Here is a 122,144-nt window from a genome sequence, read left to right on the forward strand (position 1 = left end):
TGCGTGGAACGCCCCACACAGAGGGCGAGAGAAAGAAAATAGCGAACCGAGCGAAAGATAGGCGGGCATGCTTAGAACGAGTAATGCGAACAAAACCCCGTCCGTACTTCGTGAAGCAGGAAGATACGTTTCGAAAAATATAAGCCAACAAAAAAGCCAGGCTGAGATACACACTGTACATAGCGTGCATGGGGGGTAGGGCCGCACACGGTCTTTTTTTAATCCCTCGGCATGTAACTTGCGAATGGCAAGAGGGCAAGATCCTAGGACAGAATCAAATCATCCCGCATGCTGGGACGGTCACCGCCCATGTGTCATGTTTCGCTTGTACGGGGGGAGCAAAAAAAAAAAAAAAAACGGGACGAAGAACACACACGTCATGCGGCCGGCGACCATCCGGACAGCGACCACTGTGCGGCTCCGGGCTGTGTTGATCGATATCTCCGCTGCACGGTTCGGCAAGCGTGTTTGATAGGTGTCCAGCGCAACGCAGCCATAAACCGCCATACACACGTCCTTGCGTGGTGAGGAGTGGATGTGTTGAACACGATGCCGACGACCGAGATTGATTGTAGCAGCAGCAGCAGCAGAGGTGACACATACACCGTTCAATATTACCTTTCCCGTTTGCCTCAACAACACCCAGGTCGGACGAAAAAACCCGGTGCTATAAATTGGAAGACATCATCAGCACCATCATCACCATCGTCCTTCCGAAAGCCACACACACAGACACACACATACGCACACGAAACACTTCAATCACGAGCCATTTGGGTGGGTGAAGCCTACAAGAATCGTCATCTGTTCTCAGCTGGCAGCAAAGCTCGAGCGAACCGAGTGGGGAGTGGTTCGCAATGTGTTCGCATGGCAGTTTTCCTAAAGGACACGACGACGTCGCATCCCCATCCCTCACTCCGAACCCCCTCGCTGCTCTCCTTCCTTTTTTATCTATCGAGAACGAAATTGCCAGTGCCGTTCCTTTTTCTTTTTTTTAAATGGGCGAAAACTATCGGCACGCATGGTATTAATTATTGTATCACATAGACACGCACCGAGTTATTTTCCTCCTCTTCCCCCCTTCCATGGTCCTTATTAGTGGAAAATGAGATACTTTTTTTCGTTCCCCACCCGAATAACAGTGTCGGTGGGCCGTAAAACCCCAAGAAGGGGACGACGGGCATTTCGATCGATTCGCAGGACACGCCGTCCTTAGGAAGCGATAAATATGCTGATTGCAAAATCGGAGAAATTCGGAGTCGTCGAAAGTCGTTCTGCACTACGGTTGTGGAGATTTTCCCAGATTTACGTTCCCCTTTTCCTCTGGGAAGTATCATAGGTTCGATGGGAATCTTTCTGGTTCCGACTCCTTGGCATGTGTCCCGTCTTCCGTGCATCCGATTGTGCGCTCCTTGTTCGTATCCTTTCTCCGATGCCCCCCCCCCCCCCTCCCGGACGTGTGTGCAGATCAAATGACACACAAATGTCTTTGTTGGACAGTCAAGTCCGAGGCCGCCGGATCAAGTAGGCCACCGAGACAGGGTGGTGCTGTGGTGCAAGCGGCGCAAAACCTGAAGGCGGAAGAGGCGGCCAAGGATTTTCTTGGACGTGGACAAGGCAAAAATAAAAAAGGAGACAGTCAGACAAGGCAGGCAGACGGTCTAGTATCAGGGGAAAGTCCATGGCCGTGTGGGCATGCAATGACTCGGTGTGCTTCAATATTTGTTCCGCAATATAAATAGCCGTTTTGGTCTGAAAACCAAAAAACAAAACAAAAAAAAACACAAGAACATAATAAACCGTGCGCCACCACGGTAATGTTACTGGTGCCTCGTGTTGTGTACTCCGGAAACACCGGAAACACGCGAAGGGAGGGACCCACCCGGTGGGCAATCTCGTCCGCAATCGGGTTTTCGGTCAGGCGCGGCCTACGGGTTTGGTTTCTACGGAGACTCTCTGACGTCGACGTCGGCATGCACCACTTCCTTGCGAATCGATTGCGGAACAACGAGCCTGGTTCGTCCTGCGTCCGGTGGAAATTGGACAGGAACGAAATGGAAGCACACACACACACACACACACGGAGAGATGGACACGAAGCAGTAGGCCGTTTGACAGATTTTCCTGAAAGATTCCTTGTCGTCTACTAAGCGAAGCGAAGACCACTTGCAGTGTTACTCGTTTTTGCTCACCACTAGAAAGGCAACACACACGCACGGGGCACACGTACAAGCACTCACACATCCACGGGTGAAGGGGGGGCCCAGACACACTGACAGCCAGGCACAAACACACACGAGCAGGCGCCTACTTCTTCTTTCTGGCGTTCTACGCTTTGCGGGTGGACAGTGAACGTACGTTACATACGCATTCTCGTGCACACATACAGCCACATACACACGAACCTGCTGCTGCCAATGCTGCTGCCAATGCTGCTACCAATGCTGCTGCTGCTGCTGCTGCTGCAATGCCCTGCGCTCTTTATGATATGCGAGAGCCCGTGTGTCTTTGACTTTTACTTTCCGTGCGAATGTTTCTGTACCCTTTTTTGCTCCGTTTTCGACAAGGAGGGTTCCGATTCAGCGTTTTTTGCTGTAAAACTACCGTGTAACGATATTACGGGCAAACAACGGTTTTCCTGCCGTGGTTCGGGAAATCGGTCGTCTGCAACGACGACGACGACGATGAGCCCACCATCGATTTCCCACCACACACGGGGAAAGGGCGCACACACACGGGAAGAGACCGCTCGACCGTCGAAAGACGTTCGCCCTTCCTCGCTTCTCTATTGGCGAATTTTCCAACCCTCGCCCGTCCCGCACCACCGGGAAAGAGAGTTGTCCGCGAGGGAACGGCGTTTCCCAGTCCCGCTCCACCCGAGATACCGATTTTTTGGGATTTTTGCTATCGGAATCGCTGCTTTTTCCTCCGCAGCGGAGAGTGTGGGGGGTTTTGCGTGCGCGTGCGGGGAAAAACAGGGGTTTTCTTTTGCGGTGCCCTTTCTTCGCTGGTGTGCCCGTGCCTGTACGTGAGAGTGTGTGGTGCGCTGGCCGACTGGCTCGCTGGCTCGCTGGCTGGCTGGCTAGCTGGCTGGTCTGCCTTCACTGGTATCCTGCCAGATGCGACGATGAACCACCGAGGGAAACCACGACCGGATCGACGGCGCACTGGATGCACATTTTGCTGCACATACACACACGCTAAACCACCGTCACCACTGCCTTGGGCCAGACTGCTTGGGCTGGCGTTTGTGACGGTTTTTTAAAAAATTTGCCTCAATGCGGACACGGCTGTGCTCACGGCTGAGGATGAAAAATTACCCTTTCTTGTCTTATTCCATATTTCGATGCTCTTCCTTTGTGTACCTGCGCACTAGTGACGATCGCGTGCAGTGACGGGCCGCGACCACCTTCGGTGCGCCCTCGGTGTAGGCGATCCGTTTTTCGCGAGCGGACTGCCAATGTACAGCGGACCCGAACGTTGGCAGCGGCTGGCTCACAGAATCGTACCACGCAATGGTTACACCAGCGAACTGGCGAGCGCGGCTTTGGTAAACACAGCGCCGCGTACACAAACACACACGGGTCCGGCCCGAAGGGAGTCTTCCCTTTTTACGGGCAGCCACCTGCTGGCTACACTTTTCCTGCACTCCTGCAATTTGCCACCGCTTTTTATTCACATTTTGTCTTTTGTTTCATTCCAATTTTGGCCAAAGTAAATCCTTTTACAACGAACGAAATTCAGCATCCCAGGCCGATGCGTACCACCACTAGCTTTCAAACGCACTTTCAAAATAATGGCGCACGGGACGTCAAGCTGACACTGAGCAACTGTCAAACGGGATCTCACCAGATTCGGTTTATCGAACTGGCCGTTACAAGCTAAATGCAATTGAATAAGTCTATATTTAGAGCGTTTCCACTACGAAACACAACGGTACTTATTCATGAGAAAATGTTTGAACAGTTTGTCTAAAAGCACTATGAAAAATTATGAATTTTTGAGAAACTTTCTATAGCGCTGTACTCAACACTCTTACCTCTTGAGTATCATCTGAAGAAAACCGTTGCTTTAATGTTCAGTTATTTAAAACTTACACATCGAATAAAGCTGTGTTTATCAACCTTCAAACGTTGCTAGCTCATGGTTCATTAGTGGCCTATCAACCTTCTGACACCGCTGAGAAACTCCTCACAAAAGTAAAATCAATCATAAATAATTGTAAATGAAATCCAATCAACTGAACATCTATTGCACCAAGCAAAATATAGATAATAAAGGCAAATGAGTCAAATGAGAAAATTTTGTAAAAATAAGAAGAAAGAAACAAGGAAGCAGAGTTCCGAGGGTAGTTTGAGGATAACCGTCTGGATGCAATATTTTTAAAAAATTGCTCAAAAGTAGCCAATTCACAGAAAACCTGCTGCGGTGAGAGGTTTTTCTCACTTTGACGTGTGGTGATTTTGCTCACGAAGTGCGGCTCACTATGGCGGATGAGTAGCTCAGTTTACAGCGGAGTGTCGTGAGCTCCGAGCCAGCACCCCACCGTTGCACCGACACTGTCCGTCGACGCACCATTCGTTCGACCCTCGAAGACGTAGGAAGCACTCGCGTGTGTGGGAAAATGCACCACTAGTGGAAAGTGTTTGAATTTGTGGACCGCGAAGTTTCGCCTTTTCTCAATCGAATTGTGCATAATTGTGGCCAAGGAAACACTACTAATCTGGGATTGAACTCGTAAGTATATCGGTAAAGTGTGGGGGGAGGAAAAAAAGTCCCCAAAATAATAGGGCCAGCGATACCGAGCTGGAGCTCATTAACGTTTTCCGTTTGAAATGCCAACATCGAAAAATGATCGTTTCGCGTTCAGGTGTCCCGGGGCAAAGCAGTTTCGTTACGGGTTGAGAAAGAGTTAATTTAGGTCAATTTACGTTTTTCAAACTCAAGAGAAGGTGGTTTTCCAATAAAATTCAATAAATCTAGCTCAATCGTAGAGCGCGTATTTAGAGCTCCCTCCTTTTGAAAAAGTCCAGAACCAACGGATATTGTTTATCGCTTAATCGTGAAGTGGCAGGGCTTATAACAAAAATTTGAAGCACTGTAGAGGTTTTTTGGGTGAGAAATAATTTATTCTTAGTCCAGCTCGACCACTGACGGCACGTAATCTGTCTCTCCGTTGCAGCATTATGTTCCCTTTCTCCTCCTTGCAAGTCGAGTATAGCAATTTCCATCGTTCATCACAAATCATGTCGAACGCCCTGAGCATGACCAACTCCGGCTTTCCCCACTCGTGGATCGTGTCCGGGCAGGACTTCTGTCCCATCACGTACTCCTCTATCCAGAGCCACAACTCGGCGGTGTCCAGCAACCTGGCCACGGTCGAACCGGGGTAAGTAGAACATTTTTATCGCTTGGGGTTTGTACTTTTGGCGCTGACACGGCCACCTTCTCGACGTAGACTAATCGAGCTGCGGAAGGAGAAATCGCGTGATGCGGCCAGGTCACGGCGGGGCAAGGAGAACTACGAGTTTTACGAGCTGGCGAAGATGCTGCCTCTACCGGCCGCGATCACGAGCCAGCTGGACAAGGCGTCCATTATCCGGCTGACGATCAGCTACCTCAAGCTGAAGGAGTTCAGCGAGAACGGCGTCCCTTCGTGGTGTAAGGAACCAATGGGTTTCCAGAATTACAACTCGCCCCAGTATTTCAACGAGATGTTTGAGACGCACCTCGGCACGCACATCCTGCAGTCGCTGGACGGGTTCGCCATCTCCACCGGCGTCGATGGGCGCTTCCTGTACATCTCCGAGACGGTCTCGATCTACCTCGGGCTGTCGCAGGTGGAAATGACCGGTAGCAGCATTTTCGACTACGTGCACAAGCACGACCACGCGGAGGTCGAGCAGCAGCTGGGCGTGAAAAAGAGTGCCGAGTACTCGGCCTACGGTGGCTACGCGGATGAACCTCCCGAGAAGACGACGGTGCTGAAGCTCGGCAAGGAGCAGTCGGGAGCGGCGCACGGCGTCGGCGGTAAGGGTCTGCTGCCGGGCGAGACGTACGAGGGTGACGACCGGGCGTTCTGCATCCGCATGAAGTCGACGCTGACCAAGCGCGGCTGCCATTTCAAATCGTCCGGTTACCGGGTGATCCTGCTGCTGTGCCACCTGCGCAAGAAGAACAACAACGCGGCGGAGGAGCCGCAGCATGGTCCCACCACCGACAAGCAGACGGTGATCGGCATGGTCGGGATCGGGATCGCGCTGCCACCGCCCTCGCTGCACGAGATCAAGCTAGAGTCGGATATGTTCGTGTTCCGCACCAGCCTCGACCTCACCATCATCCACTGCGAGAACAGGTACGTATCGGTCACGGATGTAGTGGGACTTCATGTCGTTTGAACCATGCCCCCCGATCTCACTGTCGCTAGGATTTCCAGTTTTCTGGACTACACCGCCGACGAGCTGAACGGCAAGAGCATCTACACCCTCTGCCACGGACAGGATGCGCACAAGCTGAAGAAGAGCCACAGCGAGCGTAAGTGTTGCATGCGCCGATTCCAAATTCTCGTTCTGCTTCAATGCGAGGGTGGGTTGCTTTTTGCTTCTTCCAGTGATACAGAAGGGCCAGGTGCTGACACCGTTCTACCGCATCCTGAACAAGAACGCCGGCTACTTCTGGATCCAGTCGTGCTGCACGATGGTCTGTCAGACGAAGAACATGAGCGACCAGACGGTGATCTGCGTGAACTACATCATCACCAAGCCGGAGAAGGAGAACCTGATCCTCGACATCTCCCAGATCCCGTCGGTGGCCGGCGGCGACTACCCGCAGCACAGCGTCAAGACTGCCCAGGGTGGCGTGAAGAAGTCGGGTCCGGTCGTCGCCGATTTCGACCTGGACGGCAAGAGCCTGGGTGGAGGCGAGCTGGGTGGTGGTGGCGTCGGGGGACATCAGCACCATCATCATCACCAGCAGCACCAGCCCGACGGTTACCTGGAGGGGCAGCATGGCCATGCGCACGGCGTCGATCACAAGGACCTGCTGGAGAAGACGGCGCTGGCTAAGCAGTACGCTCAGGACGGGGGTCACAAGCAGGCGGGCGGGCTCGGCGGCATGGTGTTCGGCGGCCCGGACAAGAAGGACCTCGAGTTCAAAGATAAGCTGCTCGAGCGTGAGAAAGGCTGCAGCAATAGCAAGGTATCACCCGGCATCAGAGACCAACCCACGTAGGGCTAGGAGCTGATCGCGACTTCCATCTTCTCTTCCGCACAGCACCAGCGACTGAAGAGCGGCAGCCCGATGCTGAACCATCCGAACGAGAACGGAGGCAACGCGGTGGAGAAGAAGTCGTCCGGCAGCAAAAAGAGCATCAACAACCGCGCCAGCGTCATCCGCGTGCTGAACAAGTCCTCCAAGAAGGTGCTGCAGGAGACGCACTAGTTCTGCGCCACACCAAACACCTCTGCAATCTACCATGCGCCACGAGGAGAGCCAACCGCACGCAGTCTCCATCTCCAATCGATCGATCACTTCAATCAGCCAAAACAGGTTGTACAGTCGAGCTGTACGCAAACAATTACTATTTAAAATAACAATGCACTCCTGAAACCCGAAACATTCGTAGGGAACGTGCCCTACCCCGTATGAGGGTATCGTACTGATCACAAGCAACCCATACACTGCAACGATCGTTTTCAGTAACATATATAGAACACCTCATCCCGGAAAAAAAACGATTGGAGCGCCATTCCAACGCAATGTTTACTCTAAGCCAATAACTATAAACCGTTTTATTATTTTTGTTTAATCTAAAATCTGGTCACGATAAAGCAGACTAGATTAGTTTTTAAAAACGACGATTTGAAGCGTAAAATAGGACGCGATTTAGGAACCTTCCAACTCCATTGTGGCCAGTACTCACTCGTAAGTAACTGTAAGTGCTTCCTGCAAAAATGTCGCACCTGCTCAGGTAGCGTCTCTATCGTGTACTAGCAGTAATAGTAGTGGTAGTAATAGTAGTAATATTTTAATAGTCGGCGTAGTAGCTTTGCGTATGCAAATATATTTCATCCGGGCGCATTCTCCAGTTGTTCGTCGCGTTCGGTTAACGGTGGCGTTAATGTATTATTTTGTTTTATAAATTCCACAAAAGATAGGCAATGAAGATAGCACATTGCTATTAGCAAACGTGAACGGGAGATTTTATTTCTTTTATTAAACTTTTAGCATGAAGTGTTTTATTTTTTCACCATTAAATTTAATGAAATAACCCAAAGGAAACTGTTTGTTTGCCTATTCGATGAGAAAATCTCCGATCGAATCCAATGACTTTACTAAAGTTTCTTTCATAGAAGTTTCCAACGTGTTAGGGTGTGCGCTTTGTAGCTCACAACCACCACGTCGGAAAATTTGATAAATTCACAGAAAAGGGACACACTCCAAACCAAGCTACGTTAAATATTAATTTTATTTCCACCTTGCTTTGATGATATATTGCCATACTGGGACGGGTGGGGAGAGGAGAGTGTGGTGCGCAATTTTACTGCAATACATATTATATATTTGAACTAAACTAAAAAAAGAAGCACACGAATCACGCCGATCCATGCGGCCACTAGAACGTAAAGGAATCGATCGACGGGAGATTTTTGCTCAGTTTTCGCCGCTGCTGTTGTTTGTTAGCTTTTCGGTTCGGTTTGTTGTTTTGCTTTTCATTCCGCCTTTTGTGATCCGCCAGCGAAGATGCAAACTGTGCATACTAATTCCTCGCCTTGCATCGCTTCACCTCTCCACATTGTCTCGCATGGTCTTCTTATAAAATCTACCTTGCGTAAAAAGCAATATAAATTCAATGAATTTAATTGAAAAAAGAAAATAATGTGCAAATGCATAAGTCGCGATAAATATTATGATATATTTGAGGGCAATTGAAGATTCGTTAGATGATAATTATCAGTAATTATTGCATCAGGATTAAAGAAAATAAATCAAGTGTAAAAAAAAACTATCATTGACAAATAGGTGCATTTTTTGAAAATGATCTAAAGATTAACATACATAATTTGACGACAAATTATCGTAATATTAAACCATTCGATTGCAATTGGACGCGGTAGCGCGGCGTTGACTTGATTAGCATTCCAAGGAATAATGCATAATACACCTTTTACCACCTTCACCGCACGATGTGCAATGCTTTCGAACTCGATCCTTCTAACCTTTTGTAGCAACAAAACGACAGCAAACGTATTGCACATCGCGCTAAAAAGGTGGTAACAGTTGTAAAAAAAAAAACACAACGCCACGCACCAAACCTACGGTAGCTCTATGAATATTATGAAAAGAAATATATTAAGTAAATACATAATTAAAAAATAATAAAACGGAAGAATTATTTAGTGATTAGCTGCCGCCGGGTTTTCGACCGCCGCCTGGGGGAGGACATCTCTCCCTTGTAATGCATACGTTTCCTGTCACGCACGTCCTTTCCGTTTTCCTTTCCTTCGTATAACCCCCTACTGCACGGACGATGACTATGTGGCCAACTCGGCATTGGAACATGTAACTGTTTAAAATAATTAGTTTAAAAAGAATCGCACAAATTTTCTTCACTTTTCCCTTCGTTTGCTTTGTGTTCTATCAGTCGCGTTTGTTCCTACCCTGAACGTGTACACCTATATATTTTGTTGATTGTAAACATCCTCCCTCCCACCCTCCGTCTCCCCCACCTGCGCTTCGCCGTTTCTGCCCGTGTTCCCGGGTGCGGACCGGAATGCTGTTAAAATCTGATTAAAATTCGCTAGTAGGAGTGCTGCGCTGGACCGGGCGCGTCACCGCTGGAAGATTCGGATTCGGCTTGGATTGTGAATGGGTGGATAACGATGGAGGGTGTTCGCGGCAACATTGGAGCAACGGTTGAAAGATAGACCAGTTGTTGGTGGGTGTCGTTAGCAATTGTGGGTTTCAATCGTGTGTTGTTAAAGGTTTCAGTACGCCTTGGCGTACCTGAACCTACTCCCCTGTACGAGAGGACTGACTTTCCACGAACAACAAAGGGGGAAACATCGCCGTTATGCCAAAGATGGGTAAAGAAGAACTCTCCACCGAAAGAGATCTCGCGACTCTCCGGATGTCCCGCGGACAAACGTGAGCTTGGAATGTGCTTGGACACCGGAGGACCGTACTCTTTTTCGTGGAGTAGCGACTACCTTTGAACCGTTGTTTCCCGTGCGCGCTTTCCCTGGCTTGGGTTTTACTTCTTCTTTTTACCCTTTCGCTTCTTCCGCTTGCCGCTACCATTCACCCCGGACCCGGTGGAAGATTCCACCTGTTCGCTCTTCTCGACGGTGGTCTCGGAGTGCATGACCGTGTCCGTCACCATCGTGTTCGCCGTCGTCGCCGCTGTCGTCGTCGATGCCGTCGACATTGCAGCTGCGGTGGAGCTGGAGGCACTAACTGCAGGCGTTACAGGGGTGTTCCCGTTGCGCCGATCGTCGCCGGCATCACTCTTCTCGCCCTCGTCCTCGTCGTCATCGTCCTCACCTGTGCCAAAGGCAGCTTTCAGCTTCTCGGAGTGTATCGTTTGCTGGAACAGCTTCTTGCCCGCTTCCCGCGTGTCGAAGTCCACCGCAAAGCCTTCGGCATTCGGATTGGTGATCACCTCACAATCGCGGTACGATTCCTCCTCATCCTCCTCCTCCTCCTCCCCGTCGTAGACAGCGTCTTCGACGACGTCGTGCGTTGGCTGTTGTTGGTATTTTTGATGGTTCTGCTGTTCGTACGCCAGCTCGTTTTGGTGTGTGTAAAAGTCGTTGATGAGCCGCTCGCGCACCATAAACACCGTTCCGATGGCGCCCGTTTTCTCCTCGTAACGCTCAACGTCCGCTTCGTCTGGCTGCTCCTTCCACTCGGCGGCAGGGTCGATCCGGTACTCATAGCTACCCTCCATCTCTTCCTTCTCCTCCTCCTCCTCATCCTCCTCTTCATCGTCCCGATCGTTCTGCTCTCGTAGTTCCTCCTCGGTGAGACTCTTGGAAAGGTTCTGCTTCACCTTCTCGCACTGTTTCAGCTCGCGCAGCACGTGCTTCATCTTGACGTTGATCGACTCGTACGGTCCGGTCGGTTCGTACGCAAACCTCGCCGAACCATACTCGCCTCCCCCGGTGGCCGAGCTGGGTGAGTCGGACGCGAACGCAAACGAGTCCTCCCCGCCGTACACGTCGTTGTATCGCCCGATCGCGATGTCGTGCGGTTGGCCATCGCCCGTCAGGATGGGGTTGATCACCTCGACGATCGTTTGTACGGTGCTCGATGTTTCCTCGGCGCACGGTGGTGCTGTGTCCTCATCCACCCGAACCTCGTCACTGGGCAGCTCCTCTGCGGCGCTGGCCGTGCTTGTGGTGTTGGTCACTCCGTCGTGCTCGTCAATCCGCTCGCTGTCTCCGGACGATGAGTCTTCCAGCTCAAACATGATTATTTTCTCTCGCATCGTTTCAACCTAGAACAACGGAAGAAGCAACGATTAGTTTGGATCTCAACGTTAAGAGTAAAACTACGTCCGACTGATAGGAAGATGTTTGATTGCGAATTAAAGAAGTGTAATTGCATTCAGTGCGAAAACGAACAGAAGATTGCGAAGAGAAAATAAAAGAGTGCATAAGTGCTACCTCGGTGCGTTCTGTGTAACCGTACTGTGTGGGGTTTGCGTCCCGAAAATACGAAAAACAGAAAGCTTTTACGAGTTTATTGATAAATCAACAACAATTGCCACCAGACTCGCGCGACAATAGCAAAATTGGAATTTCTGTTGGTGTATCCTGTTTCTACAGAGCCCCTCAGGTTTTTTTTGCGGAGAACATGACTTCAATCTCTGGAGCACCATAAAATATATCTATGAAGTACCTACAAGCGGTATTTTGTTACTAACATACTTTTCACCTAATACCGGATGCGCTCAACAATTCAATTTCAAATCTTTTTGCACCGTCAAGAAACCTATTCTTGAGAATGGTTAAGAAGAATATAAACACAACTATATGGGTTTCAGCAATTTCAATCCAACAAGGATGTTACAAGAAGTCTAATTTAATAGCAGAATTAACCTTCGTTAACTTCACGTTAATTTGACAAAGTAAACAAAAAAACATCCATTCTGTGTTGTGTTCTAAAGAAGCAGACTTATTATTGTTTGCTTTGGTTCCTTTGCAGGAGAATGTCCTTACATACCATGCTTTCCAATTTCGTGATCTGCAACATTGAAGAGAGCTACCAGGCGTCTCCATCGCAGTGGTAATTTATTGGAAATCTTTTTTTCAAGGCACCGTTAATTTTCATAAGCACAACATTGTGATATGTTCAAATCTCTTCATAAATTCTTTCGTTAAAAAATAAGCCGTAGTGCAAGTAAAACTATAAATAATGGTGGTTCCTAAAAGGGTTTGTAAAATGTAAACAAACTAATGATTCTAATAAAAACTACAATGAACGAAAATCCGATAATTTAGAGGCGAGTAAAAAGATGACTTTCTAAAAACTGTAAGCGCAAAAAAAAAACTCTAGTTTAACATAATGACTTGTACAGTTGAATGTTGCTGTGGAAGTCAATTATCAATTGCCTATTTTATTTATGGTGAAAATCTTATCGAGTTGAATAGATGAATATCATCAATTATTTGGCTTAAATTTAAAAAAAAAACTTTTTAAAAAGGACACATTACTACCACATTACTAAAACTTAGTAAAAGAATAACAAAACAAAACCTAAATAGAATAAATTGTAGGAATCAATAAAACAAGGCAAAACTGTAATAAAAAAACCTACTTAAAGGTTTATTACAAACTTAAGAACATTCGCTTTGGCATGAGGTGGTCGTTTCGCCTGGCAGAAGTCGATAATAATAGAGAAGAAATCATAAGCAATGTTTCCTCGAGCTACTTGAAAAATGGTGTTATCAATTCACAACTGCTATTGTCAGGACGATAAGGGCTCTATGAAAACCCAATGTTGTCTTCCTTTTAGCTTGTGTGCGATAAGTTGTGCAGTGAACTTCAGTGTTCATCTATTTTGTTACGTTTTTGCTTATGGAAAATATAGAAAAGGTTGTTTTAAAAATTAAATTGCTTACGAATTTCACTTTTGTGGAATATATGACCGGGTTACACACATTTGTAATTCGCTTCTGGTGTGTTGCATATTGCTACACCTTGCTAACGATGTGCATACTACAAGCGTGCAGCCATGCAAAAGATAAACGAGTAAGAATTCATGCTTTCTAATCGACATAAACTAAGGAACAGTGTGCAGGTTTGAGGGTGAGGTAAAAAAAAACTTAGCGAATACGAAAGCTGGTGGAGGTTGTGGGTGTGTGTGGGTGTGTGGACTGTGTGGAAGGGGAGGACAGGTGGAGCAAAGCCCATGGCTGCTAACCTCGGTTTCGATGACCTTCTCAATGTACTCAACCGTCCGGAGGCCTCCACCGGGGACCTCCTCCGTCCGGCGCGTCACCTTCTCCTCCACGACCTTTTCCGTCTCGCGCACGACCACCTCGCTGCCGGGGCGCGACTTGACGGCGAGCCGCGGAAACCGCCCTGCCCATCGCTGTCCTTCGTCTCCTCCTCCTCCTCCTTCCGTTTCATCGCGTTCGTCCTGGATGTCGTTGGTTGTCCCTGTGTCTGCCCCAACCGTTGGGAAACCATTCCTCCGCTGAGGGACGGACGTCTGATCCGTGCGTGTAAAATTGGTTGGAGGAGAGGGGGTGGTGGTGGTGGTGTGTGTATTTGTGTGGGTTTACGGTATGTTATTACGGTTCGGGTTAGCACACAGTTTCGGTTTCGGTTCGGGTCCGCAGAAACGCACAGGTTCCGGGGTCGCCGAGAGAGAAGGGAAAGGGTTCCAGAAGGGTAGATTAACAGTAAGCGCTAAGTATTTTCTTGTTTGGGAAACACACAATCAAACACAGACACGCCAACTACTGCGCAACGCGTCGGGTTTGTTCTAGCAGTTCAAGATACCGTTCTAGCGGCCCAAAACGGGTTATACGGGGCGGGACAGTGTTTGAGGTGACTGGTTTAATCCTCTTTGTTAGACGTCAAAGTCAAAGAGTTTGCATCCAAACGTCATTCGAATTCCGGTCATGCTTACCTCCTCATCTAGGACCTGCAACACTTGCTGCTGTTGGTGTTGTGCGTTCTCACCCTCCTGCAACATCGATTCGCCGTCCGCAACCAGCTTGCCGGACGCATAGTTGGCGTTCGTGCCGACACCACCTCCGGCGGTGCCATCATCGTGCAGCATGGCTGCGTTCATCGTCTGAATCATAATCTGCGCCTGCAGCGCATCGTTTTCCAGCGACTTTAGTCGCGCCTGTCTCCAGGCGGCTCGCTTTTGCGCGCTGCAAGAGATGAGAACAAAAACAAATAAATAAGAAATCCCATTTTCTACGTTTTTAACTGGAAACAAATAACAAAACAATAATGCACTGTCTATCTTATACTTTGTCTTTGACAACTGAACAAATTTTGACTTATCATATGCTTATCAAACCACAAGAAGATGATACGTTTATTCTCAAATCAGTTTAAGGTGTAAAAACCTAAGATCGGAAAAATTTACTAAAGATATTATTTATCTCCTCTACTTCTCGCTTTAGCATACTTTAATCAAAGACTTCTGTTACTTTATTGTTGTTAATGTTGATTTTTAAATACTTGGTAGAGTATGTTTTTGTTTGCTTTGTTTTCATCTAGTCTTTCCGTTTGATTTAAAGTGCTTTCGATTCACGAACCGCCAGGAAAGTAGTGCATTGTTACCAATTTAAATAATTTTTATCAACGCTCAAATTTTTCATAATTTGAAAGCGATTTCAAATGTTTGGGTGTTGTGAATCATGGTAGCTATTTGCACAATATAAAAAACAGCCTTTAAAAATAGAATAAATATGAATTCATGAAGAAAAGTGTTAAAAGAGTTGCTTCCAATAGACCCGTTCGGTTTAGAAAGGGACATTTTTATCTTGTTTAGATTGCTTAACTAAATATATGTAATTTTTAAAGTTTCATATACAAAAGCGTAAAAGTGATGTGGAAGCAAATGTGAATTATATATCAAATTATACCGTCGATGTAGTTATAGAAATGATTGGAAAACAAAGCTGTATCAAAGTACAATCTGAAATCGTTAAGGAAATCAAAGTGGCTACATTATTTAAGTTCTTCCATTGATATTTCCCATGAAACGGAGTTAGAAAATAAAACGGAAAAATTATCGTATTTATTCCTATTGGAAAACGTGAAGACTGTATGTTGCAAATATGATTAAAAACATATAGGGCAATGGAAATGTCTTGAAGGTGGGGCTCCAGAATGGATTGGTCCACCTCTGGTTTTAATTTACGGTTAGGAAAACTTCTAATAGTAGAATGTTTTTAAAGCAATAAAAGCTTAACTAAAATGTCACGTAAACAAAAACTGTTCAATCAATCACAATATTATTACTTATTTTATCTTGCAATTTCAGTATTATTTCTATATCCGAGATGTTTTAGACAAAGTTGTAAGTCATTTGCATCTTCACATTTTAATTTTTAGATTTTTAATCGAAAACTTAATTATTATAAATTTAATATTAAACAGCTAAAATATCAACTAACTATTTTATAACAGGAAACAAATGAAGAGGAATAAATATGTTCGATTCCCTGTTCGGAAACAACTTACCGCAACGCTCGTATCTCGGACGGGCTCAGCTTCGACTCGTCGTACTCCGGGGGCAGACAGTTGTTGGCCCGCGCTCGCTTCTCCGCGTTGGCCGTCCGGATCGGGATGCGACTGATCGGGGTCTTCGCGACCAGCGGCGACGCGAACTGCGACGGGGTCAGCTTCTGCTGCGTGACCGTCGACTCGGCGACCGGCGATCGCACCAGCTCATCCCGCACGATCGACGCCGGCGTCGGACTGGAGGCGAAGTTATGGAGGAATGTTGATGGGGGGAAGTTGGAAGGAAGACGGTGTATCGATAGTTTTGAGGGTCGCCGGGTATCGGTTTCGGTTTCGGTTAATGTATTTTTTTTTCGTTTCGAAGCGTTTCGTTTGCACCGGCCGTTGCATGTTTTGTGCACGTTGTCGTTGTGGTGGTGGTTGTTCGTTCGGAAGCATTGTTAAAAGGGGTGAGATGGGTATTTGATTTTGGTTTTATAGATAGATAGACAGATAGATAGATAGATGTAAATATTCAAAATCAAGTTAAAAAAAACACAGCGTTAGACTTTTTTGTTTTTGCTTGAGAACATTCACAGCATGTGGCATGTCGAATATCGAAATGAAGGAACAGGAGGCGACCGTGAGCGTGTTCGCAAATAAATTTGGATGTGAAATCAATGATACGCGAGAAAACGCTGAGTTTTGGGAACGGGGAATGGACACATGATAAGCTCGAACACTTAAATCTACAGCTCGCCAAGACTACTTTTTGAATACAATTGGCTTTCTTTAAGTTTACAACACGTACTTTCATCTCCAAAACATACGACAGCAGCTTTGGTGCGCTTTGCAATCCATTGTGCTTTTTCACTCGCCAGGGGTCGGTTCGAACGAAGGAAGGTACAGCGAAAACGGTATGTTTGTTTGGTTTTACAAGCGACCAAAGTTTGACTAAAGGCTAGTGGATAGGAAGGAGGATAAAACTATACAAAACCCGCTAGAGTTTTCCCCGGTTATACCAGCAAATTAAAAAAAAAAGGGCAACAGAACCACAATATAAGTACTAGAAAATTAGAAGTAAACTTTTAACAGTAACTAGAAAACTAAAGCAAAACCCCAAATACAACAGTAGAGTAGAATCCAGATCGGAGAAAATTGGGTAGAGGTCAAAAGGGGCAAAGAAAGAAACATAGAAGAGTGTTGCAAGCATACAATGATTAGTTTTATTAAATCACTATATCGATCGGATAGGTATATATGTACAGAGAAAGAATGTTTGCGAATTCAAGATAGTAATAGTAAGGATAAAACGAACGAAAAAACTATCTTTGTTTCCCTAAAAAATTTTGCCTCGAAGTTGTTACTACCTTAATTGTCGAATCGGTGTGTTGTAATATGTTTTGCTGCTGTGATGGTTCATCACTCTACATAAAAATATTACATTTAGACATATTCGCTAACACACAGGCACGCACATACACCCACTCACTCCAACAAAAATAGATTTAAATTTGCAGGAAGGTAAGGCCCATTGCAGTGTAAATTACGCTCAATGCAATGCAGGCAGGTATTTTTGTAACGGGGAGGTCAAGAAAATGTGTTTATGTGTGTGTGTGTGTGAGTGTGTGTGTTGTTTGAAATAATATTAAGGATATCCTCCCTTTTTTTTATTTTAATAAAATGCTATACAACATAGAACTTTGAGAACAAAAATTACGTACGAAACTCCAACACAGCGACCGTTTTTCGGTTCGGGTTTGTGTTTGTTTTCAAAGCTTCTACAACAAATATCTTGCTGCTAAACGTTTACGTCGTCCTGTGCACTTCCGTTTGAGCGTCAGTGCAAGGAAAGGACACAGTGTTGTTTTGTTTAAAAAACGCTAATTTTACTATGGAACAATCAGACAACATGTGTTGGGTGACGTACAGCGATAACACTCGGTTAATAGTACAATAAGTCGCAGGTGGTTCGATCGACCGTAAAAAAAAGGTCGCCGGTACAAGATACATACAGATATAGAGAAATACGCAGATACAAACAAAAAAAAACTACACGGAACGTACATCGTGAAATGGTTTTGGGGCTTAAACTAGGCTTCCGAAGGTGCTTCACTGCTCTCGTTATGTAAGGTACAATAAATAAGGTGTTCAAAATAAAAAAATATAAATGACAAGCATCGCTGTATGAAGCTACCACAAACATGATCGGTCATTTCAATATTGCGCTCAACAGCGGGTAGGTTTTTGCCGGGACGGCCTTCCGGCGTAAAACAAAGTACAAAGTAGGAGGAATGTTACTTGTTGGAAACATGGCAAAAATAACACCTAACTAGCAGCAACATTGGATTAGCAGCTCTTGAAGATAAAACAAAAAAAGCGAAAAAACAAAACACAAATGCAAGTACGTTGTTGGTAAAGCATAACCACCCTGGGGTCATTCCCGCGTGTACTCGTCGAATACGAGAACATAGTAAACGAAAAAGAAAAAAAAACTACACCCTGAGCTCGGGCGAGATGTCCTGGATCCTGCGTGTGGTGTTGGTGTGTTGTGCCGATGCAAGGTAGGATTTGATTTCTCTGCTATTCCTGGCAACCCTTTGCCGGGCTTTTTGTTCGTTATCGTGTTTTCTTTCTTTTCTCTAGCGCGCGTGTGTGTTTCGGGATCTGGTGAAGTGTGTTAGTGCATCATAGAGAGAGAGAGAGAGAGGGGGGCGTGGGGGAAGATGGTGTATCTTGTTTGTTTAGGTTCTAAATACAGCGTCAATTTCTGCCAACGGGTTCCTGGAGAGGAAGTACAAGGTGAAAATGTTAGAAAACGAAGAAATCAGCAACTATTACAAACTTATTGATCAATACTTTTACAAGAAAAAACAAACAAACACACACGCACACACAAACACACATAAACGCATGTTACTAAATAAACCCTATCCTAGGCATATCTTTTTTTTCCTTCGCTTGTGTGATGGTGGTGTTGTCCTAATTTTCTCCTAATTGCATCGATTAGTAGAAAGGTAAAAAGTGTTATTTTGAGTTTGCAAAGTATACTTTTCCCAAAAAGGTAGTTGGAAACCAGTGTGGCAGTGAGGTGTACAAGTTCTACGGTAGTAAAAGCAGTAGTTCGCAAGGATGATTAAAACAGAAAACTCTGCCGCGTGTGCTCTCGCAGCCAGCAGTTCCTCTTACTGGTGGTGGAAAACGGTGTAGGAATGAACGAAACCGAGTACAAGCTTGATTGTTTTGGGGTTTCGGTTAGGCACGACCGTTTGCAGGGCCCTTACCGTGAAAGTATAAAGGTAAAAGTAAGAAGGTAATCGACTCTACATGAGCACATAACTTAAGAGCAAAGAAATGAAGGTAGGTTAGAGCAAGCGTAAGTAAGAAGGGAGCGAAATCGAGCGAAAACAAAGCAGTGTGGATCAGGTGCTTTGTAACGGCCTTTCGTTGAACCTTTTTTCGTGAGAGCCCTGCCCGTTTTGCAAGTGGTTTCCGAGTTCCGTTCGTTGGCATTTTTTTTTGTTTTTGGGCGGAGCGGCAATCTGCAGCCTGCTCGGCGGCACGGGAGTACGAGCACACCACGACTAAGTCTCGTTTTGCGTTGCCCTCATCATACGTACCTCATGTTGTTATCGTTTATGTCGGACTTGTCCGTTTCCGTTTCCTGCGCCGCCGGCGATCGGCGACGGCTCTGGTCGTCCTCGGAATGCTCCTTCGCATTGTCGTCATCGTCGCGCCCTTCGTCGTCGTCGTCCTCGTCATCATCGTCGTCGTCCTCGTCGCCGTCGAAGCGCCGGTGGATCTTCTCCCTGCCCAGCGTCGCGATCTTGCGCTCCTCTTCCTGCTTCAACTTTTCTACCTCATCTTGCGATAGAAAGGAGAAGACTTTCTCTGCAACGAAACCGTGGAAACAGTGTGATTACAAAAGAGAAAAGAACACAAGGGTGGGATCGACGACTTACCTGACTTCGGCGTTGGCTTCTGCTGGTCTTCCATCGCGTTCTCGAAGAACCGCTTCTTGTCCGACACGCTCTTCGGTGTTTTTGGCCCCAACGGTGGGGACTGCAAGAGGCAACAAAAGAAAAACAAAGCTGATTAGAAAGGCTTCTAACAAACGGCCGCTAGAGATGTAGGTGAATTTTGTGCGGTCGCCCTGGACAATCTTTGTTTCCGGCGAGATCGGGATCGTTCCGTCCGCATTCATCCGCAACAGGACTGCTTGACGGATCAGGAGAAGACTTGAGTGTTGAAAGCAGTAACAGCGCATCCTCGCGGTGTTGTTCGCCATGCAGCTGAAACCCCGATGCAAACCGGCAACAGTCAGGTAGCGTATTAGGCACAAATGTTAAATGATTTGCCAGTCTCTCAAACCATTTTGCAACCATAAACAACTGGCATTCGGATGAAGAGAGATGCGGGGCGAACAAGAAAACGGTGGTTGTTATACTTTCCTCGCAGATTATTTTCGTATTAGCAAAACGAAAGTTGTTTTGATTTATGTTAAAAAAATACATATCATCTCAGCTTCATACGAATCCGAAAACAACCCAAGTTTGATATCGACCGAGATGTCATTCTCCTTTGTTTTGTTGTTTGAAGCGAAACTCGATAGGCAAAAATTAAAAACGAAAACAAAGCGAACAAAACACCGCAAGCAAACGCAAGCACTGCGTTTATATTTTGGCATATTTTGGTTTCTGTTCTGGTCTGGCAAAAGCGAAGGCTAACTCGCAAAAAAAAAAACCCCATACCAACACAGTAAAATGGAAGGATATGTCATAGAGCGAAACAAGAAAAGGATCATATTACATTTAATTAAACATTCAATTAATCATCATTGATATTACTGATGAAAGATTTCTTTTCGATAAAATGCATAACCTAAAGAGCAAAGGATGTGTATCAAGTTGAGATATCGACGACAAATAGATCTTGATACATGCGGTCTTAGCGAACCGATGTAAAATAATCTGCAAAATGATATCAAAGCACTGCAAACTTTGATCACTTCATGTAGTTATTTATTTACTTGACAACAAAGATGGCACGATACAAGCCAACCATATACAATAATCGACTATGAGACTATAATTGGAAAGATAAACTTCAATGAATATGTTAAGAAAAGTGGTAACACTGATGGTGTTCGATAACGACGATGCATTTTCACCGATGCACGGTTTATTGGGGCTTTTGGGTACGGCAGTTTGCGTCGTCAAACCAGAGCTCAACTTTGCTTGTACTTTAATCTACAATCTCTAAAGGTTAGTAACAGACAGGATACGTTCGAAACCGGGAGAAAAAATCCCTGTAAATCCCTTTTTACCGTAAAAAAAAGTCCGGAAGAGCTACTCACGGTTCTCCATGGTTTCGATTGCTAGATTAGCTTATCTACTTGGTTAATATGTGCATGCTTACATGTGCAATCGGTGTTTGCGTGCGATTAATACGATAAAAAAAACTACTGAACTGAAGAGGTGGCGGTTTAAACTGTCCTAAACGGAGGGGGCAAACGGAAAAGGGGGAAATGGCTAGTCCACTTCGCTAATTAGTGCTACATTAAGGTTAGTGACACAAGTGTGACCGGTTTGCTCGATTTTCCTGGGTGCTGGAAGAGTTTCTTCCCTGCTGGACTGCTTGTGTTTGTTTGGTTCTCCACTCCAGCGAGTTGTTTTTGATTGTTTGTTTTTGGAAACCCGTGCCTGCGGAGCCGAAATGACAGATTGCGTCACCCACTTAGTATACACCGACCGAATGACACACACACACACCGCTCGTATCCTTTCCGACCTTCACGTGCTTTTTGTGTGCTGGAGTGTTGGGGCCTCTATTTGCTTGTGACAACTATTTCAACTCTCTGTTTATGTTTTGTTTAGTTTTGTCATCCTCTGTGCGGTGTTGGTGTATGTTTTCCGGGTTTTTTTTTTTTTTTTTTGATTGCCTCTCTCTCTTCGGTGGGTGCGGTTTGGTTTGGTGCGGAATTGGGAGGAAAAATCTGGGTGGGACCTAACCTCGGCAGGCGCATTCGTCGTTGAAACGGTCTGGTCGGGAGTCGGCGGTGGCCACTACTACAACGCAAGGCAACTACTGGGTGGTACTACTTATTGGTCGGATAGTGGGGCGGCCGGCTTGGGTGCTGGTGCTGTCGCTGCTGTCGGCTGCCGAACGTCTACTAGCATCGCACTCACCGGTGGTGGAGGAGCCGGCCGGTACACCGCCGGCGACGGATGGGCCGAGGAGACGTACGTGACCGTGGAGGCACTGTACGGCTGGTGGTGGGAGATAAGATGAGGATGGTGGTAGCTGGCGGGCCCGGACGACACTACCGTCGCCGGATGGACCGACGGGATGGGGGTGGACGCGTACGTGTAGATGGTGTGCTGCGGGGTCGGTAGCTTGGCGTAGTGCACCGGAAGAATCTGCACCGGTGGATAGATTTGCGCGGGCAGGTGATGCTGCGGCGGTGGCGGTGGCGGCGGATGCGGCGGCGGGTAATGGTGGTGATGGTAGCCGAGCTCGGCGGGCGTCGGTGGATGCAGCCGGTAGTGGGGCGGCTCGTAGGGCGTCGACGGGTGCGCCACCAGCGGCATCGGAGATACGGACGAGGAGCCGGATTCGTAGGCGTACGTCGGTGAAAGCACTCCCGTCGGGTTGTTGTGGTGGTGATGGTGATGATGCTGATGCAGGTACTGCTGCTCGTGTGCCGCGTACTGGGCGAGCAGCTTGTTGCGCACCTCATTCTCCTCCAGCAGCACCTGCCGGTGGATGTCCTCGGGCACCAGCAGGTTGTTTGGGGTGTTCTCGTGCACGAACTGTGCCTTGCGGTGCGTCGGCAGGGTTTCGTAGCGCGCCGGAACCATTTCGACTCGCTCGCGCACCACCACCTCCCGTATCGTGTTGGTGGTGGAGTCGTGCTCGTACTCCACCAGGTCGCCCTGGCCGAACTCTTCCCGGAGCGTGGTCGCCGCCCGGTTGTGCACCACCTCCGCCCGCCGGATGTCCCCGAGGTGCGTCGCCTTCACCGAGGTGCTCTTCGGGCGTGCCGGATCGGCCGAGCTGCCATTGCTTGCCGGTCGGTAGGCCGGCACAAACACCTCATAGGCGTCCTCCGCCACCTCGTCGTCGTCGCTGTCGTCCTCTTCGTCGGAACTCTCCTCCGACTCCGAGCCGTCATCGAGATCGGCCACCGTCGGGGTGAAGCGGGACGCGCCCTGCCCTCCCTGCACCTGCCGACCACCCTCCGGTGTGGAGCTGTTGCTTCGGTTCGACGACGAGGGGCTACTGGCTCGCAGGATGCTCTTCAGCGCACCGTGCTGCGGATGTGACAGGGTGTTTTCCCTGGCCACGTCAGCATCCAGCGTCCTGCCATCGGGCGCAACCGAATGCGCTGAATGTTTCTCCTGATGCTGCTGCTGCTGATGGGCAAACGCGGCCCGGGCCCGGTGTAAGGCCGTATCGAACTCGTGCGTGTCCTCCTGCAGATCGAAGCTCACCGACTTCCGGTGCGAGGGCACGGTCGGGGCCACTGCGGGCGCTTCCGCGGCCGGCGCCGGCGAGGGGGACTTTTTCGTTCGCAAACCACCACCACCACCACCACCACTGCCGTCCGAGCCGCCGGCGTTGGCGTTGGTGCCGGTGTTGGTGGGAAGGGGGAAGAAGTCGCTCTGGCTGGTGTTAGTATCTACGGCGGGGTTTGCTACATTGGAGGAGTTGTTAATGGAGGGGTTCGGCCGGTCGTTCGCATGCGACAACGACTGTACGCTTCCGAAGCGGCGTTCAACCTACCGAGTACATGAGTATATAATTGCGAATATTAAAAAGAAAAATGGTTTGGATTGTTTTACGGTTTTGTTCACGACAATTGGGTTTTTTTTTGTGTTGTTAAATATAATCAAAAATTAAAATGACGACCAATCAACGCCAGGGATGGAATTGTAAAAAAGAAAAAAAAGGGAAGAGAGAGAGAGAGAAGAGAGAGAAAGAGATACAGTTACAGTGGCACGGGGGTATACAGAAGGAGAGAATAGAGGGTGTTAATATATTACGGTTTGCGGTTGGAAATCTAACACCCAAAGTCGCAACTACCAGGTTATACATTACAAGAGAAAAGGGAAAACAAAGGAAATTGAGATGATATGAGGGGATGGGCTCCAAAGCGCTATGAGATGACGGATAGGTGACGTTAGGTCATGTTTACTCTACGATCGATCACACAACTTAGGGCTGGTAGCTGGAGACAGTTGGTATTCCGAATGGCTTTTGCGAAAGCTGAGTTACTTCATTTTCGTTTTGTTCGAGGAGGTTAAACATACTGTTCTGAATGAGCTGGGGGAGAAGGAGTGCAGGAGGTGGTAACGAGGGAAGAGGGATAGTAATTTTACATGAAAAACAAATACCAAACCGATAGCTTTCCTATTCACCTTCGCACGGTTGAATGAACGCAAACATTGATCGTCGATGAAAACAAAAACCCAATAAATGTGAACACAAAACCAGTTTTAACACATACACCATAACCAATTGGGGAAAGGGTTGGGTCAAATAGTTAGACAAATATATTACACAGCTAAACATGGCTCGTTATTGTCCAAAACAGAATGGACAGGCCAAGGTTTCCTAGTTAAAAAGCCAATTAGTACAACTTCAATAACGACACACGCACACAAAACAAAACAAAAAACAAACATACTATCTAAGTGACTACTATAAAAAACAAACAGTTTGTAGTACAACCAAAATTGAAACAACGGCACAACCAAATCCAAAACAGACGCTTCAATCGAATATAGAAAAAAAGTAACAAACTAGAAGAAGTATGACCGAATAGTCCAGCAGCAAAACAGCAAACTAAGGGTAATCAAATGTTCGCAAATGTTGGAACAGACAGGCAAAATTACTACATCGTGTGTAGTTGAACAGAGAGACAAGGCAAGGAAAGTGAGCGAAAAAAGAGGAGGGATAAGAAGAGTTTAAAAACAGCAAGGACTTCTCCGGTCCATCGCTGATCAGTAGTTACCACGGAAGGCAAGCACTTCTTTGTGTTCCCGCGGGGCCGGGGGGTCCCCAAACTGCTTCGGCCCAATGTTTTCCTCGATCGATTTTCTGTAAAAAAATCTCCATCGCTGGAGTGACTGCAGTGACGCAAAACCAAAGCAAAAACAAAATGCCAAATTGGGAGGTGGGCCTGGAAAAAAGGATTCCGACAGAGCGCGCGTCGGATCGCACGCAAAACGTAAGTTTCGAAAGCAGTTCAGGTGGAAGAAATAGTATCCAAAGACAACTAGCGAAGCGATTAACAAAAAACTATAAGAAAACCAGAGGACGAAAGAACAAAATCGAAAGCAAAAATTCCTCTGTTCGTCGTACGTGTCGTCTCAAACAAATATAAATGAAACCAACCAAGTCAGTGAACTCCATTTTGCGCTGATTTTGGCTACAGTTTTATTCAACAGTTATCGTTAACGCTCTTTTTTGCTTTGACGTTACCCAGAGCCGTACTGAACTACTCTCTCGTCAGGACTTTTCCCGGGGGTTTTGTGTTTTGGCATAATTTTGCTTGCTTCAGCCACCTGTCTGTGAGCTCTAATCTCATCTTTCCGCTCGGTAAATGTTGTTAGGAGGAAAAATAAAAACGACTCCCACTCTCCCTCGGTTACGAGATCCGTAACACATTAAGTTTTAATGTTTGTCTCGCAAAACCATGGACTTGTCGCGCCGTTCGGTCATGGTTCCGAGTTCTGCTCTTAAATTTTACTTTTCCTCTATATTGTTGTTTTTTTTTTTTAATTTTTGCAATAATTATTATAATTCCACCGATGGATTTAGCTATTTGTCAACAAAAATAGTGAAAGGCAAAAAGATGTTCTAACACGATCAATATTATTCAGCGAATAAGCTAGCTCTTGGGCAGCAGGGTAATTTCCCTTTCCCGTTCGAATCTGCTTTAACGTTTAGGTTTTAGTTCGAGTTTGTGTGGGAATTTTCTTCACTTTTTGCTGTGCATTGATTGACACCATCCGTAAGTTTATTGCGAACAAATCAGTTGCCAACGCAACATCGATTTTATTTTGATGAACAGCTTTACGACAAGCAAACCCCTGTTTGGAATTGAGCCTTCTGTAGTTTCGCTCCTCGGAATGAGGAAAAGAGGAAAGAGAAATGTTTCATATTTCATCGCGAACAAATGGCGACTACAGTGAACACGTTTATATAGCATAAAAATACACAATGTAGCTATAAAACGAAGAGGAAAACAATTATAGGCGCGGTTCTCCGTTGGGCACAGTTGTGAGGAATTGTTATTAACCAATATCCGATAGTAAGAGAAGGTAAAACCGCAACAACTTTCAACCAGTCGGATATTCACAAAACTAGTGGAACACACGACCGTATTCCACACTTGTTTTAACACTACGATAAAGAAAACTTTTGTCATGAGCACTTAACAGAACACAAAAGGTTAAAGAAGATAGTTTCGTGCTGATAAAAGGGGTTGTGTGTATAGTCTTTAAGTGATTGCTTTTCGAATACAAACGATATATGTTACGCATTGGTTGCCTATTCTCTATTCAGCTGGGTTTTAGAAGGATTCGAGTACCGTCAATAACATCGGGACAGGAAAACCAGCCGAGATTCAGCGAACAGAAGGACGATGGAACTAGATCAGGAGGCGGAATGGGGATAAAACTGGTGAAGCGCCCCAGCGTTACGTTCAACCTCCCTGTTATTGCTCAACCATCTTGACTCACTCTGATTTTGCGCGTGAAAAATTGGAAACAGCTCGACAGAGAAGCCTAGGGGGGAGGGGGGGTAACAGATGTGCGATAATGAGTTGTACCATTCATATATAACGTACAAGTACAAGAATTATCACATACAACATGGACCAATCCACGACTGCAGCTTTATGTTAGTTTTATCAACGTGCCAAGAACAAGTGAACGGAATTATAGCCTATGTCACCGAAAATCACGTTGCGATATATATTTCACACATTCATCATACCCATTTAGATAGTTGTGTTGACATCTCACTATTTTTTATGCTTTTGCTTGTTTCTGTTTTCAATGTGTGTACGTGTAAGTGTAGGTGTGTTTTTGTTTTTCTTTTACATTCATTAACTTACTTACTATCGTGTTTATATTTCTTTTCGACTAGCTGCGGCAGCATTAAAAATTCTCCTCGAACATGAAACCCAGAGTACACGTCGGGGCCCCAAACCGTGCCCCCGAAAAAACCAGGCGAACAATTCCGGCCATGCACTGCATACGACGTTGTCTTTAAGATATAAAAACGATGTTGGAACGAGGAAACCGGCCGCCCTCCATTACTTCGAGCCTTCTGGCAAACTATCGCTAGCCGCTTAAGTAGTTGTTGAGGAAACGATTATGCGATTATGTTCGCACATTGATTAAAGTTTCAAATTGATTTTCGCTCATGTTCCACATCGGCTGCGTATAGGATACGTGTTCCATGCAGCCATCCATTAGCAACTTCATGATGCCGACCATGATGCTCCCGTCGGCAAGTCGTATGGAACGTCAAAAAGGACAAGGTTGGCCGTGCAAGTTGGCAAGAAGTTCTAGGCCCTCACCCCAGCAAGTTATGGAACATCCACGGCACCGTCGGCAGAGTAAAGTTTTTTTTCCACTCCTTCCACCTGTGATAGTTGTTCCCTAGTTACTGTTGCTACGCAATTACAAGGCTCTTTAACTCATAAATGTTTCCAGTAGAATAACACATCGACAGATGAAATGTTTCTCATTAGCCATTGGTTTTGCGAAGTTTGCGTGGAATAACGAATCACAATTAAATTGCTTCAAAAGCAAATTCGATTTTTTAAGCTGCTTGACCTAACTGTTTAAAGGTTGCCAAAATGAAAATGTGTGAGAAATGTTCCAGCAAGTCCGCAAAGATCGTACGTTCTGTGTGTCTATTTGGACAGAGATATTGTTTGTTGTTGATTTCACGCTTTAGGTTTTGTCTGGGTGTGTATGTAACATCTTTAAGAATGTTAAAGAAAGGTTCGTCAAAGCGAATATTCTTGCACGCACGCATGATACCTTGAGGATTTACCACCAAACACGCCCGGACCGAGCCACGGTTAAGGAAATGCTATACCCTGCATATGCAACTCAACATCCGCAGAGGCATGATTCGGGTAAGCGAATTTTGACGAATGATTGCATTTGACGTACGGATCCGGGGGGGGCCCTTCGACATAACTACGTTTAAAGAACTAACATTTTCTAGGCGCACGACTGCTCTCCCAACTTATACAAACATTTGCTAACCTCATTTGGTCCTTCAATCAGCAAAACAGGAACATCAGATGGATACACCGTCGTATCCCGGGGCAACGCTTACTCTGTGTAAATCTTTCAACAACTTCAAGCATTATGCGATGGCGCAACATGACTCCTAAGGAGCAACAAGTAGTGCGTACTAACAATCCGTTTCATCGCCCTCTCTCGCACACATATCCACTCTTTCCCTATCTATCGTTCCCTCCACCTATTCCTAGTTAGCTAAGCAAACATAAACTTTCTGAGTCGACAACAAAACAACCCGTGGGGAAAATATAGTCAGGAAACATCCCTTTTTCCAACACCTTTTTCTCCATATCGCAAACATACAGCTACACCAAACCACACACGCGTGCGCGCAACAACATTTCTGCTTGCGCTATATGTCGACTTTAGGTATGCTCTAGTGTTCGAAGTAGTAAATCGTGACATTGTAAAGTAAAGTAACAGACACATGTCGGTATAGTTGAGCACGCACACATGCACGACTGTCAGTGATTTGTCTGTCCGGTTTGTACATTATTTGTTTAACCATTTTTACAAACATTGGTTCCGTTTTGTTTCTCCAGAAAAATGTACAAAAAATCTAGCTAGGTTTGTTTTTCTATATATAAACATATATTTATATATATATATGTATTTATATATATATAATTTCATGTGTATATATGTATAGTATGTATCTATATATATATATATATATTCATTCATATATATGGAAACATTAAAAGGTAAATCCAAAGTGTTTTGTTATGCTGCACTATTCAGTGGATGATTTGTTCCGGTTTCGGATTCCACTGAATGTCAGTAGGTTTCAGTTTTCCTTAGTAAACGGATGGCAGGTTAGTTGACTTATTTCTTGGTTGTTGCAACGCTGCTTTCTGCTACCTGATTTACATGTTTTTGTGTGTAAATGTGAGTGTTTGTGCGTGGGGTGGGTGTGCAAGAAGACAAGCTGCAGTAGAAGATTCTTGAGACAGTTATATCCTTTAACGACACTTCAAAACATCTGGCTGTGAACAACGAGTCAACAGTTGTGTTGGCGAACGGCTACGGAACACCCACGATAAGCTGGGACCGGGTTCGTGTGGCACAGTTTTGCACAGTTACAAGAAAGTGATACACGTATAAGTTTTGGTAAACGTTCGCAATCCCCGAACAGTTCGGCCTTCGGCCAAACGGAAAATACATCTAACGTACTAATTATAGATTCGATCCGGACCTGCTTCATTACACACAGGTAATGGATAAGCGTCCACTGTGAATCGCTTAGCATGTGAAGCCTTAATCACTGCCATCTGGACTGCACCGTGCTTAAATAAACTTCTGCTCGATCCTCTAATAACTTCTAGCCGTCGGAGCGATGTCGTCCCTTTGCAAATCGAATGTATGGCGTACGCTTGTTCATCTCCCCCTTTGGTTTGCTAAATTATATTATCTCAGTCTTCGTTGGTTGTATAAAAAACTAATATTATGGAAGATTGTTTGTCGATGTCTTTAACTGCACAGCGAACCGAAAATGCCAGAGAAACCAAAACCGATCAAAGAGGGCATGTGATCGAAATAACGGCGTCGATCAGTAACAAAAAAGGGACCACCATTTAAGGGAAGGTGAGGATGATAAGAAAAAGGCAGATGCATAGAAAGAGAAAGAGAGAGAAAGAGAAAAGAGAAAGAGAGAGAGAAAGAGAAAAATATTTTGTGAATGAACAGCGGCTTCCATTTCAGCAATAGAAACATGTTCCTGCCAAACAGCAGAAGTTTGCAGCAGCACCGTTGAAACATTTCGGCTGAAAAATGCCCAAAAAGACGAACAAAAACAAACAAGATACCGCGGGACAACCAATCGGTACATTGGCGGTCTTTGATTACTTCATACAAAATCAATAGAATCGCGAACACAGAAGAGAATAAATATATCAAACAAACTGGTCCCAACCAAAAGACTTGGAATTGAACGAATCTCAAGAGAGCGTTATACTTAACACACCAAATATTAACACATTTTAAATTTCATATTCCCACAACAATGATCAAAAACTTAAAGTTGTATAAAGTCGTGCAAAGTAAAATAAAACAAAACACAGCACAACAAACAAAAACAAAGTGATCGACATGAATATCCCATAGTGTACGAAAATATAATTTCGGTTACAGCAATGCAACCGCCCTGAATCAAACTGGATAATAAAACAAAAAGCTCATGATCATACACATTTGAGAGCGATTTGCTGAATGATAAATGAACAGTAATGTTCCATGTCAACTTTGAAAACTCCGGTTAAAGTAATACGAGAAAGAAAATGAGAAAAAAAGAACCAAAATCTCCCAACCAAACGTCACTCGTCTCCGAGCAGAAAACAGAAGCATATTCTCGAAAGTAATTGTGCCGATTAAGTTGTCGAAGAACAGTGTGTTTTCACCCTTTAGCTGTCCGAGCGGAAAGAGAAAGGGCGGGTAAGAGTTTTTCCCGCTGCTTGCTCCTGTCCTCCGTTGTAATGGATACATGGTAGAGTAGTTATGTGTATGTGTCACGGCACAAATGAGACCAACGATCGATCCGATCGATACTCATGGACGTTAGCTACAGAATTTAAACAACATAGAAGTAATACAAGGAGTGTCAGACACATACACATAGGCCCAGGGGAAGCAGAATGAGATAAGCACGATTACAGTTTCGTTTCGTTGGTAGAAGCAGTGTAGATGTGTTGACGTGTGTGTATGTGTGTGTTGGGAGGGGTGTGTGTTTTGTGTAATTGTCTATAGCAGCTCATGTTGTGGCCGAATCATTGGTGTGCTATTTACCTGAGGTGCTTGTGTGTCTAGGGTGTGCTTCGACATCACGATGGTGGTCGTCTTCTGCAAGGTTTCGGAAGGCGTTTCCGTCGGGGACTTCGGCGGACCGTTCTCGACCAACGGACCCCCGAGGGCCAGCGATTCGGCGGCCCGCACGATGTCTAACACCTGGACAGGGTGGAAAAGAGAAACGGGTGCGTTATAACCACATTTTGAACTAGCAACCGCTACTACAGTCGTGTGCCGTGTTCCTGTACCTTCTCGGGTGTGCTTTTTTCCTTCGGCAAAACTGCTACCTGTTGGTCCTGGGGATTGACACTTGCGAGCGCCCGGGAGGTGGCACTCACCACTTCCTGCGGTGCCTGCTGCTCGAGTGCCTCCGTGCTGGCGGCATTCTGGGGCGGTGTCACCTCCTCGTCGATCTTGTCCACGCTCAGCTTCCGGTGCGCGTCCGTCAACAGAACCGAATCATCCCGGTCCAGGCTGGAAACGCTCTGGCTGAGTTCGGATCCCGTTTCCGAAGCGCGCGAGCCTGCCAAATAACAATCGAATAAGTCACAAATTCTTTATGCCCTGTGTTCGGGGTTTATGGTGGGGGGTTTTTCCTACCGATCCGAGCATTTTCCCCGTTATTGCTTAGGCTGGTACTCATGCCGCCGGCGCTACCGGCCAGATGCAGCAGATCCGCCTTCTCGTAGCCCTTGCAGACGACCAGATGTAGCTGGTTACCGGTGGCGCGCAACGCATCGACCGCTTCCTGGTGCGTCGAGCCCAACAGCGACAGACCGTTCACCTGCAGGATGCGCATGCCGACGCGCAGACGGCCGTCACGCTTCGCCGCCCCGTTCGTATTGATCTTCGAGATGAACACTCCTTCGTCCGTGATGTCGAGCGGATTGCCACGCTGCCCGTTCAGGCCACCCTTGATATGCATTCCCAATCTTTCACCTTCCTGCTTCACAATGTGTACCTCCTGCGATGGAAATTGGGCAACAATCAACGTCATTAGCGTACATTACATTAAATCAAACTTATTTTCAAGTAAAAAGGATAACATAAACGCTACAATTAGAGAAGAAAAAACGAAGGCGAATACTCCAACTTCATGCACTAAATCTCGCACGAGAAATTTTCATTCCTTCAGCGAGTCACAAGTAACTTAGTGAACGGAACAGTAGTCCATAACGAATGATTTACTATTTAAAGCCTACCGAGCAAACGGGTGAGGGTTTGGTAACACAAAACAAATCGAAATAAAGCTGAACCACCGTTCGCGTTCCGATGAGTATTGAAAATCATAACAAGGGGAAACATCGATATCGCTTGGCTCGACGTTTACATACCTCTGTGTTCAATGCAATTATTTCAAAATGCTGTTTTATGGAATGGGCGTAGGCAGTGGGTAGCAGAGTAGCGGATGCGGATTTTTGTGTATACGCATTTGCAAAACGAGAATGGGTGAGGCAAAAGAGGTTGAATAATTGAAAAGAGCGTCTAGTAGATAGTAGATATGTTATAACAATATTTGTGATCTACACAGATCGATTCTTCGATTGCATTGTCATTTCGAATATTGTCGGTAAATAGAAGATCTACAGATCCTTGGTGTTCGGTTGAATCGAAACATGAAGCTTGGTAGATTGATCTCTAGACGCATCACAATATCTTTCCTGCTCGTGAGTAATTAACCTTAGCATGCTTAAATGTAGTATGACGGAAAACGATGCACAAACAAATGTGAAAAGCTCATGAAGTATCATTTAGTTTTACGAGTCTCTGAATTTGTGCCGAAATCAGATAGTTTTTTAACAACCGCTAAAGGCACCGCGACGTTGGAACATCACCGAATCGTAGCTTTTTCAAGACGAAATGTTGTCATGTTGTTTTCAACCATGAGGAGCTGGCCGTTGCGCTTATTTCTATTGCGTTAAAATTAAACTTTGAGCTGAAACGCCTTTAGTGGTCTTTGCCGGAGGTTAGCAGACGAAAGTGGCAAAGTGTAGAAAAGTACTAAGATGATGGCATTTTCCAAGCAAGAAATATTGTGCTAAAAAATATGCAGGCACACTGGGAACACGCCATACCTGGTACCCGGCCGGCAGCGGATCGTGCTGAACCGTCAGCTTGATGTCGTCACACGGTCGCAGCAGCTCCATTACCGCTTCCTGGTGCGTGGCCTGCGTTACGTCGGTACCGTTCACCTTCAGGATCCGATCACCGATACGCAGCTTACCGGAAAGCGCCGCAATACCGCCGGCAACGATCTACAACACGGAAACGGAAAAAAGGTAATTAATGATTGCTTGCTTCGTGGTGTATCGGGTTGTCAACACTTACGTGTGAAATGAATATTCCCGGCTCGTTACCTCCGAACGGGGTGCAGGAATGATCGGTACCTCCGATAATACTGAATCCTAGTGAGCCCTGATCCTTCGGCAGTACGACCTCCTGCAGAATCGACGATACCAGCAGCAGTTGTGTGGAGAGTTTTTGATGTACACCATTAATGTACAGATGGAAAAAAAAGAAACAGAACACAAACACAGATAAAATGGTGACTCAATCAGTGGACACCCTATACACACTGGTGCAGCAATCATCACGGAGCGTGCACGGAACGGAAACGCAGTCATATGAAACCCCAGAGCAAGTAATTAGAACTCCAGCGTCGGTGAGTGCGAGATATTTAGTATACGGTTGTTTAGCACGCAACACATCGGGTGCAACATACACGATGGAGTTAACAAAAAAGTGCACACAGTTAAATGTAAATCGCATCATAGTAAATTACAGGATTGCTAGGACAATATGAACAGCCACTCGGTAAAATTATTGAAATTAGGAGTAATATGTATGAAACAAAAGGTGCAAGTACGAGTTATGGAATGAAAACGGTCAGACTGGGGAATTTTTGGAGCGGAAATAAAAATACGTATGTTATTCGTTCAGTTAGTGCGTGTGTGTAGCTGTAGGTTTGACAAGCAGATAGAGAGAATAAGAGAGGTAAAAGGGAACCAAGTGAATAGCAGCGCTGCAGTACCAAAGTGAGCCAACACCGGTTGTTAACTGGGGAACAATAACCCAGGACCCTAGCAATTTCAATTAAGGCACTTGCAACAAACATAATGCCTAAATGACTGTCAAAATGAATTTGATTCTGGATTGACAAATTCGGTTTTCAAATCACGATCAAAAATAACTAAAGCGGTTTATTGATCGTATATGTGTTTAGCAAAAGATGCAATAGTTTGATTTGATTTTGTTTGAATGTTTCAACAGTGTGTACATTTTGTATAAGTTCCTCGACTATGAACTAAACAAGTCGAACGTGACATTTCCAACATAATAATAATTTAATAGACGAATGAGAAAGGCAAAGGTAAACTATCAAAATCACGCATAAATGCAGTCTTCATTTTATATGAATCTAAAACATACACACGAAAGTGTGCGATATTTAAAATATCCAACAGATTAGTAAAACCAGAGATATATTAGACACACAGTCTATGCCAGGATACGGATTCGATTGACCATCGGCTTTCCGTTTCGTTGACGATGATATGAGGTAGTTTCAAAGAGAGTTAGCATAGAAAAGGATATCTCGTCGCATTGTGAAGCATGCAGCATGCTGCAACCTCGGCGTTACAGTATAAGCATCATTTCGTTTCCATTTGTTTTGATATTGTTGGCACATTGATCATGCTAGTGGAGTAGACACACTTAATTGCGCAAAGACAGAGTTGTAGAAGAGCGCCCCGCCGGAAGCGGAATAGAGGAAGTTTTAAAGAGTACATAAATGAAGAATCTGTGAATGTTTTCTTTATCTGGAGACAACGCGAAACGGAGGTGACAAGAAGATAATAAAAGATAGTTGTAGGTAAATGGTAATAGTAATAATGTGATTTTTTTCCGTTCAATCCGTTCTCTAGGGTGTGTGTGGTAGACATGTGCTCGGTGGTTGGCAAAAAAATAGAAACAAAAGAAAGAAGAAAAAATCGTTGGAAAACGTTTGTGTTTACCTCGCTGATTAGTGGTTCCAATAAGCGATTGTCAGTAACCCGGGTCATTACCGTCTCAGTGAACGTTGACTTGGTAATCGTTTCGGTCACGGTGCCGAGCTCGGTCGGCGCTGGCGGCAGCATCGGCATGTCCGGCACGGCCTTCTGCACCGTCACCGTCACCGAGGGTCCGTGGTCCGACCGGTCCACGTTTACTTGCCGCCCGCCGCTGATAAAGTGAGACGGTATCATGGCCTGAAAGTCTGCGCTGGTCATGGGCCTGGCTGACACCTGTAGGGAGTTTTTCGTTTCGTGTCGTTGTTTGGTTTTTTTTCACCCGATTCCGATGTGTTTTGGGTTTTGGTTCCGTTCCGTAAGAACGAAGCGGAAATTGTGGATGGTTTATTCGTATGCGTTTCAAACCATCGCCCAATTTTTTCCACATCAAAACGACGATGGAATGATGCGAGAAAAGGGTTTTCCACGGGACAGACGAACGTGGTCAAAGATTTTCGAGCAGATAGATAAAAGGGTACGTCGAGATAGTCGACAGAAGGCGGGAGGAAAAGTGGAGGGAAAGAAGAAACCACGTGAGCGAGAGAAAGACCAAATGAATGCGGAGGTGGGGGAAAGGGTGATGCAGATGGCAATTGATCCGGTGATGATCGATGATGTTGATGTTTTCGTGGTTGCATTAGGTTAGGTGTATTCCAACCACCGCGTCGTCCGTAGCCGGTACGATTAAGGAGAAGAGTTACAACAAATGCCACCCCCCCAGGTCCGTAGATGTTCATCAAGGGTTCACCATGCACACGCACACATACACACACATACACACGTATATTTATATATACATATAAAGTCGGGCACATCATGCGAGGCGCACGAGAGGGCGTGGATTAGGTATGTGAGCGAGCGATCGAGCGAGTGAGCGGGCGGGCGGGCGGTCATGGCGTTTGCACCGAAGAAGGGAGTGTCAAGGGTCGTTGGTGATGGTCAAGGTGTCAGGCGGCCAGGCGCAACCCACAACAACCAAGAATTGGGGGAAAATGGAAAATATGGAAAAGAAATAAAAGAAAAATGGGAAAATATGGATTAGGAAAGAAAAAAACATACACACGCATACGCTAATACTTATTTGTACATCTAATAGCTTTACGGGGTAGTTACTGAGAAATGTGGCAAAGGGTGGTGGAAGTTAATATGGCTGGTGTGGGGAAGGAACCGTAGTAATATTACCGGGACAGCGGATACGAGAGGAACCACAACGGATCCATCCGGGTTCGAAGCCGCGTTCGCAAAAAGCGATGGAACAAATTCGGGTCGAGCTTTACAGTGCACTGTACCAATGAACAATGGAATTGATATAGGCTAACACATTTTGATACTGAATGTTTTTCTGTTGTTTGCCTCATATTTTGTTTACCAAATCCGTTCAGCCAATTTTATACTTAAGTGTTCACCTATCAGGTTGGTAATCTTTTTAGTTTAGTATTGCAAAAGATTGTAAATAAGCGATGACTAGTATCAATCCTGAGCTTTTGACAGCTAACCCGAAGGCTATCATGCAAAGATATAAGTAAAATATGGTTTCCTACTATTTCCATCGGGAAATCACTTTTCCACTGTGATTCAGGAAAATGACAAGTTCCTATATTCTATAAATTATTCGTTTCAGACAAAACCCAATTAATCTCGTTCCAAAAAGGACATACAGTTGGCAGGAACCTGGATAGAAGCGTTTTAAACAATGGAACATTGTACTTTATAATGGTTGATTTTCGCGTTTGATTTTACAATGATCGATGAAGTGACGAATTGGACGGGAAACTGCCTTCGAGATGTGTGTTGTGAGATGAGGGAAAAGTTGTTATGACACAGTATTGATGGTGAAATGTGTTTTAGATTGCTTCACGATATTATTTGTACTATGCTTCTTATGCGTGCGCAAAACCATTGGATGTGTTTGAAACGAGGTGTACTACAACGAAAAAAAAGAAATGCAACAAAATACACAACAAAAATGCAAACACGCAGCCATTCATCGTGCGGTGCAACAGAATTAATCACACAACGTGTCTAGCAGCAACAAGGAGTGCATCTCTGGTTGTTCGTGTTAACAGCTGCTATATTCGCGTACTAGGAAGACCCCGGCAGACGTGGTTGTGGGAGGAGAGGGGGCTGTGGGACTAGTTCGAGGAGGAAACATGCTAGCAGCATTCGAGCTTCGCTCTGTTGGCGCGCGGAAACCCAGCGTGTGCTCCGAGTGGGCTTCCCGAGAACCCCGGGCGAGTTTTCGATAACGTTCTCTCTGCATGCAGGATACGGAATACCGACGGACGGACGGACGGCGATTACGAAAACGGAAACCTTACCTGTGGGTCGTCGTGTGTGGAGTGAGAGACCACTCCGTTATTGTTAGTGCTACCCGCCAGCCCCGTGCCGTTTCCGGTGGCGACCTGCATCGCCGATTGCGGATCCGACGGTTGCTGCTGCTTTGGCGGCACGCCGTTGCTACCATCGTAGCTAGTGATGTTTTGCTTGTGGGTGTTATTTACGTTTTGCATTAATACTGTACGGGGTGCTGGTAGGGGAGGCTGCGATTGCGTATGTGATTGCGATTGCAGATGCGATTGTTGTTGATGCTGCTGCTGCTGCTGTTGCTGTTGCTGCTGATGGTGTGACTCATGTGCAGCAGACGATGGCAGGTGTTGGTGATGGTGCGGTACCGATGGCGGTGCATATGAGCTTAGTGAACTGAGAGCGGGAGGCCCACCATTGCCAGTTACCTTTTGTTGGTCGTGCGCCTTGGCATCGACCTCGAGACCTGCAGCCCGGGCTGCTTCGCCGGACTGAAGCGGACTGCTGCCATTGTTTTCAGCGAGCTGGTCGTCTGTCGTCGAGCGTCGGTAACCAGTGTATCCTATAACAAAAGGCAAAGATAAAAAAAAAATCAAAATCTCGTTTCGAAGTAGGAAAGCAATATTTGTCAAGTACGTCAATCAATATATGAACTACAAAAATAAAACATACACTAAATCAAATTTGGCACCTAGCATTATTTACAACAAATAAGAAACCTCTATTTAATAATTTTTTTTTCAAAGAAACGTTTCCTAAACAAATATGAACAAATAAAAAAAATGAAATCCTAAATATGACGTTGAACCATGTTGAGGGAACAATATGTAGTGCTAAGTGATAAAAATGCAACAGATATTCATGTATTTTAAAAGTTCAAAGACACATTTTTCAAAGATTTCAACTCAACTGGTAGACTAGCTTTTCTTTAGGCATATTATTTCTAGTTTAGAACCCGTTGATTCTAACATAATATTGCCTGAATGATTGGCTCGTGACATGATAATGATTCAATTAATGCCTGTTCAGGTCATAAATATTCGCAAAATAATCGGCCCGTGTGTTGTTGATTTAGTCCCGTTAACATATTTGTTGATTTAGTTAAGCAACACACTGTTCACGCCAGTTCATTCATCAAGAACCAGTAAATTGAATTTCATTTACTTCGGCGTGCAAGTAAAACAGCTTTACTTTAGCCTTAAATCCAAATTTTCAACCATTTGAGGTTTAATTATCGACGTTATATAAATATCTCTTCATTGAAGACTTTTTTAAATAACATCTTCGTAGCCCTTGCTTGTGATGCAGTTTGACATTAATTATTTGATCAAATGAATTCCCCTCGTGAAACTCATTTTATGAACATATTGAAATGCAATATCTCAAATACAAAAGGGACATGTCCCGCTAGACACAGACGAGTGAAAAATTGGTTATGCTTTACTGTCTATCTTAAAAGCGCAAAGAAATTTGAGCATTATCATCTGCAGTAGACAAACTATACATTGTAGAATGTTTCTTAAATGTCGGTAATGTGCCAGTTGGGTTTTTGAGAAGATATTTGCAACACAAATTACTTTCAGGTTAATAATAAATATGCTGGATTTTGCGTTACAAAAAACACTCCTTTCCTACACTGAACTTTAGATGTTAAGATCATCTCTTCGAATAAAATTCGTAACAAATTCAACAATATTTTCCCATTGTTAAAATTTTCCTGCACTCTACATCGTGCTTACCGGCTCGGTAGCTGCCGGCCCCGGTACGTGTTCCGACACCGGCGGGGCCGACGAGTGGACTGCGCGGACTGTGAAGTGCATCCAGTGGTCCCTTTACCTCTCGCTGCACCACCAGCCGCACGAAGCGCTGATGGTCGGTCAGGAGCTGCACCGCATAGTCATGGTGGGCGTTGGTAATGTCGACACCGTTTATCTGCGGGCGGAAGAAAAGGATTGGCTTGAAAGGAGTTCGCTTCATTATGGGGTAACACTACTTCGGACACTACTTACCGCAAGCACACGATCGCCCACCATTATCTTGCCGTCCTTGTGTGCGACACCGTTCTCGTTCAGGCGCGAAATGTAGATGCCCTCGGAGCCGTCCTTGAACGGTGCGTGTCCCTTACCACCGGCGATGCAGAATCCGAGTCCCTGCCCGATCTGGTCGCGGATAAGCGTCGTGTGCAGGATGATCTTCTGCGTGATCTCGTTGCCGTTCGCCAGCATCTCGCCGAGGTTGGCGCCACCGGAGACGCCGGCGGCACCATTCGGCAGCCCAACCGTGTTCGGTGAGGGAGCGGCCGACCCCAGGTACCCGTTGTTGTCGCTGGTCGGAATGCCGAGCGACACGGGTGGTGGTGGCGGCGGCGAAACCATCGCTAGCTTACCTTCAGCGTCCGAGTGCTGGTGGTCGGTCACACTGATCTGTGCCACCGAGCCACTCTCGTCGAACACCGGGTGTCCGATGAGGCGCGTTACCTCGCGGGCAATGAACAGCACGAGCACCGAGCCGCACGCCTTCAGCACCTCGACCGCATCGTAGTGATCGGCATCCTCCACCGAGATTCCATTGACCTTAAGTACCTACGGAACGGAAAGGAACGAAGACGAAGACGTTAATGGACCCCCCTGTTTCTGCGAACAGCAACCATCCATGTGACTCACCTTATCGCCAACCTTCAACCCGGCCAGATCCGCCGGGCCCTTCTCGGTGACGCGCGAGATGAAGATGCCCTCGTCGTCGCCCTTGAACGGGGTCGAGCCGCGCCCACCCGCTATGCTGAGGCCCAGCCCGGCGGACGTGCGCTCGATGTGGATCTCGAGCCGTTCCTCCCGGAGTGCGGTGTACGCATCGAGGGTATCTAAAATGGGAAAATTCCAAGTCCGGAAACGTTATCGAACAGTTCCTAGCAAAACCGCAGACGGGGGGGGGAGAGGCGCCATCGTTATTGTGGTTTAGTAACACGCTGCTGGGCATCTCGCTGGGAACAAGAGACAACACACACAACACACACACCGATATAAACGCATTCTTGTTGGTGTGAACCAGTGGTTTCCAAGCGAAAATGATTCTTCTCGTCGCGAAGGATGCACGATTTCAATAAGCTTATTTACACTTTGCTCCAATATATTCCCGTACACACTTTTCAGTTTGATGACCAAAACAGATCCAGCCTGAAAAGCAAGTGATTAAAGCCGTCTGCTAAAAAACTCGACAAACATCAAAAACTGATGTTAACGTCTCGAAAAAGGCCACGTCCAGTCTACTTATACAAGACCCCAAGGAATTGCAAGCTGTAAAAAAATGTCTGATTTGACGGAGTTTCGCAATCTTTCATTGGAACAGTGTGAAAAAGCAACTCTCCTACGCTTTTCTTTTCCGATGAATTCTCTTTGATTTGTTACAGCACCTTCAGGATGTTCAAAATGACAGATTGTGGTCTCGTAAGTCCAAGGATATTCCGAATAATAATAGAAAAATTCCATGACTCCGAAGAAGCACGCCTCTACCGCGGTTTGAGGTGGTTTTCTCAAAAATAGCCAAAAATACTGCTTGTTTTTGTTGAAAAAGGCGGCAAGGTTAATGCTCTACATCCTTCAATGGATGTTTTTGTTGCACTTTTTGAGGACAAGGTAGATTTGAGGATGATAAGGTAGATAAAAATTAAAACACCATTTTAGTTACCAAATGCAATGGCTTCTAATTAGAGAGAAAATGGTGATGGAAATTATTTGACTATTTACCAAATTTTTCAAACAAATGTTATTGATCTATAAAAATATAGCTTTCTATAAAAAAAATCGGACATAGTGTTATGAAACGATTCGTTACAGTATTTTAGGCACTGTTTACATTCCATATCTTGCAAATAATTATTGTCTTCTACCTGAAAACGATTTGTTTTGATGTGATTGATCATGTTCACGAAACTACAAAACAACTCGAAACCATTCCATGGTGCCAAAGAGCCCGATGCTCTAACTGAAACGTTAGATTTCAGCCTTTTTTGTTACCTTGCATTATAAACTGCATCCGTTTAATTTTCATAACGCTTTGAAGATGCCTTTTTCTGACGCTTGTCAGTAAAGTTCTCTTTTTTCTTGTCCACCGTGCTTCTGTTAATGCCTTTCAGGGGGGAGACACATCTGACACCGCGGACCGAAAGGGTTTTTACAAAAAAAAAAAAAAAGCGAGAGGCAAAGGCAGCTTCCTATCCTCTGCCGCTTAGCACATTGTGTACACGCTCTTGCGAGATTTAATCGCCGCCGTAGCCACTGTTTACGACTGGCAACAGCACACGACGCTGGCGATTTGTGTAGTCAAACATGTTTGTTTATTCACGGGTACACTCGGTGTTTTCGTCGCTTCCCTCCTCGCGTGCGCTTGCACCTCGCCAATGAAGTTATTTCACAAACACACATAATTATGACCTAGTATCGAAGTGCTATCGATGGTCCAAAGGGTTTCGGTTGTGTGTGGGTTGTTTTTGTTTAACGTATGTGTACCTATTCAATTAGCGCGTGCCCGAAGGTGCTCGAAAAACGGCACCAGGTTGAGGCTACCTCGGGACACTTGCACTGTAGGACAGTTTGATCCTTTGTTTCGAACTCGGAAAACACCTTCACACGGCGAAGTTGTTAAGAAAATTGAGCTTTTTGAGCCTCCATTTATTAATAAAGACTCGTACGCGAGTCTTGGGTTGACGACGATGACGAAGCCGAAGGTGTTGGAACTAGGACCGTGCCGAGGGGCAAAATGGCGCTTGTCTCGGCCTGCTGTCCTGGAGTGGATGTTATTTTTTTGGTGCTGTATCTCAGCGTTATCGTAAAGTCGTCAAAGACAAGAGTCCCTTCCCTTACCGTACACTTTCTGCTTGCCAAACAGGGCGAATCCACCGCCACCCGCCGCCGCCGTCCGCTGCTCGCCGTCGCTGCCGCCGCCCTTGACCGAGGTGATAATGCGAATGCGCCGCTTGTCGTCCTTCCGGCCGCCCGACTTCTTCTTACCGTTCGACAGGATGCTGGCGGGTGACGCGCCACCGCCCAGCGACGACAGGTTGGAGGAGCGCGTCGAGGACGCCGCCGACGAGCGCCGGGAGAGCGGCCGCCCGCGCCGTGACGCCCTCGCCTTGCCCTCGTCCTTCACCTTGAACTTTACCGAAAACATCGCTGAAACTCAACTCACAACCCCCTCTCGCCTCTCTTCTGGTGGTCTGCGGTGAGGCAAAAATATTTATAAACTTGGCGCTACAACAAAGAGCGCAAAAGGACGTCAAACCCAAACACTGGCAGCCGCTGGAAAACAACACACACAGCTAATGGGACATGGGACAAACGGATGGCAACGGAAGCAGGTTGCTGTAGTTTGGTAACAAAAGGAGTTCCGTCAACTCGATAACGGACTTCGAGGGCCGTCCGGTTTTGCTTGCTGCGTTGATAAAATTAATCTAACAGCCTCGAAAATTTCACACTCAGCTACCTTACGCCAGATAGACACACACAAATACGCGTACGATGTGCCACGCTCCAGTGACGCGGATGTAAAGGCCACCCTGTCGCCGGAGGCAGAGAGGCTGAAGAGAGTTCGGTTTAATAACTGGGATAACGTAATTTTCACCCTCAATTAGTGGGACACGCGCTTTGTAGGGCTACCAAAGGGCAACGAGCGTGTAGCTGCTGCCACAGAATAGGAAAGGGCACCTCACAACACCACGGACACGCATACACTTTCGGTTGATTGGAGACGATTCCGGTGGTTAGACGCGCAGCGTCAACGATGACTCAGTGGCGCACGTTCTGATCTCGTTGAAGGTTTCTAGAGCGGATTTCACCGATATGCAGCTGGAAAATCTTCTGTTCGGATGGTCGACAGCTTTAGCACCGTATTCCACTGGCTGGAAGAACTCCACAATAGGTAGCAGATGACGATCTGTCCGCGAGGTGTACTCTGCTGCAATATGCTGGCGGCTGGTATCAACATCGCGCGTCGTGACAAACCACGACGAACCGCGCACTAGGACCGATCCACAGGCTTTGCCAGCCGTAGCGTCGGCGACATCGATAAGGTGTGCTGCAGCAAAGCGAGAGCGATTGCCAAATGCTGATGTACTGGCCCCTTGCGTGGTCCCGATAAGCGGAGCTAGCGCACACTCGATAAAACTACCTCTTATCGCGATAGAACGCAGAACCAAACGACACTCTACGTGCGCGACACGCGGGCAGCTACTACAACCCGTACGGCGTCGCTGAGAATTCTTCTCCAAAGATACTACCACGCCACGGTTGAGAGACTACTATATTGGACTACGCCACCTACGCGTCATGATGCAGTAACTCCGGGCGGACTGTGGCCTACGGAAGTGCTACATATACCCGTTACATTGAGGGGAACCCACCCATGAGTGGATGTGAATTGATAATTGTGTGTTTGTATGTGCTCCATACACCACCGTCCAGAGATCTGATAAGCAAAGTGCTAACAGGCTGCCCTTAGAGGTATCCACTCCTATACCTAAGGGTTACGATTCGATTGTCGCCACTATAACCTTCCTTCCTGACACCCATGACTAAGCACCCGGGAACGTCAGAAGTTTGTTATCCGGTTGGATTTGGTGAATCGGTACGTTGTACAAGAACCAGTGTACAAGCTGATGAAGATCAACGGTAGTGAATCATTGGATTTCTCTTTTTCTTCGATGACGTCACCCTAAGCTAAAATCCCGAGGTACGCTACATTTCACAGCTAGTAACCATTGTTAGGCACGCATGAAATGCAGTTAGGGTACTTCCAAAATGAATAATCTTGAATGCTTAAACTCTAATGTGTTTCCCAAAGACCCCCACCGACAAAGCGACAGCGCGAAGCAACCACTATCGTCGTCATAGTCGCCGTTTTTCGACGTACAACCCTGACACACAAAATCGACGACACCCTCCTCCTTCTGTTATCGCGCGCAACATGCTCAACACATACGCACGCGGCAGATAGGTGGCTTTTGGACGGTTTGAAGGTTTGTACCGAATGCGGATACCTTCGTGACACCCATACGCAGGTGGACGATCGGGAGAGGGTATTCTACCTGTTTGTTTATCGAACGAGCAACAGCGTGTACAAAAGGGAGCTTATCTGAAATTGGTCGTCGTCGTCGCAATGTGTACACACAGCGTCATTGAAACCGTGCGTTCCCAGGCCGAGAGCGTGGAGTGCCACGGGAAGTACGCCACGTCTGGGGAGCAACGAGTGACACAGAGTGCTACACCACGCCCTTCACCCAACGTATCACCCTCACCCGTTTCGGAAAGGGAGCGAAGAGGGTGGGGGGCTAATATCGCGAAGGGGTGCGGTTTCTGGTAACCTCCACAACGGTGCCCTCATAGCTGTCCGTCATCATGGGTGCACTCTAATGAAGCGCTACCAGGCTGGAACCGCCTTAAGGGAGTATACGCCCCGTTGCGCCATCTTCACAGCGCATGGGGCAGAGTAGTGTCGGTAAACAATTGTGCAATGATGTGTGGTCACATGCGGCGGAGTGCGCTTAGTTCTCGAGCAATGCGAGCGTTTTTTTTTTTTTGGGAAGGCCGGTAGTTAAGTCCGGAGATGTTCGGACTAGTCTCTAAGGGCAAACATTGGAACCTACGCAAATGAGTTCGCCCTTAAGGAGGACAATCGGTCGAATACCGAGCTAAAAGGTCACGCACTTGGCGATTGCTTCAGAAGCCGAGAAGTCGGAGTCCGAGTCACCAGTCAAGTACCTGTTACCTTCTTCAGGTTCCTCAAAATATCGCAGACAAATATTTGTTCGCCCTCCGTAAGCTGCGCAGGGCCCGCTCTGCTGGCAGGTGAACACTTCGCGTGTTGCTGAAGACCTGTGATCTTCTGTTTGCACATTCCATTCACCGTTCCGCATTAAACTTCCGGCAATGGCTACGTTGGCCCTGGGGCGCTTATCAGTTACGCTACATCGTTAGCCTTATCGCCGCCCTGCTCGATTGCTTCCCGCGAACCTAAAATAAGTACGCCACCGCAGAGGCATCGATGTTGGAACATGACACATTCCACACACTGGTGTGTCGAATTGGCGGCCGCCTCAGCTTCATGCTCGCACATCACCGCGAAACTAGTCGCTGCTTATCTTATCGCACACATCCATGCTCCTCTCCTTCCCTGTCTCTCTCTCTCTGTATCTCTCCATTTAGCATTGATTTTCCACCGCTACACCACCGTTGCCGACCGCTGGAATGTGATGCATCCTAATGTGAAGCACACATCGGGCCTCTATAGCCTTCGACAAGAATATACTACGCCTGAAGATGATCAACCGAAAGACGTTATGACGTAATGCCGACGATGATGGATCGTGATGTAATGCTGGCAAACATCTCGATCACTTAGTCAAACAATCTCATCGAATTCGAGGCCCTTTCTAGTGACTTCGGCCCAATGTTCCCTTGTACTCCAGTTATCACCCATGGAACCGTGTAGAGTCCAACCAAAAGGGACCGATGACTATTGCGACGCATGTGTATACGATCTCGTCTCTTGTAACTTCACCGGCGTAAACAGCGTGTTTGCACAACAACGACACCCTCGGAGAGTTAGTGTAAGATTGAATCTAAGGTTAGGGGTTGCTTTCGGGTTGCCCGGGGGTTCAGGCCCCTACCTACCTTCGGGATGGGTGGCGGATTGCGTCGCAGCCTGCGACTGCTCCACCGTCGGATGCTCGTCCAGCTTCGGCGGGGACAGTTCTTTTAGTTTCAGCGAGGTGAACATTAGATTAGTATTCTTGTCAGTGATGGTATGGTGCACACGCTTGTTCTTCAAATGGTGCGGCGTATCCCTGCAGGCAGAGAATAAATGGGGGGGAAAATGAAAGAGAGAGTCAGAGTCACGTCTTGAGCCAGGAAAGCTGTTGGGGTTTTCCGTGGTCGTGGCGTGGAATTTTGGTGTGTGACCTATACGCGAAACGTGAAAATGCAACGGGGAACATATGGGGACGCACTTGCATGGGAGGGGAAAGGGGGCAGGCATACCACACACCAAAAAACCACGCAAACACACACACACACACACACACACACGAGCGAGCAAACCCTGTTGGGAAGAGGTTGGACGAGGCTTACCTGCGGTGCAGCTTGGAGATAGGCTTCTTGCCGCCGTTCTCGTCACTCTCGTCGCCGTACTGCTGGTACTGCTGGTGCTGCCGGTCACCCTCACCACCACCGTCGTCCCCCTCCTCGTGGTCTTCGTTCACCTCGAAGCCGACCCGCTTCTCGTAGCCGTCCTCGTCCGGGTAGTCGTCGGTGTCGAGCAGCGCTTGGTTGGAATGGCCCTCCGGTTCGCCGGGCGCCGTCTCGGTCGGCATGGCACCCTGGATGTCCTCCATCGTGGCCGCCCCGTACCCGGAGCGGTTGAGCAGCGAGGGCCGCGAGGCGGACTCCTCCGAGAGTGTGTCCAGGTTGCCGGACAGGTCGTCCGACTTGCGCTCCTTCGCGAACAGCTTGTGCGCCTTCATCTTCAGCTCCTTCGGGTGGGGCGTGTTCTGGCGCACGAACGGTTTGTCCTTGTCCGCGTTGAAGTCCTCGGTGAACTTGACCGAGTGCGTCCGCGAGGCCTCGCGCTCCTCCCAGTTCTCCGAGTCGGTATCCTCGCGGTGGCTCGGGTTGGCCGGTACGTAGCGCTGCTGCGGCAGCAGGAAGCACGTCAGCACCTGCTCCTTGGTCACCTCGTCCACGTCCGGCTGGAACGTGGGCAGTGGCTGGGACTGGTTTTCCGACAGCCACACCGCCTTCAGCTGCAGGTTGACGAGCGAGTACGGCAGGTGCTGCAGCAGGTTACCGGACACGTCCAGCACGTGCAGCTCGGTACAGTTGCCGAGCTCCGAGGGTAGGCGGGTGAGCTTGTTTTCGCGCAGGCTCAGCACGCCGAGCTGGCGACAATTGCCGAGCTCGCGCGGTACCGCCACCAGCGAGTTCCGGTCGACGTTCAGGTTGTTCAGCACGAGCATGTTGCCCACGGTTGCCGGCAGCTCGTTGAGGAAGTTCTCCGTCAGGATGAGCTCCTGCATGTTCACGCAGCACCCGATGCTGTCGTTCAGTGTGTGCAGCCGGTTCTGGTCCAGCTTCAGGATCGACAGGCTGACCAGCCGCGAGAACCCATTCGGCAGCATTTCCAGCAGGTTCTGCGACAGGTGCAGATCGGTCAGACACTCCAGCCCGCCGATTTCCTCCGGCAACTCCTCCAATCTACAGAATTAGAGAGGACCGAGAGAGAAAGACAGACAACACACAACACACGGTGTGTGTAAGTATACCAAATACAGCCCCGCAATCATCCACTTCGACCTACCTATTCTCTGAGACATCCAGGCATACTAATTTCTTTAGTAAGCCAATCTCAGGCGGTAAACGCTGCAGCTGGTTGTGGTCCAGCCAGAGCTCCTGCAGCGACGGCAGGTAGCCCAGGTGCGACGGAAGCTCATCGATCTCGTTGTCGCCCAGATCTAACCGCTCCAGCTTCGTCAGCTGGCTAATTGACTCCGGTAGGTTCTTCAGCAGGTTCTCGCGCAACTCCAGCGACACCAGCTTCGACAGACTATTGTCAAACGATATCAAAGCGAAACGAACAATCCATCATCGTCTGTGAGCACGCATTTTGACAAACATTGGTTCGACATGATAGTCCTTGAAAAAGCTACCATTTTTACTGTCATTGCCACTTATCTCTGCTTCCAACCCAACTATGATCGAAAAAGCGCATCAACCTTTTGTCTCTAAGACATTACGTATCTGGATTTGCTTCTAATTCATTTTTGTCTCGTGTTCATCTGGTTTTGTCTTCCGAATGTCAGTTTTGTCTAAACATTTTTTATTTGACATTTGACTGTAAAAATAAAGATTTTTGTTTGTACCATTATGGTCGACAAAAAAGAAACTATGCAACATTAATAACAAATAAAAAGTTTGGTACTGAGCGAAATTGAAAAAATACATGACAACTATCGTAAACAAACAAAATCCGTGACGTTTGGCAGCTATCAAAACAGGTTTATTTCCCCTAATTCATTGCTTCTGTGTGGATAAACAAAAACGCACTCGAAAATCGTGGGGGAAAATGCGTGATAATTGATTAAAGTTTGTTTTAAGGCATTCATTTGACCATTTTAATGTTATCAGATAGTAATCAGGTACGAAACGCACAATAGCCTGTTTTATTTTCTTGTCTTCAACTCGAGACAAAAGTAAATGACTACGAGACACAACCAGAAAGTCTATGAGCTCTTGCAAAACCTTGGAGACAAATGTTGATGGGCTGTTCGAAAACATGGAGGCATAGAGACAACACCACCTGCTTTCGAGATACAGTTTGGTGGCAACGACTGTACCATCTTTTGACAGACGAAGACATTTGTTGACAACTTTCGGAATGTTGATTTGTAAAGCGCGTCGAACGTTTCAGATAAAAGTGTGTACCGTAATGAGTGGAATCTTACAAGATTCCGAGACTCGCTAACGCAAACAGGTAAACAAACAGTGGATGATGGTTACGTACCAGCCAAAGTCTTGCGGCAGGGCGACGAGGGACATGTCGTTCAGGCCCAACACCGTCAGGTTGCGCAGCTGGGAGAACCCGGGCGGTAGCCGCGAGATCGGGTTCGAGCTGAAGTCGGCTATCTGCAGGCTGCGCAGGTGCTTGATGTCGTCGGGAATGTCACCGATTTCTGTGTGGAAGTGGAGGAGGAAAACCGAAAATGGAAGCAACGCGGAAACGGTAGGCGACCGGGACTCCCCCTCGGCATATGGAGCGGACGGGCCGGAAATTACACTCACCATTTCTTGACACATCCAGCTCGACCAGGTTGACAAAGTTCTGTATGTCGGAGGGAATCTTAAGTATGTCATTGTCGCTCAGGCCCAGCTTCCGCAGACGGTAGAGACGAAAAAATCCCTGCAACGGAACGAATAAGAGAAGCGAACGAATTAACGAATGAATAGAAGCGGTAACAGAAGCGGGCGCACCGAAGCAATTTGTACATTCCGGTCCCGGACTCGAATCCAGCGGACAGAGGTCGAATCGAATTAGGTTTCGCATCAATCACGGATCGACGAGCTGCCATCGGCAGCGTTTCATAGAAGGCGGATGCACTAGCATTTGCCTCATCATTCGTCACCTCCAACTCGAACCGGGAGTGGGATTCATGTCCTGCGACCCGCAGCAAGCCTAACTCAATTCCGGGAACCGCTGGTCCGATGCACCGGACACGCTGGCGACGCCTTATTCGATCAATCTGCCAACACGGTTCGGGCGGAAATGCTGCTGCATTACGGCATTGCATCGGACACGAGAGAAATGCAAAACATGCAACAGTAAATTGCGTGGAACAAAATAGAATAAATGAAGTTCTATGGAAGGTGCTGTTTTCATTTGTCACCTCTCCAGCGGTTTGTTTTCCGTGCGATAATAACATCGTGGTTCTGGAAATTTGCTACATGTTCAAACAAGCCCATTGTACCATTGGCATAATTGGATATCAAATACAAGAGAGGGAGATGCAATCAACAAGTTGGAAAGTAATGTAAAATGTAATTGAACAAATAATGAATGCGTAAGTATTTCATCGAAACACTAATATTGTAAGATAAACAATTTCAAGAGAAGAAGAAAATTATATCCATTTGTTAATTATTCATATCGGAAAGCACATTTGCAAACAATACAAAATCATGATGAAACCAATTTTCAAAGAACTACGAAACACGAAAAAAAATCAAACAGGCTCGTTTAAGGTTTAGTTTGTTTATGATATTCTTTTCGACCACTTTCTTTTTTCGCTCGAAAGTACGCAAAGCAAAAGTTCTTTAAGCTTTTAATCACAAGTGTTGTTGCACAAATACCTCGAGTTTCTTATTACTTGTGTAATAAATAATAATAACTCAAACTTGTTTAATAAATAATACATTTTGCTGTTTGCTTTTACCAAACAATCCGATATACGAGTAAAGTTCAGCAAGAAAACAAACAAAAAATAGGTAAAAACCCCAAACCAGTGGAATAGCTCGAATTTAAAAATTAAAATAACCAAAGCTTCACACAAATCAACTCGGTAGAGCAAAAACCCCGTCAAGTGCGCCCCCGTCCCTCGGAAAATGGTGAAAAGTTTCAACCGGATTCAGGAAAAAAAACTGGACCCATAAACGAGAAGCTAATATCAATTTCATTCATTTGTTTCCATATTTTATGCGACTTTTTGGTTTTGAATACAACAATTTCAATAATCAAATTACAACTGGTTAGTTATAATTGTTGAGATATGATCCGGGAACAGGTTTACCAGAAACTATCTTCATTTCTGGGAAAAAAACCTTCGGAGTACAAATGATAGGTTTCGGAATGCAGTTTGTACAAATGGTTTCGTCGCTCGCACACGCCCGGTATATATGCTTTGTAAACATAGCGTGAAACCGATCCGCAACCGCGCTGGAAGCCAACAAAAAACAGGACCGGAGTTCGGAATTTTTTTTTGAACGCACCGTACGTTCGAACGCTTCCCAACGTGTTTAAAATTAAAAATCGGATTGATTTGAGAGGAAGCGTGTAATAAATCCGAGCTGGCTGCCAAGCGTCGTAAAAATTCAATAAAAAATGAAACACGACATAAAACGTGTTAAATATAGAAATTTATGTAGGTTACGGACGGACCTTAACATTCTTCTCGGTACAACCCCTTTTTTGTTTTGCGGGAGTGCTGCGGCAACAACTCCTCCACATCATCCAGGCGAAAGGCAAACAACAACAGCGACGACGCTTCTCCTCTCGAGGCCAGTGGGCAGCCGCCAGCTGCGTAGATCTGCGAGACTGGCCACTGCACTACGCTGCGTCCGGCTGCCGCCAAAGAAAAGTGCACGGTGTTGCACACACACACACACACACCAGCAGCACAGCAGCATTCACCCCCGCTTTGGCTTCCGGCGGCGAAAGAAACCCCCTTGTGTTAAGTGTTGTTTTTACAATGTTTCTGAAGCGCATTTTCCTACACTTGGCACCGGAGTCTCATCCAAACACGAAGTTTAGCGAAGGTCGAAGCGGAAGGGGAAGGTTGCTGCAGCGGTGGCGCGGAGCGCGGGAACCGGCAATGAGTAAGCGTAAGACGGTAGTGGGTCTTCCAAAGTGCGGTGCGTGATTCAAACACGGGACACGAACGGCAAACAACGGCGAAAGTTCGGTGGCCCAACCTGAGGCTGCTGGATGGCAGGTTGGGGGGGCACAAACAGGCCGCTGACAGCACGTGCCTCTAAGCATGCCTCCCAAGCGGCGAGTTTGCAGCTCGGGAAACAATCAGCCCGAGCCCGCAAGTTGTGAAGCAGTACATGAAAGATACCCGTAAAGATGCAATCGTTAGGCAGCACCATTTAAATGTGGAGCCGTATCCTTGCTTGCTGCGGAAAACGACTGTCCTGTAAACAACTACTGCGTGTGTGGAAGTTATGAGAAAACCATTGCAATGCCACACATAATAAACTCGGAAAGGCCACACAAATGATAATTTTGTAAACTATGCAGAAAGACACGAATGATAAAAAGGTGAAACCGCAAGTGAAAAACAAAATATAACATTAGAAAAAGAAAATGGCAGGAGACGCAAGACGTAAGTGCTCCAAAATAATTAAAACCAAGTTGCTTGAGAAACAAAAAACAAGAAGAAAAACAATGGATCAAGGAGGATTCTTATTATTTATATTGCAAAATTAAACTACATTATCCACTTGCCGATTCGAAAAGATTAAACTAATACACGCTCAAAAGCAAGCATTATTCGGAGCGGATCCATGTTTGTCTCTAAGACACTTCTCTAAGACACTATTTTACGATATAATAGGTGCTTTTTTAAATGATTTAGATCATAAAGTAATACATTTTAATTACTTTATCGTTATATTTACTTTGTTTCTTTTGTTTGTTTTTTACCAGTTCTATCACTTATTCATATGTTTTTTTTAACGATCCCAACCCACACGTTACTGTATTTTGAGCTGCAAAACGCTACTTGAAGCGTTTGTTGAATCAGTTGATTGAATAATTGACAACTATGTCTAGCTTGTTTTACTGCAAGGTGTTGTGATGCTGAGTATTAAATGGATGTTCTAGATGTTTGTTTTAATTAATATTATTGAAATATTGTGTGAAATAGTGTTTTTGTTAACAAGCTCGTACAGCTATAGATTTTATTTACTTGTCAACTACTTTATTTCTATTGCCATGTGTTTTTTACCAATTCTATTGCTCATTCTTACGTTTATTAAAAACACGCAGAAAGTGTATGAAATTATAAACCCAATTTAACGAATTTATAGCTAGCAAACCTCACTTTATGCATTTGTTGACTCATTTGATGGTTTTGATTGATTGATGAGAATATTCATTTCATGTTGCAAATCATTTAGCATGATTAAACTTTAAGTAACAAAAAAGGACGCGCTGAGTCAAAAGTTGGTGTCTTAGCGAGCTGTTTCGCTAATATTATTGAAATAGTATTGAAATAAACACGGAGCCATAAACTTTATACCTCCATTTTACCACTGCGTTAGTGCATTTAAATCCCAATTTTGATACTCTGTCCATCCATGGCTTATTTCTCTGATAGCTCCATTAGTTCCCGGTACATTTCAACCGAGGCTTTCCAAGGTGGTTGAAAAGAAAATGGTTGGCGCCAACAGCTCATTCAACACGTACTCAATAAAAAAAACCACGTGCACAGAAATAAAACGCGTCCTGTAGGACACAATGGGGGAGAGCTGCAATAAAAACATGTCCGATTGAACATACGGAATTTTATCTACCGCAGGAGGAGACGTGGGGTGTATAAAAAGAAAAACAGCAAACGGAATGCTCAACTGGTGGTGCTGAGGAAATGGGGGGGACTCGCGCGGGTTTGTCGCCGAAGCCAGGAGTATGCAGGTAGGTCGCTTTCATTCCGACAAAAGCAACAGGGCGCCATTTGGCGGAGGCCGACCCGACCTGACGGTAGGAAGGTGGTTGGAGGCTCGATTTAAAATTTCCAATTCAATTAAATGTTTGTCTTCCCAGCCACCGGCCGCAGCACACACACACCGGGAGCGCTTCCCGAGGCCACATCACATTTATTCCGAATCGGAGTATTATTTTGTTTACTTGTTCGCCAAGAGCAGCAGGGGAAGGGGGGGCACGGAAAAGCGCCCGAAGGCACGGGTGGGCGAAGTGTTTCGGCGAAAAACAGGTTTTCGCTTTTCTATTCATTACGACTCCACCGCGGGGGCGAACTGGAAGTGGAGTGGACGGTGGTGGTACCACGCATAACCTTAAAAACCGCCGCCAGCAGCATTTCCCTAGTTCTCGCACCCATTTTCCCGGGACGGAAGTGCCCGCCGCCCGCGCGTTTCCGTCACTTTTGCCCGCTCGCTCGCTCTACTTTTTCACTGTACTATTTGTGATATTTACTACCTCCCTTCTCCCCCTCGTCCCTTTAGCATCATCCGTTTGCGTTTCCTTGGTTGCACTCGGGCCCCGAACCCGAAAGTAGCACACAGATGCAACACACAATGCAACCTGTTAGTTTTTCGCTAGGTTTATTTTTCTTTCCACTGTTGTTGCGCCCGGGAGAGTTAATGGTTTACGTGCACAATGTGTTCGCCTTCCACCCGCCAGCACCTTGCCCCGCCACTTCGGTTAGTTCCCCACAGGAGCAATAAGGACACCGGACAGAGGGGGGTAAAAAACGGAAACAACGGCGGGGGAAGAAGGTCGTGGCAAATGCGAATCAATCGATTCGCGGGAGTGAGCCAGTTTCTTCCAGCGCAGAAAACCCACCGTGGGGTTCGTGTGGTGGTGTGCACTTCCGGCTGCCGACCATCTCCGAGGACATCCGATAGGAAGATTGGTGGGAGATGGGTTTTATTAGTGCGCATACGGTGCATCTCCTCCCCGCCCCGGGGAACTGCCAGCTTGTTAGCAAAGTTAGCTACGGAGCACGATGATGTGGGACCCCCGATGGTTGGCGTCCCATTTTTAACTAAATCCAAACGAGAACAAACGAATCCTCGCCAAAGAGACAGCGAAACGAGCGAAAGACAACTAGAGGTGTGTCATATAGTCGTGAGAATAGCAAATCTTTTTAATGATCTGAATCAGGCTGAACAATCACCGAGATGATTCGATTCTTTAAGTTACTCCTTAGTGAATTTTGAATTGAAAAATGATTTATTAGTCGCCACAGAGATTTGCATCCTTAAGAGAGATTTGAATTTCAAATGAGTTAGCAAAAGAGTCGCTGAGTCGGATTCCAAGAGTGAGTAAAAGAGCTACTAGTCAGGACAGATGCAAATACATCACGAATACACTTTTTGTCTAGTTTGTTTACTCTTTTAATTCCTTTAAAATTACTTGTTTCAGAAATCTGATTTGATCTGCATGAATTTCTCATTCAAAGATTCCCGAATCTCTAATTCGATGCAAAGAGAATATGAACAACCCAACTCGAGAGACAAACAAAGCGGAGCAATATTGTAGTCCAACCGCACAGTGGGCTGCACACGGAAGCACTTAGCGGCCATTTCCGTAATAATTATACCAGTACAAAATGACGTCAACTGTCAGGCCCGTTTGTAATACACTTACACACCTATCAAATCGTAGATTTCCAAATAACTTGTTCACTAGAACACATTTGTACAAAAACCGCGTTCACTGTTCATACATTACTCAACAAACACTGATTGCATATTAGTTTTATAAAGACAGTATGAGGTTACAAAAGAAAACTGATTACAAAACCGTTTAATAAACATTGACCATTTAACATTGGTATTTCTCTTATTCTTTGCAATTAATCACTTTATAATATGATAATTATGTAACTTGTAACAATTGAACATCTCTAAAATACTAAATCGAAAAATTACGAATAGTAAATCAGTTTTTGAATGCTAATTGTAAAATTGAACAAGATAAAAAATAAAATAGATATCGCAGATGGAAAAGTTGTAGGGGTAAACATTGGTGCACTTTTTTAAACTATTGTGTCAAAAGTGCAAGGGGACTACCAGAGTTCAAAAGGAAAAGTCTCGAAAAAGGCATTTTAACCTCAAAAGAGCGAAGTCTCTGACACAAAACAGCGGCTTATTTATTTTTAAATGAGCCATCGCTCAGTGAGTTGTCAAAATATCCAAATAAACTTCAAACGAGATTTGAACGTACAAACATTTGTATATGTGAAGCTTTTTTAATGTGTTGTCTCGAGCTCATCTAATTTCACCAAGAATTTCGTTTTATTAAAATCGATACAATAAATTGACAGATGAAATCGATACGACGACTTTCCCAGTGTGAGTCCAACTGGGCTAGATGACTATAACAGGACTATTGTGGATGATGTTGCCAGCTGCTTGCGGTGCTATGGTATCGCTTTGTTTCACCCCATCTGACTTTTTTTTCCGAGTTGCAAGTTGTGCTCTGGAAAGCTCCGGACGTTTCCCGGTGAGGTGCAAAGTTGAGAACCACCACCAGCAACTCCTCCACAGTGTGTGTGTGTGTATCTACCACAGCATCGCGCACTGTGCATGCATCACACAATTGCATATTGTTAACGATAGCAATTACAAGCGAAACAAAAAGCGGGCGGGCAACGCCGAAACTCTGTCGCAACATGAGGAACTGCTGTTTATTATTAGTTCCTGTCGAAGGCCAACAAAGCGGCGCTGGGGAGGCAAAAAATAAAAACAAGGGCAATTACTAGCGTTTCCGTGGCAGTAGCACCCCATCAGCGGCTCGTCTAGATTGGCAAGGGAGGATTGGATTTTTGTCCGCGCGCAACCCCAGCCCTGGCTGCATTGTCCACCGGATTCGATCCGAGCACCACCGGCGATTCCGCGGATTCCTGGCTCCCTCCTGTTCTACTTTTGGCTTCCTTCTGTCGCTTGGTTTGGATTCGTTTTTTCCCCACTTCCTTTTTTGATTGGTTTGTAGCTGCCGGAGCTTACAGCATCCGTGCATCGGGGAGAGCTTACCGTTTTGCTATTTTAGTTCCTGGCAACGGTGGCAGGATTCTTGGCACACCCACCTCGCCCACTCTGCGTAGCCCGACAGCACGGGCGAGCTTATTAGAGATATATTTCCAGCACTTTCCACCCATTACGATGATGAGGTTATATCGTAATGGCGAGGGTGGTCGATTAATGGCGAGCGGGTAAAGCGAAGTAGAGCGGGGAGAAAGACATGTAGAAAATAATAATCGAGACAGCTTAAAAATGAAGTAAAATGCGTTAGCGATATAGCAACGGAAAAATAAACACAGAAGTCGGACGAATGCGCATTGCATCCGCAGATAAACAATAATGATATACCTGAGGCGTCTCGATGTCGAGGAAAAGAAGCAATAAAGTTCAACACTGCTTGTCAGCTTGATGGCTAAATAAACTGCTTCTATTTTATTTTTCCGGATAAACTGCAAACGCCTCCACATAACAACGAGAGTTGACCAAAGGCGGCGGTACGAAAAACCCATTAAATCCTTGTCCCCTCCCACCGTGCCCAGGGTGGTGGTTGTATTGTCCACCGATGCAGGGCAGAAGAAAAATCCATCGTTATTCTATTAATATCGCCCTAACTGACCAGCACTTGGCTAATGACTCACTTCCAGCCCTACGCGGGAGGAAGACAAAAAAAACCCATCGAACGATGAATAAATACACAAATGTTCAAAGTAAAGTTGGAGGTGAAAAACAAACGACAAGTTTACTTAAACAAAATACTATACGAAGTAGCACCTGTGGCTTTGAACATGGTGCAATTTTTGAACATAAATATCACAACCCGATAATTTTTCCTTTGTGACTCACACTCCCGATTCACAGCGAAATTAAAAACACCAAACAAAAACACTACACACATGGTGGTGTTTATGGGAAAGCGAAGGGCAAAATGTGTTTGGCAGAGTTGTTATTTTTCCACTGCTTGAAAACACTGTGCGCAAAATGCATTTACTGCTACCGAAAAAATTTACTTTGTTTCGTTGTCAAGTGAGAATTTTTTCTCATAATCATAATGCATGACGTTTACGCAGATATTCGCATTTAAATTATATATAAAGTAATGCAAACTAAAGGTAGTAATGATGTGATGCTGATTTGTATTGCCAATTGAGGCACAAGAATTGATTTGAAACAAAATTGATATTGAATTGACGAAACGGGTGAATTCAAAATTTGAGAAATATTTCAATCCGATTCGAGAAAGGTGTATGGTATGAAATGATCTAAAAGTAAATAAAAGTGCACAGAAAAGCAATGTCACAACCACTTCTGGATGCACGGGGTTGCGCACCAATCGGACAACATTCCACCACCCAAATGGTCGAAGAAACCACGTGGCCTGGACTGGAATGTACCAGAGGAAACAACGACCACATCATACAAGCCCGGCTTGACGTTAAAGTAGGGGAGATTGTTCCAGTGCGCAATATGGTTGGGCAAAACGCGACATAACAATAGGCGTTTTCAAAACGGTTGGAAAATAAGCGCGGTTCGAAAGGGTACGTAAAAGATATAACGCTACATCAAACTACAAGAAAGAAAACAAGAAAAAAGAAACTTAAAATGTCCTAGGATTAACTATTCGTATTGCTATAAACCAAAATTGACAATATTTGCTTTCTTTCTGGATCGTTTTATTCCGTAGGGTTTTGTAGTCCTTTCACAATAGTTTTCTGCATAATACCGTTATTAGACGAGGGATTTTACTGTCCCTTTCCACAGAGTTTTAATATCAAAATTGGTTTTTGACATAAAATTGCTGTCCACTCGTGTAATAACGCAAAGTTCCACCAAATGGGTTTTGCAGATGGTTGATCATTTTAATGTTTGAATTTAAAGTATTGTTCAATTTAGGGTAATAAATAAAATTTGTTGCAAACAACAGAGCAAAAAGTAAACAAATCTCCTCTTTGGCATAAAAATATCAGTCGAAAGAAAATCGGAACCGGGCACAACCGGTTTCTGACAACAATATTCCTGTCAATGGCGATTGAACACTATTATCCAAAATCGAGTGAGTAATATTGGTCGTCTAATAAGGGTATAATGGTTACAGATTTATTTATTTGCACATTACATCTATGTAGATGTTTTGTGACGAGAGGTTTCAGAAACGCTTTCTCAAATATGATATTACTTTAACATTAATCCTTTCAGTCCTTTCCACAGCGTAAAAGTATGAATAATTTCCTTGAAATTCGCATTTTTATGTATAAGCTATGCGAAAGTATTTTATAAAAAGCTAAAGGCTTTTTCTTAGGAAGTTATTCCAGTTTTCTGTCCTAAAGCAACGTATTAAACGTTAAACGGCACCTATCCTTTTTATTTATTCTACACTGATTTACTCTAGCGCAGTGTCAGAATGACGCTAAACAAAAAATAAGACCAGTGTTTCCAAATGTCAATAAAATATCGTACATATCTTTATGGCTTTATGGAAACATTCATCAAGGGCTAAAACTAGTTACGTCAAATTGAGGGAAATGTTGTTAATTAAACCCTTCAGGTCCCGTCGAAAGGTGGTGCATGTTGGAACACTTTTCCCTAAGATGGGAAGAAACCAAGGGGAAGCTATAGTAATGCTATCACTTCTCTATGCCTCTCTCTCTCTCTGTCTCTCTCCCTCTGTTCCGGTTCGTTCGGAGGGTATCGTTACAGTTAAGATCAATCGATCGATGGTCAAGCGATGAATGTAAAGTGTGCGCTGTTTAAAAAAGTGCTATGGAAATAGTTTCGTCCGATGGAGTGGGGACGAAACTGGAGGAGCATATTTCCGTTACCACCATCGTACCACACCAGGTTCACCACGCTGGGGAAAGGGATACAACCTGGACCGACACCGACGCCGATCGCGGTTTGCGGCGGAAAACTGATTTTTTTTCACCCTCTCCCTCTCTCTTTCTCGCTCTTTCTCTTTATCTTTCTTCGCGATGCTGCCCTTTCATCTATGGCTTCCACCATATAAATATGCTGACCGTAACCGCGCACAAATACATGGATAGCACACAGCGGACAAAGTGTCCAGTTGTGATGGCGGAGGGCATTTGCTGGAGTGCGCCGCAATGCGTTGCTCGATTGCGGGATGCGCGGTTGGGCTTGAAGGGATAGGCATAGGCGCACACACACACACACACATAGACACAAAACATGCTCGGGAAAAGTTGTGTATGCATGCGCACGGCACGCACCCTGCCTGCGCTCCGGGATCGATGGGGCTCGTCGCTTCCCGGACAAAACGTCCATATTTGCATTACAATATTTCGTTCGCATTGCTTGAATCTCCCAAACTGGAGTTGCTTACAACCACGTCGAGGGAGGAACGTTCCAACGTTCCAGTGTCGACGTTGATGCCGTTTGACAGTTGCAGAAACAATTGCAATACAAAAGCAACCACAACAACAGTAAGATCATACTCCTCAAAGGCTAATGATTTCATTTTCACAGTGGTTTATAGTGAGAACATTTGGATGGACAATTCCCCGATCCTGTCAACCTGGAAAAACTGTGTTCGAATGCATTGGACACTCCACGATGAACGGCTTTCGCGATGCTGAATGGAACAAAAATTGATCAAGAAAGAATTAATCGAACTAACCGGAGAACTACCAGATCAGTTATTTAGACTGCAATAGTGCCTTTCAATCACGAATAATTATTTAGGTAAAATGATTCTATCGTAGTTGATAATTCACTTTCCCTTATATCTTGAAATGTTCATAGTGAACAATGAATGCTTACGAAGTTATTATATCAATTGTTTTGAAGTTGATTCTTTATTCACGTAAGTCACACTCAAATAACAGTAGTTTTTCGTTTCAAAACTCTTTTGAAACTTTATTGTACTAATGGTTGAAGGCAGAATTTAAATTGAAAATAATTGTACACCAAATTCATGACCAGTTTTCGGACATGATATGTACATTGTTTTTCGAAGACAACAAGAGAATCAGAGGGAATTGTGTGCTTCTGTTCGCAAAAGATTCAGATGCAACAGTATGGAAAACTGATCATTCACGAAAAAGATGCTCGTTTCAGCAAGCAGTGGAAAGTAACAAAAGATATAAATGATGACAAAACATCTGTTGCAGTAATGCACATAAAAAAAAACATTTGCTACATCTAAAGATCATCTACTAAGACAGACGATGCTGCCAAATAGTACAGAGAAACAATAACACTACCAACATTTGTGGTAGTAGTGAAGCAGATGCAAACAGTATGTGATCCTAACATGCCGTACAAAGAAGAAATACATCTGTAAATACAATAATAGCGATGTATGCTACGTTATGATGCGGTTGAAGTTAGTTTAGCTTCCATTCAAAGGATCTTACGAGATGCAACATTATGAAAAACTGATCAATCACGAACAAGATGGCCGTTTCAGCAAGCAATGGAAAGTAACATAGGATAAAAATGATGAAAAAACATCTGTAACAGTAATGCACAGATAAAACATTTACTACATCAAAAGATCATCTACACGCCAGACGATGCTGCCAAATAGTACTGCGTAAAGATAACAAAATCCGATCTATTTGTAACAGGTGCAAGCAGTATGTGCTCGAAAAATGTAGGGCGTGTAAGGAATACATTAGAGTTTTGAGAATGATTTTTTAAAGAATTGATTCCTAAAACGTTAATAATCTTCTGAAAAATTCATGAATCTTCGGCGAACCTTTGATGTATCATTACGATTCTTTATTGGGTGTGGGAAAAAGATGGGTCTGCTCTTCATATTTCACTGATATTTTGAGCTTCACTAATCTGTTTGTCAAGCAATCATGAATCTTTGGGTTACATGAATTTATCATTCAAAGATTCATGAGTCTCAAAAACATTCGAAACAAAGAATACATGTGTAAAAACTGTACTGGGGATGTTTGCTATGTTGTATTGCGGTAAAGTTAGTTTTGCTTTCGGTCAAATGAACTAAGAAATAATCTTATACAAGTAATAATTTGAATAAATGACAACGAAAGCAATGACAACGGAACAATAAAGTTTAAAGATTCAATGATTTATCCTGTAATGAATTATTAAATGCTTGAATAATTCATGTTTACTCCAAAAATAAACACAACTTACTCAAAAACCAAACCGGTAAAATAATTATATTACAAAGCGATTTCTTCCTGAACGTCAAACTTCCAAACTTTGGTTCAAACGATTCTTGTATTGACATGACAGATCATCACAAGAAAAACATTCGCCCGGGCAGGAAAAATGCACTTCTCCATCAGCGAGGAGCGGAGCAAAAAAAAAAGAAAACAACGGGAAAAGTGGTGATCAATGCACAAGTGGTCTATTCTTTTTCCGGGCTTTCAGTGCGGCCACCATCACCATCATCATCATCATCATCATCATCCGCGCCATCGCGACCATGGATCGTTGTTGTCGTTGGTGAGGCGCATCTGGGTGGAGTCGCAGAACCGCACCACTACTTTCCAGCGAAATGCCGCCATGCCGGATGGCGAACGGCGCTGGAGAGAAGGGACAGGGGCGAGTTGACCACCGCACACAAACACACATCGAGGTCGCGTCAACGATGCCGTCACCGGACCCGCGATGCGTACCTGCTGCTGCAAGCCCATCATGGCCTCAAAAGCGCGAACCTGTACACAGGTACAGGCCAGTGGTGGTGTGTGTACGCCACTCCAGGCTGGGACATAGCCAGCCCTGCTGCTGGTGGTGGTGGTGGTGCTGGTGGTGGGAAGATCACCCCCGTAACCGCGTCCCGTTGTAGCGCCCCTTCCGTACCGCATGCCGTGGCATTCGCGGCGGCCACTCTTCGACGCGCGCGTCCCATCACTCGCGGGATCGGGAATGGAGTAGTCGGTAACCTCCCTCGTCCCCGTCCTCCCGCGGCTTGCCCTTTTCCTCTTCGTCAGCAACAGCTTTTTCCACCGCTTCCCACTGCCCATGTCGGCCTCTGCGCGATTGTTATTATTATTTTTTCCTCCCCCCCACCAGTGTACGATGTTGCCGTGTGATGTTGCTTTCCATTCCCATGTCCCAGCCACTACAGCATTCCACCGACGGATGAGTTGCATGACGACATCGCTCGATCCGCTGCTGGAGCAGTTTTGGCTAAGAATGAGATTTTTCGGTTCGATTTCGTACTTTTCTTTCTCCAAACCTGCGTCCGAACGGAAAGAAGACGAAAAAAAAATACGCCCGTGTACTTTGTTCCGAGGGGAATAACGGGCAACAACTGACCGGCACCGCATTTGGTGCGAGGTTTGGTTAAATGATCTGACCTTTGTTAGGTGTGCGGGAGGGACGGCGGGGGTGTTCATGTGTAACACATTTTAAAACGAATCAATGCGGCATGCATTTACAATCAAGCACACGCAAGATTATGGGAACGAATCGACACGTCGAAAGATCAAATTATCATAGGTGAACATTTTTTAGAGAGAGCCGTAAAAAAACTAGTGTTAGGCAATTCGGATTCAGATATATGGCTTGGAATGATCCACTGCATCGATCTATCTATGAGTGAGCGATTCATCATCCTACAGACGCGTAAACAATTCTTAGAAAAGACTCCTGTTTTTTTCTGTTTTGATTGAATAAAAGTGAAACTTCAAGAAAGATTCATGAAAATGTCATTCCAATTCAAGAAAGATTGATAATATTCATCAACGTTTTGATATTCGAATCGTCAAAGATCTATGAATAGATTCGAACAGATACAACATTTCAATGACAGATTCATGAGGTCGAAGAATCACAAAAAAAGTGTTGTTTTTGGTCGATTGATCCCCATGCCTCTGAAAGATTCATCAAGATAAATGAATGTTTCCAAAGATTAATCAATATTTTAAAGATTCCAATATTCAGAGAGCAATCTGAATGAATCTTGGGTGAAAGATTCATATCTCTCCAACATTTTCAGAAGGCACAACTCCAATTTAAACACACAGAAAGATTCATCAGACACAACCACGATGGACGACCTAAATAAAGCAATTTCATAAATTTATTGAAATTGTGGTAATTTCCTTTCGAGTAATCAAAACACACATTACATCATCGGTACCGTTCTTTCTCTCTCCTATTGCTTAGAAGCGAGCGAGACGATGTCACAATGACTGTCCCCCGCCCGAATTCCTAGAAGAAGAGGCAGATGGTGATCCGCACTGAAATCGTGCAATTTTTCGTGGAATTAGATTAATCGAAAGAGCAAAAATAGTTCCGCCGATTTCACCTCGTTTTGGAAAATTGAAGAGTTGATCAATTTTTTTGAAGAGTTGGAAAAATTTGGGGAAAATCCCATGACACATGCGCAAAAACAAGTGTTGTCCGACGTTGAGCATCCCCATTTTAATCTGGATCTTGTCTCTAAAAGGCAAATGGTTGTCTCTCCAATGGACTAGCTATAAATTTTTGGATCTTCAAAAACTCTGACTGTATAATTAAACATTTGATTAGCGAATTAAAGCACACTGCAGCAACATGTAGTAGATTAGCCATGGTGTATACAGAGGAACTGGTTATATTGGTATCAATGAGTATACCAAACAAAGAATGAGTCAGCAGCTTCAAAGAAACAACCAGAAAACTTTAGACAGTTGGCGGTGTGGAAAAATCCATGTAACCAAAGGGTCCTAAATCAATGGGAGGCTGCTGGGCACGGACATCATACCCGCGAATGCATCCCAGATATCTCCAGATGGACAACAAGGAAGCACGGAGAGATCAACCGACACCTAACGCAGGTGCTGACGGGGTTTGGTTTTCTCCGCGCCTACCAACACCGGGTCGATAACGCTGAGTCACCAACATGCCCAGCATGCCCAGCAGAACAAGAGACAGCAGACCACGTGCTTCGCATCTGCCCTCGGTTCAACGCGGAAAGACGACCTCTCCAACGGCCCGATGGATCATATCCAACACTACGAGAATTATGCGACGACATGTGTGCGAGTGAGGATGTGTGGCAGGCAGCCTGCTCCACCAGTAAAAGCATTATGACGAATCTGCAGCGGATGTGGAACTACGAAAGCCCCATGCCAGCCAGGAGACGACAGCGACAACGATAAAGAGATGCACGTTAAAACGAGCCATGATGCCATGCATCACCCAAGGCGAGATGTACCAACATCACCCCCACCCATGCCATATCAGTTAAGACGGGATCTGGGTGGAGCCAGGGTTTAGAGGCCGGGGTTAGGTTTTAGTCCGTAGAAATCAGACACTCCCCACCTGTCGTGCCAGGTGGGCGCCTTTTGAAGGTTTCCTCCCCGAAAACAAAAAAAAAAAAAAAAAAAAAAAAAAAAAAAAAAAAAAAAAAAAAAAAAAAAAAAAAAAGGGTCCTAAATCATGGCGCACTTTTACTTGCCATCTCTCGGTGTCCAATGTGCAAGGGTGTTCGAAGAGAGTTGCCACCACTTGTCCTGCCCGTTCGCCTCGCGGCAAGATAAGCGGCAAATTTGGGCCGCCTACACATAAGACACATGTGTGATTGAATCACGTCAGTAGGAAGCTGCCGAGGAATCGGCGGGCGCTAAGTGTGACCGTGATTGACATTTGGTAACTCCACTCGCTTCGGGAATGTTCTTCGAACAGATCGGAGCTTGAGCACCTACAACAGGTTTGGACAGTGGTATTTCTCGGTAAAGTTACTTCCAAGTTGCACACCGCTTTGAACCACCTTTGGTAAATGGATGTACAACTGGTTGGAAAGGAATCCTTTCGGTGAGTCTACATTTTTTAAATGAGTCACGATTGTAATTCGACCTTTTTCTGATGTCCGCACGGATTTGATCCGTCGAGGGGGGAAGGGTACTCTGCTAAAAGGAAAGTTTTAGAGGTGCGGGAGTTAAGAACACAACTGTGCAGCGAATGTTTGGACTTACCTTCGGTAGATCACGGATGTGGTTCGCGTCCAGCAGCAGCTCTTCCAGGCTGTTGGAGTAGCGGAAGATCTCCTCCGGCACGTTCGGCAGCGACGAGTGCCGGTTGTCGACGTACTCGATCTGCCGGTTGCATCCCTTGAAGATGGGTATGTACTTGAACATCCTGGAACGTTGCCGCGGTTGCCGGCCAACGGGGCGCCGATCACCGTCGTTCGCTTTCCCGCGCTTCCGCTGCCACTAAGCACCGATGCTTTTCCTTCACGACGGAGAGGTTGTGCCGGCAAATGTCCCTCTTCCCGTGCGCCGTCTCTCCTTTCTCGGAGCTATTGCTGCCTATCGTTCACTTCCTTGCTGCGTTTTCGGGGGTAGGTGGTTGTTTTACCTGAATGTCGGGCAATTTACATACCGCACCCTTGTTTTCTTTTTCTTTATCGAAGAGGATATATATATATTCGGGGTGCTTGTGTTCACTACCCCCTCCTCCGAGCGTTCCAACAACCGAGTCACACGTGTAAACGCGCGCACACGTACACGCACATGCCGCCGCGTTGTTTGGATGTTGGCCGCGTTACCTCGCAACAACCGCCGCCGCCGTTTTTCCGATCGTACGTTTTTTTCCGTTCGATTTGTCTATTTTTCTGCCCGCTACTTCCGTCCGTACACTTCTCGTCTACCTTACACTTGCGGGCAGCGGTAGTGAAGGTCTCGGTACACTACACTACTACAGCAAATGCTAACTTCAAAAACAGAAAGAAAAAGCAAAGGGTCGCTGACCCCCTCCCCTTGGTAAGCGTGTGGATTCATTTCCCAGCGGAGAATTTTGCAACTACCCAACCACCCACGGCTGGTTGGTTTTTCCCGGTCGGTTTTTTTGTTTTGTTCGGAACCCTGCTCTTCTGCTCTCTTGCTCATGGCACACACGACCGGCGGACAACTACATGCTACCCGGAAAGTGCGGCCCCAGAGGAACCCGGACTACCTGCGATGGGACAGAAGGGTTCCTAAAAATGGAAGCACTTCTGGAAAAACAAAGATCGTTAATTGATAGAGAGGGGGTCCGGTATTAGAGTACGGAGCAATATTGGGAAAAGTTTTGGCAAACTAAGGAAAGTGAATGTACACACAAGGCGGCCCCAAAATCGGCCCCCTCGTTCGGCAGGGAATGGATTTCCCGGAAAAGGGTCAACGAAAGACAAACCCCATCGGAGTGATCTTTCGGTTTTTACCCGTTGCTTTTAAAAAGCTTTGAGTTTTCCCTCGTGAGCGGGGACCTAGGAACCGACCGGCATCTGCCTGACGGGGACAAAGCGGGAGTGTGGCAACAGTTGGTTGGTCTGGTGTTTTCGTTTCGCGTGTCACACGTTCGCCTCCCATCTTTCACCATGTAGCTCTGCCATTATTGCTGCTGTTTAACCATCCGGAAGCATCCGTGGGATTTTCTGACCGAGTGGTTTATCTTTTCGTCAGGCCGGGCCTTAAGTATGTTTGCCGCAAAAGTGCATACCACCGTTTCCTTTAATTTTGCCCTCTTCAATGAGTCACGTTGCCGCCGCGTTTCACGCGAAGCTCACGCACGCAGCAAAACGGACGGGCTAATTTGTTTGCCCGCTTTCCTCCATCCCCTCCGTCCCCTTGCCCTTGATGTGCCGCGTGTGTTAATGTGTTGTTTTTCCTTCGCTCCTTCTGTTCCGGCTCGTTTGCCCGTTGTTGTTTGTCAACGTACTTGCTCAAGGAGGCAGGAGCCCGACGGGCGAAACATTAAATGGCTCTGCGAACACCGTCATCTATTTTTCCACAAACCCGCGAGGTTTGCCCGGTGTTTACAAGTGTTCGTCGGTGGCTTTCTTCGATTTGGTGGGGGGGTACGCGACGCACACTGAACACCACCGGAGTCGCCTGTTGATTGAAGAACGGTGGACATTGGTGTGTTTCTTTCTCTGTTCTGCCGGTGCTGCTGCTGCTGCTTGCTCGAGGGTTGATAGCTGTTGGTTGCTGGGGTTGATGGGTTGAGTTTTCGATATGATGGCAACAAAAGCCAACGGTGCACAAAGTAGCAACACTTCCCCACTGCCCTTCGTTTAACGTTCGGGAGAGATGTGGAGCAAAAACAGTAACATGACAATGAAACATAGAAAGAAGAAAAGGAAAAACTCCACAACTCTTCACTCCCAGCAACATCAAACACCCACGGGCGGGAGGGAGGGTTTAACATTTTAATGTAGCAAAAACCGGGAGGGTAAACCCTGGGGGGCAACAACAAAAACGTTAGATAGAAGAAAAGATTCAACACTGCAGAACGGACACGGCGAAAGTAGACCTCTGCACCTTGTACAGTTCCAACCAAACGCCCACCATTTTCAAAGCCACGTACACGCACACGAACACACAAACACCAACACACACGACGGCGGCGACGACGACGACGAACGCAAGGAAAAATAAAAGAAAAACACATATTTCGGCATACCGTGCGATCCTGGGCGGTGGATGCAGTGGAAACCGACGGGGCGAACCGGGGGAGGGTCGGGGTCGGAGTGTATGGATGGGAAATCGCGAGATCGCGAACCCGCGCGCGACCGGAATTTGGCAATTGGCTCCGTACGCGGTTTACGCACGCCGGAGATAGCATTCGGTTCGGGGTTTTTTTTTGACGTGAAACAGTTTTTCCAGAAAGCAGAGGCAGAGGCGAACAACAGCAACGGGACGGCGGACGCAGAACCGAGCTGAAAAACAATCAACCCAAGAAAACAGAAAAGAGGATGATGCCACATACTGTCATCAACCCCGCGGAGCGAGCAGGGGGCGAGAGCGGGAGTGGGTTCCGAACCGTAAAACATACACGTACACAAACACGCACACACACACACACAAGCACACGCGGGCACGCACAACGCCACGAACGCCACTGGCGCTGGATTGGGGGAGGAAATTATTAAAAGGGTTGCCCACTTTGTTCCTGGAGCGGTGGCGCTTTGCTAAATGTATGAATTAAAAAATCGCGACCACGAGTAGCGCTTCACAGGCGAGTTTACCCTGTCAACACACGACAGCGTACTGGCACACACCCTGTTCCCGTGAAGTTTCACGCACTAATGTGAAGCGGGTAGCGTGAATGAAGACGTTGCTGCCCTCCACGGGTCGAGAGGAAATGGCATGAATAGCATGTCGGTAGCGTGCCGTCCCGCTCGGGCGCTTGTCAACTTGACACACCACGACCAACATGCTTATGCATGGACATATCGAAAGCCGCACAGTGGTTCATTAAAAGCATACAAATTGTGATCTTTCTTCGAATAATGTGATAAATCTGTTTAATACAACCAACTTAACCGCCGGTTAAACTATGAGTGAGAATAAAATTGAAAATTTGAACTCCACTGGACTATTTCAAAATGTATACCCGTTTTAAGAGACAACAAATCAGCTCAATTTCTAGGACTGAACATCACATATCTGTGTAATAAAGGTTGTTCCTTTTTGACGACACTGTTAGTCGAGTGCCATCTTTCATTGAAAGGAAATCAAACCGGAGAGGTCAACAAGTAATAAATGCATTTTCCAACCAGGTTGGCTAAGTAATACAACATTGCAATGAAATCTAACTTTCGGCAATAAAAAAATTGGTGCACGATAATGAAAGTTTCAAGTAAGATACACAGCTTCAGCACCGATTATGATCGAATCAATCCGACCGCATCGAGCTATAAATTTTCATACAAATCACGTCAATGGGACCGAACCGTTGATGTAATGTATAGCACCAAATAGAAGCTTCTTCAAAGGTTTTAGCCCATTATTTGCACGAACTCTAGAAAGTGGAAACGTAAACAAACGATAATCTCTGGGGTTTTGGCAAAACCAAATTGATTAAACGTTCCCAAAAGGACAAAATACGAGTATATAAATTCTAATCATGAACCAAGTTCATAAAACCATATCAAATTTTAACTCGGTCTGACGGGGAAATATCCATCTTCCAGGAGCACTGTGCGATGGCGCTGTGAGGGTTAGACAGCAGCAACAACCCAACTAAAACTAGTCTGCCAGCGACGGTGGCGACGACGGTGGCGGTAGCAGGAAGCGTGCATCCCCGCGGTTCGATGTATTGGTGCAACAATTGAAAACGACCGCGACGAGCTGCATGCATTTCGAATGCACCGCTAGAAAGATTGTCATAAGACGCATCTTTGACATCTTCCCGTCGCTTGAGAATGCACCGCCGAGTTGGTTGCAAACGACGGGCTTTAGTCAGCCTCAGCATATTACTAAAACAATCCTTAGGATAATATGTGAGGCCCATTGGTGGGTTCGCTGGGTGCCGACTAACGCCCGCCACAATAGTATGCCAACGACCGAATCGCGGCCGATTGTTTTTGACGTATGAAGACGGGCATTCGCTGCGCACACAATGCTTTTGCACACACACGCAGGACCACTCCGTGCTTCGCACATCCTGACCCGACCCAATGTTACGGGGCTTCGCCTCCGGAGCGTGTTCCCACTGACCCCTCTACGGAGCCTACGGAATGGCTTCACGGTTTGGCGCCGTCCGCTTCGTCCGGAAATGGCGAATCGAATCACCGTCGATGCCTCGGAGCGAATGGAATTTGATGCAGCTGCCAGTAAACCACCGGAAAACCCGATCCGCAGCGTCGAACGACGCGCCCAGCAGCCATCGCCAAACGGGTACGGAAGGAAGGAAACTGAACCGAGAGCACACAACATTCGGACAGCGCAAAAACCCATTGCTTCTAGTCGTTCTTTGCAGTGTCCAGGTAAACCAAGCCCTCCTCGAACGCCACCGTGCGGAGGGAGGGCATTTTCATTCATCGTTCTACAAAACGGATGGCTGAGGGAGACATGCCGCGATGATGCCGTTATGTACCGTTTCACAAACACTTAACGTCACACCAGAAGGGGGCGGCCGACATCGACTACACCAAGCCCAATTACGCCATTCACAACGCACCACTGCACGCACCTCTACCGTTGGCAACACGAGACAGTCAACTGAATGGGCCCCGCAGCAGCAGCAAAGCCCGACTTGCCCCGGAATGTGCGTTCCACTTACGCCTCTCCCGATCGGGAGAGGGCACTCACAGCATAATCTAGACGGTCGCTGTTTACGACACGGAGTTGACGGAAGTTACAGACCCTCTTGAGGGTAACAGACAATTTCTTCACAACCAACAAGTGTGCTTGGCAGTCGTACATAATTGAAATATCATAATTTAGCCACAAATGCTTCGTCCATCACAAAAACAGCAGAAACAACACAGTTGACCGTTCGGCTACAACCCTGAATCCAAAGTCAAAGTTTGAGACACCCACAGCAAGATGGCGCTGCGATAGTAATGCGGAATCCCGTCTTGACTTTGCCCTGACAGTTGACGGAAAAATTAAAACAAAACCAAAACACGTCAATAGATACACTTCATCGTTTATTACAAACGCGAAAATTAATAAATAACCAAGTCGCCTTCCAGAGAAACGAAGTTGCTGAAATGGAAATCGTCGGCAATGTGAAGAACTACGACTGGGGTAAGATCGGCGAGCAGTCCTACGTCGCACAGCTGGCGAAGGCGAACAGTGATACGCTGGAGATAAAGGACGATTGTCCGTACGCCGAACTGTGGATGGGAGACCACGTCAACGGACCGGCAACCCTGAAGCGTGATGGAACGACCCTGCAGCAAGCTATACAGAACGACCCGGTCGGAATGATCGGTAAGGAAACGGCGAGCCAGCTACCGTTTCTGCTGAAGGTGCTAAGCATCCGGAAGGCCCTCAGTGTGCAGGTTCATCCCGATAAGGTATGTTTTTGTTTATCTTTGTTTCATAAAGCAACAAGAGACACTACATATTTCTTCCCTTCCGTAGGTAGAGGCGGAAAAACTGCACGAAAAGTTTCCCGACGTTTACAAGGATCCAAACCATAAGCCCGAGTTGGCTATCGCGCTGACCGAGTTTCAAGCGCTATGTGGTTTTAGACAGTACGATGCAACTGCGGAGCTGCTGAATGCTTCAAGAGAGCTGCGGGTACTGCTAGGAGAGGACGTGCTGCAAAAGTTCGCTGCGAAGGAAGAAGATGCCGTTAAGGTAGCGTACGAGCGGCTCATGCATAGTGACCAGTCTGCCATCGAGCGCTGCATCAACAGTATTGCCGAACGCATCCGCACTGGTGAACCGGCTTTGCTGGACAAACTGTTCCAGCGCCTGTACGATGACTTTGGAGCCGACGTGGGTGTGCTATCGATCTACTTCCTGAACTACTTGCGGTTGAAACCCGGCCAGGCGATCTACCTGGCGGCGAACGTGCCGCACGCGTACCTCGATGGCGACTGTGTGGAGTGCATGGCGTGCTCAGACAACGTAGTCCGGGCGGGCTTGACACCAAAGTTCAAAGACGTCGACACACTCCTGCGACTCGTATCCTATCGCTGTGCACCCGCCAACAGCATGATCTTTCAACCGAAGCTCCTACAACCAACCGTGCAGCCACACACGAAAACGTTCCTCCCGCCGGTGAAGGACTTCGCCGTGTCGGAAATTAGACTGCCGGCACCAGTACGCGAATACACCCTCTCCAATCCGGCGAACGGTTCCGTGCTGCTCGTGCTTGGTGGAAAGGGTCGGTTGCCGTTGGATCAGGACGAGCCAATCGAACTAGGCTTTGGTAAAATATGCTTCCTCCCCAGCAAACTTGGGCGTACGGTAAAGTTAGAGGTAGACGCAACAGGTGAGGAATTTCTGGCCTTTCAGGCTATGTCCAATGATTTCGAAGCCACAGATAACTAGGAATGCTGTTTCCTTGCAGTGGATAAGAAAATTAGTAGGAATAGATCGTAGCAAAACTCTTTATCTAGCAGGAAGAACTCGTTTCTGGGAAGAAAAGGCTGTTAATCCGCGGTTCGGTGAAATCCCGTCGTCCGGGGGGAAAAACGCATTACGAATTTGATCGAACAATTTATTATTTACATAAATATTACACAAAACAAGGGCCGTTCTAAATTATAAAGTAAAAAATAAAAACGGTAAAACAGAATCAACGTATGATTTTAATGTATATATGTATATAACTGTCTTAAGGTGAAGAACGCCGGTGGCAGCACTTGTTCTTGTAGGATTCCGCACATCCTCGCCTCAACCGGGGACTGGATTTACGTGACACCTATTCTAAGCCGACTCGTGCGAGCGATCGAAGATTGTTGATTGTTGATGGCAATGGCTAGGGGTATCCGAAAGGCGGGAGATGGGTCAGAACATTGTTCCGTAGTTCACCGGTAAGTAGCGGTGGTCGATGGCTGGTTTGATTGAGGTTTGAGGCTGCCGACAAAGATGGCGCAAAATCCACCCCGGGAGAAGCGACTGAGGCGTAGCACGACGTATGCGGGTGCATTTGTCTTTTCTTTCCTTCCAGTGCCAACCGTGTGTTCATTATTTCCTAGGGCTGCGTCTCCGCCGAAGATTTGCTTCGGCTAAATGCATTTGTTTTACGGGAGCAAAGGCTTAGGTACTGCTCGCAAATAACAATATTTTAGAAGCGGGGTGATTTGAAGTAGTTCATGAAATGTGTATAATACAATGAGTACAGGGCAGAATGGCAGAAGGAGTAGGGGAGACTCAAAGGGCGTGAAGGGATGAGAAGGTCCTTACGATTAAATGCTAGACGAGACCGAAAACTTGAAAGGTGGACTGCGGGAAGTTAGCTCTTTTCTAATGGCTGAAGGAAATGTTTCGAGTTTATGCGATGCCTGCTGCCCGCCCCACTTTGCCCGGCTGCTGAAGAACGATGTTAAATACGAAAACAAAAAAAGTAAAAGGTAAACAATAATTCTAGAATCTCAGCGAACGTTGTGAGGTGGCAAACGTCGATTCACTTTAGCTTCCTATTTCTTAAAGCCGATCGTCTCGGGAATGTCGTTCAAAAATTGCTGCGAAAACGAGATGTGAAGTGGTGGATTAGTGTTTATCGCTCTCAATCTGTCGCATCAATTTGACGATGGCCGGATGGCTATACACTGGGCCCAAAGTTAATCCGGACGCTCAAAAAATGAGCATGCGTCCGACTTTGTGGTCGATTTTAGAGTACTTAGAATTGATAACAATGATTTTTGTTCATTGCATCTTCTTGGTGCACCTTCCTACGAAGTATGTGCAAAAAGAACGGTGAAAAAAATCGTACCCAAACGGCGCAATAAACAATAGAGTGGAAAAAGTCAGAATTTTGACGGCCAATCGCAAAGTCGGACAGTTATATTTCATCGTATTTTTGTTAGCTAAAGTGGTGTGTAAGTTAGTTTCGACACTTGATATTTGTTATTATCGATGCAGAAGACTCTTGGGCATCGTTAGAAGCACTCGGATAATTCGATTTATTATATTATTGAAGTTTTTATTGAGATATGCGTCACACTACTTTGTTGGAACGAAACGTCATCATTTATCCATCATAACGATGGAAAAAGATTTCAAAACATATGAAATGAGATTTACATTAGCAAACTAACAGATTTAGACACCATTAAAAAGTATAACACTTCAAAAAGTATCCTAAAATCACCAAAGAACTGCTCTTTGCAGCACACAATTCGGGAAAGGGGAGGTAGAACCAATCGATTCATCCCTTTTACTACTTTACTACTTAAAAGAAACTTTACTAAAAGTGTTTGTTAAGTACTCTAACTATAAGGAACTATTTACACTGCAATGGGCTGCATGCCAGAACCCCGGGAAAGAAATCTTTAATATCGGAGAAAAATTGAAAACTACGATTTTGTTGCTAGAACTGATATCGATAAATATAATGATTTTAGGAACAAATTATATCATTCTACGTCGAAAAGATAGTTAAAGTTAAACAATCATGATATTTTGTGCATGTCCTGTTTACAGTTGACACAAAAATTCGCAATTTTTTCTCAGATAGAAGGCGATACATATGGTGCGTTCGAGGGAAAGGGTTTCACCAAAACTGTCCGAGTTTTTAAAGGTTCCAAAATAATATGAGAGTGCATGTAAGCTAAAGGAGTTGGAAAATTACATAATATTAGGGAAGTAGTTGAGAATTAGTAGACGGGCAATAGTAACTGGGTTACATCAAATGGTTTTTTGAATCATTCTACCTCCCCTTTCCCGAATTGTGTACTGCAAAGAGCAGTTCTTTGGTGATTTTAGGATACTTTTTGAAGTGTTATACTTTTTAATGATGTCTGAATCTGTTAGTTTGCTAATGTAAGTCTAATTTCATATGTTTTGAAATCTTTTTCCATCGTTATGATGAATAAATGATGACGTTTCGTTCCAACAAAGTAGTGTGACGCATATCTCAATAAAAACTTCAATAATATAATAAATCGAATTATCCGAGTGCTTCTAACGATGCCCAAGAGTCTTCTGCATCGATAATAACAAATATCAAGTGTCGAAACTAACTTACACACCACTTTAGCTAACAAAAATACGATGAAATATAACTGTCCGACTTTGCGATTGGCCGTCAAAATTCTGACTTTTTCCACTCTATTGTTTATTGCGCCGTTTGGGTACGATTTTTTTCACCGTTCTTTTTGCACATACTTCGTAGGAAGGTGCACCAAGAAGATGCAATGAACAAAAATCATTGTTATCAATTCTAAGTACTCTAAAATCGACCACAAAGTCGGACGCATGCTCATTTTTTGAGCGTCCGGATTAACTTTGGGCCCAGTGTACTTACATATTGATGCGGCGAATGGGTCTCATGTCCGTAGTCGGCCCATTTCGTCAGATCGATAGATGGAAGGATTCCGCTCTTGCATGGCACTCGGGGGTTGCTGCAGGGTTTAGAAAGTTGTGAGGTTAGCGAGACGCCTGGATTTGCCGATCGACGCAAGTACTTACATTTCATGGTCCGGCAACACCATCGGGTAGATTTGCACGGTGTCGATAAGGTCGGTGTTGTCGCAGATAAGTCGCGACAGCTTCGCCTTGCGGACCTCCTGCAGCTGCTCGGGCGTGAAAGACGAGGGCTGGTTGGGCAGCTCGTACCAGAAGCGGTCACCGCGGCGAACGTAGCTAAACTGGGTGGCGATGATGCAGGCGAAGGTCGGTCCCAGCATCGAGCCGGGCAGCGAGCGTTCCGACACACCACCGGACCACAGATCCACATCGGCCGGATGTCTATAGACGCACGGTTGACGGATCAAATCAATTAGAACGATGCCACACTGAGGAGGTCTGCAGGAGGTTTTTGAATACTTACTCGAAGATGCTCTCGTAGCGACGTACGGTCTCGTTGGGCATGGAACCGAACAGCTCCTGGAAGTTATCGGAGGTCGGCAGACCGCAGAACTTGCGGAACTCCATGTAGCCGGGCACGCCGAACTCTCGGCCGCGCTGCATGTTGAACGACACCAGATCCATGCCGAAGCGGGCGCCCTCCTTCTTGAACAGATGGTTGGTGACCTCCTGCGTGATCGAGTCATCCATGGCCTGTGCAACCTGATTCATCAGTCCCATCAGGTACTCGTCGTAGACGCCCGCGCGGTACAGATCGTACGGGCGACGGATCAGGTCCGACAGGCGCTTGGAGGCGATGAACTTGTGCGCCTTCGACCAGCGCTCAACGGCGGTCGGCAGCAGCGAATGGCCGAAACGGAAGGCGGCGGACGCAAACGAATCGATGATGGCCGGGTTGACGGTCTCGTCGTAGCCATCCCAGTAGCCCTCCTTCTGCGTGAGCAGGCCGAACTTCTCCATCACCTCCTTGCCGAGCAGGATCGGTAGGAACTCGTTGTAGGTGATGTGCTGGATGATGGCGATGTTGATGCGGCGCGACTCCTGGAACAGCGTCTCGTCGTCCCAGTGCGGGTTGATCTTGCCGAGCTCGGTCGCGATGCGGTTGTGCTCGCGGGCCAACAGCGTGTGCATGCAGGTCAGTACCAGCTGCTCGTTGACGCGGATCTCGCCGGCCTCGAAGCAGAACATGCTCTTGTTCGGGCGCGTGCATCCCTCGTCCGGGATGTCGAGCTTCAGTGGCAGCAGATCCTTCAGGCCGTACTCGGCGAACACCGGGTTCATGCGCAGCAGTCCGTTGTAGCCCGTGCGGAGCTTCCGCGTGAACTTCTCGTTCACGCCGTAGATGGTGTTGCCGTCGATGACCGAGGTGAGCGTGTTGAACTGCTGGCGCGAGCCGAGTCGACATCCGGGCCGGGGAGACGGGAAGCCACGCACGAAGTCGATACACTTGACGTTGAACAGGCGGTAGAAGTAGTCGTCGTCTGGCACGCGAATCTCGTTACAGTACGGGTGCTTCAGGTGCGGCGGACGCTTGCAGCACTCCTCCGGGTCGTTGCGGTTGATCGGGTCGAGCGGGGTGGCCGTTAGCGTGAAGTCGTGGTCCATAAACTGACCCCAGGCGATGACGAACACCGTGCCGGCGTGGTCATGGTAGCCCTCGTCCGGGTGGATCGTGCGCGAAACGACACGCGACAGTGGCAGGTCGTGGCCGGTGATCGAGATGCGCGGTGCGTTGATTCCGTCCGAGTAGAGCGGACCGATCAGGCGCTGGAAGGGCGTCATCGCTGCACCCCACGTCGGGTGCTTCAGGTTATTGCAGAGACCGTCCACACGTCGGTACTTGCCCGGGCGGCACTCCACACCGGACAGGAACGCTGGGCACACCTCCCGAATCAACGTCTTCGAGGTGTCGATCGAGGGAAGACCCTTCTCGATCTCCTCGTATGACAGTCCGTACCTGTGAGAGTAGTAGACATGGATGGAGTCAGCGCCACTAGGGAAACCACCACCATAAACGCGAAACTTACGTTCTGGCCAGCTGAATCGAAATGTCTAGCAGCAGCTCACCCACGGTGGCGATGTCCTCCGTCTTCCAATCACCTTTCGGTTGCGACACGCGGATCCGCTTCCGGGCATCCAGGTACGCCTGGTTGATGGCATCGTACGTAATGCAGGTGGTCTGATCGGCATGCAGCGGGGAACTGTGCGAAAGTAGAGAAAGTGCACGCACGTTTCAAGTCCAAGTTCCAAGTAGCTGCGCCCGCCGAAAAATACTTACATGGTTCCACGGAACAGGTTCAGGTTGTAGTCAAAGGCGGACGACTTGCCGGGACCGTTCACGTACAGCGCACACTCGGTAGCGTGCTGGTCGAAGGCCAGAAATTGCCCATGGATGCCCACGATCGCAATAGCCGCCGCTATCGCCAGTAACCTGGGAAGGGGGAAAAAATGGGAGAAGAGAGAGGCTGCCATTTTGGTCCGGTATGTCTTTACTGGCGGTATGTCTTCCTTTCCACACAACCGTTTGTGCTTGCTAGCCGGAAAAATAGGAAAACATCCGCTTATAAGTGTTCTTTTGCAGACCAGCGTCGTGCACGCTGGTGGCAGAGGAGGCAGTAACGCATCCAGTAATTGCCTTGCGTGACTACCCACATTGTAGGCACCTTCACCGAACGTTGGCAGTTAGGAGGTGCAGCAAGCATGCACGAGACCCGTACACACGGAGCGGAGGGTAAAACTTAAAAAAACACATAAGGTGCACACACATTTCAGACTCATTTACGATCTCAGCTGATGGCAGGGAGGGACCGCTTCTCGCTAGCTGAAGCTAGTTCCAGCCGGTGGTCCTACTTTACTTTCACTTTTGTTTTCTGAACTGTTGCCAGCTGCCAGCGGTACGTACGCCATTGCGTACGCGATACTCTACCAACGCACTGTTGCGTGGTAAGGACATGCAAACCGAAGAAGTGGTAGGCTGACCGCGCAGACCACTCGCTGCCCGTTCGAAATCTAGCACGCACTGGCTCGGGATGCAGAGGTGGTAGCACAACATTCTACTTCTACGTCGGTCCTGCCGAGAGTCCTGCCTGCGAGGTGGTGCGCCACACATTCTTCAGACTCGTCGATGTTGCGTACGCTGGCGAGAACCTCCACAGGTGGCCGCGGGATCGAGATGAATATTAACTAACCATTACCGGTGATAGCCGCGAGCGAACGGCATGGTTGAGCATCGACAAACCGCAGTCATCGGAATGTCAATGAGGTGTGTGCTAACACCAACGGCCATCGAGATGTGCTGACCATTTGCACGAAACAAGAGCAACCTAAATTGCGTACGCCGTGCCAGGTGGCACGTGCACCGGGGCAGGATGTGGTCCGCAGAAGTACGCCACAAGCACACACCAATGGCTTCTTCTTAAGCCGGGCCAGACACGGCCGCTGTAGCTCGCTGCGTTGATCCGTTCACCGCGGGCACTCGCCGGTTCATGTATCTCAAAGCACACTTTAATGAGACTGACAATCAGGTCAGGCCTACCTGATCGCCGTCAAACGCAGTGCGCAGCGTATGTGCGGTGAATATCGATAGACGAACGGTGTGCACATAGGACGCATGCTGCGTCGTTGTTTGCGCATTGCTAATAAGTTGCCGTTAGGAGCCACCGGAGCTCGAGCCGTGGCACCCCGAACGGTGTATTCACGCAGATGGAGAGCGACGCTATATGACAGTTCATTGTGATCGATCGCATGCGCGCATGAGGGACAGGTGTGCTTTTTTTTTTTGTTGTTCGTGTTACCAGACAGATTGCAGATCCGTAACAAAGAGCTGAACGGACTGCTTCGCCAGCATTACTATGGGCCCGATGTCGATGCCGATTTGCCGAGTGTCGTTTTTCGCAATTTCACCACACATGTCACCGGCACCGGGTAGAGTACCGGCGCAAAAGAATTCCTCTGCGATGTGGGACGAATTGGAGGCGAATAATAAGAGGGTTAAGCGGGTAGAAAAAAACAACCGCAGAAAGTCTATCCGCCGCGCTGGCGATGAACAAACACGCGAAAAAGAAAAGCACGAATCCGACGAAGGGATTCGATTCGTCTGACATTAGCCCCGATACGGGTTTCGAATCCCCCCGTTTGGAAAATGCTGGCTGACGTATTGCGTCACACACCTGGTACAGGATCTTGCAATTTCTAGCGGTTGAGGAATAGGGCTTTTTGATTTAGACACTCTACCCGCCCGGGGAGTTCATATAGAGCCGACTCCCAAAGACGGGATGACGTGCCATGACATGACGTTTTGCATCACCTTCACCATCTGGGTGGAAAGTGTAGCCTAGCCTCGTTTGGGGGAAGCGACTTTGGCCTGATCAGATCGGACGACTGTGATGAGCTGATCGCTTACAATGATGTAATCAGCAGATGGTGGACTGCAATGCAGGGACGACATACAATAGCTTACCCTCCAACCTTATCGCTTGCCCTAGGTAGCAAGATCAACCAACCTCACAACCGGTGCATCTTTGAGTCTCGCCAAACTTGTAAAACCCGGGAGCTTCTGCGGCGTCGGCCTTTCACCGGAACTAGCTACATATATCGTTAGAGGCTGGGCGGTCTCGTGCTTCCAGCCGGTCAGTCAGCTGCACTTTCTACGGCACACACTGTACGCCTCGAAACTCGATCCTCGGTTGGAAATGTGTGCAGTGGAAGAAAAATAGCAACCCCGAACCCGGGAGTCTCGCGGGGAAAATACTTCAAAATGAAAAACACCCCACACGCACAACACTCACACACAGCTGGAGGGCGAGTTGGCTTTTATTTTTATTGGCTAATTTTCCTCACTGTGCTTTTCTTATCTGGGTACGCGCATCCGGCGGGAGCATCGAACTCGCAACGTCACCTTCACGCCCGGGACGTCATCCTCAGACCCTGGCTGCGTGGCTGTCCATGGCATGTTTGTGGCGCGTTTCAACCCTTGGCGTGCTACACGCATCGATTGCGAACGCTCGGTACTTCGCAAAATAAAACCTGATCCGAAACCAGACTCCGCAGAGGAAAGTAAAAGTGCCTTATCCGATCTGCCACAGCCAGCCGCCGGTTCCAGTCAATGTCTGTGTTGCACAGATAAGGCTTCCCCTGGCGTACCCACCACCAGGTGCCAGCCTAGAAGAGCCTGTTTTGACACACGACAGCCACACAGTGTCGGAGAGAATTCACCTTCTTCCGTTCCAGGTTGGCCCAGTTCGTACGCTGTGTTAAACCCTCCGTTTCGAGGTCGATCGACACGGGACGCTGCACGAATGACGCGGGCCTGTGTGTGTGTGCGAATGCCGTTTTAGTGCCGATCGCCATCGGATCTAAACCAAGCGGCCCGCGTTTAGCTGATTTTATTTGCCTTTCCTCGAGTGTTTGTTTTCATTTCGTCGCTCGATTTCGAGATCGACCGGTTTTATTTTTTTTTTTTCCCCCGGCGGGAGCTAATGTGTCCCGCCTTCCAACGGGGTTGCCCTTCTTTGGCGGGCTATGGCATCCGTAAAAGGGCAATGACACCGACCGTGAAATTGGGCGGCGGATCGCGTCGCCAAGATGGAGCGCGGACACGCCGCAGAAGCGATGCAAAACAAGTAAATAGAAAAAGAACGAAGAAGGTAATTCAGGTTAACCCTCAGAAGCGATTGGGTAGCAATACAGTCGCTCAAATAGAAGCAAGTGTAGCTCCTTTTATTCACATAAAAAATAATTTATGACACTAATTCACGATTATTCAATATTGCGTAATGGCTGTCTTAATATTTTGTACAAAAATTGCTACATTTAATTCTTTGAATTCAATTTATACTGTGTCTTGGTACCTGCTTATTGGTCTTGGTTTATTTTATTCCCATCCAATCTTGTTTTTGAAACTCTAGTGATAAGTACCATTTGCGAAAATCATTTTGTTTTGTTTTTCAAGAAGTTTAATAAATTTTACGAACTGTATTCAACCAAGCCATTTTTATGTTTCGTGTTTCATTATTTTCCTTTCGTTAGAAAATATTTGATTAATCTACCAATTATTGAGCCTTTAAGGGTTCGGTCGTGTAAGACGGGTCATTGCACAGTGTTCCATTACGAACTGTCGAGTGGCGTATAATGTCTTGTACCGCAACGTTACCAATTTGTTCACCAAACACCTGAATGACTATTAGAAAGATCCGAAATCCGATCAGAGAGGACTCAACATTTTACAGGTTCATAGTTGCACGCAACCCACCCTTGCCCTTCCGGTAACCCGACCGAAGAGGAACCGTACGAACATGGAATTACATCACTTCTGGCAACTTTTCTGGCCTTTATTGTTCGTAGTGTCTATACGATCGAGTTACCCAGGCAAGTGGTTAAAACGGAGGAGAAAATGTACATTAACACCAGCTAAATTGATCGCAATCGACCCAAAAGGCGTTTTGTGACTCGGTGTTGTTGACAGCTCAGGGGTGTCGGTCGGTGTTGGCAACAGCAAGAAATAAAAACCCACCACTCGCTGTTGGGTTGGGTCGCCCGCACTTGAGTACCGAAAAATCACCCTATTCCGAAAAAACATGAACTCCACCAAAAAAAAAAAGGTTCCTTTCGCTTCAGCTCGAACCCCAAGTGCAGCCACGTGGGAATGTCAAGAAGACATTCGTCGCGGGAAGGTTTGGTGGTTTGGGCTTGGTAACGGGTTTCGATTCCACTTGCGGCCGCTGACTGGCTGGAGGAAAACGCCCCGGTGGAAAAAGAAACCCAACCCGCTTGGGGGGGGAAAGGGAAATCTTTATCTCGCTGAAGTCATCACCGGCGTGAATCATCTCAGCACCCGGGGGCCCCGTTTTTTATGTTGATGCGGCCCTCTTGACGATAACCACATCTCGGCTTCTTGCTTTTTGCCCGGTTGCTTGTTTCTGCGGTGGTATTTATTTTCAATTTCATTTCAATTCAACCTCGTTTCCTTTCCCTTTTTGGCTCTGATTGGAGCATTCAAAGAAAATCTGCGAAGCCGTGGAAAAACCCGCCGCGTGCTAATTGCGACGGAATGTGTACCGGTTGAAATTGAAATTGCCTATATATATTTTCCAACAGATTTATGTTGATATTTTACACCGTTGCGCCGTTGCCCAAGCGTGGATCGCCTTCTTTGGGGTCGGGGAGGGCATAAAATGCTAATTTTATGGAGCACCTTTCAACGACCCGGTTGCAGAGTCTTTCAAAAAGTCAAGCGTGCGATGGGAATTTGGAAGGGTATAGTAACCTTGGGGGTACGAATGCAGACTGGGGTTGCGTACGGCGAGAGATTAAAACGATCGGCGCATAACGGCCGTCGGCGTTGCGTGACATTGGCATATCCTTGAAGATGTGGTTAGGGTTCTAGCCGTGTGTTTGCCCCATTCCTAATGCCTAATTCCACCTGGTGGAGGACTTTTTTCTGGGGAATCAGCCACTTGACTCGAATCCACTTGGGGACTACTTTAAGCCCCACCGGGTTCTGTCAACAGGCGCTGTCGTCGGTTTTCGGTTTGTTGTCGTCTTCGGTAACATCTTGTCGTTGTCATTTGAAGGGGGCGCACGGGAAAGGAAGAGCAAAACAACTAACAACGAAGCCGAAAAAGGAAGGGAACCGAAATCAACCAATAACGTCCGCCACATTGAGGTTAATGGCATCAAAGATGGGCACCAAATGATGAACAAAATGATGCGCCACACGGGAACCACGGGATGGCTCTTTCTCTCGCTCGGTTTTGGGAACCGACGCGAGGTGAGGCGAGGTCTCGGTATGCCAAGGATTGTTATTTCGTTTGCCTTTGGGGATGAGCTGCACGTGAAGCCGATTTGGGAAAAACGACGGCACGAGTGAAAGCAGAGGCAACCGCCCAGAGCCCCAGAAGGTAGGCAAATAGAAAGGAATGAAGGAAGAAGAAAGAAAAAAAAACCCCATGACAAATATGGACAGATCACGGGGCTTAGATTAATCAAATAGTGTACGGGGCGGAAGAGAATTAGCGTTTCTAGCGGAAGGTGCGGCAGAGAACTGAGTAGAAAACCGTTAGAGCGCCGGCTGCTGGTCGCCGCACGCTGGGAAAGCGTGTGGACATTCACGTATTAGTCAAATGAAATACCTGCAACCTAGTTTCGGTTTGTTGGACAGCTTCTACGACTATTGCACTCAAATACTTTTCGAATTGGAAATGACCTTCTCGTTTTTGCCCACTAAAAAAATTTCCCATCAACTACTCAATTTTAACCATCCAGTATCGAAAATTGAGCGATACTCGCACTTGATTCAAGAGTTGACAAAATGCAGTATTGCCGAATCAACAGGATCAAGTTGTACAAACCGAAAGAAACTACTTGAATGTACAAGTATTACAATCGTTTTGCGTTTACAACAGTTTTCGCTTCTACCTACACATTCTGGACTTAATTGGACTTTGCATGATTGGATAGAGTCAGTCCTATCGTACCTCAACCCTAAACGAAAGTATCCGGTCTTGGTTAGGCTGTTGTCAGTGCCTTGTCACACGATATTTTATCGATCGTCAGATTCACTAATGTTTATGTTATTTTTTTAAATTCTAGTAAAATGAAATTAATTTTATTATTTTTTCTAGATAAAAGCCTCAAAGCCAGGGGTTTTCTTCTTCTTCTTGGCATAACGACCGGCTTGGAACCAAATTCCAGGATTAAAAAATGACAGATGTTGACAGATAAAAATCGGATACGACCATCCAATAAAATCAAACGATTTTGATTTTTTCTTAGCGCAGCTTGCAGCTGTCCAATCCCAAACATTTTCGTCTATCCTATAGTGACGCCGTAAAGCACCAGCCTTAGAGTTCAAAGACACGCCGCCTCGCCAAGCTCATAATCCGATTTTCTAAACGGCGTAATCGCCCAGCTATTCTTTAATCAGTTCATTAATTCTAAGCAATTAATCTTGATCAATTCAATTTTTGAGAAGGGATATTAAAACAAATCAAGCATAACACCTGTTTCAATATATTTTTTGGTGTTCACAGAACAGAGAACACAGAGAGAAGCCACTGTTTGTATAAATTTCAACCACACGTGATTGTTACCATGGTACCATTTTGTTGATGACGGTTGAAATGCCAAATCAAATGCTCCAAATAGCCCACTGTGCAGCACTTTGACAATGGCGGACGGCAACGGCAAAAATTATCATAAGCGCCTGAGAGTGCGGTCAAGAATTTCGAACCGAAACCGGTACAGGTTCACCGATAAGCCACCCCGACCCCTCCCCGCCGCTGCCTGCCCCACTTAGCCCGCCGGGTCCGCTGGCTAAAACCACCGAGAAAAAAAAAAATGGGATGACACAAATCACGGTCAACATAAAAGATAGCCCGCGCGCGCCCCAAATCCGGACCGGCGGCCAATAAATGGCAACTGGCCACGCTGTGGCCAACGTAAAGTCCCAGCGTTCTTCCTCTGGCGCGGTGAAAACAGTTGTTTAGCACCTGCCGCTGAAGACGACCCCGAACAATCGGACGCTATCGGGTTTTACCGTTGCCGCCCTGCGCTACTTACGATCGCTTTGCTTTTCTTGGTTTGGTTTGGTTTATTTTATTTTTTGGTTTGTGGTGACGTGGGACACAAATCGAATTGTTCGGACAAAACCTCGGGGCGAATGACCGATCATTCCTACTGCTGCAGCATGGTTCAGGAAAAAAGCGCGTCCTAAATGCGATTGTTATAATAAACCGAAGTTTATTCGCCTTTTTTTGCACTTCATCGAGTAATAGTTTTTAATTCGTTTGTTTTTGCCATTTCCTAAGTTTTTCTCTCCGGTGGAAAAAGTCCTTCAACGCCGTTGCAAACATGGCATGCTAAATATTTGGGCTCAATTCAAACATAATTAAAGCCCATTGAAGCTCGTTTGCACACAGCAGCGTTTGGTTTCGTTTTCCCGTAGCGAAACAAAACACAAAAAAATAAATAAATAAATAAACACAACATCGTTGGTTTGCGCACCGTTGGATGCGCCAAAGTACGGTACTTCGAAATCCTCTTGTGTAACACTCCCACCATTCCGAAGGCTCCTCTCGGAAGGCTTGCCAAATCGCTCGCCACGCGGCGTTGACAGCTGCTTGGCGGCACGGTGGAGCATGTTTTATGCTCATCCCACGCTCGCGATATTGCGCCGCCTGCTTGGAAGGCCACACGTCGCCAGGCAGGCAGGCAAGCAACAAAAAAAAAAGCACCCAAGATGATCCATCAAATCGGCGATTGAGGCGGTAAAAGAAGAAGCGCACTGGCGGTCGGCGGCTTCCTTTTACAATTGTGATACATTTCGCACTTCTGTGCCCGTGCCTACGTCGTTTTATGCATTCCCTCCTCCGCGCTCTCCGCCCGCCCGAGCCTGAAACGCCATTTTGCGCCTCTGCACCTCTGAAGCGGCAGCACCGTGCGACGATGACGCGACACGTTCCATTTTCCAGCGCATCAACAATTCATCAGCAATGAGGCGAGTGCGATGCGGAACATCCTCTGCAACCTTCCTCGAGCAAGAAGCGGTGAGAGGGAGGGACGGAATGGAAGGATAGGCCGAGGGTTAAAGTGTCATGAAAGAGTACGAAAAATAATGAAAACAAGGCAAAACCCAAGAGATGAAGAGGAAAGGAGAAAAAGGAGACGCGGGCAGCAGAAGAAGAAAAACTGTAAAATTAATTTACAAAAAAAATCGTTTGAAGCCACATGGTTTTTCCTCGCTCTTGAAATGTTTATAACTCATTCGAAAACTCGATAATCGTTAAAAACATGACATTCGAGCATCTACCGATTTTTTGTTTCTTTTAATCAAATCTTCGTATGTTTCCTTATCGACGCGAAGAAAAGGAAAACATTCCTCCGAACTCGGTTTGGTTTTTGGTAAAACTACCGTTAGTATTTTCTTCCCACTTTTACGTATTGCACATCCCTTGTTTTAGTGTTTTATGTGATACTTTTTGGCTCGAAAAGAACGTTGACTAGTTTTAAAAAGTTTTTGTTCCATAAATAAATGAAAATGTAACTTAAAACTTAAAGTAATATGTCATATAAATTCGTTGGGAAGCTAAGTTTTTGCTTGGCCTTTAAAAAATCGTTGGTTTGATAAATGTTTAATAAAACAAATTTTATTTGAAAAAGATTGAACTAAATAAGTGTAAAAAAAGTAATATTGATCGAAACTAATTACAGTTAATTTTCATACATTGATTTGCGTTGACAAAAGTATTTGACAACGATGATAATTTGAATTTTTAAAAAGAAATGCGTACGGTGAAAACTCTTTCATACCACTCTCGCCACGATCCGGGTTTTTTTGTGTGGAAAAGTTTCCCACCAACATGTCAGCTTCCGGTTGGAACATTATTCTTCTGTCCTCTCTTGTTCTGCTTGATGCGAATAAAAGTCTATCAGATCGTTCTGCTCGAAAGCAGTACGAGATGCTGCTCCCTTTTGGCATTGGCTCGTGCCCTCTTTGGCCTACTTGAGATCAGCGGTGGTTTCCCGTCCCCTTTCGCCCTCCCCCCAGCCGCCTGGCGCTTACGTTCTTCCGCTGGCGGAGTGCCAAAGCAACACGTTGTTGCCTGGTGTGTGTTGTTGTTTTTTTTTATTTCGTTCTTCTTGTATTATTCGAGCTTCACTGTCACTTTCGAAAAACCTTCATTACATCCTTCCAATCGATTTCAACCAACCCGCCCCCCGGTTCTCCCACCCTCCCTTCTCAATTAGCCAAGAAGCAAGACAAATGAACGGTGCTCGTGTTCCGTTCCGTTGTGCTTCCTCGTCTCGTGCCCTTCGTTCTCGGTTTTGACTGCTTTTATGAAAAGAAGAAACAACCAAACCCCCCCTCGTTAGTCTTGCCCGCTGCACAATGTGCAACGCGCGATCTCGGGATCCGATCCGGCTGGGGGGGAGGGAGGCGCACAGTAACTCCGCAAAACAGGGAACTGGTGGCCTTTCCGATAAAGCCGGACACAAGCCCAAGGGTGGTATGCACTATTTTTAATCATAACTTCGCCCCGACGAGTGAAAGGATCTCCAACTCCAGAGCGTGGCGAACGGGAGGTCATTTGAGGGTTCTCTCCCCCTCTTCCCACCCCTCCCACCAGGGTTGTTTCTTCTCGTAAACTTACCGAATCATGGTGCTCGGCTCGAACGGGAACGTTTTCCCGAAGAGGCCGCGGAAAAAGGGTGATGGGAAGCGGTGGGCGCTTTCTTCTTTTCTTTTCTCCTTGTGTTGTCACGCGCGCAAATAGTTGATTGCAACAGCAGGTTGAGGTTATGGTTGTTCTTCGGGAACGGATTCCCCTTCCGATGACCCGTAGTTCGCTATTGTTAATCGAGTTTGGTTTGTTTGCTTGTTTGCATCGGGTCCACTGGCACTTTATAAAAAAAAAAAAAACCACCAAGTCACCAACCAAACACACACACACACACACACACACCGGACGACACCGAAACGGGTACACTTGAGTTTCACTGAAGACGACACACTGAAGACTGGTGGTTCGCTGGGGGCCTTCCTGCGGTAGGTGATAAGAATAAATATGAATGAAGGGTCGAAGGAGGGAGAAGGGGCACAGAATATGCAAGCTAAATTTCCCGGGAAAGTTCCCATCAGAGAAGCGAACCCAGAGCAGATCGCCTCGTAAAAGAGAAATGAAAAGAAAGGGTTTGGAGAAATCCAGAGATGGATTTGTTTTCCCAAAGCGGTCCTCGGTCAGTCCACACATTCCATACGTACACACATACGCACACACACACACACACACACACACACATACACACACAACCGCTGGACAGGAATTACTGAAGGGTGGTTCGAACGTACCACAACTAACTACGGTTGGCGCTTGGCCACCGGGGGGGAAAAATGCTCAAATACGAGGAGCGCTGAGAATTGTAAACCGTCGCCGCGAACGGTTCGAGTAGAACTGAACGCGCCGCTCGAATTTGCCACGGCACGTAAAGGCTCGCGTAAGCGACGAACCCCGCGCGCCGGCCGGACGCACGCGGCTTCGGTTTCGGCTCGGCTTTTCCCTTCCAAGCGCGCGCGTGCTGGATGGATGATGATGATGATGACGATGATGATGATGATGACACAAATGGCCTGGAAGGGCTAACGAGGGGGAGAGGGGGGGGATTAGATAGCACCGGCAGAAGTCTCTCCCCGAAAACACACACACAAAGGCTCACGAAAAAAAATGCAAGAGGAAAGGCGACGATAAAAAAAAAATTAACCGCGTCTTATCCTCTCCCGAAACGGCCGCTCCCTTTCTATTCTACCAGATCGTGGCCCTCCCAGGTTTTCCAACATCAACATGCACCGAATGGTTCGAAGTTCTTTCTCTTTGCCTTTTACCCAACGAAGGATGTGGACCCCTCGAGTGAGGGGGGGAAGGGGGGCGAGGAAGGGGGAAAGGGCACGACACTGGGGCGGTGATATAAGCAGGTTACCTCGGCGGTGCGCGGCGGAGGGGCGGGGACGGGGGGCGCACGCGCTCACGATACGAACCGAAGCGCGCACGGGTTCGTCGCTTGCTGGCGGTATGTCGGGCGTTGAAGTCTTTCGTTCCGTTTCGCCGTTTTTGCGCCGTTTTTTCTCTTTTAATTTTTCGTGCAATCACAGGTCGTTTGCGGGCGAATCGAAGGCAAGAACCTTTAGCACCTCGTCCGGTTTGGTGGAGATTTTCGGGCCCGATGCCAACCGCACGACGGTTCACCAGCAACTGCTGCCGGACGCCGGTTTGTGGTTCAATTTCTTTCCCCACACCTCTTTTGCCCCCTCTCGTTGCACACCACATTTGTTTTTTAAACTTTTGACCAGTTCTTCGGCCCGTTCTCCCTCGCCCCCCCCCGCATCGCACCCGTCGGGAACGGTGTTGATGCTGGGAATCCCGTTTTCCCGGCTCACTTTCCCTGCGCAAGTTGCGGGTCGCTAGAGGTCGCGCACGCGGCGTTCGCTTTTCACTTTCGTGTGCCTGCCTTGCTGGTGCACTTTCGGGGCCCTCCCAAATGTAGATCCGCCTCGTCGTTTCCCCCCCCCCCCCCCCGTGGCACTACTACTGCTTCCGAACGGTGCAATCCTGAAATAGATGAATTTTTACTTGGAAATCGAACAAACACCAAACATTAGAATTCACCGTATTTGAACCATTAATTTTAGCATAAATTAGTCATTTTAGTTGATTTGAAATCATTAAAACGGCTTCTGCTAATCATTTATTTATGCTATCTTTGGTCGTTCTTGGTTTCATGATGGTTAATGTTTTCTTATCTTTATTTATATTAATCTGTTAGTCCTGGTAGAATATATATTTGTGTATTGGTACCTATGTTTTACCACTTTCTAACATAACAAAATTGGCAGCCGCTTAACACAAAACGCTTAAATTGAACATGTTCAAACAGTTTCTTTTTCCCGAAGAGCTGCTTTTTTGTTTAGAAGAACACAAAACGTTTTCGATATTTAAAAAAGAATGATCACAGGTTAATTATTTGTAGCTTAAACGAGAAACTTCTTCTCGTAGTAAGCGAACGACTTACAAAAAGGAACGGGATGCTAGATTTTCTAGTGACGCAAAGTTTTAAAACAAAGTGTGAACAAATCTTCTGAGGCTGGAAGTAAAGATGCTCAAAATAAAAGAAATAAACATACATTTTTTTCGCTTCTAACATATTTTTTTCGACTGTTAGCTCTTAATTTCAAATGATTTTACATGTTTTATTTAATCGATGTGTGAAAGTTGTTGTTAACACGATTATTTGCTTATTTTCATTGATCTAGTTCGCATGTTAAACGCTCTGCACTTTGGATGCATTCGCTACTAACCTGCTGTGAGCTTCTGTTTGACACTCCAAAAATCCAAATAGCGGTAGTTTTGGAATGACTTTCTTAAATTTCAAAGCTACATGTAAAACCAAAAATATCAGATTTCTCTTTATTCAGCCAACTCGGCAAAAAAAGCGAGTTGGAGTTCTTTTCATCGTTAATATTTACAAAATATTTGGTGTAAATAAAAAAAGTACGCAGACGTACAGAATAATGGAACATGGCATGGAACGGAAACAACATGTGGAAAATAAAAAATCCACAACTTTACTTACTATGTAACTTTGCTTACTATGTTAACTTTCAAGGGCACAGTTTTTTTTTAATTTAAATTTTAAATTTTGAACAAATAAAAATTGAAAAGGATAAAAACTCCGTTCAATTCGATCTGTTTTGCTTTACACCAAGCTAGCGGAATAATGAAGAGGTGCATATAAAATTAAAAACGCGAAAAGATTGCCCAATATATGAAATATACTAAACAGGAGCCGGTTTTGGATTAGAAATCATAATAAAATAGAGAAGTTATAGCGTCTTAAAAAGTGCAATCAAAATGGCCTCCAAAAAGCATTATCGGAAGATTCCAAAGGAATGTTTTCTAGTGTTAATCCCTCTTCTGTATGCAACTATCGTATGATTTCGATTGGAAAGAGCTTCTTTTGTGCTACTAACTCATCAAGAACGTTTCAGACGACATTTTCCAATGCAGCCTTTTCGCGGATGAAGCTTTCACGCCGGAAGTTTGATTAGATACTGTTTGCTTTTTGACTGCCTCGCTGGGCGAAGGGAGAAATGCGGTCTTGGCAATGATTCGCACCTGTAAAAGCCGTCGCAGTGCAATCGGTTGAGGATGGCCTGCCGGTTGAGTGTGTTTATCTAACAGTACCATTAGAAGGACCCGTCTGAAAGTCAACGGTAACATGCCCTGCTCCCAGTGAGCGTTCGATTGTTTGCTTCACTCCCTTCGCCAGCCCAAAACCGGGAGGGGTTGAGGGAAGGGGTCCTACGTCCCCAGCGAGGGAAAGATTACATAACCCAGCCGTCCGTTTGAAATATCGTCTTACGCCCAAGAACCGTATAGACTGTTAAATGGGGCCGGTGGGATGAGGTTGGCTCGCAAAGGATAAGAGGGTGGGAAGAGGGGTGTTGGTCCAAACCACCATCGTTCCTCCCGCCCCTACTCCTTCCCGGACTTGCGTCTGGCATGAGCCACGTGCAGCCTGAAAGTACAGCAAGAGAGGTCGTTGGTCTACGAGTCCCTCGAAATGGTGACGCACGCGGGCAGGAGGTGGAAGAACGGATGTGGCTGTAGGGTAGCGCATGGGGGGTGCCATTCAAAGCATCCTCTCCCACACTCCCCAACCCCCACAACGCCGTTCGCGCTTGGTTGGAAAAACCGGGGGCGCTTAAATCCATCAGGCTTTAACGCTCTCGAGTGTCGGTTCTGTTTCGTGATCTTATTAACTTCCCTCCCCCAGCCCACCGCACAGCATGCGGGAATGCAACATACCGAACCGTCGATAAGCGAGTGGTGGACAACGGTTAACTAGCATACAAACACACACACACACCGATACAAGAGCCAGTTGTTTGTTGTTTCTAGTCAGTTTCGGTCGAATCAAAGTCATTCATGAATTTATTTTCATTAAAAATCTCCCCTGCCTTTCGCTTTTTGGGGCTGTCCAGGCTGTCAAACGGGGGAGCTAGGGGGAAGGGCAGTCAGGAGGGTGAGTCTAGAGCGTAAGCCGATCATGTGGACGGATGCGGAGCAGGGAGTGGGGTTTCGATAGGGGGAGCTACGAGCAGTTTTGCCTGCCAATAATTAGAGCCAGGCCGGTTTCCCGAGCGTGCCACGAACGACCTTTACGCACGGCCGTCATGTGGTGAGTGTGTCCACGACTTTTAGTAGCAAGCCGGTACAGCCTCATCGCCTTAAGGGTATTTTTAATTTGGAAAAAATTAGCAGCCCCGCGCCGCCGCCGCCGCCGCCGAAAGAAAACCCCGCTGAAAATCATAGATCGAACGAGCGACGAAACTATGGCGAAGGGATGACGCCATAGGAAGGGGGGTGCGGGCTGGGTTTGGTATGGCCGCAAGGCTTCACACGGTCATGCAGAGGTCACGCGATTTTCTTACCCGTTTCCACTCTCTTTTGTCGCATTCTCCTCGCATATGTACAATATTTCGCGTTCACATCCCGACCCCCGGGCCGAGGAGGGGCATAACGAGGGAAAATGGGAATGTGAGAAATCGATCGAATTGATCGGGGCCAGCATAATCGGGTGCGAAGGGGGGAGGGGGAGGCGCAGAAAGGGGAAGGTAACACGGTGTGTGGTAAAATTTTGGCCAAGAGAATCTTCCAAAGCGTTCACTTTGGAGCGACGCGGTTCCGACGATCTAGCGGTGCAGTGCTTCTCAAGCTTACTTGGAAACCGTTTAAGTTAACCGTAGTCGTGCAAAAAGATCTCCGTGAGAATCCTTCATCAGAAAAACAGTATTGATATTGAACAAACAAACAAACAAACAAACAAACAAACAAACAAACAAACAAACAAACAAACAAACAAACAAACAAACAAACAAACAAACAAACAAACAAACAAACAAACAAATAAACAAGCTAACTAACTAGCGAACTAAACAATTAAACATAAAGATTGTCATTAAACGACATCTGAAAAATACATGAAACAAAGTTTTTTCCAAAGAAAACATTCAGTTTATGTCTTTATGTTTTATCGTATGAAAATAGGTTCGTCTAGCAAATGCGTGTTTTTGATTCAGCTATGTTGTGTTAGGGAAATTTTCTAATTGTTCTCAAAGTTAGGGATATTTTCTAGTGGTTCACTCCAACCCGATCCAGTTTTGTCTTTTTAGCGACACAATACATACGTTGCTTTATAAAAATATCTTCCAAATGTCTTTTAATAACATAAAATAGGCATGCACGTATCCTTTCCGTATCAAATGGGTGTGTTTATTTCGAATTTGTTAGTCTTAAATCTGATACATGAATAAACCTCCATCGAAAATAAATTTGATAATTAACTCCTTGTCGTCCGTTGGAGTGATGGCAGTTCTTTGTAAACCATCACAGTTTGTTTTGGTTTCATCGTGCATTAGATAAGTATAGTAAGCTATTTTGTTCACTAGTTCGCGAATGGGGAAAGAGAGCATGAAAAAGCAAAAGATACGGCAGAGATTTTAAGGCAAAGATTTGAGATTTTTCCATCTCTTCTCTTCGAATTCATCACTTAGAAATAAATACAACTATAAACTAACTAAAAATAAATACTTGTTTGAGAACTGCTGATCACGCGAACTCGGCCGTCAGCATCGCTGAGGGACGAGATCGCCCAACAAATTCCGGCGAATAAATACACGTGCGCACTAAACAAGATATCTCAAGACTCCCCTTCGTCTAGTGTCTGCGTGTGTGCGCGCGCGCGCGTGTGCCCGTCAAACGCGAGCCGAAGGCGGGCGGTTCCGTCGTCCCGGGCGAAGGACCTATGTTGGCGCATGCACAAATGCGTACGCATTCTTGGCTGGCAAAAAAACAAAAAACAACCCGAGTTAACCTAAATTCGGTGACCAGGCCTCGTTAAGCTTTAAACCAATCGCTCCTATGCGTGCACGGACCGACCGAAGGCGGTAGATCGGGGGGTGGGGGGGGAGCGATATGGGGACGAAAGGGACAACCGAGCACGATAGCGGATGACGCACTATCGTTTCGTTGGCTTTTAAAGTTATTTCGCCTCCAAGGCGTGAACGCGTTTGCCTCGAAGGTCCTTTTTATAGCCGACACTCTCCTTTTGGAGGGGAGGGTACTGGGAGGGGGGGGAGGGAGGATTAGTTGCTCAAGGGATCGGTGCATGAATCAAACGCACGCTGGGTGGTACACGCTCGCGTTAGTGGGAGTTTACTGTTTTTCGCCGTATTTGTACGACGTTATTGGTAAATGCCAAAATTAAAAACATGAAATGTAGTTCACGAAACCGAAAACAATCGTTACCATTTTCTTAATGTTTCTGCTTTTAATGTGATCATTTTCCCATGTGGGTGACCTGAATTGTTGTGGGTTTGGAATTATTACCTCGGACACGGGTCGAAATACAAAGTCTCCCGAAATGGAATACATTTTACAATTGATTTCTACATTATACCGTATCGGTTTGTCAGCTGTCAAAAATCGATCAAACACGTCGATACTGCGAAGAGCAAGATGGAGGTCGGAGACATATTTGGAAACCTATTTATCTGTTCGAGTTCAATTGGCTTGGAAACAGTTGTGTCGTTTGGTTTCTTTCTAATCTATCGACGCAAACACAACAAAGCAGCTGAGTTATGGCACCTCCAGTAGCTAACTATCGAAGCTTAAACAACTTAATGCTCAGCCTAACCTAAGCAGAAGGTCGGCAACACATTTGGATTGCTATTGTAGCCTTATTTGGTTCTGTTTGTTGTTTGTTGGCCAGTTAATTCAATAAGTGTGACCTATTTATTGTTTATCAATGCAAAACACAAGTAATAAAAATATAAGTGGTGGACTAGATTTGACTGAATCAAATCTTGTTTGTGTGTGCATCTCGTCGTATGGGTTGGGAAAAGTTGTTTCTTCTTTAGCGCTGCATCCTTTCCCTCAACTGATACTGCTCCTCTTCATCAAGTTGCCCTCCATTGTTTGTGCAAATCCAAGCGAATGTCACATTGACATTTGGTCGGTTGCGTAGCGGTGACGTTTAGTAGTAGTATACTTACTGATTATAGTTTTGTTTTCTCTTTGTCGTTGACTTGCATAAAGGAAGGTTGTGCACTAATGGTCCTTCGGAGGATGAAATAGGTCAACTCGATGGATCGTGTTTGTTTGTGTGGGAGAGTGAAAAGGATAAAAATGTTGGAAGAGCAATCTCCGGGGGAGCTGAAGGAATTCAATAACTCATCTCTTCGAGACCGTGTTTTCGGCTTTTAACCACTTTGCTTCCTTTCTTCGTCCCATTTAGTTCTGGAGTTTACTTTGTTGCTTATGTTTGTGACAGCTAGCCTAAAGGCTTTTGCAGGTATCCATCGGGCGGAGGTGTTTGGCTGGCAGGAAAGGCATAGTTGGTGGGCTGTAAACTGTAGCAGATCATGCCGCATGTTCGCTCGTGGCCTCCGTCGGCAGTCCGGTTGCCCTTTGTGTCTCGTTCAGCTTCCGCCGACCCGCCCGCCCGAACGTGCCATACTGTCTGCGTCGGTTTGGCGAGCGACATTTTGACCTACCGAAGACCACGCCACGACACCAGTGTCCAGAACCCCACCCTACCCGTCCCTTGCCACCTTCTGGATGACTAGGTGGGGTTGCATGCAAACCCAATTATGCATTCAGCGGCATCGGAATCGCGTGCGTGTAGAAAGTTGATCGACAGGATTTCTTCCACTGGTTCGGTCGACCATGGGGTCCGACTTCGTCGACTAGCCTCTTGCAAGCGGTCCTCCCTTTCCCCCACGATCTCCACCAAGCAGCTCCAATTCCCCTGATGTCAAAGGCGATGCAGAGCCGAGACGGCGATGCTTGACGTGAGACGCGTAAAAAAGGACCCAGCGCCAGATGGACGACCGAATTGCTTCAATTACGAAATGTAGGTCTGTTTTTCCGTTTTCCTCACCGCATGCGTGCGTGTGTGTGTGCGTGTGTATGGGGAGTTTTTTTTACTGTATTTTTATTTGTCCCTACCTTGCCACCGGTCGCACACCACCGTGCAGCTGCTTTTATTGTGTTCGCTGGTTTGCTCCTAGTTGTTTATTTACCTTTACGTCATGTAACGTTATTACTTCTTAGCGTACGCAACTTACTCTGCTGCATTGCTCTCAATAAATTGCGAACGGTTTGACCCGTGGGGAGCCGGTCCCGATTGAATTGTTTTTAAGCCGTAGTTTTACGAGCGAACCACTATCCAGCGGAGTGCGATCGGCTCGAATGGAGCGGTCCCAAAAAGAAAAACAAAAAACAGGACAACGTAAAGAAACCCACAAGGTATAAAACAAATAAAATAGCTTGGTAAATCGAGCTCACTGGCTGTAAAACTCGGGCGTCCGATTGGGGCGTTCGATCTACCGCGAACCGGCTGCATCTGGTTCGAATGCTGGACCACCGGTGTTTTACTTCGGATTGAAAATGGATGGTCCTAAATGTCCCAACGAGACGGTAGCCGCCGGACGCACAGTGGGACCAACTGCATAACAGCTGACCATTTTACGTTCGTTTTCAACGATTTTTCTGTGCATAACGAGCAGCTCTTCCTAATTTTATTAAGTTTCACCGACACTTAAGGAAGTGTGAATCTTCTGAAACGTTCCTTATCCAAATCCTTTTAAGTTAAATTCCGAATCATAAAATACCCAATCGGTTCTTTTTAATTGTAATTGAAATTCGTCTAAAATAAATTAATTTCACAGCATCCGTTGTGATCACTGATTTCAGTAAAATATGTTACAGTTTTAGCATAATTTTTCCATAATTTACTCATTAAGACATAAGCTAACTAGTGAAATACATATAACGAGTAGGCGTGCAAAACTGCATCCTTGGAGAAGCGAAAAGTTTAAGGGGGTTTTTGGTCAACCATCAGACCACTGTGCGAAGCATCCTGTATGAGCCCATATGGGTCGATTCGGTATATCGATAGCGTGCGTTTCTTTCCCTTTTCCGCTGTTCTTATGATGAAGTAACAAAAAAGAAAATATCCCAATGAACAAGCTGACCCCAAAGATTGCCCTCGTACGGTCCTCATTAAAAAAAAAAAAATAAAAAGACGCGAAGCCCATGTGTGTGTGCCGTAGCCTGCGTCCCAAATGTGGCCCTGTTGTTCCCACACCCTAATTTGTATCTATCTTTTTCTTTTAAATACAAAGATATTGCTGTCGTACATTCTTCTTTTTTGATATTTCAGGCACAAGGCCAACCGTTTCACCTGAATCTTTATGGCCTTTTGGGGTGCGAGCTGCGTTGTAAGGGCAGTTTTGTTTCACCGCGAACTGGAATGCGAGCCCGCGGTTCGATTATGCAATGACGGCCAGGGGAGATCCAGGGATTTACCGGATCGTACCCCGTGTCCACGGTGACGGTTTTTTGCGTGGATTATTCGCTTACACGTGAATAACTCGCCGGGTTTGGGGGGGGGGGGGAGGTTTTCTTTGGGGAGATAAAACGGGGAAAGTCATCAGAGAGAGAGAGAGTGAAAAAAAAACCAGCCATTTGGAGGAAAACGATGAGTGGAGGGGGGCTCGTTTATGTGTCACACAATTGCAACCGAATCGAATTAGAAAGGTACTGCACGCCGGCGCGATAAACCCCAATTGTATCCTTATTTTTCCTATATTTTTTTTCCTTCCCCCTCCATCTTTATCATGCATTGTTTGTGTAACCGTAGCGTCTGTTTATCGGTTGCTTATTGTAAACCAGTAGTGGCGGGTTGGAGAAGTACATTCACGGCACTTTGATCGCGCGATCGTGACGTTTAGGCAAAAGTGCGCCCCACAGCTGGCCAACATGGCGGCTCGGGTTGCTTTGTGCATTTAATTTCGCACACACGAGCGATGCATCGCTGAACGGGGTAAATATTTTGCGTAACCATCGGTTTGGGCTATGGTTTTCCGGCAACGCATCGGGAGTTTCATGGGGAGCGCCGTGAAAAAACCTTCTTCAGAGGTACTGCTTTACTTTTCTGTTCTTCTAACATAAATGTTTCTTTGGAGTTCATGAATCTCTCATTAAAAGATTCATGAATCCCAAAAACGAAGCATAGAGACATTCAGATAAATGAATCTGAATCCGAAATACACAGCTTCAGATCTGACTCCTACCTATCGGAGCGACGCCATTACCCTCCATGACGGCTGAGTCGAGAATTTTGGGGCCTAAAACTGACCTCAGTGGTTACTTTAGACTTAGACATTCATAGGCAGATGGAATGTTGATCGAAATGCATCTTGAAATCCCAGATGTATAGGCGAAAATTTAGATCTACAGGTTCTAGAAAATTATAAAAACAATAGAGAGGATAACGAGAAGTACCTCTGTCGATCACTCAGACAGTCATACACACGACTTATAACGTGCTGTTGGCTAAGAGATGAGATAAAACATATCTTTCCGTTTACCCATAGCATAATATATTCGACGGAGTTGAGTAAGGAAAGGTGACTGGTTCACACCTGAGATCCTTTCGACATCTCGAGTAAGTCGTGTCTCTCCGATTCTAGACATTGGCTACCTAGGTACTAGCGCCCCCTAAGCGGACCTCTCCCTTCGTAGAGCTGCACGGCTCGGACGCTTCGCCGACACAAAAAACAACAAACGCCCTTTCACCGCACGTTCAGGGAGCCCAGCTGATAGGAAACAGCGGCTAGAGAGCCGTTGTGGCACATCTGCATCTGCACGCTCCGCACGCTCTCCAGCTCCAGCCGCCATCAGCGAGCGGCGCAGATGTGGAGCAACAGCTACCACGATGTGGTGCAGGAAATCGGCGCCCGGTTCACCGCCAGCGCAATCCAGCCGCTCGTAATGAAGGGTTTGTCAAATGCAAATTTTTCTGGCGATCCAATTGCTGGCCAACCGGGCCCCCTGACGATGCAACGGACACACCAATGACAAACGCAATCTTCTGTCAAATTGGCCAGACGGTCGAGCGGATTGCGCGACACAAAGTGACGAAAACAACAAAACCCCAATGCCAATTCGTAGATGTTGATTATGGTTTCGGTTCGGTACCGGGTGCTGCCTGTAGCCATACGTTAAACTCTATGACGTACTGTAGTCTCAGATAAATGCTATTCCTTGGTTATGTAGACACAGGTGTCGCGGTTTATGAGAGGTAATATCTTGAATGGCACAATATCCCTAGTGGAACTTGGCCGCTCTTCGAGGAGAGAGACGGTGACCTATTGTTAACCGGTAAATGCTGTTCGTAATACCAGAGTGTGTCTGTCTCGAGATTCCAGAACACATTCTCTAGTCGTTGTTCTCGTGCTTTAACGAGTATTTAATCCAGTACCGCTATTGAATCTAGCTTCCTGGACCATCGTAAGCAAACGTGCTGATAGAGATCTCTCACAATACAGTAGAACTAGCTACTAAGGCTATATGTCCGTAAGTACTCTGAGACATCAAAGACTTTTAGATTCAGCCGATCACGCATTCAGAGTTCCAGCGAGAAGTATTCGGCGACTTTTGGTAATCGTGGCATTCCGAGTGACCCATTCAGGGAAAATGTGCAAACGTTTCATTGCGGTACGAGGCCCGCGGTTGCATTCACTCGTTCGTCGCTCTCTATCGCGCTGCTGCGGGCTAATTCGATTCGTTGTACAGTGAAATCACTTGTCGTGCCGCCACCGCCGGCTCGTGGACCAAACACGACGACGGCGGGCCACCATCGTCGCAATTCCAAGGCACAATATGCGCAATGCAGCCGTGTATATTGCGGCGCACGTTGCGGTTGTTTGTTGTGTAATATCCGCGCCGCGCATGACTATGGAGTCCTTGAGCCGAGAAGATGTATCTCATGCCATGATGTATGCCCAAGGTGTACACCATCCGTCCGTTCGTCGTGGGGCTCCCATCCTCCCATTGGAGCGCGCGCGTTCTTCCTAATGGCGGTTGGTTTTCACCAACCTGGTGCTTGCCCGAGCGAAGGGGAAAAAGGCATTCTCGGGACCACCTTTCCCTCGAGTCAGGTTGTCGGGAGGGTTCCGGCCTGACCTGGGATCGGCTAATTATCGCCATCAGTGCGCACGCGTGTCCGTCTTAATGAGCTCGAGCGCTAGATCTCGGGCCGTTAGGACGGGCAGGCTTGGCGTTCCCCAGGCATTCGCTGGCGTAAAGGGCCTTTGGCGCGTTTGGCGAAGGTCAACAAAACAAATCTCGGTTCTCCCAAAATGTAAACATGTCAATCATCCTCTTCCGAGTCGATGGCGTGCTTCTGTGGTAAGATTCGTGAACATCGAAGGCTCTTGCGAGGTGCGCACCAACGGGCTGACTGCGCAGCATCCAACGCATACGAGGTGTGTGTGGTGTGTCTGTGCGGCATCTTCTAATGACTTCTGTCGCCATTTTTGTTGTGTTTTTTTTTTGCTTTTGTTTTGCTCTCCAAGCTGACCTTTGTCGCAGATGGCGATCGGTCGGATGGGAAAAAGGAAGTGTCGAAACGCAGCTACAAACGGACGGCGGTGTATATAGCCAGCGGGCGAGCGAAAAGTAGCTCACAGTCAACAACAATCTACGGCAACGCAAGAGCGGCAACATGCGCACATTAAAAAGAAAAGGAAACTCTTCAGCGGACCCAAGAATGGACACGATGTCCTTCGGAAACCCATTCGCTGGGTTTCGATTGGGGTTTTTTTGTTGTGTTTTGTTGACTTGACTTTGCGACTTCGGTGTTTCCCTGGAGTTGGGGCATTGGGGGTTATTTTTGTTTTTCGCGCAAAACGCCAGCGAAGTTTGTGTGTGTGTGTCGATGGGCCCGGGCAGCCTAACCCAGCTGAAGGTAAACCCTGCTCAACATCGAGAGCCGGACGGGTGTCGACTAATACACCCGGCGGGCAGCGACGTATCGTGTGGGCGCCATTTGGACGCCGCCGGACGCACTCACCGTCGAACTGTGCACCAGATAAAAGAATTGGCAAAGCAACTCGGGGGTAGCGGGGAAGAAATGCGAGAGGCCTAAAACTAAACGACAATGGCGCACCTGAAGGTAATGCCACGGTTAGCTCGCCAAATCTCTCAACCACACGCTCCACGGTTGTGTCGGTTTGAACCGCAGCCATCGCTGACATACATTCTGACAGCAAACTTCGCGTCCGTGACCTATCGAGACGCTTGAAATGTGTATTACCCGGTGCCGAGCGAACCGGACGATGGGATTATGGCGCATTTTAGGATCACCACCGGGCTCCTCCACGCCGCGGTCCGAGCGGTGGAACCAATCAGGCACCAAGGTTGTGATGGGACAGATACGACAGAAGGGAGGAGCCGTTGGAAGGGGAGGAGGGATGCAGTGTTCCGTTTCTTTGAAAGCCAAAGTGGTTTTCGGCACGCTTGGAGGTTTGAGCCGCAGGTAGGTATCGCACATGAGTTGGATTGGAGGGCCGACGACAATCACGACGATCACTAGGCTAACCCTCGATCAATCATCGTCATCTTCATGCGAGTACTAGGTGTCTAAGCCGGTGAAAACCCGCCGAGCTGTAGGACCATTTCCATCACACCATCACACATTGGTAATAGTGATGAGAATAACAACTCCTTCAAGAGATTTGAATAAGACTGAATATTTTAGATCCGTACAAATGACCAATATAGTGTAAATAGTGCGCTTGTTCGCATGGTAGACTTGGACAACTTTTAAGTGAAGTTAGTTTTCCTTAAAGTATTATAGGTTTTCACTCTAGTTCTTCAGTTTTACCTTTATTTTTATTTCTTTGGCACTGTTCTTTATAAAATGGAAGCTATACTAAGCGATGTAATCCAAATTTAGGAAATGTATTTTTTATTTAGTTATATTCATGTCCGCCACTCAGGGCTCCACGAGAAGAAAAACAAGAGACGCGTGGTACAAGAATTTGGTTATATTCTAACAAAGCAAAGTCTTTATCCAATTGTTGTTTCTTGAACTAAATCGAGGTACATGAACTCGTGGTCGGTTAAGAAGATGATTTCTACTTTTAGTAACTTATATATGAACATCACTTTGGCCTTCTGATAATGATTGTCTAATGTTTCTAGTCCTAGTAACAGGCATCTCGTCCGATCACATCACAGAGCTATTTGGACATCTTAAATGTCTAATTGCATGCCTAGTAATATATCTTTGGATTCGAATCCATGTCTGAGATTCGCGCGGATTCAAATCTAGTAGCTCTTTTACCCGCTTATTCGATCTTTTGGGATTCCAATCTCTGCTAAGGATTCAAACAGGAGTTAAGGTGTAAAACAATCAATTCAATTGTAAGATTCTACTCATTCCCACTCACTCTTCTTACTCAGTACGCAGGTTACTAGTTTGTAAGGTTATTTTCGATTTTGTTTTCAACGACGGGCCCTCTTCTCCTCCAAAGTCTATTATAACTATTCGTACCCTTCTAGAAGGTCAACCGGTACCGAAATGCCTCCTTTTCCTCTAAAACACCGACAAATAAGAACCAAAACCAACGTAGACGTTGCGACAGAGAAAGCAAAAGTATCGCTGGCTTAACGGCAGCAGCTGATAGGCCGGGGCTAGTTGCTCGAGACGTAACACGTATGTGCAAAGCTCGTTAAGCGAGCCATATTTGGAACACCGCACCGATCGGCTCGATCAGCCGCGATCGGGACAGGGAAACTAATTAATTAAATTTATATCAACACTCACTCGGCCATCGTGTGACCCGGTGTTGGGTCGCCGAAAGGTAACCGTTCTCTGCCCGTGGAGCCGCACCGACGACGTGGACGTAACGTACGCACACGTGTAAGCTCGCCACTGTATGGGAGGACGGTTGATTAGGGGGAGCAAAAGTCGTTGTTAATTAGATCGATAACGAGCCCGGAGCGCCCGGCATGGCCATCTAGTGTAATAGCGCAAACCGTGTGGCCAAACTCGCGCACGCACACCGCCATCACCGCAGATTCTGGTGCGCTCTGGTTTTTGGAAGGAGACTAATTGCAAAGCACCGCCGAAAGGTGCTTCCTACGGCGCCCTGCCACATGAATCGATGGCAACGGGTCTCTCTCCCCAGCACTGGACAACCGTTCTTTGCCAGTTATTCTCGGGATAGTGCGAACTCAAGAAGGCTTAAGTGAATTGCAAAACACACCGCTGCCGAATGCCGGAGTACCGGTTTTGCAGACGACATCATGAACCAAGGATGGGGTTAAACATTCTAGAAGCGCCGAACAGCTGAGTGTGTGAGGCAAACCCCGCGCTAGTGTCGCGTTCCGATTGCATGTTTCGTGATATAATTTCACGAGCGATATACATAAAAAGATACGCAGCGAGGACGCGAGACACAGTGGAGTGAGTGCAAAGACAACTAGACAGCCTTGAGAATTTGCTCGACCAAGAAGTATGCTCAACCCAGCGACTGGCCGTGATCTGACCTGGACCGGTGGCGATTGTGATCGAATGAATGTGGGACTAGCTCCTTGAACTGACGGACTTACATTCATTCCCCGCCCGTGCCCGTTACCCTTCGAAGCACCCGAACGACGACCAAGGCTCGCGACCGACATTTATAACCCTATTTTTCTCACCCAAACACGGCCGCGGTATCACAGGCTCAACAGGGACACGATGGGTTTCACTCCGAACTCCGTACGATATATCTGCTGAATGCTTGTTTCGTAAACATAAACCGATATTTGTGGTATTATAATCGTACTCATCTGTGTTGCGAAATGGGCTGGAGTATCTTTTTCCTTACTTTATCTGTGAGCGTTCAGATTGGACTCCGACCCGTGGGCCGAAGAACAACACTACTCCCTCCTCGAGCCTTGTACCTTCCATCACGCTGTGAACCTACACGGTAGAAGCAATGATGGATGAGGCATCTTTCCTGGGCTAAAATCACAGATCACGGACGCTGAGGCACGCAACTAACTCCTGAAGGGTGAAAGCGCGTGTTGCTAAAGAACTAACGGGTATCCCCCCTGCCTACCATGGTCATGTTTCCCCCTGCCTAAAGCAATGGACTCGGTGCAGTGCGAACTTAAGCAGTTTAAGGAAACTGACAGCTGACTTATCTGACACCACTACCACCTAAAAACCCGTGAGCGGAAGTTCTTGCGGTTCTCTGAACCTCTGGCTACTGTTAAGCCACTTCCAGTGAAGGTACACCGTACCTTCCAGGACCACCACTCTTTTGGAAGGCTAAGAGATGGTGATCCTACTTCTTTGACCTGGCTGTTGTTGTGCCAGGTCCTGGACGTGACCGGTGTCTGGTGGTGTTACTACCCTGGTGGGAAAATCAGCATGTCATAGTCTACGGTGGCTTCCGTCCCGTTCTGCACTAGCGTGCTTTCCTGACCCTACTCGTGACAGGTCCCGTTCTGCTACTGGTCGGGCAACTTTCTGCGCGGAACTTGTCTATCGACCAGTAACCCCAGGAAACGAGCACGGGGCAGCACCGTGTCTCGGATCCTTCGTAGCCGGGGAGCCACTTTCAGTGTGCGCATCAGTCTCGATCAAGAATGCTACAGTCCACCTGCAAACCGAGCAAGCATAGATCTTGACTTCTGGCACGTTTTGTGAATCATCTAGGAGAGTGAGTCCCTTCCGAAACACGTCCTACATCTTCACGTTCCTGTCCGTTGACATAGGATTCATCCTAACCCCCGGAGAGGCTAAACAGATCAGAGGGCTAGATATCTGCAACCAGGATTACAGATACCTTACGCAGGCCCGTTCCGTCTGCGGCACACTACCATAACCCCGGCCCCTCGAGGCATCACTCTGATAGTGTACGGGAGGTCGGATATCCCTCCCACCCAGATCTCTGTCGGTCACCTCTGTTTCCAGAGGGTCCGGTGGCGCCACGAGGAGGCCAGTATTCCAGGCTTTCACGCCGTCAACCCAGTAAACCAGGTTGACCCCACTATGACGGTGGGCCCGTAGTATCTTTTTTCTCGTTTAAGACATCCGTTTCGATTCTTACACCATAAATGACTTAAGAATACAAAGTACTAGGGTGTATGATCTATTTGTCCTATTGTAGACGAAACACTATCTTTTAGACATCACTACTACGATATGATTAGTAAGGCCAACAGGACTTTCGGTTTAGATCTTAAGCTGGCCTGCGGATACAACGATCCTTTATGTATAAAAACGTAGTTTATCAATCTAGTCCGATCCATTTTAGAGTTCTTTGGTGTCCACCAACCGTTCGATGCAATACTAGGCATGCAATTAGACAATTAAGGTGTCCAAATAGCTCTGTGAAGTGATAGGACGAGATGCCTGTTACAAGGACTACAAACATTTGACAATCGTTGTCAGAAGGCCAAAGTGATGTTCATATTTAAGCTACTAAAAGTTGAAATCATCTTCTTAACCGACTACGAGTTCATGAACCTCGATTAGGTTCAAGAACCAACAATTGGATAAAGACTGAACGTTGTTAGAATATAACCAAATCTTTGTATCACCCGTTTCTTATTTCTCGTAGAGCCCTGAGTGGCGGACATGAATATAACTAAATAAAAATATCTTTCCCAACATTGCATTACATCGCTTAGTATAGCTTCAGTTTCGGTGTATAAAGAACGATGCCAAAGAAAAAAAATAAATTGAAGAACTAGAGTGAAAACCTCTAATGCTTGAAGGAAAACTAATTTAAACGAACACAAGAACCTTCTGTCATCAGTACGGAAAGAACAACGCGAATCACTCATGCGCACTATTCACACTATATTGGTCATTTGTACGGACCTAAAATATGTATATTTATTTGAAAGATGGTTCATTATTACTGTTTCGCAGCTGGGACATTATTATCGGTTGGATAAGAATTATAATATTGCAAATACCTAAAAAGCTGCTGAATTAAAACTGGAAGGGGGAGGGAGAAAAGCTTAAAATGTACCGGCGGTTTGTTTGTACGCCTTGCTTTCGTTATGTATGTATAAATACGTTCATTATACGACTGTGTCTAGACGATGCTGCGTGATTGCAAATTTGAATTAATATAAGAGGCTGCAAATTGTTAGGTTAGGAAAAAAAGAATAAAAAATACGTTAGCAAATCGTTAAAACGGTAAGGTAACTAGCACTATATGTAGTCCGCACACATGATCTTGTCTTGTTCCACTGAAACTGCAGCTAAGAATGTACGCCTTTTAGATGCCTGGGAAGAGAGAAACCCAATCCACCACACGGTGCAGCCCATCACGACTGCGTTGAGTTCGTTCTTTAAACAGGGTTTGGCAGATCAACTACAAGATCCAGCAACATTCTTTATAGATCACACTCTCTTTCACGTCAGCGTAAACTTTCACGTTCGTTGGCGTGAAAGAAAGTGTGATTTACAAAGAATGCTGCTGGATCTTGTAGTTGAACTGTCAATTACTGTACAAGGACCTGACCGGAAACGGGTGTATGGTGCAGGAGGAATGCACACGCCAGTGGGCATGTGATAACTGTACGAATGCGCTGGTGGCGTGAGTACAAATCGTAAACAAGACCATGCCAGCATGAGAGAAAGCGATGGGCAGCTACTTCCTAGGATACGACGTGAAATGGTGTATCGGAAGAGCGGTACCATCTTTCCACATATTGCATACCGACGCACGTGATGTCGGCAGCGAGCGAGAGGGCATCGAGTTGTTTAGGCTTGTTTTGTCTCCACGTGCGTCGCTCTCTCGCTCGCTCTCTCTCTTTCCTCCTCTCTAAGAGGAGAGTGGTGGTGGCGGGGGTGGAGCGAGAATGTGTGACGCTACACCACTGTTTAGTGGTGGTGGTGGGGGCTGCGGCCCGGGTGGCGGAGGAATAAAGCAACCACTAGCCTGCGGCGGCCAGCTGCTTCCAGCTGCTTTCCCCGCCGACCAACCGCCACCGTAGAGATGTCCACCGGGTGGGGTGGCGGGAGCAGGTGGAGCCGGAATCGCATCGCTCGGCGATCCGGATGGAATCGGTGGTTGGGGCGCGGCCCATTGCATCAGCGAGGGCATGCCGGGCGGTGGAGGTGGCGGTGTCGGCAGCGCTGGCGGAACCGGTGGAATCGGCATCATCGGAGCGGTACCATGGTGCTGCTGGTGACCCCACTGGTGCCCGCTACCGCCGGCGCCACTGCCGCTGCTACCGGCACTGCTGTTGCTGGTGCTGCTGGTGGCGCTGCTGTTGCCACCACCGCTATGATGGCCACCGTGCGAATTGCTTCCCATCAGGGACGGCGGGTGATGCGGTGTGGACATGAGGGGGCGCGGGGCTGAGCGGGACTCGAACAGATTGTAGGAACCGCGCGAGTTGCCGCTGCCACTGCCACCGCCACCTCCACCGTCGCCATGTCGGTAGCCATTGGCGTAACCATTGTCAAGATGCTGTGGCGGCGCTTCACCCAGCTCGGCCATCAGGCTCATGTACTCTTCGTCGATCTTCGTGGCCACGTTGTTACCGGTGGAGCCGGGCGGGCCACCGTGGCCCGGACGCTTGCTGCGACAATCCCGCGCAATGTGCCCGGTGCCGCCACACGCCGAGCAGACGATGTTGTTCGTGATGTTCGGCTTGTCCGGGCACAGCCAGCTCTTGTGCTCGTTCGAGCCGCAGTTGTTGCAGCGCGGCCCGTCCGTCTCGCGCAGCGTACCGTTCAGCTGGGCCAGCTCGCGCAGCTGCATGCGCCGGAGGTCGTTGTGGCCCTCCGGCACCTCAATGCCCTGCCGGATCACATCCTTGATGCGGTCGACCGCTTTTTTCACCGCCTCTGGGTTGCTGGCGGTGATGAACGCATGCAGCGGCTCATCCTCACCCGGCAGCGGCTGGCCATCCTTGCGCCCGACCTTACCCTCCTTCACCGAGCCCTTGCCTCGGATGATAATCTTCGCGCCCGTATCCTTCTCCATCGCCTTCAGCGTGTTACCGCGCGGTCCAATCAGCAGCCCGACGAAGTTGATGTCCGGATGCTCCTCCTGCGGGATCAGCACCTTGTCGCTGACGCGAATAACAGGCGGCCTGCCGAAAGAGAAACGATGAGAATTCAGTCACATTTACCGGTTTACCAATGTAAACTCTCGTAATCGTAGCGGGGGGAATTGAATTTGAATTTGAATATTTCTTCAACTAGCTACATTACATACGGCTTTTTACGTAGAATACCAGGTCCGCGACAGCCGAGCGCTAGCACCGGTTAGAAAACCGGCCCATTAGCGCCGGGGCTCGCCACCTCGACGGCGTCGGTTCGAATCCCAACCGAGACCGGACCCTCCCCTGTACGAGAGGACTGACTATCCACGTACGCACAGGGAAAAACTGTCGTAAGCCCTTAACGGGGCAGGTCCATAAAACACAACATGTCCATAAAACCACTAGAATGATCGAAAAACCAGTGTCACAGATGAAGGAACCGCTAAATTGGCTTAGCATTACACAGCTTTACACACTTGAATAATCGATGGAAAGCATTGGCTAACAGGGGCTTTCAATCCAGCATTCGGCCTGAAAAGGGAAAATCAGTCAAGAAGACTTACTTGTAATCCGACGGAGGCTTGAAGTCCGGATTGAGCGACTGCATGCGCTGGATAAGCTGATGGCGCTGCTCCTCCAGCTTCTTGCGGGTGCGAAATTCGCGGGTATTCAACCGCTTGCCGTCGCTACTGTAAATCGGTTCCGGCGATGGCGACCTGTGCGTTGCGAGATTGAAGAGAGGGTTAAAAAGCAACAAAACAACAGCGTTAGTGTTTGCGTAGGGCAGTGGTTCCGCATTTTTCGGTTTCTTGTTTCATGAGTGGCCACCAACACCCTGCGCCGCGACAAGGTGATGGACGCCCGGATTTTGCCGGGCTCGGCTTCGAGAAGAACAACCCCGCATGTATGTTCTTTTCATGCATTGTTTCCTCTGTGCAACACAACTCTTGAGTTTGTTTGGTTTTTTTTTTTTTACTATCCCTGTGTTCGCTGGTGATCTTTTTTTTTATTTTTTCTTTTTGGTATTCCACGCGATTTGCCTGGTTTCGTGTGCTGGAAAATGATCATAGTTATTAGCGAGCGCATTGGCAAGTGCGACATTATATACTCGGGCAGCGAACGTGCGCGCGGCGACATTGGGTTTGCTTGCGATTGGCTACTTTATGCGCTTGGTACACACGGATTTCGCACGCACGCAACGATCGGTATCCTTTAAAAAATAATTAATTGGTTCATTATTAATTGCAGCGTTAAAAATACAGAAAAAACAGCGACAGGAGGGAGGGGCGGCGGTCTTTGCTGCATGAGTCGGGCGGGAGGGTAGCGTGGTTACCTATTGGGTTGGCCAACAACACCAACAACGGTCACAAAACCGTTTGTCTGCACCGAAGCAAACGCGCACCGCTCGCTCGCTCACTCTCTCTCTCTCTACCATTATCTTACACCTTTGGTGTCGCGGGCTGTCTTTGGACATTTTGCGCCTTTGTGGGGGGGAAGGTCTTTGAATATAAATTAAAATGTAGTTAAAAAAAGTATTAGATTAAATCGCCTGGTCGGGGATTACAAACGAGAATAGTTTTCATTAAGAAAAGAGAAAAGAAAAAGGAATATGTTAATTTTCATTCTGCTCTGATCCATTTTTTCCGATATTGCACTTCATGTGATGCGTTTGACGCTCAACAGCACAGGGGTGGTATGCGGGTGTTGTGTTCCGAGTGTTTTCAGTTCAGCTTCGTTCATATGCTGTCACACATCTGCATACACGCATACACGTACACACCACAACCGCACACACACGCACAGACAAAACGCCCAGCATACACGCGTTCGCTCCATCCGCTCGTCCTTTTCCTAAAGCTCCTGTATTAATAAACCGTTCACACGTAGAAGGTAGGTTCTGCCGTGTCTCCAGGATGATTCGTTTTTGGTAAGATTCTGTTTGTTTGTTTTTACTTGCTGAGAGCCGCTGGAAGACGAAGGACATGCCGGACGGAGGGAGATTGGGTCGCGCTGGGTTGCGCATACGCTTTGCCACTTGGGACACACAGATGCCTGTTGCTACAACGAGTTGAAGTATGCAATTGATTTTTCTTCGTCTGTTTGTTTGCATTCAGATTTGTGTTTGTGTGTGTGCTTGTGTCGGAGGATTCCTTGACTGTGTTAGATTATTATTTCGATACGAAAACATATCCTTTTCCGAAACCTCCCGCGCTAGAAAACCTCACTTAAACAACAATTTTATAAAAGCAATAAATCACAGTGCTCTCATACGTCTCGAGTAAGATCTTAACCTTTTTGAAAAATAATGGAAAGACAAGAAACATGACAAGACGAAACTTAAAACAGTTTTTCAAGTGCATTTTTCACACCTTCAAAACCTTTGCTTCATTGATTTTGGTTTAGTTATTAAAAAGCTCGCAAAATTTATTATTTATCGTTCGTATGATAGAATCCTATTATTTTGTCTAAAACTGAACGCGTGTGACCACTGGGCGAGAGCAGAGCACACGGTATTTTGTATAAATTCATCGTTTTAAATCGACAACGCCAAACAAAGTAAAAGAGATCCTAACAGATCGGTGAAGTTACGAAACGAGAGGAAACGCTGAATGACAAATTTGCAAACTTATCGGTTTTTCAAAAGGCAATCTTAGCCCATTAACAAAGTAACAAAAGGGCATGCGGATTGACGGAAGGTGTGGGGGAGTGGGTACACCTGAAAGGTAGGATGGATTTTTAATTCATATTGAACACACCCTAAAGGACAAAAAGTTGTTATGCCTAATTAATTAAATGGGTTAGCGTTGGTAATCGATGGAGACCATATTCTAGTTGATGAAACGTGAAAATTAAACTCTCGAAAAGCAACAGAGAATTCGTTTGAACATATGAGAATATGCTCAGGAAGGTTAAGAAAATACTGTCGACAACCCCAGCCCCTTCGACGACTGTGGATATAAAATTTAAGATGTTGAAGTGGGAAGTTACATTGGCAAGAACAAGATCTAACCTTTCTTCCGGATTTTGTGGAATCATGAGGTCACCCGTCCTTAACTTGCGGCTGATCTCTTCGATCTGTAGTTGCACTGTAATGAAAAGAAGCAGATGATGTATTAGTTCGTGGCATAGACCCCTTCGATGAAGGATTAAGAACTTACACTAAATGCGGAATCATCTTAAACCATAGCTTTAATCGATGTTCTTACCCAGATACGCTTCCTGTTGATCGGGAGTCAATGTTGATGGCAGAACAGTAGGCATTCCTGGAATGAATGTCTTGTCGTGATCACCACCTGCCCAACGGGACTTCCTTTTACGCTTTCGAGCCGCTTCCCCTTCGCCACCACTACTGTGCCCACTCGTAATAGCTGCGGATGCTGCATTGTTTTCTCCTAACATAAAACAAACGACAGAAAGGATTTAACATTTGCCGTTCGAGCTAAAGGACAGGTGCTTTGATAATAGCAACAGTGATGTTAGTGTTACCTTTTGATCCAATGGAGGAACAGCTGTTTTCGTTATGCATCTCAAAGAGTGCTTGTTGTGTCTGGATCTGTTGCTGCTGCTGCTGAATCTGCTGCTGTTGGTTATAACTATTTAATAATTTGGCAAAATCATTTGCTGTCGATGCGGTAAGCATCATCGATGCCATAACGTTTTGAGTGAACTCAATGCCCTTATAATCGTATTCCTTCTCTAGGCTCGGTTGACGCGGCCGCTCCGCCATTCGGCTAACGTCGGCGTCATGATGTTCACGCGAACGGTGTCGCTCCCTCTCGTGGTTCCGGTGTTTACGGTCCCGGCTACGGCTGCGGCTGCGTCTTTCGTGATGATCCCGCCTCCGATGGTCATGCTCCCGGCTATCCTCCCGTGGGCGACTGTGCCTTCGCTTATCCTTGCTGCGCCCACTATCCCGGTTCCGCTCGCTGCTGCGCTCTCGGGAACGGCTGCGATGGCGGTCCTTAGAACTCCCAGCCCCACGATCCATCTGGCGTTCCTTATTGTCCGAGCTGTGCGAGGTACAAATAGGCATGGTTAACCTATAAATCAACACGACTGCGCAAAAACGCGCTTAGGTGGTTCTCGGAAAAAAAAAATCCATACCTCTTTTTCTCACGCTCCTTATCGCGAGACTTACTTGGACCACTCATGCTACTTCGAGACTTTCCACCATCACGATCTCTATCGCGTTCGCGATCACGATCCTTGGATTTAGGTTTAAAAGTCATAGCAAGCGCTTTTCTTCTTCGCTATGATTGATAAAAGTGTATTTCTTAAGAAATCCCGTACTTACGCGTACTATGGCGACACCAAATGACGTACAATGAAGAAATCATGGGCTGCGGTCGCGTTACAAACACCGATGGCTGCGTACGTTGCGTGGCTGCCCTACGAACAAAGCTCATCGCAGGTCTACACGGCGTTGCGACTTTCATTGCGACCACAGAAGTGTCAAAGTAATCAAAAAATAGCCTGAGTCGGCCATCTCGTATGTCAAAAGTGTCTCACGCTTTCCAGACTGCACCGTCGCGTAACGCGACGTCGCCTGACAGGCGCTGAACTCCATGCAAAAAAAACATAGCGCGATTCGCGAGACATCGCGCAAGCTTTTTTTTATATGGAGTTCAGCGCCTGTCAAGCGACGTCGCGCTGTAGTGTGGACCCCGAGTCTCAGAAACCACGGTCGCAGGAAAGTCGCAGCGCCGTGTAGACCTGCAGTCAATGATAACTCTGATGGAACCTATGAACAGAGCATTAAATCTCGTGTTAAACGTTGCGCTGCTACCTGCGAGAGTAGTTCATATGTAGAGTGTGCGTATAAGGGAAATATCACGCTTTTGCTCTGTCCGATTTTATCTGTCAACAAAGTGGGATTTTATATACAGGCTGTCCCCGGTTTTCGTCGACCTCGGTTTTCGCCGTTTGACAAATTGTTCGAAGATGGTTTATAGCAACGCGCTCTGTTCTTTACTCAGACGATTCAATGCATTTTGTATGACAGAAGATTCGAACATGGACTAATAAACGAGAGGTGCAGATTTTTCGCTTCAGACCAAGGTGTATAAATTAGAAGGTGAAGTCGACCAGTGTAAAATGACATTTCATGACTTGACGTAGCACTTCTGGGGTATTCATATGGGATTTGAGGGGGGGTATCAAGGTGTATAAATATAGAAGGTGACTTTATGTCGCTTTGGAAGGGGTGCCATATTTGAGAAGAGTTATTTCAAAAGCCCAATCCTTTTCCGATACCGTGATAAGTCACCTTGTATATTTATACACATTGGCTTCAGACTACTTTGCTTAATCAAAAAAGTATTTAAATTGAAGCACTGAATGTGTTATTGTAAACCTGCACGGATTTGATGACAAAAACCGAGGCCGGACAGTACTCGGAATCGTGGCTTTCATCAAGAAAAAATAATAAAATGTATTTAATTTGGTTTGAATTTGGAAAATTTCAAAAACATTGGCGGATCTGACGTCCGATAAAATATTGTACTTAAAAGCATTGACACCAGCCTCAATCGAAAACTCGATACTGGTCCTACCTGTTCATACCATGATCAGAGCTTTGTTTACAGGCATTTGTTAGTCAGGTGATGACAATATTATTACCTTTCTTTTCAATGGGTTACTGAAGGAGTGACCTAGTGAAGCTGAAGTTTTAAATTTAAGCCCTGGGTTGGGCTCAAATTCCAGATCATTTTAAATGCTTTGAAAATATTTTATCAAACATTGGCTTTAATGTCTGTTCTATAAATCCCTAAAAAAATGTGTAAGGTCGGTTTGACGTTGATTTCAACTATGCAGCAATTGGATCCTCTACACGCCTCGTTTATTTTAATGTTCGTACCCGATATAGCAATTGGAATAAACTCAAGCATTCAAAAAGGTACAACACTGGTTTGAAAAAGTTTATACCCCCAGCATTGAGGGTATAGCGGATAGAACAACTGCAACTGACGTATTAAAAGAAATAGTGATGGAAACAAAAATTAGCGACAATCGGATAGGTCCGCTCAGGTACAGGAGCGAGTCCATCATTTAGCTGGCTCCGATTAAGAACAAAGACAATTTTTAATTCATATCACTCTCCGAAGTCTAATCTGAAAGCATGTTCCGATGATTTTTATCCATTTTTATTTATATTAAAGGTTGGAAAAATAATCAAACATCCCTCGATATTGCTCCGAGTTAATGTCAATTTGATTTGTGATCGGATCGGTCTTAATTCACCGCTCCGGGTTAGCATCACTACTCTTGGTATAAGCCTGTCATTTCTATATTAGCAGAATTGCCGTGTTTAGTTACGCGTAATTTTATAATTTAGAGGCAAAATATTTGTCCAGCAATTGACCCGGAAAGTTTTATAAGTGATTCATAGGAACAAAATGGAAAATATAGCGAGAACTCACGAAGGTATGTACAATAGTGGCACGAATGGGCATAAATGAAGCTCTGGTGGATCGTTTGGAAGTGGTTGCTTACGTTCTGCGGAACGAAACATTTCCGCGGCCTGCTTTTCACAGACACTTTGCGCCTTTCTACTTTTGATCTCGTTTCTATGACTGAAAAAGGTACATTTGCTGTCTTGAAATGCCAAACAGTAATGCAACCAAATTCAAATCTAATAAGTAGCTTTTAAATTATATCCTGTTCCCGAAAATATGAAATATAGACTAAGAAAGAAAAGATAAGGCATCAGAGTGGTACATGCTTTTATGAATGGGTCTGTAACGCTAGAGCAGACACGTCGGTTCCATATACTTCTGTTTGTTTCAATATGTTTCTCCCATTTGCAGACATCGAAGCGCACATTCGAGATCTTCAGACGAAAAATCGCGAAATCACATCCGAGGCAGCAAAAGATAAAGGAGTTGGGTTGACCGACCGCGGTTACTTCGATACGGATCTTTACAATGATGGAAACACGAACAGCAAGTACGACGGATACGTCACATCCATCGCCCCGAACGACGACATTGACGACGAGGAGGACGAGGGGCTACCGATCGGACGGAATAATGGCGCCATAGGGTTTACCGCCCCACAGGCGTTGCTCAATGACATTGCGGTACAGGTAAGAACACCTGCTTCCGCTCCGGAAGCTTTGGAGAAGAAGGCACGTTTGGTCTGCAACTTTGCTATTTGTTTATCTCCTACAGGCTGAGGACTACGACCCATTTGCAGACCGCAGAAGACCCACGGTAGCAGAAAAGGAAGATGAATACCGCCAGAAGCGGCGACGCCTGGTCATTTCGCCTGAGCGAGTCGATCCGTTTGCAGATGGTACGTACTTGCCGACATTGTCTCAAGTAAAGGAAGCTTTTTTCGAGCGTACTTTTAATTTTCATCGATATTCACAGGTGGCAAAACTCCTGACGTTGGCAGCCGATCCTACACGGAAATTATGCGCGAGCAGATGGTGAAAGGCGAAGAAGAAGAGGTATGGAAAATACAATCTCTCAACAGTACACTGAGGGAAACTAGAATAGCACCATCCTGCTTGAAAAATTCAAGCTTTTAACAGCTTAAACTGAATGCAATAACGTTCCAAACTGGAAAAAGCTTCAATTATGGAAATTTTATACATATTAACGAATGGTGCTATTCTTGTTTCCTTCAGTGTATATCTAGAACACAATAATCGTCACTTCTAACTTTTCTTACCTTTTCCGCAGCTCCGTAAGAAAATTCAAGAGAAAGCGAAAGACGGTACGCTTAAAATCAGCTCAAATGGATCACTCAAGCAAGCATCGCAACCGCAGCTTCCGATGGCCGAGCCAAAAAGACGGGGGCGCTGGGATCAGGCGGTGGAGGAACATTTCATTCCGCCCAAGAAACCCTCTGTACCGGCAACTCCGACATGGGATGCGGAGGTAAGTTTGTTTTAGTTATGTTTGGGGGCTTCTCACCGTCGGCGAAATGACGGTAGATATTTGTCATCAGATTGTTAATATAATCCTTCTTCATGAATAGTTTTTAAAAGACACCTTTGATTTTAATCTCCAAATGCTCACGAAGCACGAGATGGATGAGCTGAATTTACATACTCCGAGTGCAGTGTTATGTTGAATCTAATGGTGTGACCATCCCTTCTCTTAAATTTATTAGAAAAATCAGGACGAGCTCCTTTAGTTTAGTGGGTGGCAAACATTAAAATCACTCGCCAGGCTCTTATCGTTATAAAATTTGTAAAATTTATGTTGTTTTTGTTTGCTATATCTTTGTCGTACCAAACTGGTTGGCTTTTTGTGCAGTTTCACCTAACAGTGTTTGATAGGGCATACTATCTATATTTAATATTTAGTAAAATTCTTGAACTATTGTTTTGACACATTCTGCAGATCTTGAGATTATTTGCCAACTTATCAGATTTTGCTTATGCATTTGTGGAAAGTACACGTAAACGAATACGTGCTCCCAAGAGGTAGACCTTAACGCGGACATGTTCAAATTCGGCGAATTTCCTAGTTAAGATGGGTTCAGCATTGAATTTCCCTAATATTGTTGTTGGGACCCCTTCTCCCAACTTCTTATCTGAATGAAGACAATCGCTGGTATCCATGAGTACGTTACAATGTTTTCCGAATACTTCAATACTTCCAAAAACAGTTACGCATGGTACTCACTTTTAGAAAAGAAAAATAATAACTGACTTGAAGGGGAGGGAAACAATTAAAACAAATGCTACAGAACAGTTTTTAATTGTTCCTTCCGCAGAAAACACCTGCCGACCATCGCTGGGACGAGACGCCGGGACACAAGGGCAGTGAAACACCTGGCGCAACGCCAAACGTACGCATCTGGGATGCAACTCCGGCACATGCGGGCGGTGCGGCTGCGACCCCGGGTCGAGAGACGCCGGCAGAGAAATCGACCAGGCGCAACCGTTGGGACGAGACACCGAAAACGGAGCGCGAAACGCCCGGACACTCGTGGGCCGAAACGCCCCGCGCCGACCGAGTGAGCGGGGAGGGAGTGCTGCTAGAGGGCACCACACCCGCCTCCAAGCGCCGCTCGCGTTGGGATGAGACGCCCTCGAATGCGACACCCTCCGCCATGACGCCCTCGGTGGCGATGACACCGACACCGCACGGTGCGGCTGGCACGCCAGGGCACGCGACGCCACTCCTTACCCCCGGCGGCACCACTCCGATCGGACAAAAGGCGATGGCGATGGCAACACCGACGCCCGGCCACCTCGCAGCGATGACGCCCGAGCAGCTGCAGGCGTACCGCTGGGAGAAAGAAATCGACGAGCGCAACCGGCCGTTCACCGACGAGGAGCTGGACGTAATGTTCCCGCCGGGCTACAAAATTTTGCCACCACCGGCCGGCTACATTCCGATCCGTACGCCGGCGCGCAAGCTGATGGCTACACCGACGCCGCTTGCCGGCAGCGGACCGGCGGCATTTTTCATCCAGAGCGAGGACAAGTCGGCCAAGTTCGTGGACAACCAGCCGAAAGGCAACCTGCCGTTCATGAAGCCGGAAGACGCGCAGTACTTCGATAAGCTGCTGGTGGAGGTCGACGAGGAGTCGCTGACGCCCGAGGAGCAGAAGGAGCGCAAGATCATGAAGCTGCTGCTGAAGATCAAGAACGGCACGCCGCCGATGCGGAAGGCCGCACTGCGCCAGATCACGGACAAGGCGCGGGAGTTTGGCGCCGGACCGCTGTTCAACCAGATTCTACCGCTGCTGATGAGTCCCACGCTGGAGGACCAGGAGCGCCACCTGCTGGTGAAAGTGATCGATCGCATCCTGTACAAGCTGGACGACCTGGTGCGCCCGTACGTGCACAAGATCCTGGTCGTGATCGAGCCGCTGCTGATCGACGAGGATTACTACGCGCGTGTCGAGGGCCGCGAGATCATCTCCAACCTGGCGAAGGCGGCCGGTCTGGCGACGATGATCTCCACCATGCGTCCCGATATCGACAACATCGACGAGTACGTGCGCAACACGACGGCCCGCGCGTTTGCGGTGGTCGCCTCGGCCCTCGGCATTCCCTCGCTGCTGCCCTTCCTGAAGGCGGTGTGCAAGAGCAAGAAGTCGTGGCAAGCGCGCCACACCGGTATCAAGATTGTGCAGCAGATCGCCATCCTGATGGGTTGCGCCATCCTGCCTCACCTGAAGTCGTTGGTCGAGATTATCGAGCACGGGCTGGTGGACGAGCAGCAGAAGGTGCGCACGATCACGGCGCTGGCGTTGGCAGCGCTTGCCGAAGCAGCGACCCCGTACGGTATCGAGTCGTTCGATTCGGTGCTGAAGCCACTGTGGAAGGGTATCCGTACGCACCGTGGTAAGGGTTTGGCGGCGTTCCTGAAGGCGATCGGCTACCTGATTCCCCTGATGGACGCCGAGTACGCGAACTACTACACGCGTGAGGTGATGCTTATTCTGATCCGCGAGTTCCAGTCGCCCGACGAGGAGATGAAGAAGATCGTGCTGAAGGTGGTGAAGCAGTGCTGCGCCACCGACGGTGTCGAGGCGCAGTACATCAAGGAGGAGATCCTGCCGCACTTCTTCAAGCACTTCTGGAACCACCGGATGGCGCTCGATCGCCGCAACTACCGCCAGCTGGTCGACACGACGGTGGAGATCGCGAACAAGGTGGGCGCGTCCGAGATCATCAACCGGGTGGTGGACGACCTCAAGGACGAGAACGAGCAGTACCGCAAGATGGTGATGGAGACGATCGAGAAGATAATGGCCAACCTCGGTGCGGCCGACGTCGACTCGCGCCTCGAGGAGCAGCTCATCGATGGCATCCTGTACGCGTTCCAGGAGCAAACGACCGAGGACGTCGTCATGCTGAACGGGTTCGGCACGATCGTGAATCAGCTGAGCAAGCGCGTCAAGCCGTACCTGCCACAGATTTGCGGCACCATCCTCTGGCGACTGAACAACAAGTCGGCGAAGGTGCGCCAGCAGGCGGCCGATCTGATATCGCGCATCGCCGTCGTGATGAAGACGTGCCAGGAGGAGAAGCTGATGGGCCATCTGGGCGTGGTGCTGTACGAGTACCTCGGCGAGGAGTACCCGGAGGTGCTCGGTTCGATCCTGGGCGCGCTCAAGGCCATCGTGAACGTGATCGGCATGACGAAGATGACACCACCGATCAAGGATCTGCTGCCGCGCCTCACACCCATCCTGAAGAACCGGCACGAGAAGGTGCAGGAGAACTGCATCGATCTGGTGGGACGTATCGCCGATCGTGGGCCGGAGTACGTGTCCGCCCGCGAGTGGATGCGCATCTGCTTCGAGCTGCTCGAGCTGCTGAAGGCGCACAAGAAGGCGATTCGGCGCGCGACCGTCAACACGTTCGGCTACATCGCGAAAGCGATCGGTCCGCACGACGTGCTCGCGACGCTGCTCAACAACCTGAAGGTGCAGGAGCGCCAGAATCGCGTGTGCACCACCGTCGCGATTGCCATCGTCGCCGAAACCTGCCGCCCGTTTACCGTGCTGCCGGCGCTGATGAACGAGTACCGCGTGCCGGAGCTGAACGTGCAGAACGGCGTGCTTAAGTCGCTCTCCTTCCTGTTCGAGTACATCGGCGAGATGGGCAAGGACTACATCTACGCCGTGTGTCCCCTGCTCGAGGATGCGCTGATGGACCGCGATCTGGTGCACCGGCAGACGGCCTGCGCCGCCATCAAGCACATGGCGCTCGGCGTGTACGGGTTCGGGTGCGAGGACGCCCTGATCCACCTGCTCAACTACGTGTGGCCAAACATCTTCGAAACGTCGCCCCATCTGGTGCAGGCGTTCATGGACGCGGTCGAGGGGCTGCGCGTCGCGCTCGGTCCCGTCAAGATTCTGCAGTACACGCTCCAGGGGCTGTTCCATCCGGCGCGCAAGGTGCGCGACGTCTACTGGAAGATCTACAACTCGCTGTACATTGGCGCGCAGGATGCGCTCATCGCTGGCTACCCCCGCATCGCCAACGACCCAACCAACCAGTACATACGCTACGAGCTCGAGTACAGTCTGTAAGCTTGCTGTCCATTGCCGTGCGAGCTCTACCTGCCCAGAACGAACAGTTTATCACCCTGTTTTGCAAGATTTTTCTTTAGCATTGCAATGCACTTTTCATCCTCTTTCACGCTCGACTTGAACTTTCCGAGCAAGCATAAGTTTAACTGTAAATTTATGCACACGAGACTCATACAAAAAAGATTGGGATTGCTTATGATAAAACTATTTACCCAAGCGCTACGGTTTACTTCACATACTCAATTTGTTTCTACCATTCCTAACATTCAGTGAACCTTTTCTCAACACATAATGCACGTAGAGGATGGTTAAAATGGTATTACCAAAAAAACCGTTGCTAACACAGATATCCAAACTGCAAATCCTAGCGATACTCGATCGATAGATAGACTCGATCAAATGCTGCACTAAGCCATTTGTTTTTAGTTTTTTCCAGCTCGTGGATCAGCAGATGAGTGCAGTGCGCTACAGAATAGTTAGGAAGGTGGTATTCTAGGATTTTCCTAACACTCCCAACTTGCGCCAGCCGGTAGCGTATAGAAAAAGGTAAAAGTTAATTGCTAGTGGCAAGGCAAGAACTACTACGATTATCTCTTAGTATAATTAAGCAGTAGATTGTAAGGTGTGAATTCTTCATAACAGATACGCGATAGAAAAGCTAGAAAAAAAAGTTGTCACAGGTCCGCCAGCAGGGCAGAGAGTTATTATTTAAGGTAGCCTACATTTTTTTTTTCTATAGGGCATTTTGTTTGTTTTTGATATCACTTTATTTTTTGTAGTGTTATTAACACCTTGTTGTCGTCCGGAGTCATTACGGAGTTTTGTTCGCTAGGCCGCGAAAGGATAAGGTAAGAGAGAGAGAGAAGCTGCGGCAAGAAAACGATGTAAAAAAAATGGAATCGCCCCGATGATAAGGTGTTCAAAGACCGTCTATATTCTGAATTTTGCTAAGGTTTAATTGTATCCATATTAAGACTAAGCACGAGTGGTCACACATCCTTAGTATTTCCACTGGATTTAATGTTTGTATGTGATCAAATAAAACACTTACTGCTACCGATACGGAACTGTAATGTGTTCTTATCTTACCTAATTTTGGTGGTTGAACCCCGGACTAGGTTCCATTACCAATGTCGTAGTACGAAAATAAAATAATGAACGTTTCTTTTTCCAGCTACAACAATAATGCCAGGGATAAAAATCTTAAAGGGTAAGCTTTATTTGTTTACATTGCAATCTTATTTACAAAATCACCACCATCTCCAGCGTATATCGGTGACAGCGCGGGATATTGGATAGAGTTCGGATCTGGTCACCCAATTCGACAGCAGACGACGCCCACCGTACATCAAACTAGTTGTCGCACAACCGGTGTACACGATGCAGACGAGAAAGAAACACACACAGCACAGCTACGCTCCTGACTTTCATCGGTCCTAGCCCGACAGCGGGTTGGCATTGTCCTGGAAGTCAACCTCCGGCTGGAAGCCTCCCTCCTTGTCCACGATGTACTTGATCGTCATGAGTCTTCCATCCGGCAGCCATACCGAGTATCGGCCCGTCACCTGGGAGAAAGTGGTAGATAGTGGTAACTAAGCTGGGCTGATGGGGAGTAGTCTCCCACTCCTTGACCCATCCCCCCTTACCTTGCCCGCCGTATCGCCGGCTTCATTTTTGTCGAAAAATAGTTGCTTCTCCGGATCCTTCACCTCGTACTTGTACTCGTACTAAAAGAAGATGGAAATAGTGTTTTCAGCAAATCGAACTAACAGAATCTCGAGTCAACAATGTTGCCAGCTCCAGCTAACGCAGGACGAGTCCATTCATTCTATTGATTATCCCACTCCGTTAATGTTCCTTCCCTTTCGAGCATCCTTAAGTCTCTCTGTGTGTGAGCTGGTTGTACTTACGGCCTCGTACTTCTCTGCCTGTGGTGCGGCATGCAGGAGCATGATCGATACGCTCAACAACACCATCAGCAGCGTCACCATTTTCGCCGACATGGTGCACCGGAAGCAGGACGAGCGAGGCGTGGATATTTGGTTGATTGAGGGGGTAGCTTCTGCCAGGACGTTCGGCACGGGGCTTGGACGGGTTGATGGTGCTGATGCTGGGGCTGCCTCTCCGGACGAGGATACGAGGTCCTCGGACCAAGCGGAAGGAGCGCGAGATGCAGAAAAACAACAAAGAACCACAAGGAACGAACGACTCACAGGAGGATCACGAATCAGCGAACGGCGATAGAATACTGCATGCACCCGGCAGCTCCCGGGTTCGTATTTATACTCGCTTCCATTCTCCACCATTTCCCACGGGGGACACTAGCACGAGCAAGAACAGTCACGGCAAGTGGAGCACCAAGTGCCAATCCTTTTTCTCCGCACATTTGAGATGTTTTTCGTTTGGCGTTTTATTTTTTTGCAATTCGCATCTCGTGCCTCGTTTTCGGCGTGGCTCACACCATGTTGTGCCGCAATCTACGGGGATGGTGTGTCCCAAAGGGGCACGACAGCACTCGAACGGTGATGATCTGCTGCATTCGCACGGCTCTCCCTTCCCCCGTTGCACAGTAAACCTAGTGCACACAATTCGGCGGCCGCTCGATCAAGACATATATTGCAAACAGGAGCTGAGAAATCGCATTCCTTATGAATGATCAAAATATAAAACAACTCTCAGTAGTTTTTTATTCATACATCATGTTGTGTGGAAACCACTGTTACGCCTTTCGGCAGGATTTTTACTTAAGTTAATGGTGAAATATTGGCAACCAAAAATTTTCTCCTTGTTTTTTTTGTAAATATTA

At 46.9% G+C, this 122,144-nt stretch overlaps 7 protein-coding genes across 8 annotated transcripts; 3 read left to right on the top strand and 4 right to left on the bottom strand.

Annotated features, from left to right (window-relative positions):
* Nucleotides 1-4,729: 4,729 nt before the first annotated feature.
* On the top strand, nt 4,730-7,440 carry LOC131269041 (protein trachealess). Its single transcript, XM_058271354.1, has 6 exons — nt 4,730-4,737; nt 5,183-5,389; nt 5,459-6,355; nt 6,428-6,534; nt 6,611-7,197; nt 7,273-7,440. The coding sequence occupies exons 2-6, from the start codon at nt 5,187-5,189 to the stop codon at nt 7,438-7,440; spliced, it is 1,962 nt and encodes a 653-aa protein (XP_058127337.1). The 5' UTR covers nt 4,730-4,737; nt 5,183-5,186.
* Nucleotides 7,441-9,752: 2,312 nt separating this feature from the next.
* LOC131269546 (protein lap4) lies at nt 9,753-70,065 on the bottom strand. Of its 2 annotated transcripts, XM_058271966.1 has the most exons (22): nt 69,967-70,065; nt 65,082-65,850; nt 48,985-49,102; nt 48,707-48,875; nt 47,504-47,749; nt 46,279-47,400; nt 45,823-45,995; nt 39,823-40,019; nt 39,169-39,741; nt 38,899-39,091; nt 37,174-37,721; nt 34,820-35,089; nt 33,135-33,245; nt 32,882-33,061; nt 31,407-31,770; nt 31,055-31,329; nt 30,807-30,965; nt 19,656-19,755; nt 19,314-19,584; nt 15,715-15,951; nt 14,141-14,390; nt 9,753-11,497 (listed from the first exon to the last, which is right to left on the bottom strand). In XM_058271966.1, exons 2-22 carry the CDS (start codon nt 65,241-65,243, stop codon nt 10,253-10,255), a joined length of 6,963 nt encoding a protein of 2,320 aa, XP_058127949.1. In that variant the 5' UTR covers nt 65,244-65,850; nt 69,967-70,065; the 3' UTR covers nt 9,753-10,252. The 2 variants fall into 2 exon arrangements, with proteins under 2 accessions (XP_058127949.1, XP_058127950.1); XM_058271967.1 differs by lacking the exon at nt 34,820-35,089.
* Nucleotides 70,066-70,500: 435 nt separating this feature from the next.
* LOC131269622 (mannose-6-phosphate isomerase) lies at nt 70,501-72,126 on the top strand. The gene is made up of 2 exons (XM_058272081.1): nt 70,501-70,894; nt 70,962-72,126. The coding sequence occupies exons 1-2, from the start codon at nt 70,586-70,588 to the stop codon at nt 71,877-71,879; spliced, it is 1,227 nt and encodes a 408-aa protein (XP_058128064.1). The 5' UTR covers nt 70,501-70,585; the 3' UTR covers nt 71,880-72,126.
* An 844-nt stretch (nt 72,127-72,970) lies between these two features.
* LOC131269296 (peroxidase) lies at nt 72,971-77,333 on the bottom strand. Its single transcript, XM_058271647.1, has 6 exons — nt 77,140-77,333; nt 76,889-77,062; nt 75,325-76,818; nt 74,964-75,242; nt 74,800-74,896; nt 72,971-73,015 (listed from the first exon to the last, which is right to left on the bottom strand). The coding sequence occupies exons 1-6, from the start codon at nt 77,331-77,333 to the stop codon at nt 72,971-72,973; spliced, it is 2,283 nt and encodes a 760-aa protein (XP_058127630.1).
* A 27,669-nt stretch (nt 77,334-105,002) lies between these two features.
* On the bottom strand, nt 105,003-111,602 carry LOC131268842 (splicing factor 1). The gene is made up of 6 exons (XM_058271126.1): nt 111,437-111,602; nt 110,819-111,342; nt 110,539-110,724; nt 110,343-110,418; nt 107,896-108,048; nt 105,003-107,380 (listed from the first exon to the last, which is right to left on the bottom strand). Exons 1-6 carry the CDS (start codon nt 111,559-111,561, stop codon nt 106,102-106,104), a joined length of 2,343 nt encoding a protein of 780 aa, XP_058127109.1. The 5' UTR covers nt 111,562-111,602; the 3' UTR covers nt 105,003-106,101.
* A 2,022-nt stretch (nt 111,603-113,624) lies between these two features.
* Nucleotides 113,625-120,405, top strand: LOC131269625 (splicing factor 3B subunit 1). Its single transcript, XM_058272085.1, has 6 exons — nt 113,625-113,755; nt 114,139-114,416; nt 114,502-114,625; nt 114,703-114,782; nt 115,018-115,215; nt 116,060-120,405. The coding sequence occupies exons 1-6, from the start codon at nt 113,728-113,730 to the stop codon at nt 119,336-119,338; spliced, it is 3,987 nt and encodes a 1,328-aa protein (XP_058128068.1). The 5' UTR covers nt 113,625-113,727; the 3' UTR covers nt 119,339-120,405.
* Nucleotides 120,406-120,558: 153 nt separating this feature from the next.
* Nucleotides 120,559-121,633, bottom strand: LOC131269203 (pro-resilin-like). Its single transcript, XM_058271541.1, has 3 exons — nt 121,249-121,633; nt 120,985-121,065; nt 120,559-120,903 (listed from the first exon to the last, which is right to left on the bottom strand). Exons 1-3 carry the CDS (start codon nt 121,339-121,341, stop codon nt 120,775-120,777), a joined length of 303 nt encoding a protein of 100 aa, XP_058127524.1. The 5' UTR covers nt 121,342-121,633; the 3' UTR covers nt 120,559-120,774.
* Between the last annotated feature and the right edge of the window lie 511 nt (nt 121,634-122,144).

This window comes from Anopheles coustani, chromosome X (genome assembly GCF_943734705.1).
Source record: "Anopheles coustani chromosome X, idAnoCousDA_361_x.2, whole genome shotgun sequence".
Lineage (NCBI taxonomy): Eukaryota > Metazoa > Arthropoda > Insecta > Diptera > Culicidae > Anopheles > Anopheles coustani.

What these genes read in the sequence shown, in the direction of transcription:
- LOC131269203 (XM_058271541.1), bottom strand. Translation starts at nt 121,341, where the DNA reads ATGTCGGCGAAAATGGTGACGCTGCTGATGGTGTTGTTGAGCGTATCG. An exon ending in AGGCAGAGAAGTACGAGGCC is followed by an intron (nt 121,066 to 121,248) that starts GTAAGTACAACC and finishes ATCTTCTTTTAG; the next exon opens with TACGAGTACAAGTACGAGGT. An exon ending in CCGGCGATACGGCGGGCAAG is followed by an intron (nt 120,904 to 120,984) that starts GTAAGGGGGGAT and finishes ACTTTCTCCCAG; the next exon opens with GTGACGGGCCGATACTCGGT.
- LOC131269041 (XM_058271354.1), top strand. Translation starts at nt 5,187, where the DNA reads ATGTTCCCTTTCTCCTCCTTGCAAGTCGAGTATAGCAATTTCCATCGT. An exon ending in CTGGCCACGGTCGAACCGGG is followed by an intron (nt 5,390 to 5,458) that starts GTAAGTAGAACA and finishes TTCTCGACGTAG; the next exon opens with ACTAATCGAGCTGCGGAAGG. An exon ending in AAGGCTGCAGCAATAGCAAG is followed by an intron (nt 7,198 to 7,272) that starts GTATCACCCGGC and finishes TCTTCCGCACAG; the next exon opens with CACCAGCGACTGAAGAGCGG.
- LOC131269625 (XM_058272085.1), top strand. Translation starts at nt 113,728, where the DNA reads ATGGAAAATATAGCGAGAACTCACGAAG. An exon ending in AGTCGATCCGTTTGCAGATG is followed by an intron (nt 114,626 to 114,702) that starts GTACGTACTTGC and finishes CGATATTCACAG; the next exon opens with GTGGCAAAACTCCTGACGTT. An exon ending in CTCCGACATGGGATGCGGAG is followed by an intron (nt 115,216 to 116,059) that starts GTAAGTTTGTTT and finishes TTCCTTCCGCAG; the next exon opens with AAAACACCTGCCGACCATCG.
- LOC131269546 (XM_058271966.1), bottom strand. Translation starts at nt 65,243, where the DNA reads ATGTTCAAGTACATACCCATCTTCAAGGGATGCAACCGGCAGATCGAG. An exon ending in ATCTCCAAGCTGCACCGCAG is followed by an intron (nt 45,996 to 46,278) that starts GTAAGCCTCGTC and finishes CTCTGCCTGCAG; the next exon opens with GGATACGCCGCACCATTTGA. An exon ending in GAAGCCAACGCCGAAGTCAG is followed by an intron (nt 19,585 to 19,655) that starts GTAAGTCGTCGA and finishes GTTTCGTTGCAG; the next exon opens with AGAAAGTCTTCTCCTTTCTA.
- LOC131268842 (XM_058271126.1), bottom strand. Translation starts at nt 111,561, where the DNA reads ATGACTTTTAAACCTAAATCCAAGGATCGTGATCGCGAACGCGATAGA. An exon ending in TTCCTCCATTGGATCAAAAG is followed by an intron (nt 110,725 to 110,818) that starts GTAACACTAACA and finishes GTTTTATGTTAG; the next exon opens with GAGAAAACAATGCAGCATCC. An exon ending in TCAACAGGAAGCGTATCTGG is followed by an intron (nt 110,419 to 110,538) that starts GTAAGAACATCG and finishes TTTTCATTACAG; the next exon opens with TGCAACTACAGATCGAAGAG.
- LOC131269296 (XM_058271647.1), bottom strand. Translation starts at nt 77,333, where the DNA reads ATGGCAGCCTCTCTCTTCTCCCATTTTTTCCCCCTTCCCAGGTTACTG. An exon ending in GTGTTGCCGGACCATGAAAT is followed by an intron (nt 74,897 to 74,963) that starts GTAAGTACTTGC and finishes TAAACCCTGCAG; the next exon opens with CAACCCCCGAGTGCCATGCA. An exon ending in CCCATTCGCCGCATCAATAT is followed by an intron (nt 73,016 to 74,799) that starts GTAAGTACACTG and finishes TCGTTTTCGCAG; the next exon opens with CAATTTTTGAACGACATTCC.
- LOC131269622 (XM_058272081.1), top strand. Translation starts at nt 70,586, where the DNA reads ATGGAAATCGTCGGCAATGTGAAGAACTACGACTGGGGTAAGATCGGC. An exon ending in TGCAGGTTCATCCCGATAAG is followed by an intron (nt 70,895 to 70,961) that starts GTATGTTTTTGT and finishes TCCCTTCCGTAG; the next exon opens with GTAGAGGCGGAAAAACTGCA.